General features: G+C 43.1%; 2 protein-coding genes and 1 pseudogene across 2 annotated transcripts; 1 reads left to right on the top strand and 2 right to left on the bottom strand.

Moving 5' to 3' along the window:
• Positions 1–9,241, bottom strand: part of LOC115645033 — a 34,164-nt pseudogene extending 24,923 nt beyond the window's left edge.
• A 17,957-nt stretch (positions 9,242–27,198) lies between these two features.
• Positions 27,199–63,092, bottom strand: LOC115646613 (cytochrome b5). The gene is made up of 5 exons (XM_030552639.1): positions 62,868–63,092; positions 37,294–37,422; positions 31,604–31,633; positions 29,624–29,658; positions 27,199–28,534 (listed from the first exon to the last, which is right to left on the bottom strand). The coding sequence occupies exons 1-5, from the start codon at positions 63,000–63,002 to the stop codon at positions 28,456–28,458; spliced, it is 408 nt and encodes a 135-aa protein (XP_030408499.1). The 5' UTR covers positions 63,003–63,092; the 3' UTR covers positions 27,199–28,455.
• Positions 63,093–69,910: 6,818 nt separating this feature from the next.
• LOC115645162 (uncharacterized protein C18orf63-like) lies at positions 69,911–106,166 on the top strand. Its single transcript, XM_030549545.1, has 14 exons — positions 69,911–70,044; positions 70,821–70,899; positions 72,222–72,278; positions 75,485–75,596; positions 78,133–78,174; positions 79,068–79,144; positions 81,274–81,383; positions 81,495–81,591; positions 81,709–81,821; positions 83,219–83,390; positions 86,026–87,120; positions 90,459–90,571; positions 93,636–93,734; positions 105,670–106,166. The coding sequence occupies exons 1-13, from the start codon at positions 69,911–69,913 to the stop codon at positions 93,709–93,711; spliced, it is 2,277 nt and encodes a 758-aa protein (XP_030405405.1). The 3' UTR covers positions 93,712–93,734; positions 105,670–106,166.
• Positions 106,167–108,460: the final 2,294 nt, after the last annotated feature.

Here is a 108,460-nt window from a genome sequence, read left to right as displayed (position 1 = left end):
GTTGACTTCACTAGTTTGGACCTGGCCTGTGGTAGAAGCAGGCAATACAACACTCATTGATTAAAGAGGTAAAGCCCTAGAACGCCCCACATCCCACCAAAACAAAACAAAAATCCTCAAAGGTTTCTGATGTGGTATTTTCTCAACCTAATGTGGCTTAATGGGCTTTAATCCAGTAACATTTCAGAGATATTAATGTTCCTTTTAAGTACTGAATCTTTGACAGTTTGAGGATATTCCAGTACTGATTAACAACTATTTAGCTATCAGATGTACTGTATTCAAACTATCTAAACGTTTCAGTGACAATACACTTTTGCTCTATTTTGATGAATTTGGAAAAAAGGATTTTGAGGAAAGGTGATTTATATTTAAATTCTAATTTCCTTAGTAAATAGGGTGAAAAAGAGCATTTTCTTGTGCTGTTATAGCACCTAGTAGGCTAAAAAATAAGTGGGGGGAAACCTATGTTAATTGAGAGAGGAATTTCAACACTTATGAATTGGATGTGTTCAGGAATTGTTTTAGAGGCCATGCCAAAGTGCAGTACTTTGAAAGAGTAAATTACTCACGAAAACATTCAAGATTATGAAGAATTTTTCAGGAAAAAAATTCTTTAACAGAGAATATTTGTGATTCATGGAATGCAGAAAGGCAACTTGTAATGTACTAGTCTAGATAATTGTCCTTGATTTGCTACTTAATTTATAGTCATCATGCAACCGTGACTGCTGTGGGGTTTAAGGTCATTGTTACTGTTGGTTCACAGTATCCATAATTAGCACTTCTAACAGATGAGAAAGAAAACAGATGTGACTGACTGGGATAAGGAATTCAAGGTGATTGGACTGATTTTAAAAACAAGTGGTTTACTTCAAATCATTTTTTTAAATTAGTATAGAGAATCCCTTTTTATCAGCTCCAGATCCCAAAGATAACAGAAAAGTGACATGTTCCTAGCTCTTCCACTAACTTGCTGTGTGACCTTAGGTTAGGTAGTCACTTCACTTCTCTGAACCTCTGTTGCACCTCCCACCATTGGTCTGTCTTGTCTCTTTAAACTACAAACTCTTTGTGGGCTGGAACTACCTCTTATTATGTGTTTGGATACTGCCTAGCACAATAGGGGCATTGGCACTCAACATTAATACAAATAATAGTAATAATAAAGCCTAATTAATAATTACCAGTGACTGGTAAGAATAAATCATGTCATTGGTGCCAACTGTGAGGGAGCGTGGGCTTAATCTCCGTCCTAGAAAGTTATGGTAAGTCAAAGAAAGGACCAGAGGAAAGCTGAAGAGAGAACACATAGGAAAAAGGCAGCCTGACAGAGAGAAAAATTAAGGGAGAAGGAATTCACCAAATTCAGTGAGAGCTATTCTGACGCTTCCATGAGAACACTCAGGGAGATAGAGGCCCTGAGATGCCATGGAGTCAGTCATGTGGCATCAATATGTGAATGTCAGTATGTGAGTGATGTTCTCTAGCAACACCATCACTAAAATGTTTGCTGCCTGGTACAATTCAGCAGCTGAATGAACAGCAGTTTGTTCAAGCAGGTGGTTCAAAGCATAGAGATTGTGCTGGAATCATCCATGCTTAGTTCATGGCCATGCGGATTGACACATTAGCCATACATTGCTTTGTTATATCTTTTACAGGAAACGGCGCCCCCTCTTCTCAGGCATGGATGTAGCCATTGGGATCCATTCTTTCATCACTTCAAGGTTACGTTACTGCAAATCTCACTAGATCAGGCAGAGTGAAACCATGACAGAGGCTGCAGATGGTACAGCATGCATAAAAGCAATAAAAGTGGATCACATCAACTTCAGAACAGAATTTAAAGCCCTGTCCTTAAATCCTTAGCAGTTTTAGGATGCAGCTGCTGTGGAGACAGCCTTAACTGCCAAGAAAGCTGCAAGAGGCAGACCTGTTGGAAGTCTCTGATATGGATAGAAAGGGGTAAAAAACAAGGGTGATGTCGTGGTGGGAAACTAAATAGACCACTGACCCAGGAAAGAGAGATGGATGAAGCTTTTTTTAAACAACTAACAAAATTATCCAAAGCACATGACTTGGGGGTGGGAGACTTCAACTACGCAGACATTATCCAACAAGGTCTTGGAATGCATTGGAAACAACTTTTTATCACAGAAGGTGGAGAAAGCAACTAGGAGACAGCTTGTTCTAGATTTAGAGGGTAGCCGTGTTAGTCTGGATCTGTAAAAGCAGCAAAGAATCCTGTGGCACCTTATAGACTAACAGACGTTTGGAGCATGAGCTTTCGTGGGTGAATACCCACTTCCTCAGATGCATGTAATGGAAATATCCAGGGGCAGGTATATTATGTGTGCTAGCAAGCAAGCTAGAGATAATGAGGTCAGTTCAATCAGGAAGATGAGGCCCTGTTCTAGCAGTTGAGGTGTGAAAACCAGAGAGGAGAAACTGGTTCTGTAATTGGCAAGCCATTCACAGTCTTTGTTCAATCCTGAGCTGATGGTGTCAAATTTGCAGATGAACTGAAGCTCAGCAGTTTCTCTTTGAAGTCTGGTCCTGACACCATCAGCTCAGGATTGAACAAAGACTGTGAATGGCTTGCCAATTACAGAACCAGTTTCTCCTCTCTTGGTTTTCACACCTCAACTGCTAGAACAGGGCCTCATCTTCCCTGATTGAACTGACCTCATTATCTCTAGCTTGCTTGCTAGCACACATATATATACCTGCCCCTGGATATTTCCATTACATGCATCTGAGGAAGTGGGTATTCACCCACGAAATCATGCTCCAAAACGTCTGTTAGTCTATAAGGTGCCACAGGATTCTTTGCTGCTGTTCTAGATTTGATTCTGACAAATAGGGAGGAACTGGTTGAGAAATTGAAAGGAGAAGGCCGCTTGGGTGAAAGTGACCATGAAATGGTACAGTTAATGATTCTAAAGAATGGTAGGAGGGAAAACAGCAAAATAAAAACCAGGCATTTCAAGAATACTGACTGAAGCAAACTCAGAGAACTGGTAGGTAAGATTCCACAGGAAGCAAGTGTAAGGAGAAAAGAGAATTCAGGAGAGTTGGCAGTTTTTTTAAGAGACATTGCTAAGGGCACAAGTACAAACTATCCCAACGTGTTGGAAAGATAGGAAATATGGCAAGAGACCATGCTGGCTTAACCAGGAGATCTTCAACAACCTGAAACTCAAAAAAGAGGCATACAAAAAGTGGAAACTACATCAAATTATGAAGGATGAATATAAAAACACACAACACAAAAATATAGGAACAAAACTAGAAAGGCCAAAGTCCAATAGCTAGGGACATAAAGGGTAACTAGAGAACATTTTACAAATACGTTAGAAGCAAGAGGAAAACTAAAGACAGAGAAGGCCCATTACTCAATGAAGAGGGAAATACAACAACAGAAAATGCAGCAATGGTCAAAGTGTTATATACCGTTTTTGTTTCAGTTTTCACTAAAAAGGTGAGCAGTGATCAGATAACTAACATAGTGACCATCAGCATAAATGGGGTAGGATCTGAGTCTAAAATAGGGAAACAGCAAGTTAAGAATGACTTAGGTTATGTCTACACTACCACTTATGTCGGTGTAACTTATGTCGCTCAGGGGTGTGAAAACACACACCCCAAACAACATATGTTACACCAAAATAAGGACTGATGTGGACAGTGCTATGTGATGGGAGAGCTTCTCCTGCTGACATAGCTACCACCACTAATTGGAGGTGGTTTAATTATGTCGAAGGGAGAGCTCTCTCTTGTTAGCATAGAGTGGCTGTATGAATGAACTTACAGCAGCGCAGCTGCATCAGTACAGCTGTAAACGCTCTAGTGCAGACATAGTCAACAAGTTAGCTGTTTTCAAGTCAATAGGACCTGATGGAAATACACTGTAGATACTTAAGAAACTAGCTGAAAAGACCTGAGCCATTAGCAATTATCCTTCAGGACAGGACAGGAGAAATCCCAGAGGACTGGAAAAGGGCAAATAGAGTACCTATCTATAAAAAGGGGAATAAACGTAACTCAGGGAATTATAGACTACTCATCTCAACTTCAGTACCTGGAAAGATAATGGAACAAATAATCAAATAATTTGTAAGCACCTAGAAGATGATACGGTGATAAGTGCTAGTCAACATGAATTTGTCAAAAAAAAAAATTAATTCAAACCAACCCAGTATTCTTCTTTGACAGGGTAACAAGCCTTGTGGATTGGGGAGAAGCAACAAATGTGATATATCTTTAGTAAGGCTTTTGCTACTGTCTCACATAACCGTCTCAGGAGCAAACTAGGGAAATATAGCTTAGATGAACCTACTAAAAGGTGGGTGCACAACTGATTGAAAAGCTGTACTCAAAGAATAGCTATCAATGGGTCACAGTCAAGCTGGAAGAGTATATCGAGTGGAGTCTTGCAAAGATCCGTCCTGAGTCCAGTTCTGGTCGATACTTAACAAATGATTTGGATAATGGCATAGAAAGGCACAGAGTTTGTGATGATAACACCCTAGAAGGATTGCAAGCTCTCTGGAGAACAGGATTAGAATTCAAGATGATCTTATCAAACTGGAGAAATGGTCTGAAATAAATAGGATAAAAGTCAATAAGGAGAAATGCAAAGTACTACACTTAGGAAGGAACAATCATTTTACACAAATACAAAACAGGAAATGACTGCCTAGGAAGGAATACTGCAGAAAAGGATAAAACGTTTACTCACCTTTGTAACTGTTGTTCTTCGAGATGTGTTGCTCATATCCATTCCAATTAGGTGTGTGCGCGCCGCCTGCACGTTCGTCGGAGACTTTTTACCCTAGCAACACTTGGTGGGCCGGCAGGTCGCCGCCTGGAGTGGCGCCAGTATGGTGCCTGAAATATACCCCTGCCGGCCCATCCGCTCCTCAGTTCCTTCTTGCCAGCTACTCCGACAATGGGGAAGGAGGGTGGGTGTGGAATGGATATGAGCAACACATCTCAAAGAACAACAGTTACAAAGGTGAGTAACCATCTTTTCTTCTTCGAGTGCTTGCTCATATCCATTCCAGTTAGGTGATTCCCAAGTTTACCTAGGCGGTGGGGTTGGAGCGAGACGTTGTGGAACGTAAGACCGCTGAGCCGAAAGCGGCATCATCTGTAGACTGTTGGACCAATGCACAGAGCGATGCAAACGTATGGATGGAAGACCAGGTGGCCGCGCGGCAGATGTCCTGTATGGGAACATGGGCCAAGAACGCGGCAGATTAGGCTTGAGCCCGAGCAGAGTGGGCAGTGAGATGGCCCGCCTGAGCATGAGCCAAGTCATAGCAAGCCCGAATACATGATGTAACCCAAGATGCAATACGCTGGGAGATTGCCATGCCCTTCATAGGTTCTGCCACCGCCACGAATAGCTGAGGTGAGCGCCGGAAGGGCTTGGTCCTCTCGATGTAGAAGGCGAGAGCCCTTCAGACATCCAAAGCATGGAGCTGTTGCTCTCGTCGCAATGAATGCGGCTTTGAACAAAACTGGCAGGAAGATGTCCTGGTTAACGTGAAAGGCAGAGACGACTTTAGGAGGAATGCCGGGTGCGGTCGCAGCTTTACCTTGTCCTTATGGAACACAGTATATGGAGGATCCACAGTCAATGCACGAAGCTCCGAGACTCATCTAGCCGAGGTGATAGCAATAGAAAGCTGTTTTCCAGGACAGGTACAGCAGTGAGCATGTGGCCAAAGGCTCGAAAGGGGGCATCATGAGCCTGGTTAAGACGAGGTTCAGGTCCCAGATAGGGGTAGGCCATTTGACCTGTGGGTATAGTCGCTCCAAGCCCTTGAGGAATCTGGAAACTATAGGGTGGGAAAAAACGGAACTGCCAGCTTCCCCCGGATGGAAGGTGGTTATAGCCGCAAGATGTATTCACAGAGAGGAGCTCGCCAACCCCTGCTGTTTGAGAGACCACACGTAGTCCAGGATAGTGGGGACAAATGCAGAATGCGGAGAATGGCCGTGCTGGTTACACCAGTGGCAGAAGCGCTTCCATTTTGTGAGATATATCAAGCACGTGGAGGGCTTCCTGCTCCTCAGCAACACCTGCTGAACTGCGGCGGAACAGCGCAACTCCGACTGGTTTAACCAGACAGGAGCCATGCAGTCAGATGAAGGGACTGCAGGTCTGGATGGTGCATCCTGCCAAAGTCTTGTGTGATCAGGTCCGGCCAGAGCGGCAGGGGAATTGGGTCTGCCAGGGACAGGTCGAGCAGCATGGTGTACCAGTGCTGCTTCGGCCAAGCCGGAGCGATCAGGATGAGGCGAGCTCTGTCCCTTCGGCTTGAGCAGGACTCAGTGGACAAGAGGGAACGGTGGAAAGGCGTAACAGAGGCGGCCCGTCCATGGAATCAGGAACGCATCCGACAGGGAGCCCGGGGAGCGACCCTGTAGGGAGCAGAACACCTGGCATTTCCTGTTCATTCTGGATGCAAACAGGTCTATGTGGGGAAAGCCCCACCTCCGGAAAATCGAATGGAGAACGTCCGGACGGATGGACCATTCGTGAGATAGGAAGGACCTGCTCAGGTGATCTGCGAGGGTGTTCCGTACCCCTGGGAGAAAGGAGGCCACTAGATGTATGGAGTGGGCTATGCAGAAGTCCCACAGGTGTATCACTTCCTCACACAGAGGGGAGGACCGGGTCCCGCCCTGCTTGTTGATGTAATACATGGCCATTTTGTTGTCCGTGAACACCGCAACACAACAGCCGTGTAGATGGTGCTGAAATGCTTGGCATGCCAGCCGGACCGCTCTCAGCTCTCGCACATTGATGCGGAGCGTCAGCTCCTGAGGTGACCAAAGGCCTTGGGTGCGCAGGAGCCCTAGGTGGGCACCCCAGCCCAGCGAGTACGCGTCCGTTGTTAGGGACATGGAGGGCTGGGGAGGATGAAATGGCAGGCCTGCACACACTTGGGATGACGTCTTCCACCAGTCAAGGGAGCCTAGAATATCCAGCAGAATTGTCAGGATTGTGTCTATGGCGTCCCTGCCCGGCCGATAGACCGACGCGAGCCAGGTTTGCAGAGGGCGCATTCGCAGTCTTGCATGCCTTGTGACGAAAGTGCATGCAGCCATGTGCCCCAGGAGAGCAGGGTAAGTATGAGCAGAAGTGGTTGGAAAGCTTTGAAGACTTTCAACAAGGGAGACTATGGCTTGGAACCGGTGCAGGGGCAAACTAGCCGTTGCAAGATTGGAGTCCAGCATTGCCCCGATAAATTCTATCCTCTGCGTAGGCACCAGGGTGGACTTGTCCAAATTGATGATCAAGCCTAGATGCACAAACAGCTCCCTGACGATGGTGACATGGCTGAGCACCTGTGCCTAGGAAGTCCCTCGGATAAGCCAGTCATCGAGGTAAGGGAAGACGTGTATTCGACGACGGCACAGGGAAGCAGCGACGACTGCCATACACTTTGTGAAGACCCGAGGGGCCGAGGAAAGACCAAAGGGAAGGACAGTAAACTGGTAGTGACCCTGATTTACCACAAAGCGCAGATACCTCCTGTGCGGGGGATAAATTGCAATGTGGAAATATGAGTCCTTCATGTCGACAGCGGCGTACCAGTCTCTGGGATCCAGGGAAGGAATGATAGTTCCTAGGGATACCATGCGGAACTTGAACTTTTTGATGAATTTGTTCAGTCCTCGCAGGTCCAGGATGGGCCGGAGGCCCCCTTTTGACTTGGGGATTAAGAAATACCAGGAATAAAACCCCTTGCCCCTTAACTCCTCCGGTACCTGCTCTATAGCTCCCGATCGAGAGGAGCTTGCGAACCTCCTGAATGAGAAGTTGCTCGTGAGAGGGGTCCCTGAAGAGGGACGAGGAGGGGAGGTGGGGGGAGAAATAAACTGAAGACGGTATCCAAGCTCCACCGTACGTAGGACCCAACAATCTGAGGTCAGCTGGGACCATGCCGGAAGGAACGGGGAGAGGCAGTTGTAAAAGTGAAGAGGATCCAGGGAGGGAATTGGTACACTGCTCTCGGGCGCACCCTCAAAAGTTTGCTTTGGGTCCCGGTGGTGGTTTGGTGGGACCAGAACTGTTGCCCCCTTGAGGTCCAGACTGACGTCTGTGGGTAGTATAGCCTCGTCTTCGGGCAAGATCCTGTCTTGGCCGAGGCGGGGGGTAAGGGCGCTGAGGTTGGGAGCGGAAGGACGGTCTCTGAGTCTGGGGTGTATGCATTCCCAGAGAACGCATAATAACCCGGTTGTCCTTCAGACTCTGTAGTCTGGGGTCTGTCTTTTGCGAGAATAGACCTTGTCTGTCGAATGGCAAGTCTTGAATGGTGTATTGTAGCTCAGGCGGTAGGCCGGACGCTTGCAACCAAGATATGAGGCACATAGCTATGCCAGAGGCGACCGTTCTGGCTGCCGAGTAGGCGGCATCTAATGAGGCTTGTAGTGAGGTTCTCGCGACCCTCTTCCCCTCCTCTAGGAGAGCTGTAAACTCCTGACGGGAGTCCTGGGGAACCAACTCGGTAAACTTGCCGACAGCTTCCCAGGTGTTGTAGCTGTATTGGCTTAAGAGAGCCTGTTGGTTCGCCACCCGGACTGAAGGCCTCCAGCAGAGTAGATTTTCCGGCCCAGCAAATCCATGCACCTGGCCTCCCTAGATTTTGGCGCGGGAGCTTGTTGGCCGTGGTGCTCCCGTTCGTTGACTGATTGTACCACCAACGAGCAGGGGATGGGGTGCACGTAGAGGTACTCATACCGCTTGGACGACACCATGTATTTTTGTTCTACTCCCCTGGCTGTGGGTGGGATGGAAGCCGGGGACTGCCAGATGGTGTCTGCTCTGGCTTGGATCGATTTGATGAAGGGGGGGCCACCCGGTCAGTGCTTCTGCTGATAGTATGCTAACCACTGGGTCCTCAACCTCAGGAACTTCCTCTACGGGAAGATTTATATTCTGGGCAACATGCAGCAGAAGATCCTGATGTGCTTGGAGATCAATTGGCGGGGGCCCCGATGATGATGTGCCCACTACCGCCTCATCAGGGGAGGAGGAGGATGACAACCCAGGAATGAGTGGGTCCTGGACTGATGCCTCATCCTGGGGGACCTCCGTTTCCGGAACATCATGCTGCTCAAGTGAATGTGCAGAGTCTTCCTCTGTACCAGTAGGGGGAGGTCGGCTGACTGTGGCCTCTGGTGCACGGTGCTCCAAGTGGCTGGAGCGTGCTGGACCCATTGGCTCGCCCAGGGCTTGGTGATAGGCCCAAGGTGTCCAAAAGGACCATTGAGGTGGTCCATGGTCCGGGTGGGCCTGCGCATCTGAACTCCCATAGGAGGCGCTGTCCCGTGTGAGGAGGTGGACAGGACGCGATGGCCACGGAGGAGCTGAAGTTGATTGGGCCAGGTCTCTGCGCCCATAGAGCTCATCTCTGCGTGGTACCGGCGAACGGTACCGGGAACCATGGCGGTATCGGAAGTGGGACCGGGACCTGCTACCAGCACGGTGCCGGGAGGTCGACCGGTGCCTTATATTGTCGTGCTAGGATCGGCTGCGATAAGTACGTCGGTGCCGCGATCTGGACCGGTGCCAAGACTACCATGACGGCGACCAGGATCTCGAGCGGTGCCGCGAGTACGACCGGTTCTGTGGAGAACGGTACTGGGACTGCGAGCTGCGCTGGGATCTTGAGCGATGTCGAGGCAGAGAGTGATCTCAGGATCTGGATCAGGACCGATGGTGTTCAGTGGTGCCCGGTGAATGTGGTCGCGCCATGGTGGGCTTGCCCAGCGACTGAATAACTCACACCGGCGGTGCCGAGGGCTGGGGCAATTCGCTCTGTTAGAGCGATTAGGTCCCGTGCCGCGGAGGTCTCCGGCGTGGAGGGCGCGACGAGCTCAACCACAGCGCGTGCTGGGGAGCTGGTAGGCACCGGACTCAACGGCTCCTGTGAAGCCGGAATTGACGGTGCGGAGACAAGCGGTGCCAAGGCAGATGATGGTGCCGGGCGGTCCGTCTTGGAGATACGCTCCAACTGCGGTGTAGCTGTAGTTGCCGCAGGAGCCTTGTGCTTCTTGTTCCTCGGGGAGAGGGAGCGGTGCCGGCTGGAGGGTTGGGCCGGTGAAGGGTGGGGACGAGGAGCCTTTATCGGTGCCGGGCTGTCCGGTGCGGAAGAGGCGCTTGGTCCCGGTGCCAGAGTCGGTGCCGAGGATGGAGGAGTTAAAGCTGCCTCCATCAAAAGCTGTTTCAGGCGAATGTCCCGTTCTCTCTTTGTTCGGGGCTTGAACGCCTTGCAGATGCGGCACTTGTGCGCAAGGTGGATTCGCCTAGGCACTTTAAACAGGAGTCGTGCGGATCTCCTGTGGGCATTGGCCGATGATAGGCCACGCAAGGCTTGAAACCCAGTGAACCGGGCATGGGCCCCGTACCGGGGGAGGAGAAGGGGTGAGCCTCTGATCCTCTTTAACTATATACACAACTATAAAAACTATTAATTTAAATACTAACTAGAACTACAGTAAAAGAACTATATACACAATACTATACAAACGAATGAATCACTAGGGAGGTGGAGAACAGCTAAGCCACGCTCCACTGTTCCAACGACCGACATGGGCGGTAAGAAGGAACTGAGGAGCGGATGGCTGGCAGGGATATATCAGGCACCATACTGGCGCCACTCCGGGGGCGACCTGCCGGCCCTCCGAGTGTTGCTAGGGTAAAAAGTCTCCAACGAATGTGCACGCGGTGCGCACACACCTAATTGGAATGGATATGAGCAAGCACTCGAAGAAGAACTGTGGGTTATAGCAGATCACAAACTAAATATGAGTCAACAATGTAATACTATTGCAAAAAAAAAGCAAACATTATTCTGGGATATATTAGCAGGCATGTTGTAAGCAAGACATGAGAAGTAATTCTTCCACTCTGCTCAGCACTGATAAGGCCTCAGCTTGAGTACGGTGTCCAGTGCTAGGCACCACACTTTGGGAAAGATGGTGATAAATTGGAGAAAGTCCAGAGAAACGCAAAAAAAAAAAAAGATTAAATGTATAGAAAGACCTATGAGCAAAGATTGAAAAAAATTGGTTTGTTTAGTCTGGAGAAGACTGAGGGGGGACGTGATAACAGTCTTCAAGTACATTAAAGATTGTTATAAAGAGAAGGGTGATAAATTGTTCTCCTTATCCACTGAGGACAGGACAAGAAGCAATGGGCTTAAATTGCAACAAGGGAGATTTAGGTTAGAAATTAGGAAAAACTTCCTAACTGTCAGGGTAGTTAAGCACTGGAACAAATTACCTAGGGAGGTTGTGGAATCTCTGTCATTGGAGGTTTTTCAGAACAAGCTAGACAAACCTATCAGGGATGGTGTAGATAATACTTGTCCTGCCTCAGTGCAAGGGACTGGACTTTATGACCTATTGCATACACGTCCAGCCCTACATTTCTATGATTCTGTGACTATATTGGGACAAAGCATCTGGAAAGGCCCAGGTTTAGATGCTGAGGTGCTGGGGGGCAGGATGTGGTATGTGGCAATGCTTTAGCAATGGGACTCTTTTCCAGGAGTGCTCAACATGAGCCCATGCCTGACTGTGTTTAGGTCATAGTGGAACACAAGCCTTTTTGAGAACCAGTGCCTAAAGAAATTGACATCAACCAAACACAAGAAATCAACCACAGCTCTCACATACTTGGGAAACAAAAAGTAACATTTTTTTAATGGATTCTGATACTTAGATACCAAAATAATAGGTGCCCTGGAATTCAGGATGTATAGTGCAGTGTATTGCTAAAGACTTCAAAAGTTCTGGAACTGAATTAGTCACATTATTCAAGAGGATGGTATTATTAATAATATCAATGGCATTCACAATAGCATAAATTATTGGCAAAGACCTGATTGAAGGCAGGGAAAGGATCTATAAAACCTTCTGACAGTGTCTTCATCTATTTTTTGTTCTGGATTTATTATATTTTTAAAAAGCTACAACACAATTTAGTCATGAATTCCCAAACCAGCTGGATTTACAAATCATCTCTGATGTGTTTCTAAAACCTTGAGGGTGAGCTGCCTTTTGTTCCATTGCTCGTTTTTTTATTGTTTTAGCATAGGCTGATATTTTTCATTTCAGCTAACATGCTATAAAGAGGCACGGATCACAAAAGCAGTCAGTGATGTAAGGGTTCCCCTAAGGTCAGATTCACTCTTGTTGGTTAATGGTTAGGTGCCTTAAAAAGGCAGGATAGTTCAGTGGTTAGGACACTAGGTTAAGACTCAAAAGAGGGTTCAATTCCCTGTTCTGACCCAACTTCCTCTCTTTTGTTGGGGAAGTTGCTTAGAGTATGACTACTCAGCCAAAAAAATCCCTGTGACAGCAAGTCTTAGAGTCCAGATCAACTGCCCCTAGTTTGTGGGGCTCATGTTGCAGGACTTAAAATAGCAGCATAGATGTTCAGGCCCAGGTTGTTTGGCTTTGCAGTGTTGCTGTGCCTGGGAGGTGCTTACATGGTGTCAGAGGGTTTAGTGGGTGAATGTGGAGGCAAACTGTATAGTAATCCCTTTTAGGCTGTCCTGATTTGGGATGACCTTAAAATGAGGTAGAGGATTAGGAGACAGAGAATGACCTTATTTAAAATGACAAAGGGCAGACCAGCAAGATACACTGTGAAGTTATTCACCAAAATAGCTCTGCCAAAAGTGTTGAGGAGTGGAAGGGGGTTGCAAGCTATAGCATGGGGAAGACTGTGAAGCTATTCCTCATAATCTCCAAACAAAAACTGATCAATTTCGCAGCCTTAGATTTTGCTTTATCTCACTTGCAGAAAAAAACTATGGCTCTGAAATGATGACCAGAAGCATTCACTGTTACCAGCCTGCAAGAGTGCATGTTACAGGGCATTTAAAGGGGAACTTTACTCTTTGTACTTTATGGACATGCAGTGCCCATGTGTCTACCTCACATGAAGTGAGAACACGAACCAAACTTCTTTTCCTGTAATCAGGGCCGGCTCCAGGCACCGGTCCAGGAAGCAGGTTCTTGGGGCAGCCAATGGAGAGAGGCAGCACATTCGACTCTTTGGTGGCAATTCGGTGGCTGGTCCCTCACTCCCTGTCGGAGGGAAGGACCAGCCGCCGAATTGCCACAGAAGACCGGAGTGGCAGCAGTAGAGCTGATTGCGGCTTTTTTTTTTCTGCTTGAGGCGGCAAAAACCTTGGAGCAGGCCCTGCCTGTAATCACAGTCTCAATAAACTATTGCTTTCACACAAAAGAATGGTTTCTTCATTCAAATCTACAGTGGAAGGGGGATGGAGAAAGGCTGTAACTAGGGTTGCCAACTTTCCACTCACACAAAACTGAACACCCTTGCCCCACCTCCTTCCCCTCTAAGGCCCTGCTCCTGCCCTGCCCCTTCTCCGGCCCCACCCCTCACTCATTCCATCATCCCCTTCCCTCTATCGCTCACTCTCCTCCCCCACACTCACTTGCTCATTTTCACCAGGCTAGCTTAAGGGGTTGGGGTGCAGGAGGGAGTGACGGCTCATGCTGGTGGTGTAAGCTATGCTGTGGGGCCAGGCATGAGGGATTTGGTGTGCAGGACGGAGCTCTGGGATGGGACTGATGGGTTCAAAGTGTGAGAGTGGGCTCTGGGCTGGGGCTTGGGTGTGTGTGAGGGCTCCAGCTGGGGGTGCAAACTCTGGGCTAGGGCTGGGAATGAGGAGTTTGGGGTGCAGAAGGGTGCTCAGGCTGGGACTGAGGAGTTTGGAGGGTGGGAGGGGGATCAGGCTGGGAAGAGGTTGAGGCATTGGGGGGTGAGGGCTATGGCTGGGGGTGTGAGCTCTGGGGTGTGGGTGGGGATGAAGGGTTTGGGGTGAAGAAGCATGCTCTGGGCTGGGACTGAGGGGTTTGGAGGGTAGGATAGGGATCAGGGCTGGGGCAGGGGATTGGGGCACAGGTGGGTATCAGGGTGCAGGCTCTGGGCTGTGCTTACCTCAAGCAGTTCCCGGAAGGAGTGACATGTCCCCCTCTGGCTACTATGTGGAGGCGCAGCCAGGTGGCTCTGTGCACATCCCCATCTGCAGGCACCACCCCGCAGCTCCCATTGGCCATGGTTCCTGGCCAATGGGAGCTGCAGAGCCAGCACTTGGGGCAGAGGCAGCATGCAGAACCCCCTGGCTGCCCTTACATGTAGGAGCCAGAGGTGAACATGCTGCTGTTTCCAGGAGCTGCGCAGAGCCACAGCAGGCAGGGAGCCTGCCTTAGCCTGCTGTGCTGCTGACTGGAATTTTACTGGCCCAGTCAGCAGTGCTAACCAGAGCTGCCAGGGTCCCTTTTCAACTGGGCATTCCGGTCAAAAAACAGACACTTAGCAACCCTAATTGTGACTGCCATTTTGAGGTGGTGAATGGGGACTGGGGAGGGAAGGGGGAGTGGATAGTGCTTCATGGGCAAGATAGCTGAAGGAAGGGGAAAGGGAAACGGGTATTTGGGCATGTGTCTTCCATACCATGGGCCTGAAAACAGTCAGTAGTTAGGGCTTTAGCCTGAGATGGAGGCTGATTGCCTAGCCAGAACAGCCACCATTTTGGAAAGGCATACCAGGGGGCCAAACGGACAGTATGGGCTACCCAAGGGAGGGAAGCGGGGACCTGGGACTTGGAAGGACTTCTAGCTTTCCTCTGCCTACCATGGCTGCAGCCATGAAACATGGCAGTAAAGCACAGTAACAATTCATTAAAACTTAAATATTCAATTCTTTTAAATGTTTAAAAAGACTTGCATGCTGAGGTTTCCTCCATAAGATCTGTCTCATCAGTCCTGGACTGGGCTGCTGACTGGGAATCATCATTGGTTACTGCAGAGCAGAAATCAGGCTTGCCTTCTACCTGGCTGTCATCAGGGTCCTCAGTCCCAAAGAGATCCTGGCTTTCCAGGAAGTTCTCTTCAGTGTCCTCCTTGTGTTTCTTCTCCAATGAGTCTTGCTGGTCATCCTTGGGCAGAGGCTGGGGGAAGAGGAAACAGAGAGCAGCCAGCAGACTCCACAAGCTTCCTGGGTTGAGCGACCATGTAGTTATGTAAAATCCTATCCAAATCCTCAAAAAATGGCAGGTTACATGTCCCCTGCCAGATTTTTTCCTGTTATCCCTCATTTTAATGTAGGTGCTCCTGAGCTGTTTGCTCTTTTTCCAGCACCATTTGGTGTCCCAGTCATGGCCCTTGTGGACATCTACCTACCAATGTCCACAAAAAGGTCTTTATTCCAGTGGCTGGCCACAAAAACTTACTGCACCAATGCTTCATCCCAGATGATGATCAGCTCCAGGGTTTCAGAGCAGCTGCAAGCAGCTGCTCAAGGCACACTGAAAGACTTCGCAGTATTATTGCAGCTACTGTGATAAACTGCAGTTCAAGAGCATATGGACAAAATCTGGCTATGTACCTACTTTATAAATGGGGGAGGAGACATCAACTGGATCCCAGAGCAGGAGAGGATACACAGGTCAACAGACAGGTCAGTAACAGTTGCCTGCAAAGCATTGTGGGATAGCCATTGGAAGAGTACCAAAGTAGTTTTCAGCAGCATTGCATGCACGTGAAGAATAGACTGGATTATCTTACTTCAAAACAAAGTTAGTTCATTTGAAACAGGATCCAGAGTCAGTGCACTACAATGAATTGTTCTGTGTGTACACAACCATTTCAAACTGTATTAACTAAGTTTAGTCTGGTTTAAACACCCCATGTAGACAAACCCTCAGTCTAGTTTCCAACGGACATTCACTAGCATCATAAGAACACTAAACCATGTCATATATTTGGCAGCGTCTACTCTGAGCAACCCAGGACAGGAATAGCAGGCACGTTGCAAGACAAGAATGAGGCATTAGCAGAACTGAGTGGAAAAAGCTCACAGAGTAACTAGCTCTACTTAGACACCTATGCAGGGACAGGTCAATTCCTCTCTGTCTGCTGGAGAAGGAGAAAGGAGTTGTACCAGGGACTCCCACTTCTTAGAAGAGCACTTTAACCACTGCGACCCAGGTTGGGGTGCTGTATGGTATTCAAAACTTTAACAAATGGACGATGCTCCTTGCCTGGGATGCCATTTAGTCTAGGGCCGGCCCTGCACCTAAGTCCCAGTTTTGGCTTTGCCACGATCCAGAAATCTCCTACAGTACCCCTGTAGGCACCTAGGTTTTCAGGATAAAAGTTTATTTGGTGATAGTTCACACTGCCTCTACCACGCTGCCCAGCTGTGCAGGCACATGAGCTCCTGGAAGCAATGGCCAGAGAGTGGATCATGACCAAGCGTTTGCCCTGCAGGAAGGAGAGGAGCAACAGAACTCAGCTCAGCACAGCCAGAGCAGGGATGATCCCCCCAACCCCCAATGGCCTGGTAGCCAGGAGTTGCTTTCTTCCTGTCAGCATTGCTCCCTGCTCTGGGCAAGCTCTGTGCCAGAGTGAGGAGGAGGATTTTTGGGACCCAAGTCAAGCCAAGACCATGCATATAAGAAAGCAATAGGGCTTGGACTCTAGATCACAGCTTAACAGGTTGAGACCCTCTAGCCCTGCAGGGGCCTGAGCCCTAAATTAGCACAATTGGTATGTGAACACAGGAAGGGTTAGGCTTGAGCCTGGCTTATGTTGCTGTGTAGGCATACAGTAAGTCTTTAAAAGATAATAGAGTGTGTGAGCTCCCAGTGGCAGGGACAGTGAGGCTGTAGTGGGGCACAGAACTTCTGTGGCCCTAGGGCCAGAGGATCGAGCTCTCACTGCCACGGCCCTAGCTCTGTGACCCTGCCAAATGTATCCCAGAAGTTGTGGATACATTTAGTCAGGTGGCTCCACAGTGCACAGAGTTTTCATTGAAATGGTGAGGGGTGTGTGTGGTTTAACCTGTATAATCTTGTGTTTAATGTGCCTCTCCAAAACCTGTCGAACTTAAATTCCTGCACCATGCCCCTGCTCAGCCAGAAAAACCTGTTGTCGTGGTATAATTCCCCACTCTTAGCCTTAGCATCCAAAAGATGGGGTCACAGCATGAATTCCTTTAATTACCAGCTTAGTACTTGAAGCGCTGCCACCAACCAGGAATTCCAGTGCTTGGTACATTCTGGTCCCCCAAAACCTTGCCCAGGGACCCCCAAGACCCAGACCTTCTGGATCTTAACACAAGGAAAGTAAACCCTTTCCCTCACTGTTGCCTCTCCCAGGCTTCCCCTGTCTGGGTTACCCTGGAAGATCACTGTGATTCAAACTCCTTGAATCTTAAACAGAGAGGAAAATCCACCTTCCCTCCTCCTCCTCCCTCCCAGACTCTCCCTGAGAGAGAAAGTAATCCTACACAGAGAGAAATTAGCCTCTCTCTCCCCTTCCCTCCTTCCTCCCCACCAATTCCCTGGTGAATCCAGACCCAGTCCCCTGGGGTCTCACCAGAATAAAGAAAACAATCAGGTTCTTAAACAAAAAAAGCTTTTAATTAAAGAAAGAAAAAACAGTAAAAATTATCTTTGTAAATTTAGATGGAATATGTTACAGGGTCTTTCAGCTATAGACACTGGGAATACCCTCCCAGCCTAAGTATACAAGTACAAATTAAAATCCTTTTAGCAAAATACAAATTTGAACTCCTTCCAGCCAAATACACATTTGCAAATAAAGAAACAAACATAACCTAACTCGCTTTATCTACCTAGTACTCACTATTCTGAACTTATAAGAGCCTGTATCAGAGAGATTGGAGAGAAACCTGGTTGCACGTCTGGTTCCTCTGAGCCCCCAGAGTGAACAACAACCAAAAACTAACAGCACACACAAAGCCTTCCCTCCCTCAAGATTTGAAAGTATCCTGTCCCCTGATTGGTCCTCTGGTCAGGTGACAGCCAGGCTCACTGAACTTGTTAACCCTTTACAGTCAAAAGAGACAGAAGCACTCCTGTTCTATCAACCCTTATCTATCTGTTTATGACACTTGTATGAAAGGGCTTTGGGAAAAAAAATCTGGAGATCTGCTACTGTAAGTTACCCCGTTTCATTGGTGCCAGGGGAAGGGCTACAGTGCTTGCCCTCTACTGTCGCATATACGCAGGAGCCTAGGCCTATAGTCTGTGTCCCTGGTAGTTCAGCTTGATTGGGATAATGCTATGAAATTAGGCAACCAACATTTTTTAAGTGCCAGATATTACTGACTCAAATATTTACTGTGTCTGAGCTAAGTTCTATGCGCAAATTTAGGGGGAACAAGTCACACTTTACACACACTAAACTAAATATTTTAGAAAACTTAGAACAAATGGAAATGGTGACATTAAGTTTTGATGCATTTTAACTCTTCTTTGCACTGTTCTATGAAAATTCCACATCTGTGGTATGGAGTATAAATTGTCCCTCTATAGAAGCAGAGTTGATATTTTTTGTTGTACAAGGTGAGATGCAAAAAGTAAACAGAATAATAGAAGTGTTTTGGGGTATCCTGGTATAGATTGTGTCAGAACTTTTACCTGTCTTTCTTTTTTAATCTATATTTAAAGTATGTATGGAAGAAAAACAGTGGTAATCTTAATTAAATCTGACTTCTAGAAACTGCCTGATAAGAAATGACTACTCTGCTATCATAGAAATAGCCAAGGAAGTAAAATTGCAGGTGAATAAAGTAGGACATGTTCAGTCTGGAATCAAGAGCAAATGTGATAGTGTTTATTGTATCTTTAGACTGTCGGCACTGATTAAGCCTCAATTGGAGTATTGTGTCCATTTCGGGCACCACGTTTCAGGAAGGATGTGGATAAATTGCAGCAAGTCCAGAGAAGAGTGACAAAAATGATTAGAAGTCTAAAAAACATGACCTATGAGGGAAGATTGAAAAAACTGGGTTTGTTTAGTCTGGAAAAGAGAAGACTGAGGGAGGACATAACAGTTTTCAAGTACGTAAAAGGTTGTTACAAGGAGGAGGGAGAAACATTTTTCTTAACCTCTGAGGATAGGACAAAATAATGGGCTTAAATTACAGCAAAGTTTAGGTTGGAAATTAGGAAAAACTTCCTGTCAGGCTGGTTAAGCACTGGAATAAATTGCCTAGGGAGGTTGTGGAATCTCCATCATTGGAGATTTTTAAGAGTAGGTTAGATAAACACCAGTAGACTGGACTAGATGACCTCTCAAGGTCTCTTCCAGTCCTATGATTCTATCCATAAAAAAAGTGCAGGAGAATGAAGGGAAGCTGATCTTTAAAGGAAATCAGAGTTGAGCATCTGAACCCTTTAAGCCCTTCTGAAAATCCCTTCCCTAGTCTTCTGACAGTTTGATGTTAATAGTTGGTACTAATTTTTGCTTGCAGGAACTTTTCAGTGGTGCACAGCTAAAAATCAAAGGTAACTTTTTTTTGCATTTGTTTACAGGAATGGCCTGCTGCCCTGACAGCTCCATTATTATTTTTTTCATCAAGTGCATTATTCCTCACAATTTGCTCTGCTTGCAATTTTAATCTGAAGTGATGAATCTGGAGATTTTGTACATATCGCCTCTTGTCTGGCCCCTCTGCATCACTCAGGTAGTGCAAAGCGGCCAGGAACTGTCCTAAAAGAACAGAGGTTTCCTCTTGTGTATGGGAATCCTAGGATGGCATAAAGCCAAAACAACTTGTTTTACCTCCTCCTCCCTCCACATGAATCCCAGCATATACAGACAGGACTTTGCATAGTGTTGGGAAGGGATCAATGCCACCAGAGTCCCTCTTTTGTGAGAAGGAGAGCTGTGTGTAAGATATCACCATGCACAGATCCAAAGAGGCATGATCTAGTCCACTTTGCTGCTAATCTCCATCTTCCTCTTGTGCTTTCTGGAAAAGCACTCAGGCTAGAGCTTTGTAGGCAGGGCACTAGAGTGACACAACTGCTGTCTGGGACATAGTCATGGGGAATAGTAAGCAGTTAGAGATTAATCTAATGAGGTGCTGAGCTCCCTCCATTCCCACTGAAGCCAAAAAGAATTGAGGGTATTCAGCCCTTTGCAGGATGAAACCTCCATTTATATCTCATTTTCTTACCTTACATATTTGCTTTGGAAAGAAGAATTATGAAGGTCACCTAATCAAGATTTTTCAAGAACCTTATATTATTTCTCCCTGTTTATCTTTTTAAAACAGTACTGATTATGCAGCAAACCATTAATCATCCCAGCATACCCATGCTTTCTTACTTGAACTTCCATCTATTTAGAATTATTTTTAAAGTGTCAGATAGAAGACAATTTAGTTACTAATTAGAGGTTCTAACAATTAAGTAGTCTTGTTAAAATCTAGGCGCATCTGTGCTAACATGAATTTTGTGACTCCTAGTTGTACTTTAATATTCTGGTAATTGGAACAAAACCAGCATAGCTAAATCCTCTTAAATTGAAAGTCAGTCAGTTGAGTTCACTGTACTTCCCTTTTTTTCTTTTCTTGCTATCTGGCATGTTGAGATTCTCATTAAATTTCCCTTTTGACTTCTATGCATGTTATTTCTCCTTTTTTCAGTGTCTTTAGTTAGGATCCTATTTCATTAATAGTGCCTTTTGAGATTTTACTGTAGTTTTTCTTCAACTGGATCAAAGGCTAAGAAAATACAGTAGAACCTCAGAGTTGTGGACATCTCGGGAATGGAGGTTGTCCGTAACTCTGAACAAAATGCAGCTCCAGCTCCAGAAGTTCATGATCCAGGCCAGGTACCAGAGGCAGCTAGGCAGTGTCTTTGCAGGCAGCTTCTTTCCTGGGTTGGGCAATCTTGACCCCCTCCTGCATGGGGGGAATGTGAGAGGGGTGGTGGTGAAAACAGCTCCCTCCTTCCTAGCCAGAAGAGGAAGGTGAAAACAGCACCCATAGCTTACTGGAAAGCAATGCAGATTCCAGTGCTACTCCTGCTCCAGCTTCTTTGGGCTGGCAGTGGGGGCTCATAGCTTTGCCTGTGAATCTCAGTGTCTTCAACTCCTCACTATAAGTGGGTACCCTGTGCACGGGAGTAGGGGTGAGAACAGGCAGCCCAGATGTGCCTACCTTTAAGATGCAATACTGGCACAGTACAGAGTTCGTGGGTTTTTCTGTTTTTGTCTCTGCTGCCTGATTGGTTACTTCATATTTCACATGGTGTCAGATTGACCAGTCAATCTGTAACTCTGGTGTTCGCATATTTGAGTTCTGCTGTAGAAGAGTGTTGAGGGACTAAGGGTCAAAGTTGTGCACAATATGATACAGTAGTTCAGGAAAAACAGAAGGGAATAAAAAATACTATCAGACTATTTTCTGAATGTTATAAAATGCTCTCTTGAAGATGAGACATAAATAAATGGCAGTCACTTCTTGGACTTGACAAACAAGGCCATTGCCTTCCAGTTCACAGTACTTTCTACTAGTTTTTCGTTCCAAGGATTAGGGTTGAAGATTATTAAATCAGTAGTCCAGTGCAAATGAATTATTGGTGTATTATGGGGAGCTGTATCTTGAATTTAAAGGAGTTTCAGAAGCCAAAGTGAAGGGGTAACGCTCATGTTTCGAGCACGGACAAGATCTGAAGCAAGTCTGGCTGCTTTTGAACACTGCAGAAATAGGCCTGTTTTAAACCCTTACATTAAGTGATCTCTATCCTTCCATATTATTACATTCGTTTTCATTCCTATTATGTTACACATTCAGGCTTTGAATGACCCTCTCCTTGTGTTGGTGAAACAGCCAAAACTCTTTATTCATGAGAATATTTGCTACACAGTTCACAATAGGAATTTAATGTAGAATTTTCTGTTCACTCTGAGCACTGGCCAGACCTGTTCTTAATCCTCCATTTAATAATTTGACTGTAATAAGACTTGAGTTTCTTAATCTTCCCAACTTTTGTTCTACAGATGAAAAACATAAGTAGATTAGAACCATTCACCTCTAGGGCCATCCAAATAATAAAATAGAGTTCACCGTTTTAGCGTGTGCCCGGAATAACAACAGTCCCTGCCTCCAGAATTAATATTATCCCTTGTGTCATTTCTTTGCTTGAGCCATGTAGTTTGTTCTGTTTCTCACTTGCTTAATTCAAAACTGGTTGAAGCAATTTTGCTTATACACCTCCCTGCAAAGTGTCTTTTTTCAGAGATCAAGCATCTCAAAAGATTTGGTGGGCGCGAGAAGTAATTTAAAAAGGGGGACAAGAGAGTTTTGGAAGGAAACCACTTCTAAGGCTTGACTATGAAACAGTTATTGATTTTAATGGTCTAGTCATTCATTACTGTATGCAAAACTCCAGTTGACTTCAGTGGGGATACAATCCATAGTTTTAAACTCAATTTAAAATCAATCTTTCAGGATGAAAGACATATGAGTGCATGTGTGGGGTATGTAAATATATGTAATGCAGCTAAATTTGGTGAACATTAGAGCTAAGCAACTAAGGGAGAGATTTCTCTCTGGTGGCATTGGGCACCTAAATCTTTTTTGTGCCTTTGAAAATCCCAGCTCAAAATATTAAATGAGAGAGTAGGTTTCTTTTATTTTATTTTCTTAATCTCTAATATCTTGCGTTGTGTGGTCAACTTGGGTTTGGATTTTGTAATTTTGCCAAAATCTGGCACTCAGGACTGAGAAGGGTGGAACCACAGATTATAAAATGAAACACAGAATACTTCTCTTGCCCAAAGTTACTGACAAAGGAACAAAATGTCTTCTGTGGGATAGAGGTTGAACCAGTTCTTGCCTTCTTTGTTAAGATAGAATTACAGCAGTGTATTTGTCATGTTGGTCAACCTGAATTTCAGAAGCTCCGTTTCAGTGTTTTTCTCACTTCAGGCCTAATTTACAGTGTTGCTGATCACTTGTGATTCCCATGGAAAGCGGATGGCAGGGAAATTAATTGAACCATAAACATCAGTCTTATCCGTGTTTCTATTGTTTATTTTAATTCTGAAATTTGAACGGAGGGTAGCAAAATATTTCTTTGCACTATTAAATCTTTTGGATCAATTCCAACACAACCCCACTGACTCTGGTGGAGGTGCACAGGCTCAGGGAGTCAGGGAGTGGGGCTGGTCCCTGCGTGTTAGACCTGACACATTGATGAGTAGAAGAGTATTGTGATTATGACTCTGCAATTGGCACATTATCTGTTTAATACCCTATTCCTTGGAGGATTATTTTAATATATTCAAGATTAAGAGTAGGGAGAAATTTTGTAAGCCCACAATAAAAAAGCACATCTAAAATGTACGCTTACTTTGTCAATGCTTTTCAGGGCTGCTCTGCTCATTCAAAACAGCTGCTGTCTCACAGCGTGGCCAGTGGTATAACTAGCTATAGGTTAGAATCCTCCAGGTGAATTGTTCATGCAGCCTAAAGGTGGGGTGCGTTTCAATCATGCAAGTGTCAGGAGTCTGAATCAATCCCCTCCCTCTTGCAAGCATGCTGGTGTGGGATGTCTCACAGGCAGATCCGAATACCACTACAGTAGTAGTAAGATCTCAGTGTCATTCTGAAGTGATGTGATGGAGTGCAACTCTCTTGAAGGAGCATCAGTGTGTAACCATGTCTACAGGAGCTGGCACCCTAGGCGGCAGAAGGTCCCACTCCTGAAATGCCACCCCGGACAGAGGCGGCAGAAGGTCCCGCCCCTGAAATACAGCTGACAAGTGGGGTGGCTGAAGATCCAGCCGCCGCGATCACCGCCCCCCAAATGTTAGTGCCTTAGGCGACCACCTAAGTCGCCTAATGGGTTGCACCAGCCCTGCATGTATATGCAAAGGAAAGCAAACTCAAATCTTGAAAGCATCGGAAGACAAAGGGGCAGCATTTGTCTGGATCTGAAGGAACCTTTACATTTGACAGTTGGCAAAGATGGGCTCTATAATTAAAATGCATATACTTATATCAAGATGTGGGATAGAGAGGCAAGGTGAGCCCAATGACTCTTCATTGTTAATTGAGATCTTGGGAGAAGAGAGTGCCTTATACTCTAGATTTATTTTATTAGGAAATTGGAAGCGGAAGGAGAGGAACAAAGAAAGGCAGACATTTTTAGCATAATAAAGCAGCAGTAATTCATTCAGTATATTAAACTGGGAGCAGAAGGGAAGGTGTTTAGATTTTTAGGCTCAGCCAACCCTGTCTACAACTCTAACAAAGAAATGAACCACAAGAGTGCTGTACACCGCTATTTCTGGGTAGTCTCTCTCTACCACAGACGTCATATGGATTCGCATAAATCTGAGTGAGAGGTCAAGGCTGAGCTCCTGCTTTTGCTGCTGCTGTCTGGTGTCACTGCAGAACCTAAATAAAAGCCCTTGTTCCTTCCCCACAACTGAAGAGCACTCTGTCACAACTGAGTGACAACCCTACTGGCATTCGAAGCCAACTTCTCTTATCTCCACCCTCTCCCTCACACCATTCTCATACATTTTAGTTTACTTGTATTCTGATTGTTGTCTCCTGAAGCTTGTTGAGAGAACAGGAAAGGTGCAGAGTCCATTCCGATGGGAGTTGGCTGACCCTGTCACAAAGGTGGAGGTTGCAAGCAGGAACTCTCCCTTCAAGCATCCCAATTACTTGAACTACTGTAGCACCTAGAAGCCCCAGTCCTGGACTGGAACCCCATTGTGCTCAGTGTTGTATAACACAGAACAAAAAGATGGTCCCTGCCCCAGAGATCTTACAATCTAAGTATAAAACTAAAGACACCAGGTGACTCAGGCTGAGAGGTAGAGCACAAGGAAATGATGAGACAAAGAATTGTTGAGCATACATCTTTGAACATAAATTGACTTCATTTAATTCATGCTTTGCTTTTTTGGGGGGCTCTAAGTCAACACAGACAGTCTGGAGTAACGCTATATAGGGAGCATAATCCAAACCCCATTAAGTCAGTAGGAAGCTTTCCACTGACTTCAGTGAGCTTTGGGTCAAGACTGTAATTGCCTCTGTTACTGGAGGCATCCACTAATTCTGGAACGCCAGTACTGTGAGATGGTAAGAAATACGCCCATAGGACTTCTATCTACAGGTGCATGTTTTGAGGCAGCTCGGTATAATCAGTTTGTTTATTTTGATTTATAATCACCCATAAAACTAACTTCTGTTTTAGGCCCCAATCCTGAAAACAATTATACACATGCTTAATTTTACACATGTGAGTATTCCCCTTGGCTTCAAGTTAAGCTTGTGCTTAAGTATTTTGCAGGATTGGAGCCTTAGGCCTGGATCCACAAAGGGATTGAGACATAGCAATGTTCAGTGTCCTAGGGAGCAATTCTTAAGTGCCTAGAAAATCACTGGAATTCCACTGAGATCCATAAAGCCTGAGTTAGGTGTCCAGGCATGCTCTACAATACATGGGAAGAGATAGGTGCCATAGAATGCGATGCACAAAGGCAAGAACATTAGGTGCAGAGCTGCCTAAACTAGCCAGTGGGAGATGCCAATGACCTAAGTCCTAAGCCCCTCTCCCTGTCTTGGAGATAGGTGCCCCCCTGATGCCCAGACCTAGGCACCTATTTCTGCTTAGTGACCCATAAGTGATCCATTGCCAGGAGCCAAGTGGCTTAGGGCTCTCTTGCAGGAATAAGTTAGATGCTTGCCTCACTCCACACAAAATGATTGGAGGAGGTATTGTTGCCCTCTCACTTACATAATGATGGTTCCACTGTGGAAAAATACTTAATAGACACTGAGTTACAGAGAGAGTGTAGTTCAGCAGCTAGGGCAGCTACTTGGGAGGTGGGGACTCAGTGTCCAGTCTCCTTGCTCCAGTGACATTTTGTTTGTCCACAGTGGAACAGCTTCAAAAGGAGGAATGAGGGGCCCCAAAACAGGCTATTCTCAGGGCACATGGAAGTAGGCGCTAACCCCAAACCTCACCACACTGAGGAACTAGCGCCATCACTATCATGCAAGGCTGCAGGTTGTTTTGGGGCTGACCCCCCTTTACTACCCAGGCACCCCTGCACAAACAGCCAAGGAAGGGCAGGGAGGACCCAGGGGTGAGAAAGCAGAATGGGACCAAGTAGCTACCCTGCAGGGTAGGGTAATGGCAGAGTTCGCAGCTCAGCACAGTAAGGGGAGGGATGACCCCAAGCAGCCTGGCTGCTCCTTCTGCAGGGGACAGCACTCCTCTCTGGTCCCCACTGCCTTTCCTGGGGCTGCATGCGCAGGTGTGACCAGGCAGTGTGCACTGTGAGGGCAGGTGAGTGGGGGCCAGCCCCAAAACTTCCCCACAGCTCCAGTTCCAGTGGCAGCTCCAGTTCCTCTCTGCAGCTTGGCCAGAACAGGAAGCAAAGTTGACAGGCGGGAGGTGACTCCCAACTGCCAAGGTGTCAGAGGTCATCTCTCCAGCAGCTGTTGTGAGCCAGTAGGTTCGCTGCTCATACTCCCTTTAGGGCAGCTGCTTGGCCCCTCTTCCGCTGTCTCTCTGAGGAGTGCCGGAGCACACTGCACCCCAAGGCCTAGGGACTCATGGTAGCCAGCCACAGCCAGGTTGGAGTGGTTTTTTCCTGTGAAACTCACAATGTGTGTTAAACTTAAAACCAGACAAATTAAAAACAAAACAAAAACCACCCTTAGTGCACATCCCATTTAAAAAAAGAATAGCAGAGTTTCACTGTAATAGGGTGACAGCCCTGGATACGGATGTCCTAATTATCCTCAGAACAAGTGCACATAGGCATTTCCTGCCCATGTGACTCAGTCTAATGGAGAATCTAATCCTCAGATTAGATGGCAATTCAGTATACAGTCGTCTCAAACTGCACTCATTCTACTGAGACAGCCACCAAAAGAGCTAATTATGCACTTTACGTACTCATGTGCGCCTTATTAGCACCTGAGTCCCATCAATAGCACCATCAGTTAGAAAACATTTTCCCACAATGCAATCCATTTGTAGAGCTGGAGGGAAGACACTGTGGGGTGCAGGGCACTAGACACTCTTGGATAGGATTATTTTGATTCAGGTCTGTACACTGCAGTGTGGACCCCAGCGCCCCAAGTTCAAGCACATGTGAGAAAATCCTTAACCTAGGTTAACCAGTGTGGACACTCAAGCCCTGGATTCTGACATGAGTTAACTGACTGAAGCCCACTAATCCTACTCTTACATTGCTGTGTAGACATACCCAGAGAAAAATCCATCTGCTGCGTAGGAATTAATACACGTGAGACAGAAAATCCAATTTTATAGGAATATGGAAGATACACCAGGGATTTGCTTTTATTCATGAATATTGTGCATACGAATACATAAAAAATATAGTATCAGAAGTTAAAAACATTGCCCCAGAAAATGCAAACAGCAAGATTCCTCTCCCAAAGAGTTATTTCATGATAAGTACAAGTTGTACATTACCTTTTTTCCTTAGTACTAAGAAGCAGCACAGTAAACTGAGTTATTAGTGCAGATTTAGACAATGAGTTTCAGTCACTAGGAACCATAGCTTTAAGTTGAAGATTTCCTAAAGATTTGACTCAAGTTGTAGGATAAGTCATAGTCACGTCAGTACAAAGCTCTGGTTGCTAAAAAGCAATATTTTGCTCCACTTAGAAAAATTACCTGTTGTGGAAATTACATAAAATATTTTCCCCCAAAAAGGCAGAAGCAATAAAAGAGCTTTTGATTTGTATGTTTTTTTTTTTCAAAATAGATAGGGAAATAATTGGGACACTTCATATAAACATTATCCTAAGCTTCATTTTCACTATGCTTCAGGGATGGTTTTCTAAAGAGCAACTGAATTAAGCAATCTGGCTTTTTTATGGTAGCACTCTGTACCAGTCCTAGGTACAAAGATGTCAGGAAGCTCCTTTAAGTAGGCCATTGTACAGCCTGACATGTAGGTCCACACACTGTACAGGCTACACACTATGTATGTTTACAAGCTTTACAGACCCTTAGACCTATTGCTACAGAGCTTTCTCTCTTTTATTTTTAAATAAAGGTTAAAAATGGAATTTGTTTCTTTGTGTAGCAAGAAAAAACAATTGATCTGACAGCAGTGCTAGAGTGCAAGCAAAGAATACAAGATTATTGGTAAAAGGTAAAATGAACAGTGTTCTCATGGACACATGCCACCTGTTTTCATAGTTATTTAGGGCTGAAGGATTCATATTAAATTCAGACAGAGCCTTAACAAACATTAAAGAAGCAATGTTACAAGTTTCAGGCTGGTACATACATGTCTGTTGTAATACAGAAATCAGTGTTATCTCAAATGGTTCATTAGAGAATAAAACAGTGTTATACAAATATACACACTACCTTTAGCGCTTAAACAGTGAGTAAAAGGTAGCATTAAGAAGAAAGTGTACAACAGAAAGTTATCTGGAAAAGTTCAATTTTAAAATTTCTTTTCAGCTATTATCTTTTGTCAGGAAGTGTAGTGGGTTAAGACGGCTTTTGTTTTCTTTCCCAAATCAGTCTCTCCTTGTATTGGTTCTCAGTAGGATGCTTACTCTGCCATGTAGAAATGATACATCATGGCCACAATAAATGCTGCTATTGCTGGGATCACCCAACTGGTCCACCAACTAGAAGGAATCAGTGAGAATTATTTTCATGCAATGTCTAACAGCTGCTAAATTACAAATGTGATATTTTATTGCTTATAAAGTTTACTTTGTAACCTCTTCCTTTCCACCCTTCAAATGAGGATAAGAGCCTCTGACTGGGGGAGTGTTTAGGTTAGTCTAGTACTAAATGCTGGTGATATGCTCTTGCCAGCCAACATGATAGTGTCCACTGTTAGACTTTGAAATAAAGTTTTTATAAGTTTGCTGATTGAGAACAGAAGATGCAGTCAAACTTAAGGCCATGGCTTGTCACCACAGAACTGTGCCATCCATTGAAGAGCAGATACGGAAGCTTTCCGAATAAAACTTTTGGTACTTCCACATCACTTCCAATAGAGGAATTGAGGTTCTTGAGTCACAGGATTCCTTTATGTAATGAACAGTATTATGCATTAAGTTCTGGCTGGACTGTGTTGAAATGCTCGGAACATTTGTGCACATTTTTAAATTCTACTATATGTGCTGCTCTACGTTTAGCCCAGAATCCCTCTTTATATTTAACTTAGATGCAGCACAATAGCAAAAAGACTTTTCTGAGCTGGTGCTTATCAATAAGACATCCAGAGTAGCTAGCGACAGCAGCAGCACTTGTAGATCACCAAGCAGTTCCTACATTAGTAGTATACCAGCTCCTCTCTAGAACAAGGTAATATTTAACTTCAAGACGAAGTGTAAAATCTTCATGGTAAGATGACAAGATGCCCTGGAGAGTTTTGAGAGCAAATCTGGATTTATATATGGCAACAGCCTCACATCATCCATTCCTAGGATTTGATTCCACAGGAAGTTATTCCTATGTGAATGCTCTTTATTCTAGAATGAGTGTGTCCACACAGAGGAGTTCATCAGGAATGGCTTTTGCTTTAAATTCACTCATCTTACTACAAATTAACTTCGTTGCATTGATAAGCCCTTAATATCCACCATCTTATTTGCTAGTAGTTTGAACTGAACAGTATTTCCCCCCCCTTCTTGATTGAATTAGGGAAGGGCAACCAATGAAGCACCATTCTGTTTTAATTTATGACATTACAAGCCATACTATACCTGGAATTAGAGTCCACAGTGGTAATAAGTGTTTCCTGAAAAACAAGTCCATAACTAAAATACTGAACATAAGTGGCAATTTTCCCCCACCTCCCTGCAGAGAATTGGCTAAAGGAAATGGATTCTCACAACACTTTTGTTTGTACCTTTTCCCAACAACTAGCCAAAGCAAGCCACAAATGCAGCTTTCATGCCTGGATGAAGGCAGCGTTATAGTTAAAAGTTTCAATAGTAATTTGCTAATCAGATAACATTCTGGATTCCATGTTTCCTGCTGCAATTTATAACTCATTATAACAAATGGTTACCTAAATTGTTGCCAAGTAGTTTTTTTTTAATGTCCCTCCCTTACTAGTTAGCGGTTGCACTAATGTCTGCAGTTAAGGTTTAGCAAGACTCTGAACTGTTTAGATATTCTTTGAGGCCTAAACTTTCCATGCTTGTTCAAATCTCAATCTCTAAGGACAGGCATTTCTAAAGTGGGGGGCCACAAAGCCCCAGGCGCCCCATGGGGCGCCTGGAAGGCCCAAAGCCTCCCCCCTGCCAGGCAGCTGAAGCCTAGAACCCCAAGCTTGCCCCCCATTTTCCCCAGCTGAAACCCTGAGTTTTTTATAGCATGTTGGGAGGGCCTCAAAGAAAAAGGTGAGAATTCCTGCTCTAGGAATCTTGACATGGCACAGATACATGCTTACTGTAGCTATGCACCAGGTGGGTGTAATCTGTAAAGTAAAAGTGACAGAAAACTTAAAAACTGGAGGGTAACAGATCGCAAAACCCAGTGATATTCTGAACAAAAAATGCCCTCCATTATGCTTGCTGTTCCAGAGCTTCACACTCACTCTAGAGACATAACAGGCTTCAGATAATCTTGGAATCTTGTATAGAATACATAGTTTAGTTGTTAAACATCTAGACAGTTGGTGAATTAATGTTACTAGAGTACTTTTAAAACTTTTTTAGAGAGTAATAGGAAATGTATACTTTTTTCAAAGCAAATTATTTGAGGGGGCTCACAAAGTTAGTGCTCTCTTTATAATTGCACCAAGACATCCCTGACTGGGTGGGTAAGTCTCCAGGAAACTATGTATTGGAAGAGAATTAGTAAGCAGATTGCATAGTTTAATCTAATTGCCTAGTGGGCATTCTGCTGCACCTCCTACAGGTGTAACTAGCATCAGAATCCAAAGAAGTACTGGCTCCCATAATTTGCTGCTGACTTCCAACTTGCTGGCACCACTTCTAATTCCTGTGGCTTTATTTTAATTGTAGATACACCCAAAAGCATCTGTTATGGATGCATGTCCTGTAAATACAGAAGCAGCACCAAAAAAAATCCATGGTAGTAGTATTCTGTGTTTACCTAACCTAAAATGTTTCAGGTGTTGATAGAGAAGGTGTAATTAGCTCAGACCTGATGCAATTTTATTCTAGTTTCACCTTAATTGTGTACAGATGTGGTAACTGTCATGCTTGTAATATTTGTGAGTTGTGCCCATTTTGTCAAGAGCTACACTGCAAAAGTTGAGGTAATTAGAAACCCACCAGCTTTATCCACAACTGTTCATACAAAACTTAAACGAAGACAACTTAATAACCTGCACCTAAAAATTTGACTTTTACACTTAACACTGAAGATTATTTTTATTTAAAAACTAGAAAGAATAGTTAATTTGTGCATTTGGTGGTACTTTCTATACAGTGAAACAAACAATGGGAGGCTGGAATTAATTTCCTATTTTGTTTGGTGAGAGGGGGGATTTTAGCAAGAACAGAAGAAAACATTTTTAGACAATAGGAAATGTTTACCATAGAGCCATGACAGTTTGACAGCAAGTACAGTACTTTACTTGAAAAATAACCTTAAAGTAGTTTAAACTTGACCTTCATGTCCTTTTGTGTCTCGGTCTGTACACTGTGTGCAAAAAACCTCAGTGTCCAGATGAAACACTGAATTTGAGATTTCAGAATGATGACTCTTACCGTTGGTTTCTGAACTTTGTCTCTATCATCCTGCAGGAAAATAAGGGGAAAATGATTAGACAAGAATGAAGTGTACAAAAGAGGATTTCTGAGAAGGTCACTAGTTTCAGTTAACAATGCCAGTAATTTTTTTTCCACAGTATAGATTTAAGACCATGAAGCTGTATTCCACTGCCATAAGTTATCTAGTAGTTTGTGGGTCTGAGGACAGAATAGGCCCACTGTTCCTCCTGCATCTCGTAAGAGGCAACTAAAAGGGGGCTGCTGGGAGAAGGATGGGCTCCATCAGGTTAGAAATTTTCCGAAGACACAATATGTGATGAGCTAGTCAACCATGTCCATATCGGATAGATTGCATCCCAGGTTAATAATGACCCGCTCCATCAGTCTCCACCAGAGTGGATGCAACAGTATACTACTAGTGTAACCCCAACAAAGAGGATCCGTGGAAGAGATAACATCACCATAGCCACATGGAATGTAGGGACACTCAGACAAATAGGCAGGTTGAAAGAACTCATACAAAATGGAACAATACACCTGGCACCTCCTAGGAATCTCTGAGGTCAGATGGAAGAACTTTAGAGAGGCACATAGAAGAAGGCTATGTACTTTATTACAGTGGAAAGGACAAACACATCAACAGCGTAGGATTTCTTGTGCATAAAGATATTAAGAATTCATTATTACGATGCCGTCCAATGTCCAGCAGGCTTATTTCCATCCATTTAAAGGCAGTGGTACAAGTCTACACCCCTACAACAGACTGACAATGAGCAAACTGAAGATTTTTACAAATGGCTCCAAAGACATCATGGATAAGGTACACAAGAAAGATATCCTGATTGTATAGTGAGATTACAATGCTAAAGTAGGTACTGATGCACAGGCAGATAGGGCCACAATAATCTTGCCATTCTGTAATGCGATAACCAATGAGAGAAGATTGAGGCTGTTGGAGTTTGTCAGCTATAACACTCTGGATCTTGCAAACACATTAGGAGCACATAAAGCATGCAGATGATCAATATGGCACATACCTAACGGTCTAAATCACAGCCAGATCAACTACATCGTGGTGCAAAACCGATTTTGTTCTGGGATTAACAGAGCTAAGACAAGGAACTTCCCTGGTGCTGATATTGGAAGTGATCACAACCTTGTGATGCTAAATTTTTGGCTGCATCTAAGGAAAATTGTCAGGCCAAAACTCACCAGAACCAAGTTTGACTTGGAAAGACTCAGAGACCGAAACACTGCAGAGTCATTCCAAGCAATGATGGGCAGAAAATTTTGCCCCACTGCTTGCTCTAGAGGAAGACAGAAACAATGACCAACAGTTTCAACACTAATGAATGAGGCAGCAATGGACATCCTTGGGAAATATCGCAAGGTGACAAAACCATGGGTCACAAATGAAACGCTACAGATGTGTGACATTAGAAGAGAACATAAGAGACAAGAACAGCACTGACGGAGCTGATAAATACAGAGCGACTAGCAGAAAGATAAAAGTAATGAAGGTGGCCAAGGAGATATGGATTAAAAAATGATGCTCTAAAATTGAACAGTGTATCAATAATAAAAATAGCAAATGAGCCTTCCAGGTTGTAAAAGCAGCAAAGAGTCCTGTGGCACCTTATAGGCTAACAGATGTATTGGGGCATGAGCTTTTGTGGGTGAATACCCACTTCGCTGAATGCTTCGTATTCACCCACGAAAGCTCACGCTCCAATACGTCTGTTAGTCTATAAGGTGCCACATGACTCTTTGCTGCTTTTACAGATCCAGATTAACACAGCTACCCCTCTGATACTTGACACCAGATTGTAAAGGATTTGACAAAGGAAAGATGGACCAAAGCTAACACAATTCAAGACAAAAAAGGGAACAGTCTTACAGAAGAAAGGAACATCATGAATAGGTGGATAAACTACAACCACCAGACAAATGGAGATCCTAGTGTCCTAGATAGCCCAGAGTCAGAGAAGGATGACTTTCCAGTACTGTGTGAAGAAGTGCAGACAGCTGTGAAATCACTCAAGAACAGAAAGGCTACATGTATTGACAATATCCCAGCCAAACAGATGAAATTCAGAGGAGAAATAGTAATAGATGTACTCACCAAGATCTGCAGCAAGAACTGGCAGACCAGTGAGTGGACCTCCACATGGACAAGTCACTAATAATCACTCTGCCAAAGAAAGAACCTGCAATTGTGTCAAAATTACTGGACCATAAGCTTAATTAGCCATCCCAGCAAAGCGATGTTGAAAGTCATCTTGAACAAACTGAAGCCACAAACGGAGAGTATCACTGAAGAACAAGCTGGCCTTCATGCTGGAAGAAGTACCACAGAACAGATTTTCAACCTTCATGTTCTACGTGAGAAGTACTTACAACACCAGCAGGACATCTAACATGTCTTTGACAACTTCAAGAAGGCATTTGACAGAGTATGGCATGAAGCTCTCTAGGCAACCACGAAGTAGTACAATGTTAGTCCTAAGCTTATTCTTACCATTAAACAACTATATGCCAAGGCCAGCAGTGCAGTTCTCGTCAATGGCACAATAGGAAAGTGGTTTCGCACCACTGTTGGAGTCCGGCAAGGCTGCCTTCTTTCACGCACACTGTAACATCTACTTGGACACATAATGACTGATGCCCTAGATGATCATATATGCACAGTCAGCATTGGGGGCGAACAATCTCAAATCTTCGGTTCGCTGATTACATTGATGACCTGGCAGGAAGCGAAGATGAACTAGCCAACCTTGTGAAATGATTGGATGAAACCTCCGCAAAATACGGCATGGAAATCAGTGCAGAGAAAATCAAGCTGCCAACAAACGTATGTGACTGGATAAGCTCACATATCCCCATCAGCGGACAAGAGCTAGAGACAGTGAAATAGTTCAAGTATTTGAGGGCAATCATCATCGATGAAGGATCAAAGTCAGAAATTCTGGAAAGAATTGTGCAAGCAGCAGCAGCAGCAGCGGCAAAGCTAAAGCGAATTTGGATGAATAAGAACATCTCCCTAGAATCCAAACTGAAACTGCTACATGCAATGGTCATTTCCATTTTTCTGTATGCATGTGAGACATGGACCCTTATGGACGAACTTGAATGGAAAATACAGGTAGTAGAGAGGAGATACTCTGGTAAAATCCTAGGCATCTCCTACTTCAACCACGTCACTATGAGGTCTGTAACATCATCACTCAATGCACTGGGTCATATGAAGACCTCCTCACGACCACGAAGTGCAAGCTGAAGTGCAAGCTATGGCCATGTAACAAGATCTGGCCTATCCAAGACCATTTTCCAAGGGACAGTACACGGGAAGAGAAGAAGAGGTAGACAGAAAAGATAAATTACAACATAAAAGAGTGGACAGGAATGGACTTCGTGGATACTCAAGCACTGACACACAATCGTCAGGGGTGGAGACAGTTAGCTGATTTCTCATCAGTGATGATGCCCGATGACCAATGCAGTTATGGAAGTGATGACGACGACATCATTTGCTTATAAATAAGTCCCAGAATGTTTCCTTATTCAACTGAATGCAACTCTCCAATGCATTTCAAAATTCTATGCACCAGCAGATTTACATTTCCTATGTTTCTAAAAGATACATGTCTTTAGTCTACTGCATAACAAACTGAATTACCCTGATTTGATAGCGCCTTCCACCATCCACACACGTACAATAGATAGATGCAAACTAATCAAGGCCGCTGTGCTTTGTGGCATTCTGTTGCAATGGCCCTGAATTATACAGCACCCTAAGGCAACAGATGAAAAAAGTTTTTAAAAGGCACTTTATAAAAGCATAAATTATGAACCACACACAGTTTGAAGCCAGTGTTTCCTGTTTGTTATACCTCAGATAACCGTGTGCATAACAAAATCACAGAAGTTGTCAAGATGACAGAACCTGGAGATTGGCAGTGAAGTGAGGGACAGCTGGGTCTTTTACATGAGGTGTGAAGCAGTTTAGAGTTAGCACTATGGGCTGCATATGTCTACTACAATACCCAAAAATAAAATAATTCATGTTGATAGTCATCTTTGTTTCAGAATAACCCATGATGAGTGCATCAGCTCACCTTAGATTTGTTCTTCCAAATTTTCTCCAGCCTCAGGGATCATTTTAGTAGTAGTAGCACCACCACAGCAACTAGGAGCCCTAGTTATGGACCAGGATGTCACTGTACAAGGTGATGTACAAGTAGAAGCAGAACAAAAAAGAAAGGTTCTCAAAGTAAATTAAGAGACCAGAGATGGGTACAGACAAAAGAAGGATTACAAGGAAACAATACTGGTCAACACAATAGGCAGTGGCATCAACACACCAGCGAATCTGAACATTGACCAATTTTTCTGGGCATCAGAGCAAAGGAGTGTTGGGATAGGCCGTGAAGGGCCTTGAAAGTAGCTTATGTTTGATGTGAAAGAGAAAAGGGAGTCAGTGAGGAATACGAACAGGGTGAGATGGTCAAAGAGACAGTGGGCTAGGAACATGACCTTTGCAACAGCATTCTGAATGGATGTGAATGGGACATGACTGCATTTGTCTGGGCCAGAGAAAAAGATTTTTTTTCAGTAACCGAGACATGAGTTGATAAGAGTTTGGAGGAATTTTAGCTGAGTGGATAAACAGGAATGGTTGTATCTTAGAGATGTTCTGCAAAAGAATCAGCAAGACTTAAACATGGCCTGGATGCAAGGAACCCATGAGAGAGCTAAATCTAAGGTGATGCCCAGGTTATATTTTCCATGGTGATCAAAAAAGGAGCTGGAGGCAAAGATTTATAACTCTTGTTTTAACAACTGAATTATTTATACTCTCCTCATGTTTTCAATATTACCTTGACAACTAAAAGGGCTAGAAATATACTTTAAAACAATGAAGCATAGATTCTGAAAATCACTTCTATTCCAACAAATAAATGGCACAGATATGGACTACACAGGACCCTGTCCAATTTCAGCTTACATATCCTGTGTAAGATGTTAATGATCATTTTGAATACTTCTTCAGTACAGTAGATGACTACTCCTTATAAAAGGTTTACACAAATTCACAGATATACTATTTTAAGGATTATCATTTTATCTTTAGGGAGATCATGATGTACAGATTGGAGAGTGCAGTATGATTTAGTGCTCTGTAGTGTTATTTGTCAACCTAAGTTAAAACCCCAGCTGTAATGCATTTCAAAGAGGAGATATAAACCGTACCCTTACTATGATTACTATAAAAGCAGCAAGGAATCCTGTGGCACCTTATAGACTAACAGACGTTCTGGAGCATGAGCTTTCGTGGGTGAATACCCACTTCGTCACCCACGAAAGCTCATGCTCCAAAACGTCTGTTAGTCTATAAGGTGCCACAGGATTCCTTGCTGCTTTTACAGATCCAGACTAACACGGCTACCCCTCTGATATATGATTACTGTGATACATTATCTGAGCACTTCAGAGTGCTCAACTCTCAGTTTCTACCTGAGCGGGAAAAAGCAATGTGGCTTCACCCAAAGTTAGCTGGTGTGGTGAAATAATAAGGTATGGCTAGCATAGACGGTTACCAGCTCTATTTTTAGTGTGCTTATCACAGAAATGTCTAAACACTGAAAATTGTAGTGACATTAATATTTGTACACCAATTGTGTACTCACAGGATGAAGCTCCCCTATAATGAATGTCTCAGACAGCGTTCTGGCATCTGTGGAATGGCCAACATCTTCAAAGTTTTCAGTAGCATCTCCTCCAGCTTGCTCCCTTAGGACTTCTTCACCACCTGGATGCTGTGAGAGAATACAAATTTCAGATCTCATGCACTGTTACTAGTATTTTCCAGAAGTCACAGGAGGTGGAAGGATTTTTCAGCTGTCAAACCAGACCTTGATTATGAAAAAAATGTGTTGGGCATGTTCTAAAAGACATTCAATTTTCTTTAATATTTTAAAGAGTCCCATGGGTTACACGAGTGAAAATAAAATCCCTTCCCTTATTTTTTCCCAATTACCTTTTGCAAAACTGATTTCTTCCCTACATTCTAAACTATAATTTCTTCATTCAAATCTTCCACCTGGATGACTACAATTGCTAGAAGCAGCATCTGACATTCCTGACAGAACTAGTCAAGGCATAACAGAAAGTTAAATACATATGCAAATTAACTTTAAACAATACTACAACAGCTTTCCTACATTGGGATTATTTACACTTGTGACAGCTGAAACAAATCCTAACGTACTACACGCTACGGACTTCAATAATGGGGGCAACAAATGATTTTTCACTTTATTAAAGCTTTATCTAACTTTAGAGTCTCTCTAGTACCTGTAAACCAAAACTAGAGACTTTGCTTTTGAAAATGTTACCTCAAACTCTTATAGCTACACAATGTAACGCAAAGGATTTGCTGGCATTAAAAATGCTTCCATCTTCTCAATTCTCCCTGCCGATGTGGCTTCACAACCAGATTTTCTTTATGAAAAAAATCTGCTACTGCTGTGCACAAGACCTATCAAATGTTCTAATCCTGAAAAAGAGAATTCTCTTCTCTGCCTTAGTTATTTCTGATAACTATAAGCAGTACAAGCCAGACCAGTGAAATTTCAGCTGACAGTGTCCAAGAACAGCAAGGCAGAGTTAATCTGAAATGCACAGTTGATGACACTTTTAAAAAGCAAAATCAGCGCTCAGGTAAGATGCCCTCAGGTTACTGGAGAATGAAGTTTTCTACTTAGGGAACGGCTACACTTGCAGTTCAAAGCGCTGCTGCGGCAGCGCTTCGAAATTTCGAGCGCGGTCGCAGCGCCAGCGCTGGGAGAGAGCTCTCCCAGCACTGCCAATACTCCACATCATCTACGGGTGTAGCTTGCAGTGCTGGGAGCCGCACTCCCAGCGCTGCAGCACTGTTTACACTGAGGCTTTACAGTGCTGTATCTTGCAGCACTCAGAGGTGTGTTTTTTTCACACCCCTGAGTGCGAAAGTTGCAACGCTGTAAAGCGCCAGTGTAGCCATGGCCTTAGTCACAAGAGAGGAGCAGAGCCAAAAGCAATGCAAGTTTCCTCTGACTTTTCATTTAAACTATTCTGGATGTACCACAGGGATGGAAAAAGAATGAGAACTGTTCTCTCAATATCCATTCAACACTTCTCTGCAGATATGGACAACTGGACTTATATGTAATTGGTAATTAAGTTACACTGAACCCAAATCACAAACCAGTATGTATGACTAGGACCCTACCAAATTTACGGACATGAAAAACGCATCACGGACCGTGAAATCTGTTTTTCCCCACGAAATCTGGTCTTTTGTACTTTTACCTTATATTATACAGATTTCACTGGGGAAATCAGCATTTTTCAAACTGGAGGTGCTGACCCAAAAGTGGTTTGTGGGGGGATTGCAAGGTTATTGTAAGGGGGTCAGGGTATTGCCACCCTGACTTCTGCAGTGCCTTCAGAGCTGGGTGGCAAGGGAACAGATCCCAGCTCTCAAGGCGGCAGTGCAGAAGAAAGGGTAGCAACAACATACCATGCCATCCTTACTTCTGTGCCGTTGCTGCCTTCAGAGCTGCTCTATAGCTGCCCAGCTCTGAAGCCAGTGCTGCCACTAACAGTAGTTCAGAAGGGTGACAATACCAAGACCCCCCCTACAATAATCTTGTGACCATCCCACAACCCCCTTTTGGGATAGGACCCCTACAGTTACAACACTGAAATATCAGATTTAAATATCTGAAATCATTACATTTACGATGTTTAAAACCTTATTAAACCGTAAAATTGACCAAAATGGCCCATGAATTTGGTAGGGCCCTATCTGTGACACAACATACTACTTCCTCATCCCACTCCCCTTAGAGACAGCCAGACACACTCTTCTGGGTTCTCTAGGTTTCCTCAACAAGTGCTTACTAAATGGTAGAAATAAATCATGCTGTGAATCAAGTTGTGGGATGGAATTCAGCCATAATAAGAATAAGAGAACACCATGCTTTCCAATTCAGAAAGATTTTCTTCAACACCTAAAAGTACTCAATCTAATGTAAGTGATAAGTGTTTGCTGCTCTAGACTTAGAATTGGGGAAACTGCACCCCAGCAGTGAAGCAGCATAAACGATTAGATGCTAAAACAGCTTCTTAATTTAATAATCTACTGTTTAAATACTAGTACCTTGCATCACTGCAGTTAAAACATTTATTTTAATAGAGCCACAGAATAGGTTTTTAATACTTTATCCAACGGTGGGAGATATAATAAGAGATGCTATAAGCATGTGTACAGATATAACATTCGAAACAATGTTAAAAACATTCAAATTGCAAAGTCAAGCACTCAGATGTTAGGCAATGCCAGAATTAAGGTTGTCTGTGCAACCTTAATTCACTTATCTTTTGCATATGCATGATGAGACATCTAATCATATGATCACAGTATGAGACACGTAGGACCTGATCTACCCAAGTGTTTGGCACTCATTGCAGCCAAAGTCAGTTGGACCTAAACTCTGAAGATGTGCTATAAAATATTACGTACTCTGAAAAAAATCAGGCATTAAAAGTCTCAATTTGGGTTCTCTAAACTAGTGGACACTGACAATTTCAGCCTTAATCTCGTTAAGCCTTAGTTCCCCAATTATGAAATGGAGATACTACCACCTAATTTCACAGAGATGTTGTAAAGATTAATTAATGTTGGCACAGTAGTCAGATCTTATGATCAGAGCATCAGAGAAATGCCTATGAAGAAATTATATTTGAATTCAGCAAAGAGTTTAGGTGATGTACATTAATTAAAGCTGGAGGCCAAACACTGAATGGAAAAGATGAAAAATATGGCATAACTAGCCAATCACAGAATGAAACGGGGAGGCTGTGAGGAAAAAATAGTATATAATCATATACCGTAATGCAAACACACTAGGGAGCCAAATCAAAGTTACATAGGCAATCTAACCTTGAAGTGTTCAACTTGGCAAGCATAATGTTTTTAATGTAGATTTGGGGATATAATTGTATATTATATATGAAATATGAATTAATAAAAATTACTGACAGACAAGTTCCTTCCTAGTGTCTGAGCCAAAATGGAGAGAAAGGCCCTATAGTTGAAGCACAGCAGAAAAAAGCTCTGTTTATACACTTTAGCAGCTCTGAGCTGTGTGTACCGGCATTATAGCCTACTGCTCATCTTCCGAAGTTAAGAAAATAACCCTGGCTCACATTTATCACAAGGAAACAGTTGCTGCTACCAGAGTTTCAAGCAGGGTGGCAGTGCCAAAAAACCTATAAATTGTACTAATTCTCATTATTTTAAAAACATTTATTGTGTAACTGTAGAAGTTCTTTAAAGAAGTCAGATCTGTGCTCATCCACAATGACTAAGCAAAAGAAGGAGAAGCTAAACAAGTGCAAAGAGTAAAGATTATGCGTAGTAACTGAGCCAAAAAAGGTTAAAAGAGTGTATGCAGAAGAGAGATTACACAAGGCAGATGTGGCACCCATTACAAATCCTGGCCATGAATCAGTTTTGATAACTATGTGGTGAAATGCCAGGACAAAGGTCTTAAATGAGCACTAAACTTGACTACCTTTGAAATTTGCAGTATGTTTAACAAACTGAATCAACATAACCGGTTGGACAGCAAAGTTACTTGCATAACTGAGTATTCAGAAAGGATTAATCCAGCTTTAAAAAAAGTTTTGAGTATTTTTACATCTACTATGCTTGGAAATAAATAGCCCCCAAACAGAAAAGAAAACCACTTCAGAACTTCTTAGGCCCTAAAAGTAGGACCTCTTATCCACAGCAAGTAACTTAGGCCTTGTCTACATTTAAAAGGGTTTACCACTACAGATACAATGGTAAAGCCCTCCCTAGCAGAGACACAGCTGATGCTAGCCAAAGAGTTCTTTTGCTGGTATGGCTTGAGCCAGTTCCCCAAATGTAATAAATTATACTGGCAAAAAAATCCATTTGCTGGTATAATTGCATCTACCCCCAATTAGGGTTGTAATTTTTTTTTTTTCACATTACTGACAGCTATGCTGGTAAAACTTAAGGGTAAATCGAACCTCAGATAGTCATACATACTTGCCAGCCATACACTAGACAAAATACATAACCCAGTGATTTGTACCTTGAACTGCTAAACATTTATTAAATACAAATGTTTCAAAACTTTACATATCAGTGAAGCTCTTGCCATTTATCTTACTCATTAAATAAACTCACATACCTACAAACATCCCCATTGAAGTGCTCAGTTCTCTGTAGAAGACAAAAAAACATAATACTGTACTACACTCTCTTAACAAATGAAAGTGACAATTGTAAGGCCTAGTCAATGGAGATTAGGCTCCAAAGAAATGACTTTTCCACTGGAAAGTCATTAAAAGTCAATTTTCCAAGTTGTGCTATGGTTCTCTCTTAGTTTACTTTAATAGCTTAATGTAACACCAGGAAGTTAATTTTTGAGTCCTGCTTTATAGTAAATTATTTCAGTTTGATTATCTGACATTTTTCAGCAACTCATGTGTAAACAAATGCTGCACCAGAGAGTTTCCTTTAAGGGAGAATCTTGGAATTTCTTAATACATACTTTGGCTAGGTCTACATCAGAAAAGTTTTTATCAGGAGAGCTATACCAAACCCTTGCAGTGTAGACACAGCTATACACAAATGCTTTTTCTGATATTGCTTATGCCAGTTCCCCAAGCAAAATAAGTTACATCAGCGAAAGCACTTTTACGATGCTATACCTGCATCTACTCTTGGGTTTTGGCAGTATAGAAACACTGCAAAATAGAAAAATCACACACCTGACATTACAATATCAGCAAAGTTTTCTATTTTAGACTTGGCCTTAAATTCCAGAAAACTCACAATAATTTTGACAAAAGCATACAGTGATTAGAAAAAATTTATCAAATAAAGTGAACTTCTGAAATGCTGTTATCAACTTAACTGTCTGTATTACTTAATATTCTGAAACCCTCCAAGTAGTACAAGTCATTAATCCTTTTCTCTGTCAGAGTCCAAAGCTTCATGAAGTTAGCCACCCTAATTAAGCAACTTTTCCATACACCATGGGTTAAGGCAATATCCATGAATCTTCAGATCTGGGTCCAGCACTGAAGGTGGGTTAGCAAGCTTGCAAAAATCTGGATCCATAGTAGGGAAAAGGCCACTATCAGAATATTTGGGTCTTCACTATAGGGAATAAGGAGCAGGAAGCAGCACTGGCAGGGAGTCAGAATACCACAAGCACTTGAATTTTATAGCAGCAGGCCCTTTGATTGCATTTGGGAGAGATCTAGACTTAATCTACTGCCACTCACTTCAAAAGGATTGAAGGACTGCTCCCAGAATGACTGATTCCTCCCCCCAACATGGTATACTCTATAGTGTGCTTTTCCAAATAAAGCAGTGACACTAAAGTTATCTAATGAATTCTATACTCAGATAAGTTTTCAAAAGCCTGGAAGAATGATTTCCATTTTGTCTTTGTAGTTTTAAACTATTACAGCTGGGGAGGGAGCCAAAGGAGAAATGGATTTCTTTTAATAATTCACCCATCAGCTGAGTCATCATGGACAAGTCAGTTCACTTCTGTGCCCTTTCCCCTATCTGTTAGAGGAGGATAGTATTTACTCTTCTATATAAAGCACTAAGAACTATTAGAAATAAGAGCTAAATATTACTTCTTTTAACTGAATCTGCACAAGTTCTAGTAAGTCCCCACAAATGCTTTTCATGCTCCTTCACTGCAGTTCTCTGAGCTAGGATTTCGGAGTCTTCTCATACCAACCCCCATGCTTCATCAATATTTTAGTTATGTAACACAACTGAAAGGTTTTGCTGTCAATGTTAAGGTAACATGCACACTTCACATTCACAGACTGTTACATTTAAGCAAGCACATGCCCCAAAGATACTTTACCAGTGTTCTTTGCTGTGCAGGTGGAGCTAAACTATACTCTTACATTACAGAATGATGCTATCAGTCCTGTAATATTGTCACTTAGGCCAGGTCCAGACTAGAGCTTTAAATCGATTTAAAGCTGTAACCGTCCACACTACAGAGTGCATAAAATCGATTTTAAGGGTCCCTAAAATCGATTTTGGAACTCCATCAAAACGAGAGGAGTAACCCCAAAATCGATTTTTTAAAATCGATTTTATGATAGTGTGGACGGCCATCGAAGTTAATGGCCTCCGGGACGTATCCCACAGTGCTCTAGTGGCCGCTCTACACAGGTAAAGGTACTCTTCTGCTGGCCAGGTAAACAGGAAAAGCCCCGGGAACTTTGAAATTCCATTTCCTGCTTGCACAGCGTGGAGCTCTCAGCAGCAGAGAGAAGAATGCAGTCTCCTGAAAATAGGAAAAGAGCTCCAGCATGGAGCACACAGGAGTTACAGGATCTGATAGCTGTATGGGGAGAAGAGTCGGTGCTTTCAGAACTGCACTCGAGCAGACGAAATGAGAAAACCTTTGAAAAAATTTCTAATGCCATGCGGGAGAGGGGACATACCAGGGACTCGTTACAGTGCCGAGTGAAAGTGAAAGAGCTCAGACAGGCGTATCAGAAGACCAAAGCAGCAAAGGGCAGGTCAGGCTCTGCCCCCAAAACATGCCGGTTCTACGACGAGCTTAACGCAATATTGGGGAACAGCGCAACGACGAACCCCCCCTTGCCTGTTGATTCAGAGGTGGGCGTTGTGATTCCTGCAACTACGGAAGATTTATTTGATGGCGATGATCAGTATGATGAGGACCAAGAGGAGGAGGCTCCAGCAGAGAGCACAGAGCATTTTATCCCCCCAAACAGCCAGGATCTTTTCCTCACCCTTACTGAGGTTCCCTGCCAGCCATCTCAAGGCAGTACTCCAGAAAATGAAGCTGAGGGACCGTCCTCTGGTGAGTGTAATTTTTTTTACTAAAAGCTTTGGTTTAATGTAAGCCTTTTTTACTGGGTGCTTCAAATCACTACCTGTACTTAGAGTCACTGACCAAGTAGATTAAAAACCTTTCCTAAAACACTGACCCATGAGGTGGTTTTTAGAAAAGTCTCCATCCTGCTTGTTGGGGGAACGCGAGAGCAAACCGGGGAAGGAGAGTAGCTTCGCCGCGGTTTGCTCTCCCGTTCCCCGAACCACCCAGCAAACCGCAGGCAAGGAGACCTGCTTGTTCGGGGAACGCGAGAGCAAAGCAGGGAAGGAGACCAGCTTCGCCGCGGTTTGCTCTCCGGTTCCCCGAACCACCCAGCAAACCGCAGGCAAGGAGACCTGCTTGTTCAGGGAACGCGAGAGCAAAGCAGGGAAGGAGACCAGCCTCGCCGCGGTTTGCTCTCCCGTTCCCCAAACCACCCAGCAAACCGCAGGCAAGGAGACCTGCTTGTTCGGGGAACGCGAGAGCAAACCAGGGAAGGAGACCAGCTTCGCCGCGGTTTGCTCTCCCGTTCCCCGAACCACCCAGCAAACCGCAGGCAAGGAGACCTGCTTGTTCGGGGAACGCGAGAGCAAAGCAGGGAAGGAGACAGCTTCGCCGCGGTTTGCTCTCCGGTTCCCCGAACCACCCAGCAAACCGCAGGCAAGGAGACCTGCTTGTTCGGGGAATGCGAGAGCAAAGCAGGGAAGGAGACCAGCTTTGCCGCGGTTTGCTCTCCCGTTCCCCGAACCACCCAGCAAACCGCAGGCAAGGAGACCTGCTTGTTCGGGGAACGCGAGAGCAAACCAGGGAAGGAGACAAGCCTCGCTGCGGTTTGCTCTCCCGTTCCCCGAACCACCCAGCAAACCGCAGGCAAGGAGACCTGCTTGTTCGGGGAACGCGGGAGCAAAGCAGGGAAGGACAGTAGCTTGATTACCAGTACAATCTACTACAGGGATTACTAGCCATTATTAACTTCCCATTTTCTCCGGACAAGGTCTGTGTGCTTCCCTGACCTGCGTCTGAGCAGAACTCTCTGTCCTCAGCCACAAGCAATAAGTATTAAAGGAATCCTAAGGTGACCTTGTGGTAAAGTAAAATGTTCAAGGTTCGGTAACAGGCACAGGTCAGTGAGGAGAAAGACTGTATGAATGGTTGTGTGAAATGTGTCTCATGATTCTTTTATCACTCTTTCCAAACCCCACCCCCCCACACACAGCTGCACATTTCTCCAGCCTCCCTCTCGCTTCTCATCTACGTGGGGGGGGGTATCATAAGAAGACTGAGGAAAAGGAGGACGCGTGAGGACATGTTCACCGAAATTATGGCAGTAACCCGTACAGAGAGAGCTCAGCAGGGAGACTGGAAGCAATTGGTCGCAAAGTACAGGGAGGCTGCCAGTCAACGCGAAGACAGGAGGGACCAACGCGAAGACAGGAGGGACGCCAAAAATGATGTCAGGTGGCAGGGAAGATCAGCGCTGGCGAGCAGCAACTCTGGATCTTCTTCGTGATCAGACTGACATCCTCCGTGATATGCTGCAAGAGCTCCGTGGTTTCAGAATGCCCCTACAGCCCGTGTATAACCTCCCTCAGTACTCACCCTGTCCCACACCTTCCAGAACCAGGCGTGTAAGAACGCGTGGGGGAAGGCTTTCTGCACCAGCCCCCTCCACTGCTGCGGACACTCCAACCAGAAGGCTTTCATTAGATTGAAAAGCCCTTTGTGTCCTGTTTTTTCCCTCCTCTAATGATCCAAACTTCTCCCATGGCACCTTTGCCTATTTTTACTCGCAGGTCATGCTATTAAGGCAGTGTGACTGTAGTTTGGTAATGAACTAAAGCAAGCAGCTTTGGAAAGCTGCATGGAAGCTAGTTATCAGCATCAGGATTTGACAATTGGGGATATGGGTAATAAAGGGAAAACAAAGAAAGCAGCCATACCGTAACCTGGTCCATGAGAATTCCTGTTCTGTCTTCTCTGATGCACTTTCTTCTTTCCAACCTCCCTTGCCCTTCCTCAAAACCTCCCTCGCTCCGTCCCCCATAGAACGCTGAGTTATGAAATTTCATGCACAGTATTGTAACAACAAGCATGATGCTTGATTGATGAAAGGATCTGATTTTAAATAAAGAACACAATTCTTGTAACACATAGTAGTAACTTTATTTTCAATAAAAAAGCAGTTAAGGAAGGTTGCAGGTCCTGTGCCTAGCAGCAGACGGAAGCAGCTAATGGTGGAGGTAGGTAATAATTGGGAAATACAGAATTATATGTTTTCCAATGGACAGCTCTCGCAAGTAACCTAAGCAAGCAACTGAGGAATGCTGCAGGCAAAGTATCTTGCAGCAGCAACACCGCATAGACGGGGAGGGCAGCAATCAATTGAAAGGAAAATCAGCATTCAAACTGTACCCTGGCCCATGAGGAAGCTACTTTTCAGTGCTTCTCTGATGCGCACAGCATCCTGGTGAGATCTTCTAATTGCCCTGGTGTCCGGCTGCGCATAATCAGCGGCCAGGTGGTTTACCTCAGTCTCCCACCCCGCTATAAAGGCCTCCCCCTTGCTCTCACAGAGATTGTGGAGCACACAGCAAGCAGCAATAACAAAGGGGATATTGGTTTGGCTAAGATCTGAGCGAGTAAGAAGCGTTCGCCATCTCGCCTTAAGCCTGCCAAATGCACATTCTACCACCATTCTGCACTTGCTCAGCCTGTAATTAAACAACTCCTGAGCACTGTCAAGGCTGCCTGTGTATGGCTTCATTAGCCAGGGCATCAAGGGGTAGGCTGGGTCCCCAAGGATAACTATAGGCATTTGGACATCTCCAACTGTTATTCTCTGATCTGGGAAGTAGGTCCCTTGCTGCAGCCGTTTAAACAGTGTAGTGCTCCTGAAGACACGTGCGTCGTGAACCCTTCCTGGCCATCCCACGTGGATGTTGGTGAAACGTCCCTTGTGATCCACCAGGGCTTGCAGAACCATCGAAAAGTACCCCTTGCGGTTAATGTACTGGGCACCCTGGTGTTCCGGTGCCAAAATAGGGATGTGGGTTCCATCTATGGCCCCCCCACAGTTAGGGAATCCCATTGCAGCAAAGCCATCCACAATGGCCTGCACGTTTCCCAGAGTCACAACCTTTCGAAGCAGCAGCTTAATGATTGCTTTGGATACTTCCAGCACAGCAGCCCCCACAGTAGATTTGCCCACTCCAAATTGATTCCCGACTGACCGGTAGCTGTCTGGCGTTGCAAGCTTCCATATGGCTATTGCCACTCGCTTTTCCACTGTGAGGGCTGGTCTCATCCTGGTATTATGCCGCTTCAGGACAGGAGAAAGCGAGTCACAAAGTTCAAAGAAAGTGCTCTTACGCATGCGAAAGTTCCGCAGCCACTGCGAATCGTCCCACACCTGCAGGACTATGCGGTCCCACCAGTCAGTGCTTGTTTCCCGTGCCCAAAAGCGGCGCGGAACGGGTAGAACCTCACCCATAACCGTCAGGAGCTCCAACGTGCAGGGGCCCGGGGTGTCAGAAAACTCGTTCTCCAGTTCGTCATCGCTGTCGTCCCCGCATTCAAGCATTCTCTCTTGCATTTCTGCATCATGGGTCAGCAGTGATAGAACGAGAATGCGTGAATTATTTACAGCATTCGCGATCAAGGACAAGAGCAGACCTGGATCCATGCTTGCTGCAAAATGGCGTTTCCCTCACTGCAGCCAGTAAAAACAGCGCGAACTGACTGTGTGCCGTTTACAGGAAGGGGGGGGGGCTGTACCCAGAACCACCCAGGACGGGGACTTTGATCCCATCATGCACTGGGCTAGTAACCCATAATTCCAAAGGGCAGGGACCCGTGCAGGAACTGTGGGATAGGTACCCAGAGTGCAACGCTCAGGGAAAAGATGGACGCCAGGGAACATGGACGCTCAACATCGATGTAAGTAGCCCTAGTGTGGACGCGCAAAATCGATTTTATAAAGCCTGCTTTATAAAATCGATTTTAATAACATCGATTTTACCCTGTAGTGTGGACGTGGGCTTAGGCTACCTCATACTTGGAGCTGGCGGGGGTGGATTCTCAGTTTACACAGACATACCAGTGCTAGCTCTGCTTGAGCTAGTATGTGAAAAATCACAGTGTAACTGGAGTAGTACAGGCTAGCTGCCCAAAGTATGTACCTGTCTGGGCCCTCTGGCTATGTACTCAGACAGCTAACCCACGCCACCGCCCATTCTACTCCAGCTTCAGTGTTATTTCTGAGCAAGCTAGCTCAAGCGGAGTAATATGGGTACATCTACATGTGCTGGGAATCACACCCAAGCTCCACTATAGACAAATAGATTCATTCTGTCCATACAAAAAAAATGAATAGTCACATGGTGAGTTCTACTGTGTTGCGACATAGTAGACAGTAGTCTCCTTCCTGCATCCCAGTAACATTTTACTTTTTGTCTGTTATCTTCCCAAATCCCATTTTTGAGATAGTTGACTAGCTTCTTATCAGATGAATTTCCCCCAAAGTGACATCACAGCTAGAGCAGATAAGATAGTCACACAAAATACATTTTTTACCTCTGAAAATTATATTGCTAAAACAAACTTTTGGGATGCAAGTCCTGGAGCTGATAATCAGATAATACAAACAGGAGACTGAAGATTAGACAAAAATTAAAACAAGTGTAGCAGTGTGTTTCTAGTATGGATCACATCTAGAGTCTGAAGGGAGAGGCACAATTCAGATTCAGATTCTGCTCAACTGTCTCTCCGCCAAATCCGTCTCTCCAAGGGTGTGATCCAGTTCTCAGTTAAGTTAATGGAAAAGCTCCAATTAACTTCAACAGGAGCTGAATCAGGCCACAATATGTTTCAGGCCACAGCTACACTGGAGAGTTGCAGTGCTGGTGGTGGGTTTACAGCGCTGCAACTTACTCACCATCCACACTTGCAAGGCACATACAGCGCTGCATCTCCCTGGCTGCAGTGCTGGCTGTACTCCTGCTCTGCCTGAGGTATAGGGATTGCAGCGCTGGTGATGCAGCGCTGCTCCGTCAGTGTGGCCACCAAAAGTGCTGTAACTGGACTCCGAGGTATCCAGAGGTATCCCAGAATGCCTGTTCAGCCACTTTGCTCATCAGTTTGCACTCTACTTCCCTGGCCTCAGGTGACCCGCCCTTTAAATGCCCTGGGAATTTTAAAAATCCCCTTCCTGATTGCTCAGCCAGGTGTGGAGTGCAATCAGTGAATCTTTCCAGGTGACCATGCCTCCATGCGCCAAACGAGCCCCAGCATGGAGCAATGGCGAGTTGCTGGACCTCATCAGTGTTTGGGGCGAGGCAGCTGTGCAGTCACAGCTGCGCTCCAGCCTTAGGAATTATGATCCCTATGGGCAGATATCAAAGGCCATGATGGAAAGGGGCCATGACCGGGATGCAGTGCAGTGCAGGGTTAAAGTGAAGGAGCTGCGGAGTGCCTATTGCAAAGCCCGCGAGAGAAACCGCCGCTCCAGCGCAGCTCCCACGACCTGCCATTTTACAAGGAGCTGGACGCGATACTTGGGGTTGACCCCACCAATTCAACGACCACGATGGACACTTCGGGGGGGGGGGAGAGGAAGAGGAGGAAGGGTAGGAAGGTAACCGAGAGTGAGGGTACTAGGGTGGGGGGAGACACGCCGGAGTCCCAGGAGGGCATGCAGCCAGGAGCTCTTCTCAAGCCAGGAGGAAGGTAGCCAGTCGCAGCAGCTGGAACTTGTTGGTGAAGGACAAGCAGAGGAGCAGGTTACCAGTAAGCAGCTTTTATTTTCAGTATGGAAATGTTTCGGGAGAGGAGGGGAGGGGGGTTAGGGCTGCATGCACGCATGCATAGATGTGGAATAGCCCATTGATATGGTCTATCACCTCGTCATAAACAGATAGCTAAGGGTTAATGTTCTTTTACCTGGAAAGGAGTAACCTGAAACACCTGACCAGAGGACCAATCAGGAAACAAGACTTTTTCAAATCTGGGAGGAGGGAAGTTTGTGTGGGAGTTCTTTGTTCTTTGTCTTCTGCCTGTACTCTCTCGGCTATGAGAGGATTTTTCTGCTTTCTGCTTTTCTAATCTTCTGTTTCCCAGTTGTAAGTACAAAAGATAAGATAGTGATTTATATGGTTTTTATTTTGTATTTACATGTGTATAGTTGCTGGAAGTGTTTTGAATTGTGTTCTTTTGAATAAGGCTGTTTATTCATATTTCTTTTAAGCAACTGACCCTGTATTTGTCACCTTAATCCACAGAGACCATGATTGGTCCTCTGGTCAGGTGTTTCAGGTTACTCCTTTCCAGGTAAAAGAACATTAATCCTTAGCTATCTGTTTATGACAGGGGGGTTAGAGCTGCATGCATAGATGTGGAATAGCCCATTGATGTGGTCTATCACCTCACGGTAATTGGCCTCGGTAATCTCTTCAAAAGTTTCAGCCAGAGCGTGGGCAATGCGCTTACGCAAGTTTATAGGGAGAGCTACTGTGGTCCTTGTCCCAGTCAGGCTAACGCATCCGTGCCACTGTGCCGCGAGGGGTGGGGGAGGGACCATTGCTGCATACAGGCAAGCTGCATAGGGGCCAGGGTGGAATCCGCATTGCTGTAGAAGACCCTCCCGCTCTTCCCAGGTGACCCACAGCAGCGAAATATCTTCCAGGATTAACTCCTGTGGAAAATATTGGGAGACTGTTCAGTGTAGATGCCCCCTGCAGCAGTTTGCTTTCCCCAACGACCAGAAACCCTGCACAGCCCTGAAGCAATCATTCCCCCTTACTCACCACTTCTTTGCTCCTGTGGGTTATGTGCGCTCTGTTTGGTATGGGTAAAGTATGCTAAAGTGAAGACTGTAAACTCCTTCACTCTGTGGGAATAACTGTCTGGGTGAGATCATAAACAATGCAGCTTGTGTTAACTGTTGCCATTTTTGTGTTTCGAAAAGTGTCCTTGACTACTCGAATGCCCGTGTCAGTGACTGCTCAGAGGCTACAAAACCTCAGGAAGAAGCCGTGAAAAAGCAAAGACGACATGCTGAAAGCAGTTATGGATTAGTCTGCAAGAGAGAGTAAAAAACTGCAGGACTGGAGGGAAAGGGAAAGCAGGCTCCGCCAGAGAAACGCAGCGGCTAAGAAGAAAAGCATGAAGCAGCTGATAAGCATCCAGGCGCGCCAAGCGGACTCTATCCAGGCGCTCGTAGCCATGCAGGCAGAGCACTACCATGCCGCCCCCCTTCCCCCCGTCCCAAAGCTCTTTCCCTTGTGCCCCAATGTCAGCTCCAAACCCCCTTGCCCAGCATCCAGGATCTTACCACCACCAGCTGCCCCCAATACTTGTACATTCACCAACCAGCCCTGAGAACTAAGACCCTTACCCTCTGCACTCAACCCCCATTACCATGCAGTATTTTCATCCTGAAGTGCAGCAGTCATTGCACAGCACTCCAGACAGGACATATTCAAACCTCTGACTGTACAGTTCACCACCCTACTCCCCTGCCCTTTTAGGTTCCCAAAATGTTGTGTGTCTGTCAAGAAAGTTATTTTCTTTTCAATAAATGAATTCTTGGCGTTGAAAACAGTCTTTATTATTGCAGAAAGTCAAAGATACCGTAGCCCAGGAAAGAAACAGGCACTGCAAATCATTTTAGGAAAAACAGATTTCTACTAACATTGTAACCACTGCACTTCACTCCCGTGCAAGGCACCAAACATTACTGTCGGCTTTCAGCCTCAAATTCCCCCCTCAAGGTATCCCTAATCCTTGTAGCCCTGTGCTGGGCCTCTCTAGTAGCCCTGCTATCTGGCTGTGAAAATTCAGCCTCCAGGCATTGAATCTCGGAGGTCCATTCCTGACTGAATGTTTCACCCTTCTCTTCACAAATATTATGGAGGGTACAGCACGCGGATATAACCGCAGGGATGCTGCTTTCCCCCAAGTCTAGCTTCCCATACAGAGATCGCCAGCGTCCTTTAGAACGGCCAAAAGTACACTCCACAGTCATTTGGCACTGGCTCAGCCTGTAGTTGAACCGGGCCTTGCTGTCAAGCTTCCCTGTATACGGTTTCATGAGCCAAGGCATTAACGGGTAAGCGGGGTCTCCAAGGATCACAATGGGCATTTTGACATCCCCTACTGTGATCTTCCAGTCTGGAAAAAAAAGTCCCGGCCTGCAGCTTCCTGAACAGGCCACTGTTCCGAAAGATGCATGCATCATGCACCTTTCCAGGCCAGCCTCTGTAAATGTCAATGAAACGCCCACAGTGATCCACAAGCGCCTGGAGAACCATAGAGAAATACCCCTTCCGATTAATGTAGTCGGATGCTAGGTGGTGCCAGAATAGGAATATGCGTCCCATCTGTCGCCCCTCCACAGTTAGGGAAACCCATTTGTGCAAAGCCATCCAGAATGTCCTGCACGACCCCCACAGTCACGGTTCTTCTTGGCAGGATGCAATTAATGGTCCTGCAAACTTGCATCAACATGATTCCAACGGTCGACTTTCCCACTCCAAACTGGTTCAAGACCGATCGGTAGCTGTCTGGAGTTGCCAGCTTCCAGATTGCAATAGCCACCCGCTTCTCCACCAGCAGGGCAGCTCTCAATTTCGTGTCCTTGCGCCGCAGTGTGGGGGCAAGCTCCTCACACAGTCCCATGAAAGTGGCTTTTCTCATCCGAAAGTTCTGCAGCCACTGCTCGTCATCCCAGATTTCCATGACGATGTGATCCCACCACTCAGTGCTTGTTTCCCCAGCCCAAAAGCGGCGTTCCACGGTGCTGAACATTTCCGTGAATGCCACAAGCAATTTAGTGTCACACGCGTCAGGCGACTCGATATCATCATCGGACTCCTCACTGTCACTTTGGAGCTGAAGGAATAGCTCAACTGCCAAACATAGACACTCATCAGCAAAGTTCTCAGCAGCTCGGGCTCCATTTCCCACAGAAATCGCTCTGCACAGAAACCATTGGGAGACTCACAATGGCGCCAAACATGGACAGAAAAACAGTGACTGCTGGGATGTGAAGCAATGCACCACGGAGCGTTGCGACAGGAAGCGGAATGACCCGCACCCTTCTGTCCCCTTCCCACAGACCACGGCACCAAAATGGGACGAGGTGCTCTGTGGGATAGCTGCCCACAATGCACTACTCCCAACAGCGCTGCAAATATGGCCACACTGCAGCACCGGTAGCTTTCAGTGTGGCCACACTGCAGCGCTTTCCCTACATAGCTGTACGAAGACAGCTGTAACTCCCAGAGCTGTACAGCTGCAAGTGTAGCCATAGCCTCAGTCTCTCTTTTACAGGGAGAAAGTACTCTTCAGTTAATCACACCAGACTTGCAGATTGATAAGGGGATCTATCTATGCTTAGATATGGGGAAAAAAAAAATCAGAAACCTGACAGGTACCCTTTAAAGTCTGCTATTTATCACTTACCATATTTACAGAGTCTGTGCTACTCCCTATAGTTTAAATGTAAAAATCACAAATATCTTAACTATTTAAAAAGCACTAGATTCTCAAACTGGGGTCATGACGACACTGTTTCCTAAAGGCGAGACCTGAAACTAAGGGAGAGGCATCTCAAATATCTTTTGTAATAGGGCCATAGTACTGAATAGGTTGAGAACCACTTAAGTGCAATATAAGCAAGTTTAAAAGCCTCAATTGTACCTATCACTTTTTTCAGCAAAAAATCTACATTGAGAATCCTGTCTCATACCCAGGATTCACAGAACAATAGCCCTCCACAAGCTGGAGTCTTTGCTGACCTTCCCTCATGGACAAGAGATAAACCTGTCTCATACCCAGGATTCACAGAGCAATAGCTCTCCACAAGCTGGAGTCTTTGCTGACCTTCCCTCATGGACAGGAGATAAACGTGTTCAATAAACCTGTTCACATTTCTGAGAATTCTCTATCATCCTAAAGTTTTTTTTGTTTGTTTCTTTTAACTAAACAGCTGTTGAGTCTTCCTTGTCAATCTCCTCTGGGACCCAGAATGTAACCTATACACCACCATAAGGAGCCATAAGCAGTGTGGACTGATTTAAATCAACATGATTTAGAATCAATTTTAATTATGATTTATAACAGCAAGCAGGAAACCTTGATTTAAATAATTGATCTGAATCATGTTTTGCAGTTGTACTTTTTAGTTATTTTGCTAAAGAAAGGCTGATTCTCACTGGTTGAGAACTATCAAAACAGGTTGATATGCAACTAACTATATAGCAAGCGTTCTCAAACTGGGGGTCGTGACCCCTCAGGGTGGGGGGGTCACGAAGTTATTACTTGGGGAATCGCAAGCTGTCAGCCTCCACCCCAAGCTCTGCTTCACCTCCAGTATTTATAATAGTCTTAAATAGAAAAAAATGTGGGTTTAATTTATAACAGGGGGGAGTCGCACTCAGGCTTGCTGTGTGAAAGGGGTCACCAATATAAAAGTTTGAGAACCACTGAACTATAGTCTTTACACTAAATATGGAGCTTTTTGCTAAGAGGATACACTACACATTTATTTAAGCAATATAATTGCTTGATGTACATTTATTCAGACTTAATTTTTATATTTTTATTATATTAGAAAATGGTGAATAATACATTCTTTATTTACTATTCATATTTCACTTGTGTCAAGATCTGTTTGGATGAAAACTCAAATGTAATTAATATTTAATTAATAAACTATCATATATGTATTGGATATATAAAAAGTTTACTAAAATAGTTTCAAATGCAAAACATATTTCAATAAACAAAGGAAATATCTGCAGAGTTAATATATTGAACTGATTGTTTCTTATTACCATGTTCTTCAGTGTTTTAGAACTAGTAGATCTCATCCCCTCACACCTGGAATCCATGAATGAAAAAAGCTGGGAAGCTTGTTTTCCTTTTAGTTTTCAACTCCCAATTGTTTGTTTGTTTTTAAACTTTGCATGAACTAGGCATTGAACTGAATAAACTGAAATGCAAAAAATATTCTCTGCACTTGCAGAAAAGGCTATGCTGTCAAAAACGAGTTTAGGGTACTTCAACAAACTTCAGTTCTAGATACATAGCCATAAACTTCCACCTCTTGAGTAGTTTTACTTTCTTTAAAACTGGACAGCAAATGTGTACTATTTAATTTAAATGATTTTAATAGATAAGTTCAGGCTTCAACATAGGCTGTCAATTTAAAATTTAATTGTAAACAATTTTTTTCAAAAGCGTGTATTTAACTTAAATCAACAAAGCTGATTTCAATAAACTGATTTTAGAAAAAAAATCTTTATCCACCCTACACATCAAGCATACAATGTTGTCCACTCCCAGCAATTCACAAGTGTTTGTAAGAAATGATTACCTTTTATTTAAGGCGTGGAACAGACTTCTACGGTCTTTTCCCAGACTCCCTCTTTGACCTTAGGCAAGCCAACCTCTGTTCCAGCTTCCTCACTTTCACAATGGAAATATTATTTACTTAACTCACAGGAGATACCGAGCGGTTTCCACTTGTGTATTGGGTACTAATGGAACTGTTTTTAATACAAATCTATTACCTTCCAATTGATTCATGCATTGCTTTTAAGCAAATTCACTTCCACAAGGAATTGCTGTATATAAGGTTTAAGTCATTTCATCAGCGGAACAGGCAATTCTCTCTCCTGTTAGCATGAAACAATGTATTATTTCAAGCTGTTATTAAATTTGTTTTGGTTGTCTGTACTCTTGCATAAATCTTACGTTGCAGAAATGTATTCTCCTGAACTACTAGGTTTGATTTTGTAGACATGCCAGAAGACAATAAAATATTACTGGTTTTCAACATATTAAGAGGAATGCAGTAAATACGTTTTAAAATGCGTGTGGAGAAGGGGTGAAGAAAGGAAGTTAATGGCTTGTGCTACACTATTACAGGGTCAAACCTGCAACAAATTCAATGGATATGAAGGAGCCCTCAGTACTTTTGAAGAATAAATCCTAAACAGCCATCAAGATTTTGCTATGGTAGGATGTAACCTGAGTTTGAGTAACAGCGTTACTACCATGGCCCAGGCAACTGAAAGATCAGGTGTGGCACATCCAAAGAAAGCATCCACAGCTTTCCAGCATGTGGTAAAAATACCACAGAGCCAGGAGAGTCCAATGCCCTCTCACCTATCTATGTGATGTAATGCCTTCACAGAATCAATTGGAAGGGAGCTTGAGAAGTCAAGTCCAGCTTCCTGCACTCTGGTAAGATCAAGTAACCCTAGATAGTTGTTTGTCCAACCTGGTCTTAAAAGCTTCCAATGATAGGGATTCCACAACCTCCCTTGTAAGCTTATTCCAGTGATTATGGACCCTGATATGGTTCCTCTTAGTCTAGAGTATGTGAGGACATCAGATGAGATGCACACCGAGGGGCCCAAAAGCAGTCAAGAAGAAATACAAATGCCACCAGCCCTATTAAATGATGCCTACTAAGGCATGATATTTTCCCCTAGACTCATTAACCACACACAACTGTACACTCCAATACTGAAGTCTTTTTTTTTAAAGACTATTAATTTAGAACAATTAGTTCACTGTTTAGAACAATTAGTTCATATGTCCATTTCTTTCACTTGAATTTGTTTTTATTTACCACTTCAACCGATAGTACCACTAAGGACGGAACTAAAGTCACTAAAGCTCAGTTTCAGAAACATCCATTCAAAGATGCTGAAATACAACCTCAGAATTTTCAGACTGTGGTCCCAAACTTTTCACTTTTTAATGGCCCCATAGAGCAGTGCTTCTCAATCTTTTGTACCCGTGATCTCTTTCACATAGCTAGCCTCTTGAGTGCGACCCTCTTCCCACCCCACCCCACCCCCCATATATTAAGAACACTTTTATATATTTAACACCATTATAAATGCTGGATGCAAAGCGAGGGTTTGAGGTGAAGGCTGATAGCTCGTGACCCACCATGTAATAACTCTGCGACCACTTGAGGGGTCCTGACCCCTCGTTTGAGAACCCCTGCTGTATAGGTAAATCTTTACTCTTGTTCAGGTTGCTGCATAAAATGCTCTCAGAAAAGGCTTCTGTTTCTGTTACAAATAAACCTTGCAGTAATTCTCCAGTCTCCTTTCCCACCAACAACAGGACAAATGCAAAATTTGAAACAATTACAGGCATGTGTGAATGTAGTACCCTCTCACATAGAAGGAATTCCCTTCCCCTAGAATAGTGGTTCTCAAACTTTTGTACAGGTGACCCCTGTCACATAGCAAGCTTCTGAATGTATCCCCTCACAAATAAATTAAAAACACTTTTTTATATGTTTTACATCATTATAAATGCTGGAGGCAAAGTAGGATTTGGGGTGGAGGCTAACAGCTTTTGACTCCCCATGTAATACCCTCGCAATCCCCTGAGGGCTCCCTACCCCTAGTTTGAGAACCCCTGCCCTAGAATGATGTTGAAGTATTGAAGAGATATGGACACACTGCTGCAGTGGTGGGGCTATCAAGCTTTCAGTCTTCATGATCAAACTGTGTTCTCATTACAGCATTACTCAAATGAGCTTCCATACTAACAGAGCTGCAGTATCTTACAAAAAGAGTTCCCAGACATGTGCAAGATGACTATTGTACTACATATGAACCAAGTGCTTAAAAAAACTGAAAGCATAAGGGAAACACCTGTTACAAACAAACAGCAGATTCAACTCTGTAGAAAAGATGTCACGGTATTAAAAACTATTAAAATGTTTATTCAAAAAATGTGTACATATGAGGAGGATATCATCAAATTTTGCACATTAAAAATATTCTGTATAAAAGATAAATAGCTGCCTATGAAGACTCCTCTCAGTTACACCAATGTAAAAGCAGAATTTGACCCTGAGCAACTGAAGTGTTCCTTTGCTGCCTGAATAACATTTCTAGTTGATCTTGCGAATTCTAGTTATGGAGAAAGTTATTCTTTGAGACACACTATTCCTGCACGGCTTACTCATTTGTTCTATGGATATTAAAACTGGAATCATTTCATTGTAAATGGAAAATAAGACGTGAAAGTTTGAAAATGTTACAGAGGTTGTTCCCTTTAACATTTACAACTTGCATCACACACACACACACACAGGGAAGAGAGAATGATATAAGCTGTTGTTTCTGAACAAACATTTCATTTGTTGCCAGAAGTTCAGTGGCTGTATCTCTCAAAAGCTTTTCTAGCATTGCTACCTGCCAGGTGAAAACTGGCTTAGTCAGAAAGAATCACTAATTTCACTAGCTGCATGAAATCTCTCCCACCCACAGGATTTCATCATCAGTTACACATGGACCTTGTCTGCATAAGCAAGCATGATGGCCATCATTTACCAAAGGTGCAGTTCCACTGGTGACAGCAACAGCAGGAGCTATAGCATAGACAGGTCTCATGTTAGCACCACAACATCCAACCCTCATCCTCAATGAGGCAAAGATTTATAGATTAACAAAGCTTGGGTTTTATGTATCATCTAGATTGCACAGCAGATATTTTTTTCCCCTCTAACCTTTTAGTTGATAGTAATTTTAGGTAAAAAGAACGAGGAGTACTTGTGGCACCTTAGAGACTAACACATTTGTTTGGGCATAAGGTTTCATGGGCTAAAACCCACTTCATTGGATGCATGCAGTGGAAAACAGTAAGGGAAAAAAATCAGCATGGAAATTAGGCTTGAATAAAGACTGGGGCCATGTCTACATCTAAAATTTTGCAGCGCTGGTTGTTACAGCTGTATTAGTACAGCTGTATAGGGCCAGCGTTGCAGAGTGGCCACACTTACAGCAACCAGCGCTGCAAGTGGTGTTAGATGTGGCCACACTGCAGCGCTGTTGGGCGGCTTCAAGGGGGGTTCGGGGAACGCGAGAGCAAACCGGGAAAGGAGACCAGCTTCGCCGCGGTTTGCTCTCGCGTTCCCCGAACCACCCTGCAAACCGCAGGGAAGAAGACCTGCTTGCTCGGGGGTTCGGGGAACGAGAGAGCAAACCGGGAAAGGAGACCAGCTTCGCCGCGGTTTGCTCTCGCGTTCCCCGAACCACCATGCAAACCGCAGGGAAGGAGACCTGCTTGCTCGGGGAGCGAGAGAGCAAAACCGCGGCGAAGCTGGTCTCCTTTCCCGGTTTGCTCTCGCGTTCCCCGAACCACCCTGCAAACCGCAGGGAACGAGACCTGCTTGCTCGGGGGTTCGGGGAACGAGAGCGCAAACCGGGAAAGGAGACCAGCTTCGCCGCGGTTTGCTCTCGCGTTCCCCGAACCACCCTGCAAACCGCAGGGAAGGAGACCTGCTTGCTCGGGGAACGCGAGAGCAAACCGCGGCGAAGCTGGTCTCCTTTCCCGGTTTGCTCTCGCGTTCCCCGAACCACCCTGCAAACCGCAGGGAAGGAGACCTGCTTGCTCGGGGGTTCGGGGAACGAGAGAGCAAACCGGGAAAGGAGACCAGCTTCGCCGCGGTTTGCTCTCGCGTTCCCCGAACCACCATGCAAACCGCAGGGAAGGAGACCTGCTTGCTCGGGGTTCCGGGAACGCGAGAGCAAGCCGGGGAAGGAGACCAGCTTGATTACCAGAGGCTTCCTCCTTCCACGGAGGTCAAGAAAAGCGCTGTTAAGTGTCTACATTGGATTACCAGCGCTGGATCACCAGCGCTGGATCCTCTACACCCGAGACAAAACGGGAGTACGGCCAGCGCTGCAAACAGGGAGTTGCAGCGCTGGTGATGCCCTGCAGATGTGTACACCTTCAAAGTTGCAGCGCTGTAACTCCCTCACCAGCGCTGCAACTTTCTGATGTAGACAAGCCCTGGGAGTGGATAGGTCATCACACAAAGTAAAAACTATCTCCCCAAGCTATTTTCTTCTCCCTACTGTTACTCACACCTTCTTGTCAACTGTTGGAAATGGGCCATCCTGATTATCACTACAAAAGTTTTTCTTCCTCCTGCTGATAACAGCCCACCTTAATTGATTAGTCTCATTAGTGCTGGTATGGCAACACCCATTTTTTCCATGTTCTCTGTGTATATGTATCTTCCTACTGTATTTTCCACTGCATGCATCCGATGAAGTGGGTTTTAGCCCACAAAAGCTTATGCCCAAATACATTTGTTAAGCTACGGTGCCACAAATACTCTTCATTCTTTTTGCTGATACAGACTAACATGGCTACCACCCTGAAACCTGTCACCAAGTTATTTTAGTTGTTACCTGCAACAGCAGATAAACCCTTCTTCACACAGAATATGACTCAGTACTCTGTTAAAGATTACTAATAAATACATGGAACTCAATCCTGAACTTCTGTAATCTTGAGCATTTTACTTTGCAAGCTTCATATACTTTTATATAGTCTTTAAGAGTGTTTTAAGCCCCCATATTTCAAACCATAAGAATCTGAATTCTCTATGGCTGGCTACACTAATATCAAGTATCAGAGGGGTAGCCATGTTAGTCTGGATCTGTAAAAGCAGCAAAGAGTCCTGTGGCACCTTATAGACTAAAAGACATATTGAGCATGAGCTTTTGTGGGTGAACATCCACTTCAGAAAATGAAGGTCACTAGTCACATACACTAGTATGTGTCTCACCAGTAATTCATTATTGATGCAGACAGTAATAGTGGGCACTACTGTAGACGTATGACTTGAGCATTTCACATAAATAGTGGTGAAGACAACAACATTCTGTTTGCACTACAGCTTCTAACAGTAAAGCTGCACCAGCAGTTAGTTAAAGATATAGGTAACTTTGTACAGACAAAACCTTAGAGTAATCTGCTTATGTCCTGAAGGACAAATATTTAAAACATATTTAAATACCAAAGCAGGAATTTGAAATAATTGGAGGCCTCAGTTTTACAGGCCCATACATATTCTGAGCCAAAGTCTATTCAAAGTTACAGTAAATTTGGAGTAACTCCCTTGAATTAACTGAACTCACACCTGTGCTTATTTCGAACAGCAGAGCAAAATTTTGGCTATTATATATAAGTAGAATATTTCACAGTGAATGAACCAAGGATACAAGATGAATTCATTGCCAAATTAGATAATCTCATTTTAAAATCATCATGAAGACAATTCTCAAAAAATTGGTTAGGGAATTTGTACAGTGCACATTTGCTCTCTTCATTACTGTTTTATTAAGTTACCAGAAACAATGTCATTAATTATGCACAATCACATCCATTCACTAAATAAGTCAGGGGCTCTGAAAAAAGAAAGGTGATCATGCAGTTAAAAATGATTCTAACACAAGCCTACAAGCTTAACTGTTGAACCAAGTGAGTGAGCACTTAACTTTATCACATTCACATTCTCTTAAATCACTGAGCTATGATTTGAGCATTGGACTGCTAAACCCAGGGTTGTAAGTTCAATCCTCCAGGGGGCCATTTGGGGATTGGTCCTGCCTTGAGCAGGTGGTTGGACTAGATGATCTTCTGAGATTACCCTAATAATCTATGATTCTATGACCCCAGTTGCTATCAGGAATCTAGCTATTAAAAATTCTCTTAAATGTAGCTTTTCTATGCGGGGGGGGGGGGGGCGGGTGGCGAGAGATGGCACCATTAAAATGCACAGAGTGAAATCATATTATACCCTATGCCCCGGACATCAAGTTTTCAACACGTCAGGCTTTCGGGAGAAGGACTGGGACGTTTTGGGGACCTGTGTGTTGAAATCGGCAGGGTCCCGGCATCGGAGAGCCTGCGCTGAACTGTACAAACAACGAGGCAGGGTCCTGTTTCTGACCTCGATCACCGGCGAGCAGCCAACCCTACAGCCCTTCCCCCCTCAGGGGACAAAGGTGCTTTCTAGCAAACGCCGCACAAGAACGAACTGCAATTTTCAAACCCTCCTAACTTGGCCAGACCAGCAGTCTCAAAGGTAGCACCTCCCCACGTCTAGCACCTCCTGATACTCCTCCGCCTCCACACACCGTGTAACTCTTCAAACTGGTTTGAAGTGATATCCCCACGTGTTCCCAACGGGGGGCCGCACCCTTCCCCCTACGCAGAGACGCAACCGTCCTTGCTCAGGCTCTGACCCCAGAGGCCTACGCGCACAGGTGGTCAGGAGTTTTGCGCCCCCGTCCCTCGCGTGCCAGTGCCCAGCCCGCTGGGGCAGCGGGTGCTTTGCCAGGGAGCCTGAGCGGCGCTTGGCGCCGCGACTCCCCAGCGCTCCACCCACCGCCAGGGGATTTAAACTCTCCAGCAGCCCGAGCGAGCGCCGCCGGCTCCCGAGCCCAGCCCGCCTCGGACCCGGCACTCGCCTCCTCCAGGAATTTGGTGAGGTCGTAGATGCGGTGGTGCAGCAGGATCCAGGTGCTCTGGCTGTGGTTGTGCGTCTGGATCTCCTCGAGCCGGTAGTAACGGCCCCGCCACGCCTCGCGCGCATTCGCCGCCATCTCCCCCGCTGAGCAGCGCGCGACCCTCCTCTCCTAACAGCGGCTCTCCACGGAGGAGGAATGACTCACCCCCTCCCCCACCCCTCTCGGGGCAGTCTTATCACCGCGCGCGCAAGCTGATTGGATGTCAGGCAGCGCCCGGCCTATCAGAGGCCGTCTCCTCCGCCTTTCCCCGCCGTGCCGTCATTGGCTGAATGATGAATGAGAGGCTTTTCCCAGTATTACAGCCTGTTTTTTCCCTTCATTCTAAGAAATTGTTGCGTTGCGGCTTGGGTACATCAGTGTGGGGGGAGGGGGAAGGGAAGGACACAGTCTCGTACCCTCCAGCCAACCCTCCCTGCCATACGGCCGCTATTAGCCTCGGCATCACGTGACGCTGCGAGAGCAGAACTCCCCAAGCAGTACCTGAGACTGAGCCCCGCGCCCCCCTCCCCACTCAGCCCCTTCTGAGTGAGTCCTGCCCACGGGGCTGTGTCCGTCTCTGTCCCTTCCTCCAATGACCGCTCCGCAGCCCACCCCCCCGGCCCTGAGAAGTTCTGCTTCGTAGGGGAACAGCTCTCTGCATCCCATGTGCTGTTAATGTGGCCCCTGTCTCCAGGAGCTCCCCCACACACACACACAGATGGTCTCTTCTTGTCAATTGCTGGTGGTGAAACCTCACTTTTCAGGCTGCTTAGGAGCTAAAGATAACTCCCCTTCAACCTCCCTTTTCCATAGGCCTTGCTGGTCTCTCATCTTCCAAGGCCACGTCTCAATTATCCTTGTGTACCAGTTCAGTACAGCGCATTCATAAATTCCCCTGAAGTATGAGAATAGGGGAAGCCAGAGAAGGCCAGCGGTGGTGTAAGGCGGAAATTCCTCAATGAAATCTGTAGGCAAGAGATCTCACATTAAAAATGGAGAACAACTGAGCATAACTTCAGAAAAAGTGAAAGAAACAATAAATGGTTCAGTTTAGGGGGCAGCAACCTATTGCCAGTTTAGAAACAGATGGATGTTACCACCAAAGAGGCATTTTGTGCAGACAGCTATTGCCTAAGATGAAGTCTTATTCAGGACCCCTTCATTGATGGTGAAACTGGTTGAAAATGAGGGTAAAATTGTATAGAAATATTTTTGTCTGTTTTTCATCGAATTTTTCCAACCAGCTGTAACTGTTTAGCTTAGCAAAACTTAAATCTTTAGCCATACAAATACATTTAATTACACTGAATTGTGAATTCTGTACTGGTGATTTGATCATCTCCTTAAATGTAATTTTCCTTTCCTCCAAACCAGTAAACACGTTCTGACCCTTGTCTTGCCATTTACGATTGTAGCCGGATTGTCACAGCTACGCAAATCAATGAAGTCAAAATGCTTCAGTATCAATTAGCAGTAAACGCTTAACTGAAAAGAGGAAATGCAGTAATCATAAAATATTGTGACAGAAATGTGTAATTCCCCTCCTACTAGGTAAGCTCATTTTGCTAATTTATTCAGGCAACTTCCATTAATTAAATTCAAGCTATACTTCTGCAACACTATGGAGGGTAATGATGCCACCTCCCACTTATTATCTAGACCTGGCCTTAAGGCAGTGGTTCCCAAACGTTAACAACCTGAGAACCCCTTTCACTAAAATGAACCCCTCTTAAAAATGAATATTTCCAGGGATTTTCTCCTTTACCTGAGTATAAATTATAAAAGCAGTGATCTTGGAAATATAAAGTTTGTTTTTATGACATGCTTTTTACACACTATTTATTATTATTTATCATTGCAGTATTTTTATTACATTATGAAAATGGCACCACTCTTCCAAGATCTCACTTTAGTAGCTTGTATCACTTTGAATCAGCCTGTTATTAGACAAGGCTCCTATGTTTCATCAAGGAGTATTCCATGTGAAACAGCATGAAGGTATTTAAGAAGCCAACTCAAAGAGTTCCTCCTACATAAGCATTCAGGTCTTGAGCAGTCCAGGCAAATAATGCATGTTACTACAAAGTTTAAACTTGTTCTTCACAATAATTTAAAAAACACTAGCTCCCTATTTAATTTTAAAAACAACAAAAAATATCCACCTCCCTTTCCATGTCTTATAAGGAGGCTTGAAGTTTAAATCTCATCAGTGTGATAGATATGCTTGCTTTGATCTGCTTTGCTCTTGGAAGTCCAGGGGCTCCCGGCTGCTGGCCCCTTGCTGCCTGCGGTTCCTAGGGACCGCTCTGTCCGCCATTAGGGAATTTTTTCCCGAGAACCCCCATAACATTTCAAGAACCCCAGTTTGGGAACCACTGCCTTAAGGGAATCCTGCGATTGTAAGTTTCACCCACCTGGTGGTGACTTACGAGCCCCACAGGTCGCACGGTGGGCATAGTGCAGGCAGCATTTTGTTTCATTTCAATCTAACACAGAATGTGCCCCGTGGCCCTTCAGAACTATTGGGGGGGGGCTTTAGTGTGACTTCTCCAATCCTGCCAGACATGCCGTGTGCCATTGAACGGCTCGGCCTGTAGGGGCGCTGTGTGGTCTCTGCTGTCCTGATACCTGGCCTTGGGCGGAGGGCAGCTGAAATCTTGGCGGGAGAGGGGCAAGGCGGAGCTTCGAAGCGCCACGACAATCATCTGGGGAACAAAGTGACACCAGCAGCAACTTGCTGTTAGCACGCAGGGTCTGCAGGGGGCCGGTGTTCTCGTCATGCGCTGGGCTACATCTGCGGCGCACGTTTGGGCCCCCTGTACAGCTGCCCATGAGCTCTGTGCTTTGCACAGGGAGGGCTCTCAGCGCCTAGCGCTGACACCTCTTGCTGCTGCCGTCTCTCACAGCCACACCTAGATGCTGCTTAGCTGCCAGCGCAAGATCGGCTGCCGGTGTAACGTCAATTTGAGCAACCCTCCCGTTTTGCAATCTGGAGCGGTTACTGTTCCTGTCGTTACACCGGCGCCCGCGTGCGCAGCAGCCTCGCGCACCTGCTCCAAGCCGCGCGAGCTGAAGGCGGCAGGTGGCCGCGGGAGGAAAGGCGGGAAGCGAGTCGAGGGGGCAGCACGCGGGTTGCATGCCGAGTCGCCCCCTCCCGCGAGAGCGCCGTGCTGAGGTGGGGAGAGGCCGGGTCCAGGGGCAGCCCTGGCCTGGTACCGTCCCTGCTCCGCCATTTGACACCCCCACCCCCATTCACTTGTCACTCCCGGGAATGGGCGGCGGCTTGGTCCTTCTCCCGTTTGCCTACCTCAGCCCCTCAGCTTATTGCGGAAATAAAGTGCTCCGCAGAGCTAACCCCATCCACATCGTGCGGAAAGAGGCGGCTCAATAGCGATCTGATAAATCTCTCAGCAGCCCCCCCCCATCCCCATTCCTCATGCTCTAAATCCAAAGCAAAGCGTCCCAAACGCTGCTCCTGTGGGCTGGAGGTTGCTCTGAGTGGTGGCCAGCTAGGGGCAGTTTTCTCCAGTGTAGGAGGATCTGGGGAAAGAAATAGATGGGGTGAAATCATATAGTTGGGGCAAACTAAACAGTTGTTTGAACTGTATTTATTTGAAGGGCATCCTCAACCTGCCTTCCATTACTGAACCCTGCTGACAGTCTGTAAACAGCCTGTGCCACCTTGGAGGTCCAGTGGGGCAGAGCTTTCCTCTTTGCAAGTGACTCATGAACAAGTGAGTGTTGTGGGGTGGGGGCAGGGAGTGTGTCTTATCTGCAGTTTGTGGTGTTGGCCTATTGGACCGTGCTTCTCTTCATACTTGATATTTATATGGATTATGTGGCTAGCGGCAATTATATTAGGGTACTTTTTTTTTTACTGTGATCCAACCACTAACTGACAGGGGATTGGGAAAAAAACATCTCTATTGGCAAGATATACCATAATTATCTGGTATGGGGTTACTTGTACCTTTCTTTGAAGTATTTAATCCCAAGAGAGATAGATTACTGGACTAGTTGGGCCACTGGTCTGATCCAGTAGGGTAAGTTCTATTAAAATGTTCAACCACAAATCATCTTCTAAGACTTTAAGTGCAGTTTTCATACTGACATCACTTTTCATAAAACAGAAAACTGAGTATCAGGATGACTATGTGACCCAACTTGGTTTTTAAAACCTTATTTCTCCTGTCTGAAATTGTTTTGGCTCTTTGGTCCACTGATGGGGAAGTAGGGAAAAAGAGACGGGACTTTGTGTCCACCAGCCTGGGATCCCTCTTCTTCTGATTTTTGAACACTTGGGTTGGCAATACTGTTTACTTATTCAGCTCATGTGTGACTCTGCTGAGGTCTTGTCTACACTACCCTGCAGTTTGCACTATGGGAGTGTGACTAGCATTTCACACCAAAAGTGCTGTGTTGTAATTCCTTTATGTGGACACTCGGCACAAACTAAAAGGTTGCTGCTACACATGAATGTAATCCTCTTTAAACAGCTTCAAAGAAACTGTAAATTCAGACTTGCGGCATCCACTTGTGGGAGCTACAGCACAGCATTTGGTGCATACTCCTATTCAGACCCCTGTAATCCGAACTGCAGGACAATTTAGGTGTGCCCTTAGTGTCAGCTTTCAGTCTGGTTAAGATTGTATGATGTGTAGCTCCACATCTCACCCTGCATGTTAATTTGCATGGGATTATTTAATTGATAAGATGCTGGTCTCTCAGTTTTTGGGCCACAGATTTTAATCATACTTAAACTCTTTTTAGATAAATGTGGTTGGATTTTAAGCAAGGTGTACGTTAGAGTAAAATTACAAATGTAACATTAATCTGTAACATTTATTCCTTAATAAATGTTTGTCCAGATTTCTTAAAGTCATAATTTACAAATCTTTTCAGATGAATTGTAACTTTGCAGAATTTTAACACGGGACTTGCATTATTATTGTTACTATTTCTTCTGCTCCGATAAGGCCATTCCATCATTCATGATTATTTGGGGGGTGGGAGGAGAGTATGAGGACAGCTGTAATTATCAGGCAATACCTGGAGGAGGGGTTGGATATAAGTAGTCTTTCTTAGTTAACTATTTCTTTTTTGTGTAATATTTCTGTTAACTGAATACGTTTTCTTTGAGCAGTGAAATAGTCGTTCATTAACTTTTTGTGTCATAAGTGAGCTAGTTCCAAACAGCCTTCAGACTTTATCTGGTCTGCAGTGCAATAATTAAAGGCATAAGGGCAAATCTTCATTTATTTTAGTGAAACCAGTGATAGTTTACACCAGCTGAGGCTCTGCTTCCTAATCATCCATTCTTATGGAAAAACTGGCACAAGGGAGCTGAAGAGGAGGAATTCTCAGCATGGATCTCCTTGCTTTAATATTGGCCTTCAGCGCTTAAGAAACTCCAGCTGCTTGTGTCTTTTAGCATTAATATAATAAGGATAAAACTCATCTTTGCCAGAGACATAACTCTCTCAGGAGTAGTGTGAGACTGTGGAATAAATTCCTAATGATCATCACAAATCTCATCACCTTCCATTCCTTGTGCAGGGCACACTTTATTGATATTGCCTTCTGTAACATAAACATAGCTGCATGTATATTAAAAAAAAATCTCTACCAAAACAAAACACTGCACTGTGCATACTTCTTCTGGGTAGAGGATGGAAACAAATAATATGTGACAGATGCTGAATGCACTAGAAAATGCTCAGGTACTTGATGAACATGGTATAAGAAACTAGATAGAATATAATATTCCCCTATAGTTTGAAAAGGGGGACAAACTTTGCTGTAGGACACAGAAATGTAATAAAGCCGCTAGGATATGTTACATTTCCAGCACGGTGCGTGAGGAGGAATCTTTATGTGCATCTAGTCGTGTGGCTTGCAATCTCTTCCTCAGCCTGCCTATTACCATTGCTTGACTTAGACCCCTACTGGGATTCTGGGGTAAGAAAAAAGAGTACAGTGCAGAGGCAGATGACTCCCCTTTCCATGCAGGAAGGGAAGATCCTGACAGAGAGAGATCTTCACTCATGGATCACAGGGGCTTGATTGGTCCAAAATGTTGACACAACAGAGTAATTTAAGGACAATGTCATTCTTGCCTTAACTCTGAAGCTTCTTGCTTTTGTGAACATAAGATATGCCCATAACATTGTTTTAACATCGTCTGTGAGATTTATGCTTACTGTGTTATAAAATGCATGAAATGTGATAAGTTGTCTAAGTTGACTAAACTATTATATGTTATAAACTCTCACCTAATGTTAATAGGAATATAGTTGTATTGATGAATTTGTTTGTGTAACCCTTCTGCCCGTCAGAGTTGGCAGCAACAAGGGCTCGGTTCAATATCTAGGGGTTCTGTTTCAATAACACAACGCAAAACCAGCTCTAGCCCCCACCCAGTGCCCTGGGACAATTGCATACCACTCCCCTGGGTGTCTCTAAGAGGCAATACTTCCCCTCTTGCAAGTACAGAGTCTGAGTGTAGCAAAAGCCTTTTAATAAAGGAGGAAAACAATGTAGCATTATGTTGGGAAAATACCACAAACAGGATTCATAACATAAAGCATGAGCAAAAGACCCACAACCAAGTAAGTTTGGCTCAGTTGAGTCCATCTTGCCATCATAAAATGCCAAGTACAGTTCTACTGCCCTTGATTCACATAACCAGGACAATAACATTTTTTACTCCTGTCCCAATAACACAGAGACTGGGGTTCCCACAGCAACCAAAGTGACTATTTGGGCAAGCAGTCCCATCATGCAAGGTGGGGTAGGTGTGCCCATACAAATGAGATCAGCTCCTGAAGTCCTTTTCCACAACTCACCACCAGATGTCAGGGTAGAGCTCATTCTGACACTGCTTACATTTACATTATTTCATAATTACACAATATCCTAATAATAGTTCCTCTTTTTGATAATGAAGTCCTATTTTTCTTTTATTAAAGACTAAGCTGCTGAGCTGGGACAGTTAACAAAATAAGATGAATGACACAAGACACCAGTCGCTGTTCTTCGTCAGTCTGCCTGAGTTACAAAAACTCTGTGCCGTTAAGGTTACACTGGGTACTAAACTGGCAGAAAATGAGATTAGGAATACACAGATGAAGATTTGCAGGTAAAGGCAAATAAGGATTGACATTCTCAGAAGTTATTTTATTTTATTTTTTGTTAAAAGTATTTCATTAGTAGTTAACTGTAACAAGATCAGTAAAGTTCCTCACAGTTATGACATACTTATTAAAGAATACATTTTTTCCCCTGTGCCGGTTCTGGTAAGGTACATGACAATTGTTTTTAAAAAAAAAGCAACAAAATCCTTTATAGCTTGTAGAGGTGTTCAATTTTAAGTCACTTGTTATGAGTGGACCACTGAATTAGTAAGGGAATAATAAATGATTATAAAAGAACAAAACAGAATAAAAAGAATAAAAGTTAGTCCATAGTCCTATGCAAAGCTGTAATTCTTTGAATGTATAACCTGAGATATTACAGTGTTTTACAGAGGTTGAGTTGAGGAATAAAATGGTAGTTCTCTCCCAAAAAGCACACTCACATTCCCAACATACTCCAGTTACCATGCATACTCTTGTTTTGTTTCACATTTACCTTCCCACCTTCTGGAAGATAGTGAGTGCCAATTCTGAATGTGGATTTTGTTTCTTCTCACAAAGGTCTCCAACAATTATCAAATAACTGTTTGTGACTGACCAGTCTGGGTGGGATGTGAATCAGTAACTTGAGCTATCCAGCACTTTCCACTGAACTACTGGAAAATGTAGTTAAACTTTAGAAAAATATAACTAAAATAAAGGTAACCTAATGCTGAGATGTCAAGCCCAATTTAGAGGAAATTCAGTTCAGAATTAATTTTGAAAAGTTTTATCTTTGTAGGCAATTGTTATTTCTTCATGAAGACATCCTTTCTTCACCTGTCCCTGGAACACTGAATCAAATTTCAGTTGTAATGGCGGTCAGTAATAAAATCTCTGATACTTACAGTATTTCTATCTATATTCCAACTCGTTTTGTTAGCAGAACAACTATAAGTAAATTGATACCATTTACATATAAATTGTTGTTAATGCAAAATACGTAAATTAACACCAGTAATGTATGTGCCATATTATTTCTTCCATGGAAGAAATGGCGCATTGAAAGGACAGTGGTGAGTAATGTGTATCATCACTTCATAAAGAGAAGTACAGTGAAATGTGCCTTAAGCATTGAGGAGGAGTGAAATCCTGGTCCTACTGAAGTCAATGGTAAAACTGTTGACTTCAGTAGGTCTAAGATTTTACCCAAAATGTTTGGCGATACTTTGGGAATGTCTGTTACATAATAAGGGCAATTTCTTAACTTTCACTGTAAACTAAATTAATTATTTAATGTTATATACTACTATATATTTTATGTATTTTTAAAATATTGTGCCTGGTGTTTTTAAACTATCATTCACTTCACATATTAATGAGATAGTTCTTATAAAAAAAAGATGCTGTTGGGCCAGGCCTGTAGTCTAACACTGAAAAATGACTTTATTTAATTTATGTATTCACTTCTTAATGTATAAAAAAACTCTCTTGTATCAAGATGAATATACAAATTCTAATACAACATTAGGATTGTTGCTCCTAAACAGCAAAAATTGAAATGGACATAGCTGAAAACTTTTCCATGTAATTTAAATCATGTATTTTTCCTATATAAATACCAGTTTACATTTGTCACTTAAAAATATCGTCTCCTCCTTCCCCAGCATCATGAGTAAGAGCCTCAGAAACTGTGGTGGGGGGAATATAATGGGACCCTGCATGTCATGAGTTGCACAGAGCTGTACAAAAATCTAGAGTCAGCCCTGTCTGAAGACATTTTCATACAGCTGCATTAATTAAATATTTTATGTTGGTCATTGGTTAGGGGCAAAGAAAAATATCTCTTCCCCGCTGACCTTGAGAACGGAGTTATCAGGCAGGGAAAAGACCATCAGCAGCCATCCTGTGTCCATTATGGATCTTTTCAGCCACCAGCCCCACTTCAGGACAGTTGGTAGTTTCAAAGCAATTTGATTAGAAATTTCTGCCATAGTGGGTCCTGGTCCATGACTAGGGCTTCTAGGCTGTATAATAATACAAAAACCCCACCAATAGTAACAACAAATTAAGACAGGTCGATATCAACGACTTGGCTCTGGAAGAATGGTTAGTACAGAATGTGGTAAGGCTGCACAAGTAATTGTTGAATACTCCTTTTAAGTTCAAAAGGTTCAGATAATACTTTTTTGTTTTTGTTTAGATATCTTTTTACAAAACAGGAAAATGTCAGGCTTATGTAGAGAAACATGGAGCTACAGTAAGTAATTCTTCACACTGTTACACTTATTCATTGTTGCCAATACTTGTGATACCAGTAATAAAAACTGATGTTTTTCATAGTGCTTGCAATTCCCATTCCAACAGAAAATCTCCCCCCTTCTTAAATTTTGCACAAAATGCGTATGCTGTGTATTACAGTACCAAATAATGCAAAGTACAGAAAACTTTGTGAAGCCCTGTCCATGACCTGTTTTTGTTTTGTTTGCAATGTATATTATGATTCTGTTGTGCTACCTTGCCTGTGATACAACGTTTGCATTTGTATGGCTGAGTGTAGACTTTCAAAAACTGCTGAGTAGGATGCCAGTAGTTATAATCAAAACCAATTTGCAATCATGCATTTGCATCTTCATTGTGGCCTACCTTTCTTTGATGCTAGATGTATGACCTTGCATTTGACTGTATAAAAAGACCTTTTGTTTGGATGAGCCCACCTTGCTAAGGGTATGTCTACACTATGAAATTAGGTCAATTTAATAGAAGTCGATTTTTTAGAAATCGATTTGATACAGTCAATTGTGTGTGTCCCCACTAAGCGCATTAAATCGGCAGTGTGCATCCACAGTACTGAGGCTAGCGTAGACTTTTAAAGCGTTGCACTGTAGTAACTATCCCACAGTTCCCACAGTCTCTGCCCTCCATTGGAATTCTGGGTTGAGCTCCCAATGCTTGATGGGGCAAAAACATTGTCGTGGGTGGTTCTGGGTCAAGCCCCCCTCTCTCCCTCCCTCCGTGAAAGCAATGGCAAAAAATCATTTCTTGCCTTTTTTCCTGGGTTACCCGTGCAGACGACATACCACGGCAAGCATGGAGCCCGTTCAGCTCACTGTCAGCATATGTCTCCTGAGTGCTGCTGGCAGACGCGGTACTGCTGTGCTACACAGCAGCATCCCCTTGCCTTGCCTTGCAAATGGCAGATGGTGTAAAACAACTGCTAACCGTCATCGTTGTCCCATGGGTGCTCCTGGCTGAACTCAGTGAGGTCGGTCGGGGGCGCCTGTACAAAAATGGGAATGATTCTATGTCATTGTCTTCTTTAAGTTTCATCTAATGGAGATTCAGTCCTGCCTGGAATATCATGCTAGCTGGAGGCTACTGCCTCAGGCTGGTCTCGCAGTCAGCAGCACCATGTGGTCGCACCTACCCCAGCCTACCTCTTGCTCCCATGGCTCATGAAGCATGGTCATTAGTAAGGAGCAGTTCAACGATAGGCTGAGCAAGTGCATAATGCTGGTAGAATGTGCCTTTGGAGTTTACTGACTCGGTTAGACCTCAGTGAAACCAATATTCCCATCGTTATTACTGCTTGCTGTGTGCACCACAATATCTGTGAGAGTAAGGGGGAGATATTTATGGCAGGGTGGGAGGTTGAGACAAATCGCCTGGCTGCTGATTATGCACAACCAGACACCAGGGCGGTTAGAAGAGCACAGCAGGGCACGCTGTGCATCAGAAAAGCTTTGAAAACCAGTTTAATGACTGGCCAGGCTATGGTGTGAAAGTTCTGTTTTTTTCTCCTTGATGAAAACCCGCCCCCTTGTTTCACTCTACTTCCCTGTAAGCCAACCGCCCTCCCTTCCCCCCTTTGATCACCGCTTGCAGAGGCAAAAAAGTCATTGTTATTTGATGTATTCTTTATTAATTCATCACTCAATGGGTGGGGAGTAACTGCCAAGGTAGCCCGGGGTGGGTGGGAAGGGGGGAAGCACAGGGGTGCGGTAGTTGTAGGGGCACCCCCTAGAATGGCATGCAGCTCATCATAGAAGTGACATGTCTGGGGCTCTCACCTGGAGCAGTCATTTGCCTCTCTGGTTCTTTGGTAGGCTTGCCTGAGCTCCTTAAGTTTCACGCGGCACTGCTGCAGGTCCCTGTTATAACCTCTGTCCTTCATGCCCTTGGAGATTTTTTCAAATATTCCAGCATTTTGTCCTTTGGAACGGAGTTCGGATAGCACGGATTCATCTCCCCATACAGCAATCAGACGCAGTGCCTCCCGTTCGGTCCATGCTGGAGCTCTTTTGTGATTCTGGGACTGCATGGTCACCTTTGCTGATGACCTCTGCATAGTCACCTGTGCTGATCAGCTCACCATGCTGGCCAAACAGGAAATGAAACTTAAAAGTTTGTGGGGCTTTTCCTGTCAACCTGGCCAGTGTATCTGAGTTGAGAGTGCTGTCCAGACCAGTCACAATGGAACACTCTGTGATGGCCAATACTGTCAAATTGCATCCACGCTACCCCAAATTCAACCCAGTAGGGTTGATTTCAGCACTAATCTCCTCGGTGGGGAGGAGTACAGAAATCAATTTTAAGAGCCCTTTAAGTCAACAAAAATGACTTCATTGTGTGGATGGGTGCAGGGTTAAATCGATCCAACACTGCTAAATTCGACCTCAACTCAAAGTGTAGACCAGGGCTAAGTGATCTATTTCAAATTGTATAACTAATCTGACCCCATCATTATTTACCACTCTATCATTTTTTGTGTCATTTGAACATTTTATTAGAAATTATTTTATATTGTCTTCCAGATCACCAATAAAGGTATTGAATAGCATTGGACTGAGAACAGATAGGACCTCTCTGGAAACTTCCTTTTTGAGAGCTACCAGCTAACCAGTTTTTAATGCGTTTAGTATAGGGTACATTGATTTTTGTCTAGAGCTATTTTTAAAAGATTGTCATGTGGGACTGAGTCACATGCTTTACTGATATATAGGTATATTATGTCAACACAATTATCTTAATCAACCAAACCTGTGATCTCATCAAAAAACATCCTTGATCTCAGGCTAGACCAGCAGCTGGGTTTGATGTATGTGCATGTTGGGAATCACTGGTTAGAGTTTGGAATGAGAAATAAACAGTATCCATTGAAAAGTACTATCTATAACTTATTCAGTCATTCCTTTCCCCCCAACCTTCTGACCCTCCAAAAACCCAGAATGCATTAGAATGCACCTTAATGTTGGTGTCCAGTAAAATATAAAATGCCAAATCCCAAAGGTCTCAAATCTGTTGCAGTTCCCAACTAAATAAAGGGTACAGGGGCTCAGCATCTTGCAGGATCTGGTCCAAAATGACAGTATGATTATCTTTTATAAAATCTTGATTTAATTGCTTTAAAATCTACTTATTATATAATTATTTAATCCTTTTTTTCTCCTTTGTTAATATTACTAGATTGAGGCTCCAGAGAGAGTTGGCCCAGCCAACCTTCAACCATGTCTCTGTTACACACTTATAACCCGACTTGCCCCCAGCTGGAATAAGGCTGGTCATCTGTTGGTACAAGGTATTTTATTCAATTGGGTCAGAGCCTGACCCTTTGACTTTCAGTACTTTATTATTTTTAATTATATTTACCATGCATATGCTGCCTAGTCTTTGATTATTAGTTTTACATTTTTGTTTGTGTGTATTTCTATGATTGTTTCTTTATCCCAGTTCAATTTTTAATGAATAATGCAAAAGGGCAAGTAATTCAAATTTTCTCTCTCTCCTCCCCTTTGTGTAATTGATTTAATAACCATGTAAATTGACCATAGCATATTCAGTTAATAATTTCAAAATCAAATTTGCAGTACAGCAAATAATTTATGAAAATAAAGTAAATAGGTTTCAAAATCAGTTGTTCATAATCAACACTTCTGTTTCACAGAAGTTGCACACTTCACTTACATAGGATGACAGTTATGTGCTTTACAACCATGTCTTTCCACCAAGTTTCATGAGGCCAGATGTTGTTATTCTTACCACCTAACAATGTTTCCCCTACTAACTGAACAAGGGGAGAAGAGTGGCAAATTAGCAAATGTAGAAGACCAGACACCAGTGGATGTGGTTTTAATACAACCATATGCTATTCATCCCTTACAGAAATTGTATGGATTTATTCTACAGTATAAATTAGGATAAAAATCCATTTTTCTGTGTTAGTTCCAGTGTCACTGTTATCAGAATCTTTTATTTTATTTTGAATCATTTTTTCTTCATTAACTATTTTCAAAACAGATTTACATCCATTTAAAACCAATTCAGTGTATTCAAGAAAAAGAATTAAAATCAGCGGGCCAGATCCTCAGATGGCATGAAATTGGTTTACTCTTATTGAACTAAATTTTTAGTGTTTGTTCTGGGATATATAGCCTATCTGCCCAAAAGATGATATTGCTACAGTAGTTATTTTAGATTTCAAAGTTACACTGTATCTTGTTATGTATAGGTATGCTAATGACGAAGTGTATTCAGGACAGCTCTTTCCTCCTTCCACAGTGTGCTGCATGTGACCTAAGCAGAATGTTTCCACAAGCTTTCCATGGCCAAGGGACATGGCAAGCTGGTTGGTATGAGGGAGAGTGGAGACAAAGTACACACTAGCCCTTCTTCAACCAGTATGAAAAGGACTGTCCAGCACCTTTACCCCCAACTCCCCTGGGTACTTTCTGAGACATTCTACCCATCTGTTGTCAGTGGCCCCTCCTTATTGGAATCAAGGCCACTATTTGGTTCTTAATTTCATAGTATCACTTAGACTAAAACTTTTTGTTGTAAAACACACATGGTAGCTCTGGGGTTGCTTCTAATCTATCATCTGGTTTGGGTTGGTGGAAGAAGACAAAGCAATGTTTCTATCCAGCTTTCCTTTTGAGCCTGAGGATTACGTTCCAGACATTTAAGTACAACAAGATGTGAGTAATGTGGCTTTTTAGGCTGCAACTTTAGTAACTTAATTCATCTGGAATTATCAGCAATAATTCATTCAGTGCAGGTTATCATTCTTTCTCACTCATTTCCACATGTTTGTGGAGGGCTGCCATAAGCCTGCACCCCTCCAACTTTGATTACAACCATTGCTGGGACCCCACCACCTTTTCCTCACGTGAGGGTTAAGGGGCTGGGGAAAGGGAGTTGTCTCCTCACTGTACCAGACAGTAGGAGCCCCAGCCCTGTTCCCCAACTTCTTTAGGGGATACCTTCCCCTAAGTCCCCTTCCAACTCCCGTTAATTAGAAAACCAGACTCCCTGTGGAATAATTACCTGCACTGGACACTGCTACCAACCACATTGCAACTACTTTAACCTTACTTCCTGGCTGACCCAATCAGGTCCTGAAGGTGTGTGGAAGGTGAAAAATCCCACCCTATTCCAGCCAATCTGATGATAAGGGAAAAATTCCTTCCCCGTCCTGAAAAAGGCAATGAGGACAGTGCCCACAACAGACCACAAAAACCCAGTTCTACACTTGTCCAATGGGTGGGAACTGTTGATCCATGAGATAGGGTTCTTTCTGGCAGGACAGAGCATATATACCTTTTCCCGGCCCTGCAGGAGGACAGTGGCTTACCTTACGCCCTCTGGCCAGCCCTAGCTTAGGTAATGCCTCCCTCTCCCTACCCACATCAGTTTGAAGGAGGGGAACAACCTTAAATGAGCCACACCCTTTTCTTCCCACTTGTACAGACAAAGTGCCTTCCCCCCACCCCCCCTACACATATGGTGGTAGAAGTTGCATTATCTGTTACCTAATGAAAAGCAATTCTGTGTACAAATTCCTTACTGAGAGAGAAACATCATTTTTATAGTTGTGCTTTCATGCATATTTCTGTGTTGATTTACATGCCACTTCTAATTCAATGAAAAATTCACTGATACAATTTTTTTCTTTTCTGTGAGGGGAACAAACTACACAGGAACCCTGTCACACAAAATAAACTATGCACTTTATACATTTCTGCTACATAAAATACTTCTGAGATAAAAGTCTTAAAGTATACTGGGTTTTTGCATAGATTTTATAAAAATAATACATACTTATTTTATTTATTAAGGAAGCAATTTTTTGTCTCATATGGGAAGGCAAAATGCTGTTGGTAAGTACAATGCTGTGTACTATTAGAAATTAGTTAGATTGTACTAAAGCTTCCATGGTCTTAGTATGTCAGCCCAATATCTTTTCATTTTGCAATCTACAGATAACTTCAATCATATGATACCTATTGGCAGATACCTATTAAATTATATGGACACTTTTCAAATTAATTGCACCTCTATAAGAGAGAGAGAGGAGTATTTTTATACTATTAATCTTAACCTATGACCATAGATTGACATATATGGTTGGGAGAACCTGGTTATAACAGTTAATTTTAGGCAAATGTAGTTCAGACTGCACAAGTGGTATGGAGGTTTGATGAACATGGGTAAAGTAAAATGAATAACTATGATTAACTGCCTTAAATTTACAGTTCTCAAAACATCAGACCACAGTGGCATTATTCCTTAGTACATTAGGAATAAATATATAGAAAATATATTTATTTTATTTCTATACCTCAAATATAAATTTTAAGAACTAAATTTTAAAACATTGGCACCTAAATTTGCACCTGGAAAATATTTTCAGGAGCAGGTAATTGCCTGTGCAAATTGATATTTGTGCATTCAAGTGACCATTTGGACATACGACTATGAGCTTTGTGCAGTTATGTATGTTCACATACATTTTACAAGTGAAATTTAGTCATTGATATTAGGAATTAGCCAGACAATGCTTATTTTGATTTCAAAAAATTGAAATATAATTCTTTATACATGAAGAGTAATTCTTCTTACCTTTTGGTACTGCTACACTGAGCATAATAGTTGGAGGGTTGGGTTTTTTTTGTGTGTTTGTTTTTTTAAATAAGAATCTTGGCTTTACCTTCTCACTTAATAGACAATTATACAGATATACAGAGTGGTTTTGGTTTTGATTTTATTTCAGTCATGGACCTCAATGTATCAGAGACCCAACTTTGCATCAGTGTAGAGGCTTGCACAATTCGACTACCGCCACCCAAGGTACAGAACAGTTCTAATTTCTATGGCTAATTTTGTTCATCCTACTTGCACTTTTTTATTGGCTGTATTTTATCTGGGATGCTTTATTTGAAAAGGACATGGTGGATCAAGATGTTTACTCCCAATTGCCATTGGACATGCACTATGTTAGTTCCTTATCCTCATCTTGTACTGAATATATATGCCATATATTATTGGAAATGGCTGTACTTATGAGAGTCTGACAGTCATTCCAGTCAGAATGTCAGAGCTGTGAGATTTCCCTACAGTTGCTGTTTGAAGAGAATTTCAGGGAAAATAATAATAGAGCATTGGAAAAGGGAAGCGCGTGCTGGTAGAACTATTTCCCCAAAGATAGTAGATTTTTCACATGAAACGTACATCCATTTGGGACTGCTAGGCAAAGATGTTACACAACAGTCCTCCTCTGGAGAAGAAGATGTATCAGTAGCAATAGAGGCAGATGACGCCACTGAGATTTAAGCACTGTATCATCCACAAACACCAAAAACCCTGTTTGACACCAGGGTTTTTGACCCCTTCCTTGTAGTCTCCACAGAAAAGAAGGACATCTGCACACAGTGCATGATGATTACAGTGGACGGACATCTTTATGCCACTAGGTCGATTTATACCATAATATTCTCCCACATTCCCCAGGAGATAATCCTTCTTTCACTTCCATCCTATAACAGAGGCCTTGGCTACACTGGTGCTTTACAGCGCTGCAACTTTCTCGCTCAGGGGTGTGAAAAAAACACCCCCCTGAGCGCAGCAAGTTACAGCGCTGCAAAGCGCCAGTGTAAACAGTGCCCCAGCGCTGGGAGCGTGGCTCCCAGTGCTGCAAGCTAATCCCCATGGGGAGGTGGAGTACGTGCAGCGCTGAGAGAGAGTCTCCCAGCGCTGGCGCTGCGACCACACTCGCACTTCAAAGCACAGCCATGGCAGCGCTTTGAAGTTCTGAGTGTAGCCATACCCTTAAAGTAACATCTTATGTTCAAAACCATCTATCAACTTTTAGCCATCAGAGCTATCAAAGAAGTTCTGTCTGAACAGCGCTTCTTTGAAACCTGCTCCATTTTCTTTGTGATACCCCAAAAAAGTTAGAAGCAGTTTGGGTCATACTGGACATGGGCATGGTTAGCAAATATATCAGAAACCATACTTCAGTATTAAGAAATGAGCATCTGCTCTGATAGCCACCACATCACCTTAACAGATCTGGTACAATGAGTACTAAATTTCTGATTACTTCTTTGCTTACAAAAGCAAGCATTTTCAATCCATTTCTATCCTTGAGAATCTCTTTGGCTCTCAGGAGAAAGAAATTCCACTTTCCCCCCTAGCTAGACAACATACTAATCAAAGACAACTTTAGGGTAGCCTTGAAAATGACACAGGCAGTGATGATGTAGTTACCATGATGTAGTTTCATTATCAAAAATCAGTATAATCCCATTGTGGTCCATAATTTGCTAGTCTGAAGATAGACACAGCAATGGAAAGGGCTTTTCTGTCACTAAATGGACACAACCCATGACAAACAACAGAGTCAGAAAAGAATGTTTCTCCAGGTCTAAGAATGTCTGTGGCTTTAGCTCCAGCATGTCTTCTCTCAGAATATCTGGGCATCTCTTGATTTTTCCAAGAGGCAAAGGCATATAGCTTCTTGGTAGCCTTGTTGGGATCTTTTGCTACCTTGGTTATTGTGGTGCAATACTGTCACTAAGTTGTCCAACATTAGAATATGTTAGTTTCTGAGTAGAATTTAAAAGTACTGCAGGGATAGAAAGGATGTTCTTAATCTGAGGACATTTATGTTGTCCTCCTGGATCTAGTATACTTGCATGTTAAAGTACCTCCAATATGACCTATCAGCCTTTAAGTCATTTACGTCTTTAGCCAGTTCCTGAAAGTATAGGTTTTTAAAATTTGAAACAGATTTCGCCATGTTATAATGTGAATATAATTCTAAAATTAGCAGCTTGCAATGACTGATAAATGAATATTCATGTATAAGTTTCAGTAGTACATTTGAATGCACGTTAGATGTTTTGCATGTTCCTTTTTCACTTTGTATAAATGAAGCAGTATTTGAAAATAACAAAACACTTTTTTTCTATTTAAAGCTGGAAGACTTTGACATTTCAGCAAACATCTTAGAAATATTTGACAACAATAAAAATACAGTCATTCAGAGACACTCCATTTTAAGTAACTGGTGCTATGTCTTGCCAAGGTAAAATTCTATTTAATTTCCAACAAAAACAAACAGTTAACCAAATAACTGTGCTTTCAGCTATGCTATGGGTTGTATCTAACATTCTGTCTTTGCTTTACCCCTGTACAGCATGAAAATGGGTCAGATCATAAGTATTAGCCATATAATTCCACCAGAGTCTCCTTTTCATTCATACAAAGACTTTCAGATGCACTGGAAGAATCTGGTAGGAAAGAACATGATTACATGTGATTTTTTTTCCTTTCGTGTCTTTTTTGAATGTTTTTATATTAATCAATTTATTTAAAATAGCATTCCATTTATATGTGTATTTTATTTTTAGTATGGGTATATCCTTCCAGAGGATCATGGAGAGACAAAAATATATTGCAGTGTTTACTTCAAACTGATAGGGGAACGGCTCTTTACATATCCTTTATATATATTTTCTTTTGTGTTGTACTGTCTTCTCCTTTACCATGCTAACCAAGATCCAAACTCTAATCCAAATAGGGGGCCAAATTCACTGCAGTTGTAATTCCATTGAAGTGAATGAGGCTATGCCACCAGAAAATATAGTCCAAAATATTTAATTCAGTCCTTCTGTGTTATTAATGAATAATGTCAAATCTGGGCTTCCCTATTTTGCTGGAGATGTTTCTTAAAGGATCCTGAGATATGAATTAGAACTCTTGTAGGTGCTGGGATGCCAAATCTTAGAGAGAATAATTTTTCTTCAGCCTGTTTGTTCAGGCATATGAGTTAAATAGGCTTTAACAACAAAGACAAAAAAAGCCCATTGAATAAAAATTAAGTTTTAGTAAATCTTAATCTGAATAAAATTACTTCACCACACAGGCCCTGAACCTGCTAACATTTACTCTCATGCTTAAAGTTAAGCACATTTTAAGTGTTTTCACAATTGAAGCCTAAGTCTGGTTTCACCCCAATAATATCTGTGAAGTTACTTGTTCCTCACAATAATCAAGAGTCTTCCAGGAAAAACAGACTAGACGACCTATGACTTTATAATCTTAAAAACAAGCAGAAAACCCCCCTTTTTATAAAAATAAATCTTTTCAGGCCTCCTTGATATAGAAACAAGAAATGGCACTAAGAATATTTTTCTTTGCAAGTCATCCTTTAGCAGGGGCATTATCAATTAGTTTAGGCCTCATTTTTCCTTTGCTTTGCAATTTGTGCAGTCCAGTGGAGACTATCCTCCATATTCTAGGTTTACTTTTTTTAATCCACCCATGCGTCATTGAAATACTGAAAAAATAATATTTGTTTCAGACATTTTATGTTGCTGCTGAAATGACTGCCAGTAGAGGGTGTTCACATTAATTAGGAAATTCTGATTTCAGAACCATGCTCACAAAGAAAGAAGTCAGACTAAAAACCAAGATTCATATTGAGTTGTGCTTTTAATGAGAAAATAATTTAAAATATCCAGAGAAGGAAATGAAGAAAACCGGGAGAATATTACAAATAAAGCACTAGTTTCTATCACTTTTACTCATGTTGAATAATACCTTGTTCTGCAGGAAGTCCCATTGATTTCAATGGGACTGCTCAAGCAGTAAAGTACTTCTCAATGGGAATGAAAATGGCTTAATTTAGCCTAATAAGAGTAAAACTTTCAAATCTCTAAAACCATTAAAACTACTAAAATTTTGGTCCCTTTAAAAATAGTAAAGCTGCTTTTTTTATTTTAAATTCTTTTGAAGAAATTTTAGTGTGTATTTAAGCTTTTACTCAAGAAAAGGATAAACAGTTTCATTATACAAAATGCTAATTACATTATACAAAATCTTACATAGCCCTTAACACTTGTTCAGGTACCCTTTAAGTTGCATAAGAAGCCAACCAGTCCAATATTTTAATAGAATAGATTTAGAAGATGTATTAAACTCTTTTCTTTCTGACCTAAAGTCTAAACTTCCTCATCTATGTGGATTTCCAGTAAAAATGGCAAGTAAAGCATTGTATGCCACAAAAGAACTCATCAAACATCCCATGCATGTAAGAAGTATTATGTTTATATTAATATTTATATTGATGGGCATAGTGTTGTTCATGATAATATGTGCTCTTTCCGATGTGAATTTTCAGAACACTGCAAGAGTATAAAAGTATTTCTCACCATGAATAATTATTAATACTTGTGTTTTTCTAGTTAAATGGGTTGCCTGACATTACTGTTCACATCATAACTGTATAATAAGATATGGAAGCGATATGTAGCCAAATTAAAAATTCTGTTGGAATCTAAGGTTTCCTTTTCCTGAATTTTTTTTATCTTAACTCTGCTACCATAATATCACAATAATATTTTTCTCCTTGTTTTGAAAAAGAAAATTAGAGAAAATAAGTGGTCTGGACTTATTATCACAAACATTTAAATGGTTCCAGTCAGGCTGAAGTTCACACTTCAGAGGTGAAGAGGATGGGAAGGAGCAGAATTTACAATTCTTTTAGAATAATCGCTTATATGAAATACGAATTTCAGCCTTTGCCGAGCAGTAGCACACATGCTGATTATCTTGTCAGTGAAAGAAGGAAAGCTTAATTTTTTTTAAAATGAAGAGTAGAATTTGAAGAATGCAGTAGAAATAGCAGAGTTTTGAAAATGTTAAGATCTGCTGTTTCTCTCTTTCCAGGAGCTGCAGCCCCTAATGGAGAAAGTTAGGATGACTCCTTGTTTCATATAGTTTTCACAGACATCCAGGCATTTCTTTGCTATGAAAAGTCTAGATGTTTGTAGAAGTAACCAGAGACAAGGATAGTCAGCCAGTTCTGTGTGGACCACTAGAAATTAGTTTGCAGTCCACAGTATTACTCTAAGATCAGAGAGAGAATATCAGGGTTGGAAGGGACCTCAGAAGGTCATGTAGTCCAACCCCCTGCTCAGAGCAGGACCAACACGACAGATTTTTACCCCAGTTTCCTAAATGGCCTCCTTAAGGATTGAACTCACAAGCCTGGGTTTAGCAGGCTAATGCTCAAACCACTGAGCTATCTATCCCTCCCCTCCCATGAGAAACCAGTAGGTTTCTGTTCCCTGCAGACTCCATAGAATATCAGGGTTGGTAGGGGCCTCAGGAGGTATCTAGTCCAACCCCTGCTCAAAGCAGGACCAATCCCCAGACAGATTTTTTCCCCAGATCTGTAAGTGGCCCCCTCAAGGATTGAACTTACAACTCTGGGTTTAAGCAGGCCACTGCTCAAACCACTGAGCTACCCCTTCTCCCAGATAACGACTAAGGATTAGGTCTTCCCCTTTTGAGAAATGTAGCAATCCGAAAAGTGCCTCATCAACCAAATGTAGCTCATAATGAGCAGAAAGAGGGGAGACTGGATCCAGTGAGTTTTGTCCCTCATCCCTCAAAACCCGCTATCAGAGTTCTGTGAGGTTTCAGGTGGTTTGTCAGCTTGTCAGCTTGGTGTGAGACAGAGGGCATAGCCATAGTATTACCATCTGTGATAACTGTGCAATTGAGAAGAATGTCCTAATGCAGTGTTTCCCAAACTTGGGACGCCACTTGTGTAGGGAAAACCCCTGGCAGGCCGTGCCGGTTTGTTTATCTTCCGTGTCCGCAGGTCCGGCCGATCACGGCTCCCACTGTCTGCAGTTCATCGCTCCGGGCCAATGGGAGCTGCTGGAAGCGGCGTGGGCCCAGGAACGTACTGGCCACCACTTCCAGCAGCTCTCATTGGCCTGGAGCGGCAAACTACAGCCAGTGGAATCTGTGATCGGCCTGACCTGTGGACGCGGCAGGTAAACAAAACAGCCCAGCCTGCCAGGGGCTTTCCCTACACATGCGACGTCCCAAGTTTGGGAAACACTGTCTTAATGGAAGATAATTGTAATCAGAGCAAAACTAATTTTGAATGATAGCAGCTACCAGTCATTTAAAGAGAGGGTTGATTGAACATATCTGCTGATTAGGGAGTCAAAGGCATCTTGGTTTCCTGTGGCACAATAGGAGCACTGAGGAGCAACACAGAGGAGTTTGCCCTGCATGCAGATGCCATAATATCCTGAAGGGTGGAACTGGATCTCCCTATGTGCTCTAGACCCTTTACCTCAAAGAGGATATTGTAGCAGAAACTCAGTGTGGCAAGTCACACAGAATTTTCAGAGTAGTTTTTCCCTTTCATTGGATTTTTTCCATGAGATGGAATAAAATGATCTGATAAAACAGATGTGAAAGGGGCACATTACTGAAATGGTTTCTCCAATTGTATTTGTAACAGAAAACATTCCCTTGTGTCTTTTATTGTTGCTATGTGATGTAAAAAGGTTGCTGGTTCCATTTCAGTGGTGGGTGAAGTAATCTCCGTATATAGCTTGGGGCATGCTTTTTTATTCTTGATTGAAAGGATATATATTGTGCAGCATATTTGCCATCCTGACAATCAGATATTTGCATACATATTACTTTTCATTTATCAAGCTGAAAAAGTCTTTCCTTAAATGTCTTAATAGCGAGCATACAATGTTCTTAATTTGAGGTTGTTATTAAAAACAGAATTGTAAAATAACAAACACAAACATGTGTACAGTGTATGTTGTATACAGACTAAGTTATTGTAGCATTGTAAACTAACTCTCTTCGTTCAGTTGAATCAGTTTGGCAACAGCTGTGTGTTACAGGAAGTAAATGCCAAGCCTGCGAATCTGACTGGCAAACCGATATGCAAGGTATCTCTGACTCAAGCACCTCCAAGGAGAGAGACTTTGCCGCAGACTTCTTCAAAAGGCAGTTCAAGAATTAGCCACAGGATGGAGCTTTTGATCAATCAGCCAAAACAATGTATTTTCTCAAATCTCATTCCGTGTCCAGAGGATTCTGTTGCTGAGGCCATGAAGAAAACAGTGCATAGTAGACAGCAGCAGCAGACTCCAGGAGCATCAGGGGTACCAAGTCACTCAAATGAATCCTTAAGAATGTCTAAGAATTCATCTGTGGATTCTCAAAGGAACAATGCCACTAGAATTATACCTATTTTCAAAGGAAAGTTGTTGCAAATGGATGTAAAGGCCACAAGAGCCAATGAAGGAAAGAAAAAAGTGAGTGCTTTACAGCATTCTCCAAAAGTAGTTAGAGATGTCACCATGTCTAAATTAACTGTATGCAACCCCAGTGTAAATCAGGTATACAAACCTGTCCAAACTGTGTCATTCAAAAATCCTACTAATGGCACTGTTGCTCAGAGAATGACTGGGAAAACAAGTGTAAAAAGTGGTAGACCTATATGTGACCAGAAAAAAGAAACTAGTAAGCAGCTGACAAATTCTGCTTTTTCTAATAGCCCATCCTTAGATAGGAATTCAAGTAGAGGCAAACCTGAGAAGATAAATTATTCTTCATTATCTGCTAATGACAAATCAGTGCTTCAGATATCAAATGCCAATCTAGGTTTGAAAAAACCTGCACTACTCAGTTCTACTACAAAAAAGGGGGGAAAGTTATCAAATCAAAACACCACTAAAATACTTGGAGCAAGTCACAGTTCAAAGAAGGTACATATACAGATTTCTGAGTCAGACAAAGAAATTGTGAACACGAGCATATCACAGCATCAAACAAAGAGCCCAACTGACGGAGCAGGGTTAAATATTCTCAGATTGGTTTTAAACAGTACAGTGCACAGAGCCAAAAGAGAAGAATATCAACAATCATTAATACCATCAAAGGAGTATATCACCAAGACAACCAATCACCATTCACAAGTCAACTATGAGCAGGTACAGTGAATAATAGGTTTCACCTATACTAGCTCTCACCAATTCTGTGTGTGTATAAGCCCTGAGGTAAATAGACTATTCATTGCATTTGATGCTGTATCTTAGTTCTGCCAGGTAGACTGTGTGTTTCTAATATTTGCTGTAATTTGTATTAAAATCTTTAACCATTGCCTCCTTTTACAGTAAAATACTATGATTTGTTTTATCATCTGAGCTGTATGCTCCTGTAATTGTGACTTTCTGAAAGGAAGAGTAATTCCTTTAAATTTCATTCCAGATTTTTATTTAATGGGACTGGCAAAACTTATAAACAATAATATGCTTCCATTTTGTATGTGCCAGTCTGTCTTCACACAAAGTTGTGTTCTACAACCAGCTACTAGATGGTATATCAAATCAGATCAAGTATGTGATTGTATCACCTAGTAGCTGTAGACTACAGAATATGTAAGCCCGGTGCTTTTACACAAGCTTGAAACTTTAGCAGATTCAGTTATTACAACACATTCATTGAAAACCTTTGCTTGTATAATAGCTGTTTAGATTACAAGTTAGTAAAAATTAGGGCTGTCCATTAATTGCAATTAACTCATGAGATTAACTCAAAAAAATGAATTGCAATTAAAAAAAATGCATCATGATCAATCGCAGTTTTAATTGCACTGTTAAACAATACCAACTGAAATGTATTAAATATTTTTGCATGTCCTTCTACATTTTCTAAGATATTGATTTCAGTTACAACACAGAATACAAAGTGTACATTTCCCCCCCTTATATTATTATTTTAATTACAAATATTTGCACTGTAAAAATGATAAACAAAAGAAATAATATTTTTCAATTCACTTCATACAGGTACTGTAGTGCAATCTCTTTATCATGAAAATGCAATTTACAAATGTAATTTTTTGTTACATAACTGCATTCAAAAACAAAACAACGTAAAACTTCAGAGCCTACAAGTTCACTTAGTCCTACTTCTTGTTCAGCCAATTGCTAAGACAAACAAGTTTGTTTACATTTACAGGAGATAATGCTGTCCACTTCTTATTTACAATGTCACTGAAAGTGAGGAACAGGCATTTGCAGGGCACGTTAGCAGCTGGTATTGCAAGATATTTACATGCCAGGGAAGCTAAACAATCATATGCCTCTTCATCTTTCCGCCACTGTTCCAGAGGACATGCTTCCATGCTGACTACACTCGTTTAAAAAAAAATGCATTAATTAAATATAGGACTGAACTCCTTTGGGGAGAATTATATGTTTCCTGATGTTTTACCCGCATTATGCCATATATTTCATGTTATAGCAGTCTCAGATGATGACCCAGCACATGTTGTTCATGTTTTAAGAACACTTTCACTGCAGATTTGACAAAATGCGGAGAAGGTACCAATGTGAAATTTCTTAAATATGGCTACAGCACTCGACCCAAGGTTTAAGAATCTGAAATGCTTTCCAAAATCTGAGGGCTACCAAGTGTGGAGCATGCTTTCAGAAGTCTTAAAAGCCCAACACTCTGTCATGGAAACTACAGAGACTGAACCACCAGAAAGGAAAATCAACCGTCTGCTAGTATCATCTGATTCATAATGAAAATGAACATGCATCTGTCCACACTGCTTTGTATCGTTATCTAGCAGAGCCTGTCATCAGTGTGGACATAGGTCCTCTGGAATGATGGTTGAAGCATGAAGGGACATATAAATCTTCAGCACATCTGGCACGTATATATCTTGCGACGCCAGCTATAACAGTGCCATACTAACGCCTGTTCTCATGTTCAGATGACGTTGTAAACAAGAAGTGGACAGCATTATCTCGCGTAAATGTAAACCAACTTGTTTGTCTGAGCCATTGGTTGTACAAGAAGTAGGACTGAGTGGACGTTTTAGGCTCTAAAGATTTACATTGTTTTATTTTTGAATGCATTTTTTTTTAGGTACATAATGCTAAATTCGTAAGTTCAACTTTCATGATGAAGAGATTGCGCTTAAGTACACCTCTACCCAATATAATGCTATCTGATATAACACAAATTCAGATATAACGCGGTAAAGCAGCGCTCCGGGGGGGTGGGTGGGACTGCGCACTCCGGCAGATCAAAACAAGTTCGATATAACGCAGTTTCACCTATAATGTGGTAAGATTTTTTGGCTCCCAAGGACAGCGTTATATTGGGATAGAGGTGTACTTGTATTAGATTAATTTTAAAATACTATTTCTTTTGTTTTTTACAGTGAAAGTATTTGTAATTAAAATAAATATAAAGTGAGCAGTGTACACTTTGTATTCTGTGTTGTAGTTGAAATAAAAATATTTTAAAATGTAGAAAACATCAAAAAATATTTAAATAAATGGTATTCAATTATTGTTTAACAGTACAATTAATCACGGTTATTTTTTTTAATTGCTTGACCACCCTAGTATAAATGCAAGTTGTTAACAGCATTTGAACTTTGTGCTAAGTGGCACACTAAGAATAATTTAAATAGAGTATGATACCTCTTCTTGAGTGTTAATGAAACAAGAAGTGGTAAACTGAGTTCAGTGCAATAACAGTGATGAATTTAGCACCAAGTTTTTTCAGACATTCAAGAACATAAGTTGTGCTTTGAATCTCCTAATTTGGCTTTTAATTTGTGTCTACAAAGGCTTTTAACTTTAAGAAAATTATCCAGACATTTTTGTTGCACTTTCTTTACAAGATGTACTGTAGAACCTTTTATTGCTGTTATTTAAGAATGCTCTTCACCAAAAGAAAATGAAAATATGTTTTATCCTAAAATCTCCAGGTAGTGCGGCACAGGGTGTGAAGTGGTATTTTCCTTCTCATTATTTTCTTAATCTAAAAATATGAATTTGGTAGACTGTAATTATTTTTCAGCCTGACTTTATTATTGTTGGGGTTTGTTTGTTATAATGTGTGGGGTGGGGGCTGATGAAGGGGATTGAGCAGAGAGGGGCACTCGCATATTTCCTGTGAGCACAGTTCTTCATTTATGTCTACTGACTTTTAAATACCAAAGTCTGTAAAATTTTAAACAATAGGCTATTAATGCCTCACAGACACAGGTTAGCTGCTAGAGTGAGAATGTACATCAGTAAGAAAGGGTATATATTGATAGTGGTCTGTTCTTTGGACAGCAAGTGATAGATATATCTGCATAATTCAGATTGGTGTTAGTGTTGTTAGAAGTTACAGGTCAGGGTGGATTGTAATGGTGAGATTCAGTGGCCAAAAAAAGTTGATCAGAAGTCCTGTCATGATAACCATTACAATAGTACTGGAGTTTTAGTTAATGAGGATATATCTACTTTTGTGTTTTAAGATGTTGACAGTGAATGATCCCTTACACTGTGAAGTAGTGACCTCAAAACAGATTTACTCAAAGATGGAGACCCATTTGAAAACAACTTCAAAGAAAAGTTGTGGCAAAAGAACGCAGGTAAAAGACTCACTAACATCCAGACACTAAGTGATGAAAAAGACAATATATACTTTTTTATTTTAGAATAGTGACCAGATAAAGCAAAACAGAGAATACAAAAAATCCCTTATGGCCTGGATAATGTAAAACTTTTATTTCATTTCTGTATTTTCAGAATATTTTTACCAACTTTTAAAACTTTGAAAACATACTCCTTCAGAAATTAAATATGTAGTAATGCTAATAAGGTTAACAATATCATTTAATGTAAATATTTTTTGGGGGTTATGAAAATAAATTTTCTGATTCCACATAAAAATCTTGTTAGGACATTCACAATACCATACAACCTATTTCTGGAATTTATTAATCTACTTTATAATGGTCATATAAATGAGAATCTTCTGACTGCATGAAAGCTTTTCCTATTTGATGAAGTGTATGCAGTCAATTTAGAACATCCATTTCTGCACATGTATTTTACTTAATCATAATTCAAAGAAACTTGCAGAAAATGTAAACTCTATTTATTTCAAATACCAATACATGTAATTACAGTGAAGACTGATTAATTTTATGGTTCCATACAGTCATTTCTGTTTGCGGATAATCCAGGTATGTTACAGATTGCCACCATCTCCTTAATCCAAAGTATTGAGACATTTAAATTGAGGTGCATAGCTATCAGCTTCATTGATCATGTCAGCACTTCATAAGTATCCACATAGCACTAACGAGGTATATAGTAAATGCTTTATTACATCTTCAGTGCTGACTAGTAGCTAATGCTTGAGTGAAAGGTGCATGAATTCTTGAAATGGCCCATCAGGACAGTTTTCTTCCTGCCCCAAGCTGTTAGTAGGTGGCTTATGCCCTGCAACACAAGATTTGTATAATTTATTATTTGTATCGTTTATTTTAATGTAGCTATGGATGATCTCATTAGTTATATAAATGACTCATCTTTTTTAATCCTGCTAAACTCTTGAATTCAGTAATATCCTGTGACAATAAATTCTATAGGCTAGGTATGCATTGTGTAAAACATAAAAGAAGTATTTCCTTTTACTGTTTTTAATTCTTTCTGTCTTTGTTTCACTTTTAATCCATTTACTCTTGTAGTATCAGAAAGGATCAATAGGAGCACCCAAATAACTTCTAGATACCATTCATAATTTTATGTACTTTATATCCCCTTTCATTTGTCTCCTCTCTGAATAAAACTGTCCTAACTTTTTCTCTCTCTTCTGATGGAAGTCTTTCCATAATTTTAACCATATTGTTGCCTGTCTCTGAACCTCTTCTATTTCTATTACATCCTTTTTTTTATATCTAATAACCCAAAGGAAAAGAGTATTAAATATAAAGGAATACCATCCATTTATATTGTGGTAAATATTTTCAGTAGTATTTTCAATTCTTTTTATGTTTTAACTCATAGTTTTCATTATGAGTACTTGCAAAGTGGTGGGCAGGTTCACCACCAGGGAACATAAATAAGGTCCAAACCTCAATCCTTTTAAGACACTTCTGCAATAAACACAAACAATAAATGGACTTAAAAGCACTGGAGAATAATTCCCCAAATGCTTCCCTCCACCCCCACTTTAGCCAGCCAGGAGAAAAGGCACACTTTTCTTCTTAGCTCCCCTTTGACCCAGCTTTTCCCCCAGCTCCCTTTCATACTCCACCCGGTCGCAGCCATGTGACCAGCTGGGCCCTGAAGAGGTTGCAATGCCTTTACCTTTTCACACCACCATGGCACATAACTATAAATGCTCTAGAAAAAGACACAATTATTTCAGAACCTAGAAATGTGTATGAGTATTTCAAATTATTCCTTTTAATTTACATTTGTCAACAGTAAATGTCATCTGCCATCTTGCTGCTCATTCACTTAGTTTTGTTGGGTCGCTGTGGAGTTCATCATAGTATTTTCAAGTCTTGAGTATTCTAAATAATTTTGCAACATCTGCACATATTGCTCCCTTATAATTTTTCACTTTTTCCAGATAATTAATAAGTATATTAACCATTGGTCCTAATGTGTGTTACCAGAGTTTTCAGAATCCCCAACACTGGTAACTTAACTATTTCACTCCAGGCGCTGTCAGGAATAAATCAATAGGAACACAGTCATTCTGTCTGATCAAGAATTAAATGCAAGTAAGCGTGCTCCTGTCTAAGCAGTTCATTAGATTTAACCACACACAGACATAAGCAATAGATTTAGAACATCTCAGATATTTAGCTATATTCTGAGACATTATTGAGTAATTAATGACAAGTCAGCACTGGCCAAACACCTCCCTGCTGGGAGTAAAGATGACAGGAAAAAATGTATCTCCCGGGATAGCTCCAGAGAACAGCTCCCAAGTACACTCTATTATCTAAACTTTTTGTAACCAACTTCTACAAAACACAGAAGTCATAATGACCCTTACTGGCTCATCACTTTTCCCAACTTTCAATAAACTTTTAATATCTGAGGCATCTAGACTGCAGGTTGTCCATCCACATATCTTCTTTCATTCTTAGTTATTTACTTTCCTTTCCCCCATCCCATTCTGAGTAACAAAACTGTCAGTAGTTATGACCTTGCTTCTGAAAGCCTGTCTCCAAATTAACCCTTAACTATGTGGTGTTCTGTTTCATTAATTATAGTGGCTGAGTGCACTTAATATGCCGTCAATCCAGGGCAACATATGTATCCCTGGGAAATCACTTTTAACCTAAGCACCCATCCTCTGAAAAATAGGCCCCTTTAAGGTATGTGAAGTTGAGCATTCAAAAGTCACTAGTTGCTCTTGGAATGCTTGGCCATTACTTTTGATTCAACATTTTTAAAGGATATTTTCAGCAGTTTTCGTTTTAATTTAATCTTATGTTACATACGGTACCTTATCCCCACATTTTGAACATTGTTTAATTGATCTACACAATGTATGCTTATTTTCTATTTCCTGTACTGGTCAACCAAATATCTTATATGCAGATATGACATTTGTTAGTTTAGCTGTTGGCTTAGTGTTACTCAGCACTGAGTGCATTAATTTAACTTGCTTTATTACTTGTTAGCAGAAAGAAGGAGGAGGTTATTCAAAGTCAAAGAAATCCAGAACAAGTAAGCCTGTTATCTAGAATGTGGATGTAAAGGCGCATAGAAAGAAAAATCAGGTATGTCTGTGTTACAGACCTGAAAGATTCTTCTCTTTAATGCTCTATATGTCATCTCCTATTCTTAAGGATCACAATTACTTTACAAACTGTCTGTCCAAAGATTGCCTTACACCAAGGATGGGCAAACTTTTTGGCCTGAGGGCCACATTGAGGAATAGAAATTGTATGGCAGGCCATGAATGTTCATAAAATTGGGATTGGGGTGTAGGAGGGGGTGAGGGATCTGGGGTGGGGCTGAGGATGAGGAGTTTGGGTGTAGGAGGGCAGGAGGGGGATCAGGGCTGGGGCTAGGGTGACCAGACGTCCTGATTTTATCTGGACTGTCCCGATATTTGCTTGTTTGTCCCCTGTCTCGACCAATGTTAGGTCGGGACACTGGACAATCAAGCAAAGGCTCCAGAGCCGAGAAGGGCTCGCGCCCTACCCCGCCCTACTCCTCCCCCTCCTTCCCCCATTGGATCCCTCCTCAAATCCTCACTTCCATCCCCGCCCCCTCACTGCCGTCATTGGCTCCTTCCCCAAATCCCCGCCTCTTGCCAAGCAAGCCTTGCCCAGGAGAGCGCGGGGCTGGGGTGAGTGTGAGTCCAGTACGGCCTGGCCCCGAGCAGGCAGAACTCGGGTGCGGTACCTGGAGGGAGAGTAGGGAGCGGCCCGCGGGGCCAGGCGGCGGCTGTTCTCCCCACCTGGGCAGCAGGACTCGGGAGCAGCCGCTACTGCAGCTCCCACTGCCACGGGGGGGAGGAAGTGGCCAAGCACGTGGTGCTTGGCGGCTGCAGCTCTGGCGCCCGGGCCTGAACCCCCCGAGCCTGGGCCTGCTGCGGGGACCCAGCAGCACGCACGCTGAGCCCAGCCCCTGGCCAGTCGCGTCTGGGCTGGCTGCCCAGCTGGTGCAATCCCGCGGCGGAGGCATCAGCAGCCCAGCCCCATTCCCCTGCGGGACCCAAGTGGGATGTGGGGGCTGAGGCCTACTGCCCCCACTCTGGGGCCGCCTGCGGGATTGCACCAGCTGGGCAGCCAGCCCAGACACGACTGGCCAGGGGTGGGGCGCAGCATGCGCGCTGCTGGGTCCCCACAGCAGGCCCTGGCTCAGGGGGGTTGTGGGCACCAAAGCCGCAGCCGCCGAGCTTGGCCAGGGGCCGCTTCCTCCCCTCGCGGCAGTGGGGGCTGCAGCAGCGGCTGCTCCCGAGTCCCGCTGCCCAGGTGGGGAGAACAGCCTCTGCCTGGCCCTGCAGGCTGCCCCCTACTCTCCCTCCAGGTACCACGCCTGAGTCCTGCCTGCTCAGGGCCAGGCCGGACACACACTCAACCTGGCCCTGCACCCACTCAGTCTCCTGGGCCTCCCTCCAGTGCTTGCGGAGGGAGGAGGAATCGGGGATGGGGGATTTTTTTTTTTTGCTCTGCCGCCATTTTTTTCTCCCCTGCCCCTGCCCCGCCCCCAGCCCCCCCCCGTGTCCCGATATTTGACCTGGGTGATCTGGTCACCCTAACTGGGGCAGGGGTGCGGGCTCTGAGGTGAGGCTGGGGATGAGAAGTTTGGGGTGCAAACGGTGCTGCATGATGGGATTGAGGGGTTTAGAAAGTAGGATCTGGGATGGAGCAAGGGCTTGGGGTGTAGGGAAAGGCTCAGGGGTGAAGGCTCCAAGCGGCGCTTACCTCAAGCAACTCCCCTAAGCAGTGGCATATCCCTTCTCTGGCTCCTACGTGTGGAGCGGCCCCTGACCCTGCTACCCGTGGAGCAGGGCCATGCGACTGCTTCTGGGAGCCACATGTTGTGGCCCCTGATCCTGTGCCCTGGAACGGGGCCATGCTGTGGCTTCCGGGAGTTGCATGGTGCGTCCCTGTTGCCCTGGCTGGAGCGCCGGAGTGGGGCAAGTCCCAGACCCTGCTTCCCAGCAGGAGTTCGCTTAAAACAGCTAGTGGGCCATAGTTTGCACACCCCCTGCCTTATATAAGAACCTGAATGCTGAGGTAAAATACTGACATACAACAAAGCCAGAATTCTTGGTTTCTTCAAACACTTGCAAATAAGTGGTCTTTTCATTTTGCTTGTCTGGCCTTTTCTGGCAAACAAGCTGTACATTCAATTATAAAAGATCCCTGCCCTTAGAAGTACTCAGACTTGGCTTAAACTCACATATGATTGGATACTTTTTCTTTTTTTTTCCCAAACCAAATGAAACCTAGTTTCTGTGAGTTGCTGAATGCAGTTTTTAACCTAAGTTACAGTTAAAATCACAGGACCGTATCCAGCTGAAGTTTTGTGCATCATTTCCTGTAAGGGTGAGCATGATGGCTTGGCACTCGGACAGCAATAAGTCCTAATAAAAGGACAAACTGGCCTGCCATGCAAAATATTAAAGATTATACAGTTCCACAATCAGAAGACTTAGATACCAGTGCTCAGAATGTGGGAGGTTTATGTTAGTATTAGTTTTTGAGGGAAGAATATTCTCGTACATTAAGGATGCAAAGAGCATGCTAGAAAAAGGACAGTTTTACTCATGCAGCCAGTTAAAAGTTATCAATCAAAACTTACAAGAGGGAGCAGACTCTGTGGTTAATAATCATAGAAGTAAATGAGTCCAAAATAAAAATATCAAAGTAATAAACAAAAAAAGGAAGTGAATCACATAGGTCATGGCTGGACCAAAAGTACAGTGTATACGTCAGGGGTAGGCAACCTGTGGCACGTGAGCTGATTTTCAGTGGCACTCACGCTGGCCAGGTCCTAGCCACCAGTCCAGGAGACTCTGCATTTTAATTTAATTTTAAATGAAGCTTCTTAAACATTTTAAAAACCTTATTTACTTTACATACAACAATAGTTTAGTTATATATTATAGACTTCTAAAAAGAGACCTTCTATAAACATTAAAATGTATTACGAGCACGTGAAACCTTAAATTAGAATGAATAAATGAAGATTCGGCACACTGCTTCTGAAAGGTTGCCGACCCCTGGTATACGTCATACAAACAAATGGGAAACACAGAGCCTTAAAGACAAAAACACCTAAAGAATGTTTCCTTTTTAATTCAGTTTCTGGTTTCAGCATAAGTGATGATAGCCAGGCATTCAATCTCTGTCAAGCAGTGCATTTCATGCCTATTTGTTCCCTGAGGTGGATGCATTCCCTGAAATGACATGAACATCATCAACTCTTTATTCTGCCTGGGGAAAGCCCACTCCCTAGATGAGCAAACCCTGTGTATGTAGTACCTTCAGACCTCAGGTTCTCACCCAGCCGAGTCTTTAGATGTGATATTTGGTTAGTCATTTGCCCCTGAGAAGGAACGGAGTAGTTCAGCTTCAAAAGCTGGCAACTGAGGCATGTCCCCACCAAAAAGAAAATCTGTCCTAAGAAGATTCACCATCCTTGTCTGTAGTGCTGAAGTCTGTGAGTGGCCCTGAGGCCTCAGTACCAAAGATGTTTGCTCTGAGATGTGAGATTAGCATTGTCAAAACTTTGTACTGAAGCTGATTTAAACTTTTTATTATGTGTGTACCAGTAGGGCCCTGCTTTCCCAAGCAGGATCAGGGCCACATTGTGATAAGTGCTGTATAAACACACAAAAAGGAACAATCTTTGTCCCAAATTGTTTAAAATATAATGATTTCTAAGGATCCTGTTAGTGTGTGTTCTTCCTCAGTGCTGGGAGCTGCCTAAAGAAGCCTACTGACAAATTAATCCTTATCAGTGTAGTGATGCCAGAGTGTCTGGCCCTAAAAAGTCTTGGTCTGCAACTTCTTTTTATAGTGTACTGTCCCGTTGTTGTCCCATTGTTGTACCCATGTTCAGCACTTATAAATGCTTGTTTGCATTTGACATTTGTTCTCTTGAGATTTACTCCTGAGCCTTTAAAGTTGATCATGCAGCAAATATATTGAGGTGAGATGTTTTTAAAATAAAATAATTGTTGTCTGCAGGAGGAGGTTGGCTTCGCAACTTATCACTATATAAACATTTTTATTTACAATTTCCTTACAGAAAGGGGACAGTTTTTCTGCTGATTAGGAGCCAACATCCATAACCTCCAGTATCTGTTGCAGAAAATCACAGATATGTTTCTGATTTTCTTCTCACTTTTTTGTTTTTGGAAATCAGGAGTATCTCCACTAAAGTCAATAGAGTTACACTGCTGTAGGACCAGTGTGAGAGGAGCATCAAGCACAGTATTTAATAAATCTTGTCCACTATATATAGTATCACCTTCTCTTGAGAGTGGGACTCAGGCCTTTCCTTGGGACAATAGGAGAAGTTAAAGATTAAGAGTTAAATTTAACTAACTTTGTTGAGTTTTTTATAGTTTACCTATAGTTTTGTATGACCAATATTTTTAACAATGGTTTATAGACCATTTCAGCCACTTTTAATTCATTTTCTAAGATACAAATTACATTGGGAGCTGTTCAGTATTCCACTTAGTCTTTTATAGAGGGAAGTGAATTGCAATTGTTTTCTGAGTCATAAAACTGAGGCTAGAAAGGAAGTTGGGCTTGTAGGGTAGGTCAGGAGAGGTGCAGAAGGTTCTTAACAAGGAGGGGAAAGGGTTACTAGTATAAAAGGAGTTAGAGCAATAATTATATTAAAAATAGCAGAACATATGTTCCCAAACTGCTCTGTGAATTACACTTAATTCTCAAAGCACTTTCTGTTCTTCTGCAGAAATCTGCTTTTTCACATGGAGCTGGTTTTCTTCCTTAGTTTTAGTTGCTGAATTTCATTTAAAGAAGCTTAAAATATATTAAATACTTTCAAAATATCACTTTTCATTGAAGTAATTGCTACAGATACTATAGGTATATTAGTGATTATGAATGGGAGAGAAGGGGATTCACATGATCACAAATGGAAAGGAAATTAATCTAATCAGTAAGGCTACGTTTTAGTCACAGGTAATTTTAGTAAAAAGCATGGACCCGTCATGAGCAGTAAACAAAAATTCATGGCCTGTGACCTATCCATGACTTTTACTATATATCCGTGACTAAAACTAGGGGTAGGAGAGGGCGGTTATGCACAGCCCAAGACCCCTGCTGGTGGTGGAGTGGGTTGGCAGGGCCGGCAGGCTCCCTACCTGACTCCACACCTCCCCCCCCAGCAGTAGCAGCAGAGTTTGGATGTGGGAGGGTTGGAGCACAGGATGGGGTGAGGTGGCTCTGGGGGGTGCTTACCTGGGCAGCTCCATGAAAGCGGTGACATCCCCCTTGCTCAGCTGCTAGGTGGAGGCATGGCCAGGCAGCTCTGCGTGCTGCCTCCATCCAGAGCACGGGCTTCGCAGCTCCCATTGGCCAGTTACTTACTGCTAAATTTGATTATCCAGTCCATCTGGTCATCAGCGCAGGATTTTTCTGATTTAACATTACATATGTAATTACTAAAATACATCAATTTTCCCCCCATGATGCCATTTTTGCAGTGTCTTGTTGATATTGTTACCCCTTTTGACCTAACTGACTAGCCAAATTTTGGGTGTTGCAGGTTATTCCAGTCATGGTTACCAACATTTTCAAAGTAATTTAAGGGAGATTTGGGTTGGGAAGCCCTGGAAGAGTTAAGTGAGCCTGCACCACACTCACCTTGTAGCAGCGGCTCCTTGTCTCACAGGGCTGATCCGGCTCCCCACTCCATCCCTTTCACTCTGGCTACAGTATGCACTACTGAAACAGCTTGTTATATGCCTTTCCATTAAGCATTTGCATCTTTAGAAACATTATTGCCAATATATAAGGTGAGATCTTTAATCTGAATATGAGTATTATTTCCATTTTATATTCTGTAAAAATAATTGCAAGCTGGATGCACCTATTCTTCCCTCCCACACTCAGCTAAAGTTTTAGCAAATTAAATCTATATATAGGATTGTTTATTTTAATGCTTTTAAACCTTTACTATTGCTCTAAATCTTTTAGAAATGTATGCAGGGGGACAAAGCTGTCTATATTAAATTTTCATTGCAAAGTGCATCATTTTTTGAGTGCTGGCAGAGAAGATTAAAATAACTTGCTCTTTTCTAAGAGCATTATGGTCCTCAGTCAGTTTCTGGTTTGAAAGCTGAGGAAGGGAGGAGGAAGAAGTCCCTCAAACCTATTATAATAACTGACCAAATCTCAGTGTCACAATGAACTGCGGCTCCAGCCCGTCAATGGCTCTTCCCACCTAGTTCTGACTCCAATCCAGAAGACCTAGGCCCTCCAGATCTGAGTCAAACCCAGCTTCATTCTCCTTTCTGACCTTTTCCCCCAAGCCCAGCCCAAGCCCCTTCTCCCTCCTTGCCCAACGCTGAGCTCACTGCAGGGGAAGGCATCAGACACCTCCACCCCCAGTGTGCCCTGCTTTCCCCAGCTCCACTCCTCTTGGGCTGTCCATCTCTCTCTCATATACCCACAATTCCTATCTCAGTGAATAGCAAGCCAGCATCATTCCAGTTTCACAAGGTATGCACCAGTGGAGTCACTTAATGTTGAGCTATGTGATCCCAGATGTCAGCACCAGTGACCTCCCATTCCAGTGACAACTGATGCTCTCTAGCCACAGCATGCAGGCAGAGCCTTGCCCGTGTATTCTCCTGCAATGATCTCTTCCTGGCCGTGGCAACACTGGATGACCTGTCCTGAATTCCCCTTTCTCCATTGTGGGAGATAACATTATTAAATCAAGAGTTTTTTGGTACATACCAGGAGACTTCTTCAGTCTGGTTCCAATTAGGAGAAATTGGTGAGAGTCAGGTATTTTATTTAGGCAATTTTATTTATTTACAAAGACAAAAAAGTTCTGTTTACCTGACCACAGAAGGAATCAAACAGCAGGCAACAGGGTCCTTGCTCAAAGATCCAGACCTCTTTCAGTCTGCAGGCTGATCCAAAACCTCTATCTAGGCTTCTCTCCTGGCCCAATTACCAGTACTTCTGTTACTGTCTGCTTGGCTTACTGGCTGCCTTTGTCCTGCTTTTCCCTCACACGCATACACACCTCTGCCCAAACAGTGCCCAGCAAAAGCCCTCCACCTCCATTGTTCAAATTCCTGGTGAACTCACATATGCCATGGTTTTAGGTGGGAGGTTTCTTAACTGTCTCTCACAATTGCAACTGTTACATTTAACCCATAATGACAAGGTTTAACCCAAACCACAAGAAAACCGGAAAAAAGTGCTATACAATTGACCATTACAAGGTGCTGAAGAGTGGTTTCTTCATCTCCCTTCTCCCACTTTTCTGTACAGCCAAGTGTGCCACCACCCTACCTGGTCTCCCCTGGTCTAGTGAGCCTGAGTACAATGCTGTTCCACAACCAGCGAATCTCCATGCAGCAACACAACTGGTTGTAACCTTTATGTGGGACTGTTAATCATTAATTAAATATGCACTCAAAACCAGATCTACAGAGTAGAATAAAAATGAATATAGATACCCATCCACCATTGGTGTACGAGAGCACAGAACTTCTTTATTCTCATTTTACATAATGAGAGATTGTAATTAGTACATTATAGATGTTGACTTCATAAATAGAATCCAAACTAATATTGAAGCAGAAATAGTGACATTTGCTTGTAAGTTGACAGTGTAGTTCTCTTTTGTAAATTGAAGTTTTGTTTTGTGTTTTTTGGAGTTTGAATTCTCAGAAGAGGATTAAAATTAAGGATTGCAGCTCTAATGGTGTTACGTTCTGAGGTGCAGTTCAGACCAGTGAGAGGTGTATCACCACTTGTCCTGACCTTGAATGCCTTAAAATGCTCTGCTGCTGTAGCTCCATGTCTGGATGTTCCCAGCTAGCATACAAGCATGCACTGAGCAGCCATGCTTCAATCATTCTGACTACAGCATCCTGCTTGTTACACCATAGTCACCTTCTGGACTCCCCCAGCCTTTGATACTATTAGTTAAGTGACCCCAACACCCCCCCACTCCCAAATTTCCCCAAAACTATCTGTCCATCCCTCTCCTGAAACATTCAGAGGAGTAATAAGTTCTATTGCTCCTTTAAAGAGACAAAAGCACAGAAGTTTGTTGCTTTAACTGGAGTTAATAATCACTTCAAGTCAACACAGTACTCAAACTGTGGTTCTCAAACTTATTTGATCACACCCCCTTTGTGTTTGTAGTAGTTTATGCCCTCCACTCACCACACAAGTTCATATACTGATGAAAAAATCAACGTGCAATTTTCACTAGATATTAAAAACAGTAAAGTATTGATTCAAAGAGAATCAATGATCCATAGTAATAAGAGCAAAAGCAAAACTGTGATTGTGGTCGATGCTTACAATTAAATGTGCACATTACGTCATAGCAAAGAGATTAACATACAGATGGCAATGACTTTGTATAATGGTGTGCAAGTGTCACAAAAATCTGTCAAAATGCACAGCACCATCTAGAGTGAAATGTACAGCACCATCCGTAAACGCATGACACAGTAAATGCATGGTCCATCCCAAACTACTCAACAGGCTGCAATGTCACACAAATGACTTTTCCACATCAAGAGTTAGCAGCAGATAAATAAAGAGAAGGAGGACCTGATATGTCTGCAGGAATCGTCTTTGCTAGTTATTCATTGCTGTGGGTAAAATGTGTGCAGTAAGTTTTTTATTCCTAAGGCTTCTCACACACCCCACAATACATTCTGTGGGGCCCCCCCAGTTTGAGAACCTCTGAAAAAGTAAAACAATTTATTAAACAAAAGAGAGAGGTTTTAAACGAGTTTAAGTACAAGGGATAAAGGCAAAAATGGCTACAAGCAAATAAAAGTAAAATATGCTTGCTTCTTTGAGTGCTTGCAAACATTCATTCCACTGTAGGTGTGTGCGCACACCGAGCTCAATCACCAGAAATTTTTCCCTCAGTTGTACTCATTAGGTTAGTTCTGGTGCCCCTTAGAGCCATGCACTCACAGCACCAGTATAAGGGGCCCGACCAATCCCACACCCCTCAGTTTCTTCTTACCGCCCAGGACTATCGGTGGAACTGCTCTCCTTACTATGGCAAGCTGTTCTCAGTGGTCTTAGTTTGTCTTCATTTCTTCATATTGCATATACTTAGAGTGTAAATAATTGTTAGTTTAGTTAGATAGTTGACGCTTCTCTGTCAGTGGAGTTTCATCTGTCCACAGTACTGAGGCATGTCTCGGTCACCAAGCTTTAAGCGACCTGCATTCTATTTATCTAAAGTGCTTGGGTGAGGCTCACATTGGAGATCACTGTCAGATCTCCTGTGAGTTTAAATCTTGTACAAAAAATCACTGAGAGGCCAGGTTAAAGTTCCTATTTGTGGAAGTGGCACTGAGACCTTCCTCCAAGCCAAGCCAGTCGGATTTGGAACTGAGTATCTCAGCATTAGTACAGTGTGCTCCTTCCACCATTCCCGGCACTGTTTGCAATCCCTTGGTGCCAAGTAAGAAGCATAAGAAGCAGTAGGCTAAGAGGGGACATTCCCCAACTCCAAGGAAGTCCAGGCATGGCGAACAGAGTGGAGTGCGAGCTAAGTCAGACCACTCTTCTGCCTCAGCATCACAGGCAGCACTATTGACTCCAGAATGCATGCATGCACCGTTGACTCCAGTCCCGGATGAGCTGTCAGCATCAGAAGGACAGCGCAGCAGCAGCAGCAGCACCAACACGGTGCCGTCTGCTCCAGAGACCTTCTGTTATTCTCAGTACTGCTGTCACTGGCAGTACAAGAGGTGGTGGCAACATTGATGGGCAGGAGGGAGCATGTAGCCTCCAGCTGCTGTCTGGTTCTGGATTCGGTGGTACTATCTAGAGGGAAACCATCCTTGCTGACCCTGACGCAAGCCTCCGATTTCCATCACTGGTAAGAACTACGCCTCCATGGTCCCTAGAGGAGGGCTTATCATCAGATTCAGAGGTTGGGTCGCACTCCGTCTCATCCGAGGAGTCGCCCTTGTTATCCCTCCAGTCATCCCTACCCACTGTGGACCCTGGCTTGGCTGAGTGATCACTAGTCTATGACAATGCAGTGGCCCTTTTAGAAACTGTGGGGATTGCTCCTGATGCCAGGACCCTATTTGAGATGCTGTTACTTGGTGGCCTCCAAGAAAAGGTTGCCTCCATCCTATTGGGCAGCGCCTGACCTGGACCTCAGGGAGTAGAGGTGCAGTGCAGGCAGGGCCATGGGGGAAGACGAGGGGGAGCTGGGCCTCATTGTGGAGTATAGGCGGGGCCATGGTCCAGGCACTAGTGGCACACCCACTTCTCAGGAGGTTCAGGCAGCTGTGCTGCAAAGGCAGCAGGCCAGCGCACCTCCAAAGGGAAGTGTGCCACATCCGGCAATTCTTGCCCCATTTTCGGAGGCTTAGCCTCCCCAAGCCTCTTATATCCACCGCCCATGCACGACTCCCTCCTACAATCTTTTGGCATTGGCCAGAAAAAGAACTGAGGGGACATGGGGTTGACCGGACCCTTTATACCAGAGCTAGGAGTGTCCAGCACCAAAGAAGCTGCTGGTTTCCCTTGTCTTTCTACGTGAGAGATAACTGGGACTTCTGTGCCCCTCTCTTTTATAGTCTAGCAAACTTTTGAAATGTATCCTTCTCAAAATTTAGTGCCCCTGCTGTGAGGAAAGGTGCCATGGCCTCTGATGGAGAAGGTTTCCTGATGGTTTCTTCCCCACTGGTGCTTTCTAGAATGTGCATTGATCTGTCCCTACAGCCTCCGATATGCCAATGAATGGCCACTTGACTGTGATTGCCAATTGTCTGTGGTTACACCTGGATGGGGGCGCTGGCCTTTTCTGTGTGTGGAGAAAAACCTGTTTCCCACTTCCCAGACTTATCTGGATCAAACATATTTTAGGAACATCATATAGAGGGAATTCATAACTTCACACATACAACTAACACATGCATTTTACAATGATATTAATTACCAGTGTGTTATTAGCTTTCATATTTGTACAAACATTGTTACAGAAGTATGTAGGGTGTGAATACAGAGGTATCTAGGGTCACAAATGGGCATTGTGATCTCTACTCTGTTTTCTTTAGTGTAAGTGGTACCTGGTACAAGATAAAAAAAAAGAACATTAAATACCTTTCAATACAACGGAGTCACTGTTCAAATTTCCCCTCTTGACAGTTCAAGTTAATAAGCCTCAAAAATGGATTTGCACATTTAGTTAATTATATGGGGTAAATTCCATTATTTTTATCTAAAACTTGTCACTTACAGAGATTGTCTTAAAATACCTGCTAGCAAATTTAAGCTTTCTCCCAAGCCGTTTGTCAGTTTAAAGTCACAATCCTTGTGACAATTATTTTTTGCCCTTTATCCAACCCCCCAGGCCTCTTTCCTTCTTTACTAAACTTACAAAATGCTAAATAAGTTATTCTCTTTGTCTACATAATGGCTTGAAACAAAATCACCAATATCTTTCTTGGGGGACTAATCAGATTCTAAGTTTTATGGCAGAATCCTTAACTCTCATGGTTTCTAATGAGTTTCACTTCTTTGGAATGAACATCACTATGTAAAAGATTTATCTAAGTCCAGTTGTTGATAGCTTTCCCCAGCAAATCACAAGAGAGATGGATATATACCAGAGACATTTGTGTAATTGTATCAGAATAAATGTTACTAAGATGAGATACTGTTTGGGTTTTTACTGTATGGATTATTACATTCTGTCTCCCCCAATATGCTTTTTAATACTTTGAACGCTTATGTATGAAATAGAATAAAATAAGAAACTAGTGTCACAATGCTAGCTCCTATAACTTTTTGAGGCGTTGTAGCTCAATTTTAAGTGACGTGAACGCACTCTTTCATCTTGGGACTGATTCTGTTGGAGTCTAATGTGAACATTTTGGTATATATCATTTTAGTATAGCTTTGTCAGGAACGTGTTTTTTCTTAAAGACATTTCTGATTTTGTGAGGATTCTATTTAATTGGCATTTTAATTTGTTTAGGCACAGGACAGAACAGATGTCATTGTTGGCATTTGTCTCATCGTGTGGAGAGGAACTTTTCTGCCAGAACCATAAGGAAGTTTGTTTGTTTGTTTGTTTGTTTCCATGTTTCTTTTCCACCTCATTTTTTTTCTTTTTTAATGATAAAGAGTCATCAGCATAGTTTCAATTTATCTATGCCAGTTCCCAAAGGTAATTGGGCACTTGAACAGAATCTGACTTACACACAAATTAAAAAAACTAGGGCCCAAGTAAGTCCACAGAACTGGAAGTGAAATCATATTTGTGACCGCTGAACATTAGAATGCAAAAGCACTTTTCAGATACTGCAGAACAGTCATCCCTACACAGTTCTGACTACATTTCTGCAGTGAAACAATTAAACAAGATGGGCTGCAGAGCGGTTACATTTCCTTTCTGCTAAATTATCAGTTATTGTTATATCTGACTTAGTTGCTGGGAGCTCTTACCCCATAAATGTTCTTTGTCTCCATGCACTTACATTCCAACTGATTGCCTTAGAGGTTATTTTGAATTGTTTTTATATTTTAAAAAGTGCATGTTCTAATTTTGTGCGTTCTATTATGTTACTCTAAATCCAGAAAAATAAAAGTTATTGTAGATCCAATTAGCTCAGTTTCAAATAAATTATAGAATAATCCACCATTGGTAAATTGTCATGAATATTTATCAGCCCGGGGGGAAGAACTATTAGCCCACCTGTATTAGTTAATATATTTTTTATGTGTATGATATTGAAGAGAAGAAAACTGTTGTTGCTTGGGGGGGGATGGGGACATGGGGGATGATGTTGATGCTATTGAATGGGATGTAAAAAGATAGGAGAAACAGTGCTACTGCTGCTGCTTTACCTGGGGTATGAAGGTGTTGAAATGCGTTGAGCGGTGCGTGAACTGCTGGCTCAGGGAGGCTAGCCCCCAGCCCCACCTCCTCCATGGACCCCCCTCATTGGAGGCCAGAGCTCCCCACCACGGCTGCTGGCCCCTGCCCCAGGGTGTGCCCCCAGCCCCAGAGCACCAGACAGGCAGCATGGCCACAGCCCCAGAGCACCAGGAGGATGAGCAGCGTGGCCCCAGCCCTACCAGCCCCAGAGCGCTGGGAGAGCAGGCGGCACAGTCCCAGTCCTGCCCCAGAACACCAGGAGGGCAGAGCAGCCCCAGCAACAATCCCAGCCCGGTCTGGGTCCACGGCACAGGAAGAGCTACCCACAGAGTGGGAAGCAGAAGGGGGACTGAGGGCGGATCATGGGTGGGGCCGTGGCTAGCTGTTTGAGAAGACTCAGCCTCCCCCAGCCTATGATACCTGCCATCCATGTGAGTCTCAATTCCTTCTCCCCCACCCCCAATTATGGAGTGGGGTTGCAAGAGGCCATCTTAGTTTCTTCTGTATGCCTTCATCTGCCGTGCCATCATCAGGTGGGCAGAGGACTTTCCGTACTTAATTTTAATCAAGATTGTTGGAACACAGAGCCACTAGAAGAGTAAGGCCACTGCAGTCAGAGCCAAATGGCAGCTACACGGGAACAGTGGCCAAGTCCCCAGATATTAAAGTGACAATTTCAGTAGCCCATACAACGATTTATTCTTCTTGGGCAAGCAGGCAAATGGAAACAGGTTGAAATAATCAAAAGGCATAAGAAATTAAGAGTTGAAATGGCATTAGATACTTGACAATTGCCAGTTTTCATTGCCTTCTCTTTACAGTTCTTCAGTGAGTTTTCAATTACTATGACCATGCTTATATCTAAGCCAATATGAATTCATATTTAAAGTAATATTTCATGGGGACTATATCAAATGTTTTAGTAAAGCTCAGATATATTACATACACTACGTTTACTTTGTCCACTAATTTTTCGGATCAAAAACATGATTTCGTTTGTCTGGCATGATAACTTCATAAATTCATGATGCTTGTTCGTGGTCTGTTTTCCTCTTGGTGTTCACAAATGTCAGCCAATGTGACTACTCACATACTTAAAATTAAGCATATGCTCAAGTACCTTGCTGGATTGGGGAATAGCGTTTTACAAATTATCCTCAAAGTACTACAATTAATAGGTATTCTTTAAATAATTAGAATAATAAAATTAATACATTACAGAAATTTGACATCTTAATAACATGATAGGAAGCCCAGTTTTTCTCTCATTTAAATCAATGGGAGTTATGCCATTTATTTCACTGGGAGGAGACCCAGTCCAACTTTGATTGTGTACTTAATACTTGGTTTTAAAAAACAGTCCAATTATGTACTGGAATAGCAGTTTCAGAACCCTGGGAAACTACAGGGTAAATCATTTGTATTTAAATTAATAATTTTAACTGCTTAGTCACAGCCCTGAGTAAGGAGTAGCATGTAGGTCTACTACCTCAGCAGGATTCCTGGGAGCAACTGTGACTTTTTGACACCCTTTGTGTTACTAGGGCGGGGAGAGGCAGTCCTGAACAATGTAGTTTGTGGAGAATCCATTCCATGATCAGTGCTGGTCTTTTAGAGTACCGAGTATAGCAGCCAGGTCAGGAATCCAGTCCAGGTGTTGGTTTAGACTAGAGAGTTCAGTTAGCTACAAAGGCAGAAGCTGTATGCTGTGTTCTGTGAGCTCTAGAGTTAAACTAGTGGTCTGTGGAATCTTACTTTAAAACTATATACAGAAGCCGCCTCCTAAATTAATTAGGACACAACAAAAAGAGTGCAACTTACTTCCCCCTGTACATCCAGCCAGTTCCTGGGGAAAGGAGAGCACAGAACTATGGCTTAGCCTACTTCT

The sequence above is a fragment of the Gopherus evgoodei genome, chromosome 2 (genome assembly GCF_007399415.2).
Source record: "Gopherus evgoodei ecotype Sinaloan lineage chromosome 2, rGopEvg1_v1.p, whole genome shotgun sequence".
NCBI classification, from domain to species: domain Eukaryota; kingdom Metazoa; phylum Chordata; order Testudines; family Testudinidae; genus Gopherus; species Gopherus evgoodei.
The sequence above is the reverse complement of the archived record's forward strand: the minus strand, read 5'-3'. Positions and strand labels throughout refer to the sequence as shown.

Bases quoted from the DNA above. Each gene is read 5' to 3' on its own strand.
- LOC115646613 (XM_030552639.1), bottom strand. From the start codon at position 63,002: ATGGCGGCGAATGCGCGCGAGGCGTGGCGGGGCCGTTACTACCGGCTC. The intron at 37,423-62,867 runs GCGAGTGCCGGG...ATTCTCTCACAG, and splicing joins TCACCAAATTCCTGGAGGAG to CATCCAGGTGGTGAAGAAGT. The intron at 29,659-31,603 runs GTAAGAGTCATC...CTTGTTTTTCAG, and splicing joins ACAAAGTTCAGAAACCAACG to GAAACACTTATTACCACTGT.
- LOC115645162 (XM_030549545.1), top strand. From the start codon at position 69,911: ATGAATGACACAAGACACCAGTCGCTGTTCTTCGTCAGTCTGCCTGAG. The intron at 70,045-70,820 runs GTAAAGGCAAAT...TTATCTTTGTAG, and splicing joins ACACAGATGAAGATTTGCAG to GCAATTGTTATTTCTTCATG. The intron at 78,175-79,067 runs GTAAGTACAATG...ATTTTATTTCAG, and splicing joins GGGAAGGCAAAATGCTGTTG to TCATGGACCTCAATGTATCA.